Below are 130,373 nucleotides of genomic sequence, written 5' to 3'. Positions count from 1 at the left end.
GGTTTCCCACCCTGCACCCCGCAGTACTGGCCCGCAGGGCACGAGGCTTCAACGCACTGGACCTTGCTTCCCCGCGCGGGACACCTGCACTTGGAGGAGCAGGTGTTGTCCGTCCAGAACTCAGAGCCCACGGGGTAGTGCTGCCCGTTGTGCCAGCATCCGCACTGCTGGCTGGGCACACATCGGTCGTGGTAGAGCAGGTACCCGCTGTCACACACACAGCCCTCCACGCACGGCAGGCTGCAGTTGTAGGGTGCAGTCGGATCAACACAGGTGGCAGGGCAGGCAGCAGCACAGGGCTCATAGTGACTGTTGGCCGGACAGGCTAATGCTATTTAATAAAAGATAAAGGTCTATATTATTTTTTTAACTACTGGGGTTTTTTAACATTATATTGAGATTGCTTTTGAAAATTTTGGGAACATCTTGGAATTAGAGGCAGTTTGATACATGCCTTTGTTGTGTTGTCACACTTTAATTTCTTTTGAGATTTGGGCTTTTGAGAGTTTCACTCATAGAGAGCAGTTCCTAGGACACCTCTTATTCCCAGAGAAAGACAATTATTTGAATTCTTACATTGCAGTGAGGATGCCAATGTCATGTTAGCTGTATGTCCTAGACATGGGCTATATTTACATTATAGTCCTGATATTTAATTCTAATCACATCTTTGCTTCTTAATTCATATTTTTCAGATCCACCAAGGACTTTAATGTTTGTTAAATAATGAGGATGTATAAGTGCTCTATTCTATTTTTAGATTCTATTATATACATCATGTATACCTAACCAAGGTAATTAGGCGTTTTAAAGACAGTCATATTCTGTTAAGAAGATATGAGAACTGAAGTTTCCTGAGCAATACTTTTTCCAGCTTTGAGATATTCAGGTCCATTACATTAAATAGGCACAAGGCAGGGAGGAGAGGTCCTGCAAGCTCCTTCAGCAGAAAGAACAATTGCAGGTACAGCTCACTCCACTTAGAAACCACGTAACCTACGTGAGAAAAAGCCTCAGTAACATCCTCAGCCAAGAAAATGCTCCAGATAGATACTGAAGCCCAGTGTGCAACAAAAGTCAGAATGAAAATAGGCTTCAGTCATTCCAGTGTTTTCAGACACTCTCTTTAGTCTCTCCATCTCCTTCAGCACAGAAGGCACATGGGTCACTGAATCACTATTCCCTGTTCTTTTTATTGCTTCTGGGGGGAGCAGATCTGTTCAGGACTTTCAGACAGTATTTGAATCTTGTTCTAATAATAACATGGGTAGGCTTTTTCTATAATATATCTGTGAATGCTTGAGGCTGAAATGTTCTTTATTTACTCTTTATCAATACTCACAGAAGAAAGGTTATTATTCCCATTTACTCCCTAGAATAGACATCTGTCTATTACTTCAGTACTTGACACCTTTCATTTTGTGCCTCTGTGTGTTTCTGTCCCTTCTCCTCCCCGTCCTCACTACCTTTTCCCCCTTCAGTAGTGTGGTTACAATCTCCATCGCACAGACTTCCTACTTCAGTCCTGGCCTTTAGTTCTGGGTCTCCTATCAGTGTTGCCTCCTTTCCCATATGAAATCACGGATGACTATACCCATACAGCACACTCTCATACTTTCCTCCACATTCATAAGGATGACACTCCCTACTCTCTCATACGTATGGGATTCTGTGCCATTGATAGTGTTTCCAATAATCTCCTCCCTTTATTCAAGATCTCCTGCTCACCTTATCAGATGTATTCCTCCTTCATATTGCTCTATTTGAAGAGAGGCATTTGAAGGAAAATCTTCTGATTTTAAAATGGACTAGACAGTATTTTTTTCTTTCATTCAAAGCAGCTTAACTATTTTCTCTAGAATCTTACCAAAGGAGTCAAACTGAGGACTACATATAACCCTGAAATCTTTAGCTTGATCAGTCAAGATTCTCCATGTTACATGAATTCAGAACGGTGTATTGCCATGCTCTGTCTTCAGCAAGCCCTCATAATACCCTCCTGACAAGTGGTAATTTCCAGTAATCTTTGATACATACGGCAGAAGGTTGCATTCCTCCATGGTGCCAGCTGGACTCCTGCAGCTTGGCACACGTCTGCATAAGCCTGTAGGTTTTCACAGAGGGCTACATTGTTCAAATGAAGTTCACAGAGATCATACTGACAGCCTTCAAAATAACTTTGTGGATTGACTACTGTATGGCAGTTCTGGAATGGACCATCTGGATCTGTGATTAGACCACAGTATTTATTGCTTTGGATCATATGTTTTTCATCAGCAGTGCAATTTGGAGTATGGCCATCATCTGGTGAACATCTAATGTGGAAAAAAGAAGAAAAAAAGTGGAAAAATTAGGGGATGAACTTTGGATTCACCAGCACCAAAGGTGTTTTCCAAATCACATCTAACAAAACTACAGGTTCTGTTCCCAGACTAAGCATAACATATTTTAAATCCCTACGTTTCAAATCCTTGGAGTAGAAAATCAGATTTAAATATGATCTCAACCTAGTAATACTTGAGAGACCTGGAAATAACCCATTTTTCGCTTTTTGGTAAGTCAGGCTGTCTACATGGAAAGGGAAACTAAGGAAAAACATTCAAAATTAAACCACTATTATTATTGAATAACATATTATGAAATTATAAATAAAGCGTAAAGTATCTCAGAAATGTTGAAACAATGTTGAAATGTACATTGAAATGTTTCAAAGAAAATTAGCCAGGTCATTAGTAAAACCCATGCTTGACAATTTTCATCTGAGAGCTGAAATTAAAATAAAAGCTCTTGGTGAAGAGTATATGTGTGTTCAAGATACAGATTTAGCATCTAACTGAATGGAGAGGGAGGAACATCCTGTGATTCAGGATGCAGACATGATACTCATGAATAGCCCCAAAGATGCTTCCTAGGAAGGCTAAATAAGTTAAGGAACTTTAATAATCTCTCCCTATATTTTTTTTCTCTTCAGACAAACAGAACTGAAAAAAACAGGATGAAATCCAGCTGCCTAGACACATCAGTCCAGTGCTGAGATGCCTGAGGGTCTCCAGGAAACCTGGTTGAAAGCTGAAGACTTAGGAAAGACTTATTTGTTCTGGCTGATCTTATCTCTTGATGACATAATCCACAGAACTTAAAATAGCACAGAGCCCTGTCAGTGAAGTCATTCCCTCTGGTGAGTACTGCAGTAGAGACTTAGGTTTGTCCATTTATACCCATTGCCATTACCATTTGCTTCTTAATTATGTGAAGAGTGGAAGAAATACTTTTGACATTAGAAAGCTGTGCAAACCAAGTGATACCAAGGCACACCTAGTGATACCAAGGCATGTCATAAAAAATCTCATTAAAAACATTTTCTGAGCTGCTACTCAGGAGGTCATCAAGAGAACAATTATCCAGTCTGCAAGGTACATTGAAAAATTGTTCAAAATTAGTCATAAAATTGCATAAAAATTAGTCATAAATTACATAAAAACATTACCATAACTAGCATCCTGAAACTTGTTGGTGGCAAATCTAGGTCTTTTAGCTGGGCAGCAAAGGGAAAGCCTTCCTGGCTGACGAAATAGCCCCTTCTTTTATCTGTTGCAACCCACAGGTGGATTCAGCTGTGCATGGCATTTCAGGCTCTATCACCATTCTCCCTGTCTGACCTGTATTCGTACTTGACATATTCTCTCTTTGTGTTTGCTCACACAGCACTTCACTAAGGGAGGAAAGAAGCTCCCATAGCCTTTCTCTCCTATCAGCATGGCAAAGCAAATGAAAAAGGGAGTGTCTCTCTTATATGAGAGTATTGTTTGCTTGCAGTTGTGTGCTTGGGTTGCATCAGAGTCTCTAGAGACACATTCAAGAACGCTTATTTTTTTTCTGATTTAAGTGGCTGCTGCTCCTGAAAGCCCCAATGTGTAAGTAACGCTAAAACTCAAGCCCAGAGGTCCCTCCAGGGTTATGTGACTTGAAGGTATGGAAGCTATGGGTGCAGTGCCCAGCACCTGGCAGGATCCACCTCCAAAAAACAGGGACAAAGCCCTTCCTCATGGCAAGACCACAAGGATGTTACTGGCTGTCTGAGCCCAGCAAAAGCCTGAGCTTTTCCTGGTGAATCATTATGGTGTGAGGGAACAAAAACCAAACAAATAAACCACCACAGCTAGACTCTCTTTGGGCACAAAGAATATGTGGAGTAAAATTTGAGGTGGGAAGAAGGAAGGGATCATTACCCTGTACTCGGTACTAGTGAGGTCACACCTTGATTCCTGTGTTTAGTTTTAGGCCACTCACTATCAAAGAGACATTAAGGTACTGCAGCATGTCCAGAGAAGAGCAGCAGAGCTGATGAAGGGTCTGGAACACAAGTCTTGTGAGGAGCAGCTGAGGGAACTGAGGTTGTTAGGCCTGGGGAGAAGAAACCTCAGGGGATGCCTTCTCTCTCTCTCTGTAGCTACCTAAAAGGAGGTTGAAGTGGGATGAGGGACAGTCTCTTCCTCTGGGTCACAGGTGATGGGGTAAGAGAAAATGGCCTCAAGATGCACTAGGGAAGATTTAGATAAGATTTTAAGAAGAATTTCTTCACTCAGTGGGTTGTTAAGCATTGGAACAAGCTGCACAGGGGAGTAGTGGAGTCACCACCCCTGGAGGTATATTTAGAAGATGTCTAGGGGCACTTGGGAACATGGTTTGGTGGTGGACACAGAAGTGCTGGGTTAGCAGTTGGACTCAAGGATCTTAGAGGTCTTCTCCAGCCTAAAAAATTCTAGGTTTCTTAGAATTTTTCCCTTTTTAAGCACAGTTAAATTTTCTGTGAAACTTTACCGGGATGAATAAAGTACATTAACAAGTATATTTTATCCCATGTGCCTGACATTTTTGACCCCCATACAACCGTTGATTAAAACACGAGTCATTGCATAACCAATAGCTAAGACCCACCTTGAGTCATTGTAAACCTGCCAACTGTTGCCAAGGCTGGCTGAGTCTTCTTCCATCTCTCCATCTGGGTTAAGGAAGTCATCTGCTTTACGCCCATTGTAATTTCCACATATTCCACAGACTTTAGACATATAGGTACTGGGAAGAGTGATTTCTGCTCTGTGATTTCCATCAAACTTAATATGCAGCCCAAAGTCAGTAGTAACCACAACATACTGCCCACTGAAGGAAATACTGACACCGGGCACCAAGGTTAGAGGGATCACCTGGCTGACTCCATCAACCTGCAGGCACAGAGAAGGACAAGTATTATAAATACTTGAAAAGAAGTACTTTTAATGGTGACCCTCTTAGATCCCTGTATCCCCACAGTGAACCATAAGAACTGTGGTATTTTTCAATAAATGTTGTATATGGCCACGTAATCGAGGGCCTTTGAAATTTAAAATGCCAGACAATAGAAAGTAAATTTCCAAGTAAAGTTGTCAATTTATTTAAAATTTACTAAAATTAGTATCTACTCATTTGTTCTTATTAGAAATGTAGGAAAGTTTGGTTTGCTTAGAAACATATATGTAATAAAAACAGTAAATACAGAGGAAAGGTACAACAGGGAGGTTGTAGGACAAATGTGGATATGTGAGTTTTCTGTGTTTCTGAGATCAGATGGGAAAGGTTTGGGTGTACATTCAAATCTTTATCTGCTGTCACTTAAATTGCTGTACTGGTTTCTTTTAAGAAGGGTGGTAATGAAGTAACCTGTTCATTTGTTGGGGGTTTGACTCAAACATTTCTGCTGTCTTGGGCCTTAAAGGAAAGGATCCGTAAAGAAGGTTTGAAATACAATAGCTGGCCAAGTGACACAGGGGGTGTAAAGAGTCATCAGATTGTCATTCTGGGACTCTCATCTGGCCATGCTTTATGGCAAATGTTAAGCATTAAGTGAAGTTAGCAATGAAGTGGAATAACTAGGAATTAGGGATGAACATGCAGCTTTACAGGCTACCACACAGGACTGAGAAATAACTACCAGCACAAACTCAGGTAATGCAGGGCCTTTTATTCTCTGTTACACACCAAGCTTGAGCATGGGGAACAGGTTCAAAAGGTAGGCTAGGACACTAACCACACCTGGAGTGTCAGCTCTAACCCCACCTTTTAACAACACAGCACAAAATATTAGCCTGTGCTTTAAGTTCTGAAATTCCAGTGTTTACAGACTCCACATTACTCCTGCTCCTAAATATCTGACTACATTCTAAATATTACTGTATGGATGCTGGAAATTTGTAGTCATTGTATAACAATTTCTTTGTTCATGCTATGAGATACTAGTGATAGACAGTGGGCTCCAACTTTACCTTAACAGCTCTGTTTTTACCCAGATTGATCCTGTAGTCGTAGACATCGACATCCACATATCGGACGTAGGACACACGGGTGTTGCTCCCCCTGTGCTCATTGGCTGCTTCCACGTTGAAGTAGGGCAGGGAGCTGTTGCTCTCACACAGTTTGGAGAGGGTGTAGGTGCAGGTGCCCATGAAGTCGTGGCGCTGCTTGTCAAATGTGTTATAGTGAGGATCTCCATGTATGCTGCAAATTGCTTCTGGAGACAGGAAAAAGCAAGACGTTCTCATTAACACATGGATACATCCAGAAAGCCCACCGCATTGTGAGGTGGGAAAACACAATCATCCTCATTGTATAGATTACATCTGGAAGAACTGAAACAGAAAAGACAGATTTGTAAGGCATAAGGCAATGTCAAAGAGAGATACCCATAGAAATTAACTGAAGCAAAGTGGTGATAGTAAAAAATGCATGTGTCCTTCTACAAACCATTGACTAGCATATGAGTTTAGCTAAAATTACCTGTCACTGGTGGTGGTGTAGGCACTGTTGATGTAGGTGTTGGCGGTACAGGTGTCGGGTCAGCTTCTGTTAGTGAAAAAGATAAGGCAATACAATGAGGGTGAACACTACTTACACGCTAAAGTACGTTAGTTTTCACTTACTCTTCCCCAGTATAAAGTTAAAAGTTTTTCAGTGAAGTAACAGAACTGCCTATTTTTAAAATTGGGGATATGTGTGGTTTTTAAGCACTTAGGAAAGCTCATCTGTTTGTTAGCTTGATCAGCGACTGAGCTCGGGCAACCTCTCTGGAGCTGGAAGTGTATTTACAGTCTGGTACGTGACTCCCTCTGGTGTATGCTAAGACACATGAAGGTCCTGTTGTCAGCAAGTGTTGGCAGGTCTGATAGTGAGAGAACAGAGAAGCTCTTATCTCTTGAAGTTATGTTTGTGCACCATCCGGTGGCTGAATCATGTGCTAATACACCTGGAAAAATGAACAGCCGACTCTTCCTCAAACAAAAGAAGGTCCCAAATCTTTTTCATGGAATTTTAAATAAATCACATATTCTCAGGGTATGGACCTGAATAGAAATCTTTATCCTGAGTAGTGTAAATTTGAAACATCTTATGTCGTTAAATGAGTAGTATTTCACAGAGAACAAGGCCCATTAAGACCTAATGACACTTTCTGTAAGTTTTTCAGCAAATTTCTTGTTCAGTTCACATTTTATAAATATTTCGTGCTTGTCAGTAAAAATGGATCCCAGTCACTCGCAGCTTGTGCCAGTCTTGGCTGATTTGTACAGGGTCAGAGATTAGGCTGATTCATAATCAAATCTGGTGGTGCAACTTGGTGTTACTGTTACCTTTTTGTGACATTTTTACTCACTGTTACCTTTTTGTGACATTTGGCTTTACTGTGTATTTGATGAGCTTATACGAACTGATATTTATGTAAAATGCTTACTAGTGTATTTAATATGGAATCCAAATTCAGTGTGCATATCCTTCTCTGGGTTTAGAGATGCACTTCAGACTTACACGTGAAGTAAAGTTTGCTGGACCTGGTGAAAAAGGTCACATGTGCAGAGAAGGGGGGATAGCTTATTTTGGACATTTGAGGTCATGAGGAAAGAATTAGGCAGAAACTAAAGCAAAACACATAACACTCAAATGAAGTGAGCTGTAAAGTTTTTGCCATTTCTCTTTCGTGGTTCAAGGTTCTGAGGACTTGCTGTATTGTATACAGAATAGAGTAATGGTCAACAGCTGAAACAGAGATTAAGAAGCAGGAGACACTCAGGTACAAACACAGACTTACCACAGGATCCATCCCTCACTCTTATGTTGTCCAGTGCTGTATCCCCGTACTCTGTCAGTCCTCGGACAGCCTCAAAAATTACCTAGGCAGGACACAGAGTGATCACTGTATCAAAGCTGCTTAGGCAAATGCAAGACCATTTCTCTTAGCATTTTTTTCAAAATAAACTCTCTGGTTTATTGCTAAAGGCATTAAGTCAGCTTAACAATTGTTATAACAATTTTTCTAACTTCCCTCGGAAACCTAAACTATATATTCTGTAATAAGGTAAGGACTGTAAGAAACATTGTCCTCTATTTTGCTGACTTATAAATGATTTATGAGAATTAGTTGTCCGAATTCTACAGAGGAGTCCAATATAGGCAGCATCCCAAAGTTCAAACCTTCAAACTCATAGCTGACAAACTTGCGTTTAATTAAGACATCTACAGTCCTTGATTTCATGATAAAATTAATGAGGAAAGGAAGGACAAAAGAGAAAACTAAACTAAATTTTATCCCCTAACTAATAGCACTATTAAAACTAGGAGGTTATTTCTTTCTTCTCTTACTTCATTAACAAAAATCATGAGGTCATTATGTTTACAAAATCTTGGTTATATTTTTAGCTTATGTGCACAGTATTTTGCAACCTGCAAATGGAAAACAAATACTGACACTGTACAAAGATACTAATTCTGAAAATAAATTACCTTTATCTTTCTCTGTGTTGGGAAAGTGTGAGTGATGGCACCATATTTCCACAAAGAACTCTGGTTTCCCCTCCGATACCATACCACAGACTCCCGTGTGCCATCTTGGATAAGCACTCTAAGCTCATTCATCTCCTCTGATCCAAACATATAGTACCAGAAGTCTATGCATATTTTTTCAGAAACGACAGTCTCTGGGCTTTCCAGTCTGTTAGTGTCGAATGGGATCAGATTACTTGCTTCTTGGTAGATGAAATAACCTTCTGCAGAGTGAAAAAAAAAAATAAAATACAGTTGAATCTTCCTAATTTGTTAGATGTTGTCTAAAACTGAAGTACTACCCAACTCTGGAAGAAATCAAGGGCATCATTACCAGTGCAAAGAAGCAAAGTGGAGCGTGTTTGGACTTCACATTGCAATGGTCAACCTCACATACTTATCCAAAGTAGAATGTGAATCTGAGAGCAAAGCAAATATAGTTCATCTCATGTGAACACTTATTTTGGGATCACAATCAAAGATGTAGGACTCTTTTGAGAGACAGCATCTCCAGACACAGTGCCACACTGATCCATGTTCAGTTAGTACATTCCTCAAAGGAAAATAATGCAATCTGCTATACACCTTCTCATGTGGGATGACTTTTTTTTCCCTAAATATTGTGGTCTCAAAATGAGTAAATTCCTGGCACATGGAAAATTTCCAAACTGTCAGTATGGTTATGTCTCAAAATTTAAGAAATAGAAAGCAATGCTTATATTTTATTCAAAATATTTATATTTGACATTATGAAAAGGAAGGATTTTTTTTTTTTTTTAAATTCAGAAACTCACAGTGTTTCTTTTAGGATTTGTATTGCTTTAGTCTGATTGGTTCAATATGAGATTGGACTTTACTAGGCCTGAAGTATTTTGCTTCACATAGACTAAGATCAAAGTTACATTTCCCCAGTGCAGCTGGTGTCAAGTCTTTCCCATATGACTACGGAAAGGAATCAAAAATAAATGAATGACTATTTCTATATGGTAAAGTGTGGGTCCAGACATAGCGTCCAACATTCAGTCATATATTAAAATTGGTAAGAAAACCTCAGTACTCTTTAAAGTGATATGGTCTGTGCCAATTAAAAAAGGAAAACATTATTATTTGTGTTAATCCAAATTAAAAATATTCAATTTCATCTTCCAACAGGAAATTTTAATTGTTATTATCAAATACTAAAAATGCAGAAAATTATTTAGCAAAAATCCCAACTAATACCATTCTAATCCGCTTACTGACTCTGACAGTAGCTGACCTTTCAGTGTTGGGATAATTATAAGAGGCAGGATGACTGTAGACTGATCCCCATAAATGGATATTCTAGGGCAAGGATAGCAGTTCAAACACATAGAGATGTAGCCATGGAGCATTTATTTGATAATATGACCACGTTAGACTCCAGTTTTAAAACCATCTGGAACTGAGGACAGACTTTTTAAATACAGTCTTTAATTTCAAACTTGATTTTGTAATGCTTTTCTAGTGTGGACTTTAACTAGGGCCAGTACAGTGATCATTACATTTGTTGCCATTAACTAATATCAGTGCAATTTGACCACAGATCCTGTCTTGAAAAATGGTCTGTCGCATGGCAATACATTCTCTGTGAGGTCTTAAGCATGATATAATTATCTTCCTTCTACTTCCATGTACTGATAAAGATATCCAATCTATGATGGGCAACCCATTTTAATTTACTCCTAACTGATATGGTGAAAAGTCATAAACAGATGTCAACATGAAACAAAACCAACACATTTCAAAGAGCTTTACGAATCATTAATCTCTTCCAAAGAAACCACAAAGGTAAATCAAGCTGTCTCCAAAAAGGAAAAACAATGCCACAACCGAGCACTTACTTCCATCAGGATAGTCTCCATCAGGACCTGTTCCATCAGTCGGAGTGTCATGCTTTGTCCGTATCCACACCCCCTCGTTGATATTGCAGGGCTGGGTCCAGTCACAAAATGGTCTTGAGTTATCGTTGAAATCACATCTGGTGAGGTAAGCTGAAATACAACACATTAAAGTGAGTATGAGGAGCTGTATGTTAAAAATTGGATGTTAACAGTACTAATGACATGCAGTTACCTGTTTCAGGATCCCATGTTCTCAAGCCACCAGTTGGCCTTTGCTTGATCCTGTCAAGAAAAGCAGCAGAGTAAAGCCCTTGTGGAATTAGTGACTCAAAAACTGTTTAAGAAAGCATGTTGGGATCTCAACTTATGCCTTTGGGTATTTCACTGAATAACTGAATAGACCCTGAGTTTCATCCATGTCTGACTTTGTCTTCCCATGTGGAACTTACTCCTTCCTGACAAAGCTCTGAGAGTGAGTCAAAGGTAGGATATTTTGCTTCATCTATTGTGGAAGGATGCTCTTCTCTGTATCCCACTGAACTGAAATGATAGGAGTTCTCCTAGGTACAGAGAGCTATGGAAGGGATGGATAGATATAGCACAGCTCAGACGATACCAGCATAACAACAAAGATTTTCTATTAACTCGTGCATGTCATTATTATCCCCACTGTTTCAAAGCAAACTGTGTAAAAGCCAGTAAGATAGTGTACTGTGTAACTGTTATTTGCTGGAAGGCTATATATTTCCTTTAACTGCTGCAAAGGAAGGCTATATATTTCCTTTAACTGCTGCAAATCTCCTATGACACAAAATTTTTAATTCATTCAGCTTTTCTGATTTACCCTGCAAATGCTGGGGAAAAAAAAAAAAAAAAAAAAAAGCCCTTGCATGCTACAAAGTCCTGCAGAGATAAGCTGACACAAGACCAAAATTCCACCACATATCACAGTATAAATGGTTCTGCTCTTGGGATGTTTTGCATAGGGAAGGGATTTGCATGACATGACTGTAAGGCTACAACAGTAGTTCTTGCCATTGTGGACTGTTGTCCACAATTTCAGGAGGCAGGTTTGAGTTTCAAATTCTGTAATGCCCTCTCCTTAATTATTCTTACTGTACTTGACGCAGTCTAGAGAATCTGACCTTAAGTGAATGCATCGCAATGAATGTCCACACTGTTCAAAACCCAAGCAATGACATTCAGAAAACTAGGGACATTAGGAGCAAATATCACAATGAATTCATTATGAAATGATGCAAGGAAATGCAGCAAGCAACTGTGAAACAGACCGAGCTAAAGATAAGGAGGAAAAAGAATATGTAAAGACAGAAAAAATAAGAAAGTTTTCTTCATTGTTCTTCTTGGATTTCTTCTTCCATGAGAAAGGGAAAGCTGAGGGAAGTTACCACTTGGTCTCTATTCACTGTTATCTTTAAACTGTTATACATTACTCAAGTCCTAAGCCACAGATTGCTATCGGTATGTTAGAGACAAAAGAGTTTTATAGCTACTGTGGTTATTTTGTCCAGATCTCTCTTCTTCAGATGTGCCATCAGAAATCCACTTTACAGGTTTCTCTCTCAGGCAAGCAGCAGTGTAGAATTAGGCAACCACAAAATTCAATTATTTCTTTTTAAAAATGACATGGTTCAATTGTACAACATTCCATATTTTTTAAAGTGAAGAAAGGTTCCACATTTTAAAAGTGAAGAAAGGATGTTTATCATTAACAGCTAAGCTTCCTGAATTAAGCTATATTCATATTCATATTCATTGCTGGGCTACTTACCCTGTGGTACTCAGCACTGAAATATAGAGTAAAATTAGAGTGTATTGTAAGTGCCAGAGGGTCCCCATACTAGAAGAGAGAGTTAAGTCTTCGGTGTGGTATAGTTTGCATAGTAATCCACCAGCTGTACTCAGCAGGGAGAAAATGAGGATAACCTATGGTGAAACCGGTAAATATATTGACAAGAGGGTGGAGGCGATTATAAAAATCTTTCCAACCTGTATCATGTTCCCTATGTTATCTATCTTGAGAAAACACCTATGAACTGAACACTCATATTCTGTGTTACTTGTTTTGTCACTCTTGGTTGTTTGCTGGAGAAACTGATGTGATTTTGGCAATTTTTGTTGCTGCTGTTGTATATTAAAGAAACCTGCAGTTTTAAAGGGATTTTTTCCTGACACAGATAGCAAGACAAATTATTTCATCTTAAAACTCCTGCCCAGCTTCCACTACCAGTATAAGTGAGAATTCTCATTTTGACTGAATTTTCTCCCTTTCTGAAGCTAACATTAAGCAGAGCAGATAACAAGACTTCAGTTTACTCACAACAGCTAAGTTTTCATGGGCACAATTCATGAACTTGCTGAAATATTACTGGTACCACATTGTCCCTGCTAAAAAATAAAGGATCATTTTCTGGGCTTCCATGAAATCTCTGTTGGTTGCTGACAGCCCAGGAGAAGCAGCTGGATCATCCCCACTGCCACTTGGACTTTTACTGCTCTGTTTTTTTTCAGCATTCTTTGCACTGGGGTCTGCTCAAAGGCAGACAAGTTCCTACTTCACTTGGATTTCATGACTGATGGGAATCAAAAGAGTATCAGAAAGTGTACAGCTTTTTCTTGCACTGTCTGGGAACCCCAGCCCATGCAGACCATGTCTTTTTTAATTTTTTGCCTTTTTTTCTTTTTTTTTTTCTTTTTTCCCCCCTTTTTCCCCTTTTTCCTATTATTTTCTTTTTTCTTTTTTTTTTTTTTTTTTTTTTTTTTTTTTTTTTTTTTTTTTTTTTTTTTTTTTTTTTTTTTTTTTTTTTTTTTTTTTTTTTTTTTTTTTTTTTTTTTTTTTTTTTTTTTTTTTTTTTTTTTTTTTTTTTTTTTTTTTTTTTTTTTTTTTTTTTAAATTATATTCTGATGATAATGATCATTAAGCCTTCACAAATTAAGGCTGGAATTTCTTCAGTTCTTCAATTCCCTTTTACTCTGTTCATTAACAAGTAACTAAGGAGGGTATGTACAGAAACAAGAGAAATAGGGACAGATCAATGGAGGCTAAGAAGAAACACAAAAATACTTCAAGTTAGATGTTAACTGATGTACTGACAATGCACCTGGGGCTGCATTCTGCCACAAGCTCATGATTTACACAAGCCTTTGCAAAGCAAGACGGTAGATGCTCACTTGAGTAGCAATAATCCCTCTCCAATGAAAATCCTTTCCTAGAAGGTATGTGCACTTTTGCCAGCCAGTAAACTGGGAAGAGGATTTCTGTGATTTTAAGACAAAGTATTAATTCCCTGCAAGAACCATTGACCACACTTTTCCAGTTCAGTTGAGGAGAGCTTAGTGTGAGGAGGAGAACACAAGTGACCATCAGGTACAAGTTTCATTGACACACTGTGTTTTCATCAGGGCTGCTGAGGTGAAGGTCAGCAAGTGTTAATCTGGGCAAGAGCTGTCTGTAGCACTGTAATGGAGAGTAAGGAACCCTCCCTGTATGCACACGCTTTCCTTCTGCAGACTAGGGATATTTCATTAATCTGGTGCTACACTGTATCATTCTGACAAAATTATGTAAGTCCATCTTGAAAAGAAAGAAGCCCTCTGTTAAATCCATCCATCCATCCATCCATCCATCCATCCATCCATCCATCCATCCATCCATCCATTTACCTGCTGCACTGTCTTTGACCCCTCCTCACCCACAGCAAATGTGAGGCCCTGCAGCACTACAAACTGTGGTGTTTGGAACTTTTGTGGTGTGGAATTTTTCCGTGACTTTGTCATTCCTGTTTAATGCTGTCTCAGGCACTCTGTGAAAAGTGAACTGGAGTGCTCTTTAAGGCTTTTCAGGGAGGGGCAAATATTAATAACCTCTTTTCCATATAGGAAGAATGACAAGGAAATGACTTGCCATTTGATTCCAGTGGGATGTGACAGTATCCCCCATTCCTGACAGTCAAACCAATCACCTCACAGGCCTACTATTTCTCTTCTCCACCTGTATCCTCTGTATCTCTGAAAGGCACCCTCACATTTTTTTAAAAATACTAAGTTGGATTGCACAGCAACCTGAGAAAGGAAAGGAACACCAGTTCTTAATTTCTAATACAATGGAGTTAAAATTCTTTCTGACAAAGGGCATTTGCAGGCAATCTTACAAACAATTGTTTTACTTCTGCCTTAAATCAAGGATGTAAGTGATGCACTGGTAGCAAATCCCTGTGACTCGGTTCCTAGTGCTCTGTACTGCTGTGTTTCTTTCTGACACCAGGTTCTCCCCATCTGCAGTCAGCATTAGAAACCTCACCTGCTGCCTGTTAACAAGGCACACTTGGGCTGCTAACTGCCTTTAGGTGATACAAACAGATTTCCCACATAAAATCTGCAGAAGATACCAATAGTAGGGCTTGTCAGTGATTAGTGTGACATGAAACAGCCTCAGAAGGACAGATAATTCTGCATATAACTTTATTTCTGCCAGTTGGTCAGAAAAGGGCTCTTAAAGAGACTCTCTTAATTTTTACAGGATGAAGTTGTTTCCCAGGGGACAGAATCAGGCTGATATCCAAGGAAAGGAACAGCACAATAAAGACATTTCTTGTAGTAAGAAAAAAAAATGTCCCAAGAAAGAGAACTCAAACAAGTAAACTCAGAAGTTCACCCATTCTGAGTGCTGTCTCGTGCAACTTCCTGCACAGTTACGTGTAATTGTTGTCAAGTACCTAAATCTGGTTACTCCATTTTCTTGAATGCAAGTGTTCTCTGATGAATAGCAGTTGCAATTCACTAATTGCTAATGCTCAGCCTATGGTGTTGTAATCAGTCAAAAGCTAGGAAGCTTGAAAAGCTTAAAGGATGGGGAAAATTACATAAAACCTCTTTCTCCTAAGACTTCAAGAGACTGCTACACTGCTACCTAGCACAAAGTGGAGAGCTTGCTGACTGATATGAAATGCTGATGTCTTACTGGGATGCACTTGCAGTACATGTATATTCCAGGGCCTACTCTTTCTGAGGCTATATGTAGAAGAAATTTTGAATGAATTAACTAAATGGCTGTTCTTAAATGGCAGAATTCTGTGCAGATTCTCTTAATTTAGAATACATTAGGTTCTGTAAATTTGCACATAAAACCTAAACATCTTTATCTGATTTTCATACAGTATGACTGTATCTCATTGGGGTGTTGCACAGATTTAATGGCAATGGTTTTTTGCATCCATTTCAGTTGATTAGTGTGAGCAAAAGGATCTCTCTATTGTTTCTATTCAGGCAATAGTTTCTTCCTCTATCCTGACAAATGACTGAGTCAGTTTTTGCAACATGTCATACCTCTGTCACTCTGGAACTCCCAACGACCTCTGGCTCCACTCTGCCTTTATTGATGTTGTGGGTGAGAAGGCACTGACAGATCTGCCATTTCTTCAAAAATCTCTCTATGCTGGACTCCTGTTGGAGCTCCACTCCAGTCACTGCTCTGATAAACATTCACCAAGGAGCTATGAAACAAACAATCAGCACCCATAAATCTATAAAAAGATAAATTTGTATTACACAGAAGTGTAACTAATCCCACTTTTTCTCTGTTGAGTAAGATGCTTTGATAGGCTGATAGGACTCAAAATATGTCTGTCATAAATGGATGTTTCTCTGATGACTAAAGTCTTTGTGTTCTGTTGAGCACAGGCTGAGGCTGTTATTTTTTAACTGATGGCTCTCCAAATTGAAGTTTCAAGTTGAAATTCAAACTCTCTCCTTCCTGGTCTGAAAGCTGTAATAATTTTGAAAACTAAATGTAGCATTCTTATTAGAATATAGGTGCCAGATAAAAAAATTCATTCTCTTTCTTATGTTTTTAACAATGCAGAGCTAATAGAAATAAAAATATAGCAGCTTTTCTATCATTATTTTCAGTTGTCAGTTGCCTATGGACAAAATTCCTGAGGGCAAATAGTACTCTTATACTGTGATCTAAAAGAAATGCATTTTCATGGTAATGTTCGTGAGTTTATTTGTTGCTTCCAAATGTGTACAATAGGGATAATGTATGATTAAATTTGCAACTGTTAAGGCCTTTTTTTATCTTTGAGTTGAAATACATATCAATGTATTTTATTTCTAGCATACCAAGATAAAGACCAAAACATTTATCCCAACTAATGCAATAAAGAGGTTTTGCTGATATTCCAGTGGATATTTGAATAAAAAAACACTCTCATAAGTAAAACTACTTTCTTCTCCATTTTGGGGTGCTGCATCTATAATCATGAGATTTGTAAATCAGTTCATAAATGCCCAGAAATTTTCCAAGTCTGTCTATTATAAAAAAAGAGATATAAAAGATGATTTTGAATATGTATTTTAGGAGCAGATCTCTGGAAGGAAGAAACATGATATTCATCTCTCTAAATGTCTATTTTATGAAGGGTTGTTTCTTTTTTGATTTGATGATAATCTAAGCAACTGTTTCTGGCTCATCAGAGTTCAGTAATTTCGTATCTGCACTTTGATATATTTTACATTTATTATTGAATCTCCAATACACAGCAAACCTACGATGTACAGAGACCATTCCTAACAGTAATTTTTTTCAGAGGGCAGAGTGTGGCTTTTTATTTCTCCCAACGGGTTTGTAAAACCAAGCTACCTACAGAGATAAAGGTCTGATTCTACTATTGCCCTGTTTCAGTTTCAATATTCTACTGTCAAAGCTGGTGGTGCTGGTCTTACTTCATTCTAGCCTAAAAAAATCAGACTCCTGGCTCATTCTCTAAATATAGCTTATATTACAGCAGCAGCTGTATCTAAAATTAGCAATCTTAGGCTTGGTTTAATGAATGCTGAAGTTTGTTTGAATTTTCAGCTCATCACTGCATACTCCTTTGGTGCTGATAAAGCCTGTCTCTCCTGTCCTCAGCACTCTGACATTAGCAAGCCTTTCATTTACTTGAACCAGGTTTTTAAACAGCTGTCTATGCCTGGTTGACTTTTTTTCTACAAATCCCAAATGAATTCATGCAGTTCTTTGCCCTCCAACCCAATTCCTCATGAACTGAGTAATCCTGCAAGCCTCTTAACTCTTCCTGGTCATTTCAGAAAGGGTGATTTCTCCCATCAATTACTACCTGGATAAATCTGCTTCCTCTCAAGGTATGGGTCCTAAGATATGGTCACTACTTACAGAGCTCTCTGAATATTAAATGGCTTCTGCAATTAAGCTATTATTCCTCTTTACTACAGTTGCTTCACAAAAAATCCTAGTGCAATTTCATATTCATGTTAATATAGAGAGATGTATGATTATAAATTACTTAAAAATTAAGAAACTTGTCAAATCCATTCATATAACCTTTTCTGATCTAAATCCTACACCTCCTATGACTGCTGGAGCTATGCACTGCTCTGCATTACCTAGATCACAGGTACCTCCCTGCCTGCTCTACAGAAAAAAAACACTGAGAGGTGACTGAATTGAACTAAGAGAAGTGTCAGTCTGGCAGCTCCTGCTGATTTTACAATCAGAGAGAGAGAGGAAACTTAACCTATTGCTCAGTCTGCCCCCTGATCACAAGCCAAACCCACTCCAAACCCTAGTAAAGTATGAAGATTGTGAAATGCCTTGCTATTTGCACTTTGTTCTACAAGTTCTACATCTGAAAGAAATGAAACTGGAGATCGCTTGTCTCATTCATGGGTTCAGAGTAGAGGGATCAGAATTCTCCTGTTTGCTTTGGAGTGAATTGTATTTACACAAGAGTACTTGAGCTATGCAGGAAAAGAAGGCTTATGTCTCTTGAGGTACTCAGGGTTCCCTATCAGCAAAGCATTTACTTCTCTAGATGACAGCTGGGTGTGTTTGTATATTTACATATACATAAAAATTTATGTGATTAAAGTTTAGGAAATGAAGCTGACCATAAGGGATTATTCTTTTTCTTTAAGTAAATGACTGTGATTTCCATTTCCAGAAATCAAAGACAGTTGGATAGCATTTTCTAACATATTGAGTCCACTCAATGTGGGACATTCTAGAAAATGTAACTATATTTTGATCAAGCTAAAATGTTTCAGTTTGGGTTCTGCTGGTCAAAATTCAAACTTTACAAATTTCCTCTAAACTTCTCTGTTTGCCACTGAATCTTAAAATTGAAGTCAAATGCATATAGGTAAAAGATGAAGAATATCAGCTACCATTATGCTGCAAAGTGAAATGCTGACTATCAAACAGAACACCTGCATATAAATTGCTTTTAAGATCTAAATTAAGAAACTATCTTTTAACCTTTAAATATTATCTGTTGAGAAAGGGTGCCCACAGCAGTGAAAACCAATGCAAGAGAAAAGCCACTGGATATGTTATTTTAGCATGGTAGAGGAGGGTGGCAATGTAGCTTCTTGCTGTTGAAAGAAAGAGACTGGGTAGAGGGCATGACCTGGGAAATGAACGCCAAGCTAGGAAGCAAATAGTTCTTCGAAACAAGGATGCCAAAGCCATTGCAGTCAAGTAAGTGATTTACTAGACACCCAGTTCTTTCAGTGTTATACTGGTAAGAGCAAGGAGATAAGTAGCTATCAACATGATTCAGAAAGATAAAATATATTGTCATTATACCAAAATCAAATATGACCTGAGAAAGCTTCTACAGAAATAAGCAAACTTCACATACTTAAGAATACAGAGTTGGAAAAATCTCTCACTAGACACCTGCAGTGATGCTTCACTGAAAAAGATATCTGCCACATACAACCTTCCTTCTTTCCTCTTTTCTTGTGCATAAGGAAATTGAACAATATTATTATAGTTTGCAAAGCAGATCAATAATATCAGAATATTTTACCCTTATTTCAAGATAGTATGCCCATGCATCTAAATATATGAGTAAAACTGTGGTAATGTTTTGACTCATCTGGAATTGTATCGGCCATCATTCCCCAGTTGGACAGGTCCATGGCAGTGCATACAAATTGCAGAATCATTAGAGGAGGGAAACCCTGGAAGTTACCTGATTCACACCCTGCTAAAAATCCAAGTAGCTTCAAAATTACATTAAGTTGGTCTGGGCCTTGTCCAATCAAGATGGAAATGCCATGACCTGGGTGGGTCTCTCACTGATTCCTCTATTTGACCACCTGCATTATGAAGGCTCTTAAATATAATAAGTAATATACACCCCTCATGAAATGAGCTTCTCTTCACACCTGCATTTAAGAATGCATTCAAAAGTGCCTATAAATGTGCTCTAGTCAGGAATAACACAATACAGAACAGACAGACCTTTCTCTGATAACCAAACCAGATAAGAGAGAACATGAGATTTACCTGGCTAGTACTTAGTGAACCTGTGCCATGGGAAGTACTTAAAACTGTACATTTTAATATTCATGTTGTGCTTCAGAAGTAATCTTGTGAAGGCTTAATAATCACAAAGCAAACATCTCTGCTTTTTCTTCACTGCCCTAAGCTCTGAGCCTTCAGCTCACCGTCAGGTTATTTTTTTTTTTTTTTTAATTTTTTTTATTTAAAGCATAACACCATCTGAGTCAAAAATATTCACTTCACTCCACAAGTTACATTTTATGGAATCAGCTTCTTACAACTAGCAGAAAAATAGAGAAATATCCAGTAAAGCTCAGAAATGGGAGCAGAGGTAATTCTCTTCTCACTGTCAATGTTGTAAGTACAGGGCTTCCAAAAAAGGCAAACCCATAAATCTTCCCTGTAGTTTTGATTAAGCCTTTTAGAGAAGGAGTGTGTGACACCCCCAAGTCCCAGCAAGTTCCCTTTATTCCAGGCCTTCTACAGAAGTATAGCAGAGGATAATCCATTAGAAAATCTTTATTAAAAAAAAATCCCACTTAAAGAAAGTATACTAATCAGTTAAAATTTTATTATGGAAAATAGCTTTCATTTTATCCCACCATTCTTCTATTGCTTAATGTTAACATGTAAATCCAGAAGAGGAATAAAACCAAAAACATAATACGATAATATACTTAGAAAAATCTTTTAAGCAACCATGAGCTAAAAAACATTGCTCTGGGCTCTCTTGGCATGCTGACATTCAGAAACAGGTCACCAAACCACTGTGCTCAAGGGACCTGGTGCAATAAATTACTGTAGTTGGATTCACTCAGTGAAACCACATGGGTTTGCTCCTTATTTCTGATTATTTTTTTCCCCAGGCTTAGGTTTTAGAGCTACTGGTTTGTTCCAGTTTTTCAGGGTGGAAGAGCATGACATGATAGGACTTGCCAGGGGTCACAGAGTGAAAAGGAAGCCCAGCCTCTCCTTTATTAGCTATCTATTCTTCAGGGTGAATTCTTGTACCTTGGTCTCCCACATCCCGTGTGAGTCAGCCTGGCTTTCTGGTCTGGGGATATTTAATTTTTCACAGAAAATGAGCAAGTCCAAAGAAGAAAAATATGAGTGAAATTACTTGGTTAGCTCAGGGATTAGGGCATTCACATGATTCGTAAAACATCCAAGCTCCATCAAAGTGAAACAGCGGCAGAGTGATAGAGACTATGATGGACACATGAGCAGATCAGCATTGCTTAAGGCATGAGGGGGGCCAAATTACATTGTGCCAGCCATCCAGGAAAATAAAAACCATACACTGGAAAGTGCAGTGAAAGGTGAGGCTTCACCCCATAAGGCAAGTGGTTGAGGCACTGATGAGCTTCCCTGGCTTTGGTAAGTACCAATGAACACTGGGTGAGAGGATGGCCCATCACTCGTAGGTGACACCACTGAAGTGGCCGGGACAGCTGGCCTTGCTTGGGACATTCCCTCTGCCTGCCAGTGGCCTGGTGGTAACAGCACTAGGGAGTTAATTTTGGTATTTAAAGCCTGAATTAAAAAGCAGCCCAGCCTAGGGTCGCTGTTTGGGCTTGCTGCAGCCTGGCTCTGCCCATCTGTGGGCCCTGCAGGCTGGGTCCTGGCAGATCCAAGAGCCCAACCATCCCAGGCCGCCTCTGAGCCTGGCTCCCCTCCATGAGGATGGCTGATGTCTCAGCCCAGGGGTCAGGAACTGCCTGGGCTGGTCAGAGCTGGCACATAAGGGCCTGTGCTTCAGCTGGCTGGGGGGCTGGTGATGTAGTTCCCCCACCAGGGAAGAGGAAGAGGCTGGTACATGGATGGAAACCATGGTGTGCAGGACCCCAGTGTCTCACACCATGTGTCCTCACAGGAGGAGATTCTCCAGTTTGAGATGGTTTTACCTATTATACAGTTCCCTACAGGACTTACACAATCGGGGCATCCTGCAGTAATGCCATAGCGATTTTTTGTTCATGCCAGAGTCACTCTTTAATTTGTTTTCTGATGTCTGGTCTAATTTTGATATATGTGAGTTTCAGATCTTGAGCAAGCTGATGGCTTGCTTACTTCTTCCTTGAGTCCAAACTTCGTTTTCACAATACCTGGTGTTTAAAAGAGTGAGCTCTGATGTGCACTGTGGCAGCACAACCCAGCACATAATTAGCTGGAGTCCAAGATCTGTTCCTGTATGCGCATCTGTGAAATTACCCCTTCATTGCAAGCCACCACACCTTGATATCTGCACAAAGTTGTCAGCTGCTTTGATATCTGCAGACAAAGTGAGTTAAACAAGAAATGAATGGTTTCAGTTATCCCTCTAGATTTTAATGTTGGCATTATGTTTGCCAGACCTGACATGCTTGGGTAGTTTTCAAAGGTTAAGTCAAATATCCAGCTATCATGGCCTCTGCCTTTTGATTAATTTCCTGAGACTGAATAAGAGCAGATTCAATCACTCAGAACAGTTCAATAAGAGATTTAAGAACATCTTCTGGCAGGCCTGTGTTTTGCACTATTGATCTCAGTAAGTCTAGCCAAGGCTTCAAGTACTTTTGAGCTTTCTTGGACAGTTTGCAGACTCCAGACCTGGAGTTCTGTGAAACTGAGGCTGAACCTCCTCAATGTTTGGCAGATAATTTTGTTTCTGCACTTTAGGTGCAGTCCTCTCTTCCTCCAAGTTTTAGGGCTGGATTTCACAAATAATTCTCTCTTCAATTGACTGAAGCAAAATTCATGGAGTCTGGTATCAAAAATGTGGACAGTAACAGAAGAAAGATAGTAATTTCTTTAGTCTACTTTTTTGATGCTATTCCTGCTAATTTTTGTCACCTCTGCTATCTCCAGAGACCACCAGAAACTGAGGAAGCTGCATAAAATGAAGCATGGATTAGAGTATGGGAAGGGGGCAGTTAGGGACAGTCTGCAGTAATGACTGGATATTCCCAGCACTGCAGATGGTGACTGTGGTCAAACTGTGCTATGGTCCTTTAATTAAAGACTTGCTGATCCCTTAGGCTGTAGATATGTCTAAGGATGTCTCCAAAGAGATGCCCTGCTTCTGTAGGTCTGACAAGATTTCTGTGCATGGTCATTCACATGCTGTGAATACCTGACTAAACATCGTGAGTAAAAATATTTTTACATGGTCTCTACCCAGAAGCCAGGAGAGTTTGAAATAAATGCATTCCTCCAGCAAAGCCACAACCTATGCACTGTACAAAATATTTTTGTGAGAATGTTTTAATTCTTGAGGAGTTCCTTTTCCACGTCAATTGTTTGCTAAGCCCCAGCTGGTAACTATAAAGAAGGGATTATCTCAGTCTGGGTGTGTAGCTTAGGCTCAGTTCTTAGATGTATGATGTTAAATATTCTGACCAGTGATGTGGAAGAATCCATAAAATCATGACTGATGGGGTGTGCAGGTGAGACAAATTAATGGATTTATTGGATAAGGAAACCTATAGAATGGTGGTACAGAGATCTGTAGTGCCTGTAATATACATGCATGTTCACTTAAGGGAAATACACAGTTGTCCATCTGTTACCAAAGTACAGGCTATACTTACAGAAAGATGACAGGGCAAAGGAACTGGGTGTTCACAGTGTAAAATCAGCATAATTCAATGTCATAAATAGAAGGGCAGGTCTGATTTGGAGAGGGGAATGCCAAGTCAGCTATGGGAGATATAATCTACAGAACATTTTTGTTCATTTGGAACATATTATTTTAGTCTGGAGTTAAAGGTTCAAAGAAACCTGATGGAAATATTGAAATTACTTGGAAGAGAACAGGTGGAAAAAGTCTAGACTACTGAAAAAACATTTTATTGTTGGATAAATAATTAGGAAAAATATACTTAAATGGCATAATGCCTACAGAGAATGCCTACAGAAACCACACTGAAGGAAGCAGAAAATGTAATTTTAAATTCTGTCATTATGAATTTACTTAGTCCTAGATTCTATACATTATATAAAGATGTGAGGTTTTTTGGTTCGTTTTTGATTCACAATTTTTTTTAAGCAGTGTTTTTCATGTGGTGGAATAATTTTCTTGTGTGCCATGATTTCCTATCTTGTAAAAACATGCTAAAATGGGAAGTATTTCCTCAGCTTTGTAATGATACCTTAAAGTTATCAGTAACATGGGACTCATTAGCTCTGCTGCCTCACGGCATTACCAGCGGCTTTTGTTAGCTCCTCACAATTCAGCTGTTTCAGTGCTTGAGGATGATCTGTTTGCTCTGCCACTGCTTTTAATGCTGCTTTTTAGGAGCAGAGCAGAGCACAGCACTTTCTGTATGCCTGAGCCGTCCAGCTGTTCCTGTCACTCTGACCAGGCTGCTCTTTCCTGTCACCTTACCAGTTCTGGACTCCCCTCCCAGATGCTCCTATCCCCACATGCATCTTTCTAGCTCGTCCCCCAGGAAGTGTCTGCCTCACCTGGCTCTGTCTTTCCAGTTTCTCTACAGTAGTATTTCCAGCTCCTGCTGCTTGCAATTTGGTTTCTTTTCTTACTGCCACACTGGTCTCTGTTCCAATATACCTTTCACATGGTTCTATGTCCAGATCTGAAGTGGATGCTGGCACTCTCCTACGTGTCTGTTTCCAATGGTATTGAGGCAGCAGCTTGACGGTGAAGAGGAAGTAGGATGCCAGATCTGGGCCCTATTAATTTGCTTTTTTAATCCTTAGCAACACTTTGGTGCTGGCTGAGCCTTTGCTCACACACAGTTGGTCTGGAGCTTGCTCCACACAGCCAGAGCAGGAAACTTACAGGAATCTGTCTGGACTGTATTCTGTGAAGTTGAACAGACTTGATGTCAAAAGGCACAGTTTTGTTAAATGCACTTCTCCCCAGGCAAATTATAAGCCACTTTTTTTTGAAGTAAGACAGTGTATGAGCCTCTAATGAGGAAAAGGCCACTAGAATTTTAAAATACAAACCAGAGAATTTTTGTCTCATTTTGAGGGAGTCTTAAATGACTGGTGTTCTGCTTGGGGCACACTAGAAAAAACAAACCTGAGGCTGATAATACTTTAGAAAATGTTTTACCAAACTCTTCAGTTTGGCTATATCATTAGCAACTGAAGGCAGCAGCAGAGTTCTACTTTTAATTGCTCAAATTCTCAAATGGAGATGTTTGTTCTGACTGCCTCCATTTTAAGACGTTCAACTGCTAAACTCCTAATGGAATCTGAAAAACAAGCTTCTTCAGGGCATTTTTAAGCTAGGCAGGAGAAGTGAAGCATCTTGAAGACCCAGTACTTAAAAGTGGAACACTCTCAGTTTCTACCAGCTATCTGTTGGCCTTTTAGGCAGACTTTGACTAGGAAATACAAAAGGGTACCTTTTATATGTTTGTCCAAACATGAAAATATTTTAACTCCTTTCAGCTATCTAACATAATCCCTGGTACTTTGAAGGCACTGGAAGATCTGAACTATTGAAACAGAAGTCTCAACTATGTAAGCTGTACATCTTGTCATTTCTTAAATGACTCCTATGGGCCAGAGGAACTTCCACTATGGGATGAATCAGTGGTAACTGAAAATCTCTGCCTTGCACTGCCTTGTGTAGACGTGTCCTGAGTCATGTTCTTTAATTGCCTTAAACTGTAGCTGTAGAAAGTACAAAGATGAAAGGAATCATCCAACTGGTGCACTTTGACATTGCATGATTGAGAGCATAGCGTAAATGAAAGCTTAGGAGTTGTCTGGTTCTCAGGTTAATGGTGCAGAGTAGGGGCTGAACAGAGGGCCTGGTCATCCCAGTTTGAAAATGATGGATGGTGCAGCTTAGCTTAAATATTTTTCAACATTTCCAGGTGTGCCAAGGTAGAGTCCTTAGCATAGGAGCATCTCAAATCATGAGCCCTAGTAAAAACTAGTCTCAATATAGAAGAGACATACTCTGAGGTATATATGGAAGAAAGATGGTAGAAAAAAGATTCTTTAGAATATAAAAGAGATCTATAAAAGACCATTTAGGAAATTTTCTCTAATTTCTGAAAAGATTTTAAACTTTGAGGAAAATCAACTTTTTCTTCTGGGATGTTTCATCATCTCTCTATATCAGGATTCTTTGAGTGACTTATGTGGTGAGGAATGACGCTGAACACTGAAATCTTTTTGTCTGATCTTATTGCAATGATTGCTATTGCCCATCTACTGCCAACAGCAAACTTGGATCTTCCTCTGACTAGAACAAGGTGATGGTGAAATGCGGGCAACTAAGCATTGCCCTCTGTCAGCTCTTCAGCTGTGAAATCCATGCCGCTTTACTGGAGGCCAACTTGAAAGTTTCTCTTCAGTTAGACATTGGGCAGAAGACCCATGGTTAAATGCTGGTTCTTACAGCCTGTTTGCAGAGTGGTGGGTATATGTTCTAGTGTGCATCCAGATGTTGACTTGGCCACAGTAACTCTGATGCAAAAAAATGGAAGGAAACTGGGTGTTGGAGAGTCAGAGTGGCTCTGTAATCACCAGTCTAGTCTGGAAACAGTCTAGCTATATTCACAGGGCACAGATACGGTAAATTTATTCACTCTGAAAAAGGGGAGGTTTAGGGGTGATCTAATTGTGCCTTTCCAGTACCTAAAAGGAATCTACAAAAAAGATGGAGGGAGACTCTTTACAAGAGCATGAAGTGACAGGACAAGGGGGAATGGATTCAAACTGAGAGAGAGTAGGTTTAGATTAGGCATTAGGAAGACAGACATTCCTGAGTGTGGTGAGGCACCGGCACACAGCTTTCCCAGAGAAGCTGTACAGTGTTCAAGGCCAGGTTGGATGAAGCTCTGAGCATCAGGTCTAGTGAAAGGTGTCCCTGTCCATGGCAGGGGGCTGTGATTAGAGGATCTTTAAGGCCCCTTTCAACCCAGGCCATTCTACGATTCTATGAAAATGGGATGAGAGGTGTGCTAACTCAAGGTGGTGTCGTAGGGTACTACCCTTGCCTGTCTAAATGGTGATTTTTAGTAATACGGAGTGTTATCAGCTGGTTCAGAGCCCTGAGCAGCAGTTTGGAGACCTTCCATAGTCTGCTTATAGCATAGAGACAAAAATTATTTCTTTCTATCATCTTCATCTGTTAGGACTCAAGGTTTTCAGGCACTGCCCATCTATCAATGCGCTTTTGTACTACACCTTTTCTGACGTGAAGTCTGCTCTTGGCAGGGACACACAGTCTCTGGGTGGCAATAAAACCTTGTCTAATTATCGTAATTTTCCTGTACCGTGTCATGACTCAATAAAATGCATCAGTTTCTATTCTGCTAGCAGATTACTTACTGACTTCAATCTAAGAAATCATTAGGTCCAGACCCATTCTAACTTACTCAGCACCTCTCCATCAATGTGTCATCATAGCAGAGATCAAGCACAATGCCTCCACTAGACCTGCCTACTGGGGAAACGAAAGAATTTTACTGCCAGCTCTGCCTTTGACCATCAAATCCTCCCTCAATTGAACGAGACTGTCTAGACTGACAGGACAATGAACATGAATTATATTTTGGGTGAGGTATCTGTCTGTGGCTGGGATAAAGCACAGGTCATTGGGTCAAAAAGCTTATTTTTGCAGCCAAATAAATGTTAATATTTAAATTGGGTTTATCCTGTTTCATGAGCATGGAAATGTTCTACCCACAAGATGACTCAATACATTTTCACTGTCTATCAAGAAAGGATGCCAACAGGGAAGGAGGAGATGACAAAACTCATTGCCTAAAGATGAGGAAGGTATTCAGTGATTGCAGCTGACAGTGTTGCCAGCTTCTACAAATTCCTTTCTGCCCTGGAGCTGACCCAAACCAGAGGGCAGGATGGTACAGCAGAAAGAGCAGTTCTTTCCTAAAGGAAGCGATGCCAGATGAGGCAAGAAGGAACTGGTTACTACTGTGGGGCAGAGAGCTGCAGCTCTGTTACGGGTGTGTTTCCACTCCGACAGCAGCACGTGTGGTGGGGCAGCTCTTGGCCACCTGTCTCCCTGCTGTGAGGATTCCTCAGAGATTTCCTGTGTGGCAACTTCTGAGAGAATTCTGCTATCTATTCAGAAACTAAAAACTTCGCCATATGGCTGGTATGAAATAAATCAAGGCACATATCGATGTTATTTCTGTTCTCTGATGCTCACTACCCTACAGCACTTTTGTTTTTCCTTTGTCCACAATGTTGTGCAAAGATCTAAAAGCCTTACATCTTTGGGCTTTGTTAAGTTGGTCTCTTTTCAGATGGACTGGACAGAAGATGCATGTTAAACAAATCAGAAGGAATGTCTGAGTGCACCCAACTGAAACAGATTTGCTTTCCAAGTATAAAAGAGATTTTTTATCACTCCTGGCACATACATTTCCAAAGTGTTATGCTGCAGAAACTCTTATTCTAAGGCTTCTTTGTAGCAGTAGTTGAAGGATTAAGAGATCTTTGTTAGAATATATTTTTCTCTAAAAGAAAATTGTAATCATAAGAAAGTGCTGGCTGTATAAGCCTTTGGCAGAAGAGGATGCATTTGTGTAGTCAGGAAATCTTCTCCCTTTTGGGTCCCTAGTGGGGCATGTCATCTCTCTCAAATAACCTGTATTCTACAGCATTCCAATCAATGACTACTATGTAATAATGAGATAGCATTACATAGACACCACTATGTAAACATGGCATATGATCCTCCCAGCTTCAGCTGAGCCTGCTGATGTTGCAGTGCAGACGTATGATAGTGGACAGCTTCCCTCTCTATCACTGTGGAGGATAAAAGGCCAGTGGGATTCATTCACTCACAGCAGAGAAATGGAGATGCACTGAACCAGCAACCTCCTCTGCATCAATAGAGAGAAACAGTCTCATAGTAAGAGAAGAAGAGAGTAAGATGAAGTCTCCTAGTAACAATGACGTGAAAGGGACTAATGACTACAGCTCACTTCTGACTGGGCTCTGGTCTCCTCATATCCTGGACTGGCCCAACAGGAATCTCTCTTGAAAATGCTGATGAAAGGATGGAAAAAGAAAGGAGTCCAAACTGTTGCCAGTCTGTAGCAGGCCAGCACATTTTCCAACAGCTCAGACCTCTAGGAGTGCTCAGAGACCTTTTTGTGGGAGACCATTCACCAGACAGATTGCCCACAGGCTGCTCAGCAAGGGTGTGGGTCTCAGTCTCTGGAGATATTAAAAAACTGGACACAGCCCTATGCAGTATGTTCCAGGTGATCTTACTTGAGCAGGGAGGTTGAGCCAGATGACCTCCAGTGGTCCCTTCCAACCTCAACCATTCTGTGATTCTAATTCTGTGGTAGATGTATTCATTATTTCCATTCACCTCAGGCTGCAACAAAACACATTTGTTATCCTGTAAAACCTGTTGCCATTTCTCTTTCTGATTGTAATTTTAGACAAATAGAAAAAATCTTTCCATTGGAGCTCATTTAGACAAGGTTATTTAATGTTCTCGTACACACATCTTTTGCCTCCACTATCTACGATTTTAAATTAAGAAGCACTGAAGTCTTTCCCCCAGGACTTTCAGGAGCAATCAAATCATGACTCCTGCTCAGCTGCACCAGGAGGTGACAGTGTATAATCCTTGCTTACTGGGCTGGGACTGGCAACAAGTGGGGCTGTGGGGTTGCCATGAGAAATAGCCAGCCCTGGAGTTCATAAGGCCACTCCTACAGCATCAACAATGAACCCATGAACAACCTTTTATTATATGAATTTCCAAGCTTTACAAGCTCATAAATCACAATGGCATTTAACAAGGAGATAACACTATTACCAAGCTACTCTACACCTTCACCTTTGCACCTGCAATACCAGAGAGTGGCATTTCTACCAGCTACAAAGTCAGTCTATTCAGCCACAGCTAAATTCAATTTTAAATAATAAAAAAAAAAATGAAAATGCTCAAAAATTTAAGGACCTTTTGTTAGAGCAAAACAGATCTCAGCTCAGCCCAGTGAACAAAAGACATTTTGCTTGCTTTTTCTAAGTCACAGGCTCCAAGATACAGCTTTCAGTACACTGCTGCAGGATGCACACTGACTACTCTGATGCACTTATGAGAAACAAACAGAGCGCAAAAAAATCTGAATGCAAGGCAGACATAGCAAAGATTAAATGGTATCTCGGTCCAGACTTGCTGTTCATTCAAGATAAAGTATTTGTAGAATGTTAAGAATGCAGAAGTAGGTTTTGGACACCCACTGCTACAATTCTGGACGTTTAGCTTCAGTTTCCCAAATCTTGTTATTTCTCAGCAATAGAAAAAGAAACACAGGTGGAGAGGGAGCCCCAGAGTGACCAAACCCAGTCCCTGCAATCACAGCAACTAAGCAACCATTGAGATACCAGTGTCTGAGACCACCTCTGGTAGGAAACAAGGAAAGGAATCACTTTTTCCTCAAATAGGAACCTCATTCAACCAAGTCTGTTGCCTCTGACTTGGGCACGACTTGGACTGTTAAGAGAATTCCATGATACTTTGTTGTTAATTTTTGCCATTAGTACTAACTGGGAAAGGGGAGGGAGAAATAACTGGGGAGGCCTTTTTCCTTGGCAGGGGGAAGGTAAAACTTCCCACAAATATCTCTAGTGTGTGGAAATGTTTATCTGCTGGTGAAAAATATTCTTTTTTTTTTTTTCCATCAAAATCCACAAGCGAAGTCCATCATTTAGTACTTCGGCAATGACCAGATTCCCTTTCTTAAGGGTAAGGAGAGAATTGGTCACAGTTTGTTAGAGAAAAGGAAGAACCTTATTCATCAGAAATTGTGAAGAGAATTTCTGTGTGAAAGTGAAGTGGTCTTATTTCTCACCTCTTAGAAATCACAGTGAGATTATTTTTTCCAGTATTTTAAAAGAAATAGGGAAATTCATACCAGCCCTACAGTAGACTTGTGGCTGTCTGTTCCCAACAATTTCTACATAGAATGTCCTGTCACAAGGCATAATATCATGCAGTATACATTTATTTCTTTCCAACAAGATCCTACAGGAATTTGAGGTGCAAATGGCTAATGATTCTAGTCATTCTAGCATTCTAGTCCCATGCCCTGAGAAATAAGCATGCTCATCCCAAAACGGCTTAGCTTTATTTTTCTTCCTCATGCTACTATTTTCTGAAGAAGTAATTGGCTTTGCACCTCTTAGTTTCTGCTTGGCAACCTTGAACAGACTCTGCTTGTCCTCCTGTTACTAAGGCAGGAATTGCCAGACTCAGCAATAGGAATCTATTCTGCCTATGCAGAGGGGAGAAATAGTGCCTCCCAAAGCCACAGGAGCAAATGGCACCTGGAGAGGAGCCAGCACAAACTTCTCCACAGCAGTCCTGGTGTCGGTTGGGACCACAGCAAACACTGCAGGAGACTGCTGAGCTTTGTGGATGATGGTCTGACTGTTTATTCAGAAGCCATCCTGAGCTTTGAACACGGGTGAGGTATCTCCAAACAGTAGAAAACATAGGACTGGAGCACCTCTCCTATGGAAACAGGCTAAGAGAACTGGGCTTGTTAAGCTTGGAGAAGAAAAGACTCTGGGGAGACCTTATTGAAGCATTTCAGTACTGAAAGAGGACTTATAAGAAAGAGGAAGAGCAATTTTTTATATGGGCAGATAATGATGGGACAAGGATGGATGGTTTTGAACTGAAAGAGTACAGATTAGATTAGATTTTAGGAAGAAGTTCTTTACTTAGATGTTGGTGAGACAGTGGCACAGGTGGTCCAGGGAAGTTGTGAGTGCCCCATCTCTGACAGTGTTCAAGGCCAGATTTGATGGGGCCCTAACCAACCAGCCCATGACGCAGGGGTTGGAATGGTGATCTTTAAGGTCCTTCCAACCGAAGTCTTTTTATTATTCTATGAAAATACATTTGTCAGCATCAGTATAACTAAATAATAGGGAAGAATGCAGTTCTGTAGGAGATGGCTTTGGCACACTGCCTCTCTCCTTGCTCCAAACCCCTGGCAGGAGGCTGACTGGATTACTTGAAGTGGAATTTGATTATGGCCTGCCAGCCAGAGCCTCTGCTGCTTTGCTTGACTGCACAATGTGAGTGTGTCAGGACAAGTTCACTGCAAGGGAAAATCCACTGAAGTCAAGAGAGTTGTACAGAGAACAAATCCAGCCCATCACTAGGCTTTTTGGCAGTGTGAATTCAGTGCTGATGCAAGCAGGCGCAGGTCCCACTGCTGTTGGCAACAGTCTTCTGAGAAACTCAGGCCTGCCTATTCTGTGCTGCCCCTCTCTAGGACCAGCCAAATCTTTCAGTGTTTCTTGCCACATGACATTCCTCTGCAGGGGGAGATATTGGTAAGGCCAAATATCACAAGTGCTTATAGATGTATGGAAAACCTCAGAAATTTAGGAGAAATATGCCACTGATAAAATAATATTTTCCTGATATGGCAAACAGTGTGGGAAGCCAGTTTTGAGTCATCCCCATGCAGATATTACAACAAAACTACTACTGTTGCTATCATAACAGTGCATTTATCAGTTCCATTTTGCCACTGATCATATTACAGAACCATCCAGCTAATTTGCTTATCATCCCAAATTGCCTTCTGTTGCAGCCTGGCTAGCACTCCTTGCCTTATCTTCCCACTGTTCCCACTGTCTCCAACTGGAACAGATTCTGCAGTCCCATGCTGAGCTACCAGCATGGAAATCAGAACACATGCAGCTGAATGTGTGGAGTAGAATGCAGTGAAATGTGACTTTAAATAAATAAATAAATAAATTTAGCACAGATACTTAGAATAATAGAATCATTAAGGTTGGAAAATACCTCCAAGATCATCTAGTCCAATCTTTATCCAAACACCGCTATGTCAACTAAACCAGAGCACTAAGTGCCACATCCAGTCATTTCTTAGTTCCAGGGATGGACACTCCACCACCTCCCTGAGAAGCCCGTTCCAATGCCTGACCATCCTTTCAGTAAAGAAATTCTTCCAAATATCCAAGTTGAACCTCTCCTAGTGCTACTTGAAGAAATTTCCTCTTGTCCTGTCAAAGGACTTTTCCAAACACTATATTCTTCGTGGTGATCATTTATAGAGGAGAACCCTCCAGTTTTCTGCTACTAAGTTTTCAGGATGATACCTTGATAAGATGTAGAAATCAGAGGACCTGGATGCAAAACAAAGTCTTAAAGTGCTCTATGAGGTCCTCAGTAGTATTCCAGGTTTTTGGAAATTGTCTTCAAGTATTATTTTCTAAGATTCCCCTATAATTTTCCTCTCTTTTGTAAAACACTTGCTGAGGTCAAACGTTCTGCAGAACCCTCAGTGCAGGATCTCTGTCATCTAACATACACCAGCACAATGGCACTGCCTCTCCTCAGGGAGCAGAAACCAACTCCAGGCAAATGCCTGGACAGGCATGGTAAAGGGGGTAAATACCCTGGAATGGTATTTTTCCATACTCCAGCAATAAATTTGATATTAATATTTTCAGTGGTGACAGTCATGACATTTTGCTGGAGATTGTGGCAGGATAGTCCATCCTGAACAGGCCTAAAATCCAATAATGCATGCTATGCAGGCCATCATGCAAGCTATCATGCAAGTTATAATGCAAATTCAGCTGCTGGGGCCAGGGTGCTGTCTTGATGTTAAATTATGCTAAGGCTATCCTGGTTCACCAGACTTCAAATATACATCCTTTTTTTTTGGAAACAAGGTGTGACAGATAAGCTAGTCTGAGAGCCTGTAGATCTGTGACTACCTATCCACCACTTCATAACTATAAAAGCCCAGTCCAGCTCCCGCACGGCAGATTCTTCTGCATACTTCCTTGAAGTGTGGAGCTTCTCCCATGAAGCAGGGATGTCTCTTCATGGTTACTCCCCAGGGGTTAAGAGAAAGAGGGAGATCTGGCTGTCATCTCATATGGTGAGTTACATCAATCTCTAGTTAATAATTATTTCTTTTGCTAGCTTCGATACAACTGCATTAATATAATTGCTTTGTTACAGTGTACTATATTACTTTGTTATATAATACTCTACTAGTAGATTTTTTAGCTTTTACATTGTGTAGTAAATAATTCTGATTAGGATCTTTTGTCTGTTCAGCGTTTGTTAATTTATCATAATAAATAATTCATTTATATAAATATATCTGTTTTGCCATCATTAAAACCTGCAGAACAAAGTGGTTTAATCATACCTCTATAATTTCTTTAAATTTAAATGGTTAACCCAGTCTGAGGCTAAGATAGGATTCAACCTCACCTAAATGCTTCCCTGAGAAGGAGTTTAGAAAGCAAAGGAGTCCTTTCTGCACCTCAAGACTCACCAGCAAGGCTTTGCTTTTTAAAACTTTGTCTAAGCCTCCCACTCTCCTGTGGCAAAGATTAGTAATGCAAGGGGGGTTTTCTGTCCTTTGGTAATAATAATGCTGAAATATGGTGCACAAAACAGAAAAAAAAAGGTCCTTCCATTACCTGCTTTACAAAACCTAAGGGACTTCTTATGCAGCTACTAGCTAGAAACCATGTCCATGGTTTGCATGAGCCTCTTGTTTACAGGCAAGCTTACTCCTTAGCAGTGGTATCTCTAGAACAAAACCTCTGCAGTCATGTGCAACTGTCACTGCAGTCACACCCTGCTACATTTTTTTTTAAGGGCAGAAATATATATGTAAATATTACTTTGTGAACAGCATTAACATACAAGAGATGGGAAAAATCTCGCATGCTGAGATTTTACAGGCTGATGTGCAGTCTGTGGCATTTGGGATTTCTGAAAGAATGTTGTTAAAAGGGATCTTATAATTCAAACTAACTGTTCCTTCACAGAACAGGACAGGAGGGGATGGGAGTGTTCTCTGAATGCAGGGAAATTCAGATGGTAAGTAACGTGTGATGGAGAGACTGCAAGGGGAACCCAGCCAGGTTTTGATTGTTCCAGTTCAGATCAGCACAAAAGAATCAGTGACCTGCTGGATTTAAATGGTCGGCTTTAGTGGCCTGATTCTAGCTTTTATGTTAAACCCCATCAATGCTTCTTTTACGTCACTTTACAAGCCCTTTGCCTGATTGAGACCATAGAGATTGAGCCAAGCACGCACTGTGGTTCAGGAGACAGAACACTGATGATGTCAGGGAAACCCTGTCCACTCCCCTTCAGTACAAGTTTTGGCTCTGATCTGTAGGACAGTCCTGGAAGGTGGCATCTTGCTTTCAAATATGTACTGATTCATGTGTAAGGATCTCTTACCCATCTGCTGTCCTGGTCAGCTGCTATGCTTAAGAGACGTGTGGAGGTGGGCAGCAGAGTAAATAACCAACAGAAATACATTTACTTATACATCTGCACATAGACTACCCAGCATAGGAGAAGTCTATGCAGCTTTAGCTGCAAGAACTGATAGGACAGATCCCGAAACCTGACCTGCATTGTCACAGACATGTTGTATGGCCACAGACAGATTCCTTCATTTTGCTTTTTCATATTTTTGCCCACCTGCAAAACAGGATGTCTGTGACCCAGTTGCTGCATGGATAGGGGATTGGAGTTTGCATTATACCCTGGTTTCTCTTTTATTTTATCAACTTACATGAAACTATATTCCATGTTTGTACTTGTGCTGATGTAAGTGAAGAACAGGAAGTCTAGTAGCGTAAAATAGTAATTTCAAAGAAGTGTGCATTTAAATAAAGACAAGGCAGCTGGTCTCAGAGAAACAAGACTGAGACTCAAGAGGCTTAGGCCTAGTTGGTTCCTAATTCTACTGAGCTCTATACAGAGATTGTGTTTTTAACAATTTTTCTCTTACTGTCTAGCCTTGAACAAGAAAGTCTTTCCAAGGCTGCTTCTGTAAAATTTATTAAAAAATGTATTAATTCACCTACTTTACTAAGTCCAGGATGATTGATTTCCAGTGAGGCAGAGGAAACAACTTAGGTGTAAGTTATTTCGCTGTTAAGAAAGGTGGTATGAATTTACATGTAGATTTCCACACGTGCATAAATACACACACATACAACTTCTGCTCACTATGCAGAACAGAGAAGTGTGGTGTATGTGTATTTCCACAAATAAAGATGAAGAAATTTTTTTAAGCTTTCCCTAAATAAACTACAACTAGGAGCAAAAAAACCCCAACAAACAGAATGTCATTAAAAAGAGGATTCATTTTCTAAATCTCTGAGGAGAAAAAAAAAAATGAGTTGTTTTAGACATGGAAATGATTTTTTTTGCTGTTATGCTTACTATATTAAGTGTAGTTGGATTGATGTGATAGGCTGGCTTGTAAATACATGCAGTTCTTGACTGTGCTTTTCTAGATTTAGTTTTCTTGTACTATGTGGTGTTTTGAATACAAATACATGGCCAGATATGTAGGTAATGGTCTTAATTTGTTGCTCTTTAAAGCAACAGAAACTGTCTCCCCTGTATATGAGTTATGGCTGAGTAGGTTAGAAGGATTCCCAGCTTATGAACGCCCCCTAAGTCCAGCAGATTTCCCAGCAGCCTTTCTGTTCATGAAATCCATCTTTGTCACAAATAGCAAATCTTGGGCTATGGAATATCACAATCTCATTATGGGATGTCATCCCACAGCACAAATACATTATTCTCGGTGGATTTACAAACAGCGTAGCCAACATTGCCACCTGGATGTGACAGATGTACTGGGTATATATTTATACCAAAACATGATTTATACTTTTCAGGACAGTGGCAAGAACAGGCTGCAGAGAAGACTAGAAATACTGTCTAGAGAGATTCTCCTTCATGGTTCCTTGGACATCATAATCTCTGTCCTGAAACATGAGGAGGGGGAGGGAGCAGCTCTCCCTTGCTCTTTAAATTATATAACTGGATGTAGAGGATGATATTCAGCTCACTGTATCTGCAGGGCTCGAGCTGTGCCTTCCACCTGTGGGAGCAAAGCGTGTTATTCCCCACTGTTAAAAAAGCTCAGCCCAGTCCATGGATCCTAGAGATCTTAGAGGATGACAGATAATGTCCATGTCTGTCCAAATTGCATTGACTTCAGTCTAAATGGAGTAAGGATCAAAGATGTACCCTCTGTAGCAGCCCTAGAACCACATTTGTGTCTCCTATTTAATCTACCATTCTCTGCACTTACTTGCAGTGAACTTCTGTCCAAAGTGCTCAGGCCATGTTCTGAGAGCTGGGAGAGAAGGTTGTGCTTGTCTATGCTGATTGCCCAGCCATGGGTAGTTCCACCCTCACAAGTACGTGCCCTTTTCCCAGACTTTGTATGCAGCTCCTCATCCAACTGCTACCAGCAGCCAAGCACTTCCAGTGCCATGTAGGAAGTATGGGCAAAAGGCCAGCAGCTGAGCTCTCCAAAGGAGAAACCCTACAGGTGGGAGAGAGAGAGCTGGTTTCCACCCAAGAGATCTCAAACTGCACTATGTGGAGTGTATCTCGGTACCACCGTGTACTCCCAGGAGAACTACCCTCAGTGGCTCTCCAGGCACTCCTTCTGTGCCAGAGCAAACATCCCTTGCTCACACTGTCTGCTCTCTGCTTGAAGGCAGAGCTGTTGGCTTTGCTGCTACTTGAAATCCATCCTTCATCTTAAGCATAGGAGCCTTCAATCCAGACCTGAGTGGCACAGGGAGCTGCCCTCACAGTACATGTGTCTGCACAGTTAGAGTGCCCTTTCAGCTAGTAGTAGTTTACTGGTGGAGACAGGGTGTCCAGCATCCCAGTGAATAAGGAGAAAAATGCTGATTAGAAAAGTAATACCAGTAAGAACAGATTGGTTTTATTTAATCCAAGAACTGGTCTCTCTAAGAAGAGGAAATATATCTGTGAATGAAGATAAATCAAACTGAAACAGGGAAATCAGCTACACCAGAGCCAAAAATAAATGTGAGCAAACCTCCGTGGTTCTATGAGATGAGACAAACGAGAGAGGAAATGATCCGCTTAGAGCTAAAAGAGTCCAGATAACATATTCGCATAGAGGGGACAGCAGGAAAGGCCTTAGGGTCTGCAGAGCTCTGTCACCCACAGAACCAGCGGGACTGATGGCCCTCAGTATCATGCTAGCCTGTAAGACCAACAGGGACTCACTGTTTCTAGGGATCAGGGAGGAGACTTTCTCTCTTTCCTAATGAAGGAGGCAATGAGAACATCCCTGCAGTTGCATATGGGGCAGGAGTGTGGAGTGCTGCTGGGAAGAGGACAGGCTCTGGTCTCTGGAAACAGGAGAAGCAGTGATGCCCTAAGGGAGAAGGGAACAAAAGCAGCTTGGCTGGGATGTAAGCAGAATCTGGAGAGAGGAGTGTGAGTTGTGGAGCTCATGCTGCCATCTCAAACGGGACCTGTCCCTTAAAAGTGGGTGCTCTTCAACCTTAGCCTAAGCTTTGGACTATTACACATCCCTAAAACAGTGTCCTTTCGCATGAACAGCAATCCACAGTGAAGTGCTGAAGAGAGCTCTCGATCTAAATTCAAGGCCACCCTGGGTCAACGATCCTCTAGCCCAGCAAAAGGGAAGGAAAGCAGAATAGAGCTGGCATATCTCCAACCAGCAACTTACAACCTAATTTCCATTTCTCAGCCATGGGCATTTTAAGCCCAAAGCCTTTCTGAGTAAAGTGTCTGTAAAAATCAGGGCCTTTAAAGTCCAGAGGGTTTGTTTATGGCTCAGGTCTGCACGAGTCTAATGCTTTAATATCTGATGTGTGAAATTTTAATGGGGGAGCTATATAAAAAAGAGAGTTCTGCATGGGTTTTAAGTGAAATCATAGATTTATGTTTTAAATATAAGATATACTCTGTGCAAAATCACAGTCAAGTACAAAGTGACTAAATTAAAAAGAGAAAAGAAAATTAGAATTAAATGAAAAAATATCTGCATGAAAGTAAAAATCTGTTGACAGATTATGTTCCTATGGTCATCAGTGCTACTAGTCTGACTCCTTAAACAGAAGTCAGGAAGCTAGATAGTCAATTATCTATTCATTTATACTGGGGATGCCTTTTTTTTTTTTTTCCCCAAAGTTCATATTAACACTGATTCATTCTGGACTTTAAGTATGAATGAAAGTAACTCTTGAAATGTTGAAAAAAATCATATAGAAGACAAACTGATATTGTTGCCTACACAGTGACAATGTGACATCTATTTAAAACTTATACATATCAGACACTGCCTTTCCCTAAAACATACAGGGTTTGAATTCAAAGTATGGTTGGACTGTTTTCCTAACCCAGAGAAATGGGAAGTCACATACCTGCCTGTGAAATGAGAACATCTAATGACGAGGCAGCTGCAGAGGTAGTATGCAGACATTGCTATATCTCATTAGGTCAGACTTGTGGGGGAAATTCTCCAAATTAAATTTCTACAACCAGTGTTGCAGCATGATTGACATAGATCTTGGTGCAGGAAATAAAGTCGTGCTCCTGTCCAGCCAGTCCCCAGTATGCTGCTCCCTCTTTGTCATCTTCTCAGGCCAGCACAAAGTGCTTGTGCTGGGGTCTTGTTGCCATGAGCTTCATGGCTGCATCCTCCCACACAGCTTTGAAACTTTTCTTGACCTGTTTCTCTGGACAGATGAATAAAATTGCTTCTGAATGCAAAGATACACAAGATATAGCTGTGAATAACAGCTAACCTTGAGCCCAGTACTTCATCTCATTGCCTAATCACTTGGAAAGAGAAGCAGGAGCCTTCTTGAAGGTTGAGGGATTGAGGTATTGACTCAGTGCTGAATTCACACTTCACAAAAGCCTGTCTCTGAGTCTAGGCATTTCTGCTCACCCAAAATGTAATGACATTTACCTTCCTAAATCCATTAATCTTTAGCTACCCATGGGATCAGCACCTCTTGAAACTCAGGTGATTTTAGCAGATATCCAAGTACTAACTTCCTTTGATTTGGTTTCAGAGAAAGGTTCAGAGTCGCTCTGAGAGAAACACTCTGCTTTTGAGTTACTAGCACTTCCCCCCTGGGGTGAATCAAGAATGGCTTTTCCATTTTCACTCTGCAACTTACTGTCTTGCAGATTACCTTTCAAAATTCCCCTGACTAGCAGTCCCTGAGGTTATACACTACATCAGTACCAGAATAAGGGCAAAGATCCAGAGCAGGGAAAGAGTCCTGTGAAATTGCTTGGCCACAAGGCTGTCGGAAATGGCTGTTACATTGCTCAAGGCTATCCTGCCTTGATGTCCAGAATTTCCAGTGATTTCCAGAAGCCCAGTGTATCCCCACCTGTTATGCTTTCTCAATAATAATAGTCTGTTACTTCATTGTGGGCTCTGTCTCATAAGAAGCCATCCATGACAAAGTGTGGTCAATAAATGGATTTACTTGGAGCTCTTCAGTGGGTGTCATATCAGCTCAAAAATGTACTGGTGGCTCTTCCTAAATTGCATGTGTTTTAACTTTGCCAGGCAATTTTCCAAGTGTTTGTGCTTGGAGTTAGTCTTCTAAACCTTTTTTTGGCATCTAGCTGAAGTGCCAAAGCCTTATGAGAGCTTTAGCTGACTGACATTAGTGACACTGCAGCCATGCTTCCAAGATGTCAAAATACACATTTTGTTTGGAGAAGGAAACTGTTGGTCTGAATTTGTTTTGCAGCAGGAAAAAAAGTTTTGATATGAAGTTTGCTGTCTGAAGTATAAGAAAAGTTGTATTTTATTCATGGGTGATAGACCTGTGAATAACTGCATAATCAGTGTCCGTAATCTCCACACTTACTTCTGCTCCACAATATAAGTGAAGCATTTCATGACAGAAGTACAACAAGGCAAAGATCGGCCTTTTGCAACTCTGGAAGACTTCCTTCACTCAGTGTGTATGTGTGTGTTTTCACCATCTGTGAACAAAGCCTGGCTCTGTTTCTGTAGTTTTCAGTATTTGTCTTCAAGAAGAGATGAAAAAATATCTGAAAAGTTATCCAGCTTTGTCAAGGGCAATCAGACTCAAATATGGTGAGGCAGCAGGACAATTCCTATCATGTCCCCGATGCCTTGAGTCTCACAAGAAGTTCAGATATGTTGAAGGCCACTGAAACCATGTCAATCAGCCTGGACAGGTGATACAAACACGAGATTTCTACAGGACTTCCATGTGAGGGAAGAAAAATAAAATAAACTTGTGATTTTCACTTTTTTTTTAAAGTCTCCTTTTCTGCAACACCACGAGGAATATGATGCTGGGTGAATATGGGTGCAGGACTCTCCATCTGTCATGCTGGCCAATATTGCCTTACTTCTGTGTTTCTTCACAGACTCATGCTTGTGTGAGAGCTCTCTGAAGCACAGATCCTATTTTTTTTTCTTTTTTTTTTTTGGCACAGCATCTGACACAGTAAGGTTTGAATTCATAACCAGCTCTTGTGAGCCAGTGCAAAACATTTCTGACATGAGCAATATTTAAGAGCAAATCAGACTTTTAAAACTGTGTTTTAAAACTTGCTCTTGTGCTAGGCTTCTCTGTACAGGTGAATTCCACCCTTTGAGATCTCATTACGGGGCAGGGTTTTATGTTCTGAAGACATGGCAGTCAGTGACCTAGGAGATATTCATGGCCTTCATCTCACCCCACCTACCCACCAAGTTGTATCAGTGTAACTCTTTCTGAGGCTCATGGTGACAGCCAGAATAGAGAACTGATATGAGTTTTTGAAGAAAAAAATGGCTAAATAATGAAACTGTATACTTACTACTGGCCCATTAAGCAAAGTCTCAGACCCTTGTACAACCAAGATAGTTCATTGCAGCAAGTGAATGGGAATGAGCAGTACTACTGGCCTGAGTGTGGGAACCAATATGACCGTTAAACACTTGATACGATGAAACACAGTTTAGAAGTGATGCTCTGAAGTCTTGTCTTCCTTCCAATTTTCCTTTCACTCTACTAAAGTAATAAAACCTCCCGCCTGCTTATTAAGAGCCAGCTGTCTCTACTCTTAGGGAATATATTGGTTAGGAGACAGTAGGAGCACTGAACTGATCCTTGTTATCTGAATTGTCACAGGTGTAAATCTGGGTCAAGAGGGACTGGTCAAGCCAGGCCAGGCCAGGGGTGCTGCAAGACTGTTTCAGCGCTACACTTGGCTGCTCTGCTTCACAAACACTGATCTACTTCCTTTTTCTTTCATCTCATTCAGAGCACAGAGTGCAAGGGGGCAGGTGCTCTGATGCCTGTGATGAGCTGAAGTTGAGCTGGTTTACTCATCTGTTCAACAAAGAAATCAGTCAGTCGAGGTAACATACTGACATGCATTTTGTCCCAAAGCCTCTCCAGCTAGAGCCATGAGAATGGCTTTTGTTCTGCCACAATGGAGAGGAGAATTCTCAAGTATATTTTAAACAGCATGCTGAAAGCAAGGACTGATCTTCCTTGCTAAAACCAATGGAATTCTATTGAACTCAGTAAAAACTGCATCTGAAATCCTTCAGAGTGATAACAGTATCAGGTCTTGCAAGCTCTCTGTTATGCTCATAGAGTTAATTTCCATTATCAAACTAATTTTCATTTGCTTCTGTCTAAATGAGCCATAAGAATCCAGCCATCATTACAAATAAGCATGCCAACACCGCTAGCATTGTCCTTTCCTGTCTACTGCTTCTCTCCTGTCCTGAGTTGATTTGGACACAAGCAACATCAGTCACATCCACAGCGATTCCAGCCAGGGGAAGTGGATGTAGCAGAGAAAGGAAATTGCAGGAGGACCTGATCCAGCACAGAAGCAGGGAGGCACTGCTGTGAATTAGTCCAGGAGAGAACTGTGTCCATCTGCAAATCTAACGGAAGAAGCAATGTGATTTTATGGTGTCCCGTGTAATGTAATGCAAGGGACTGTAGCTTCTCTTACAGCTTTCCTGATGGAAATTGAGTAAATATACTTAAAAGAAAGCCAACTAAAAAGTCACAGTTCATTTATGATAACTGAAAAGAAGTGAGAAAGGAAAAACAGGATAGTGAGAGGAGTCAGGAGCTAAATTACCTGAGGAAAGCATGGGTAGGTAGAAAGACAGATCAGAGAGCATAATAGTCACAAGCCACTGCGTATTGTAGCCAAAATATTGGTCAGCCAGCCATCTATCCAGCTCCATAAACCTCTGCATTATGGATCTGCCCACGTTTGCTTGCCTCTTACACACAATGCAATAGGCCGGCCTGGCTTAAGGGACAATGTGTTGTAGTTTATCCCTAATATTTTGCAAACTGTTTTTGTGTCTCTATCTTACTCTTGCACCAGCAGCTGTTAGAGTCTTTCTTCTTCATACGTTAAGTATTTGTTTTCTTCTCCTCTAGCAGCCTTTTTTTTTTTTTTCCATGCCCTGATGGGAACAATCAGAGGACTTGCCTGGTTCATTCTTTCTGCATAAAGGTTCATTCTTTCTGCATAAAGGTAGGCTTTTTCTTTAAACCTTGGAGTAATTCACGGGCTTCCTCAAATCTCCCTTTTTCCCTAAAATGAAGAAGTTAGTTTTGCCCAGCTCAAAATGCTGTTTGCAGCTGTCTCTACACCAGTGGAAAACACAAACATCTGCACTGAATTGCTATCATACTGGGCTCAAGCCCAGTGCCTAGTGTCATCCACGTGCTTCATCTACTTCAGTGCAGAGCTCTGTGGATGAAAAATAAGTCTTTAGAAATACTCCAAACTACACCATATGACTTGAGCTGTCACTGAAGGACAGACATGGGCCAATCCACTGCAGACCCACACGGGGTTTGGGCCAGACAGTAGAAGGCTTTTCCATGCTAATAATCCATGTCTTCAGCTCAGGACTTAATCTAACAAGGAATTCTTTAGGTTCTAGTGCCAGGAAATAGTGTGTAAAAACACAATTAAAATTAATACTTCTCTGAGATACGTTGTGCAAGCCAGCCTGGAGAGGACAACACTGAAATCTTTTTGGTCTTATTGTAACCTATTACCCATAAGGAATAGCAAATATCAACTTCAAATTAACTGTGATACACATACTGAAAGCTAAGTGGAGTGAATGAGAAGAGACCAGAGATAAAACAGGCTACTCTCCAGATACTATTCTGAAAATTAAAGTGAGTGGATGGAAGATATACATCACAAAAATATTCTATTATGCTCAGTGTACTAGAGCAGAAGTTTCACCCTTTTAAACTCTCATTAAAATGCAGCCATTTTTGTTTCAAAGGATTAACTTGTTGGCTTTAAAGAGAGAAGAAAAATGTGATTCATGGTGTGCTTGGAATTAGATATTGTTAATTGAAAACAACCCTAGGCACTTACACAGTGCTTTTCAGCTCAAAATCTTGAAACTGTTTTATGTTTGTGTGTATGAAATTCATTCATGTAAAGGGGCTGCTGAAAGACTTGTGTGCAGCAAAAATGTCACCAAAAAGCACTGTGGGAGCTTTTGCATGTTTACAGTGTGGTTTTATATGTTTGCACTAAGACAAACATCACCTTTGGGTAGAAGGCTTTTGAAAATATGGGGACTCAGTGTCACGTAGGAACAAAATAGCCGTCTGTAAAAATAGCAGGAAATGATTTATGATGTTTTGGCTACAGCTGAATGGTTATTTATACATAGATAAAATAAGCCCCCTGGAAACTCTGCAAAAGAGAACTAGTGCAGTCTGACTTCTGTCACTCTGAACACAAAAAAATATTCACGTGAAACAGAGACTTTGTAGCCTTGTGCAAACTCCTAACCAAAATTAATTAGAGAAGGAATTACTAGTTGTGGGTTTTGGCCACAGTGAATTTTCTGATGGACTGAGTCCTCCAGTTTAGCAGGAAGAGTCAAAGCATCATAAAGTCCACTGTGGTCACCAGCCACTGCAGGATTCCCCCACGGACTTCCACACAAACTCAAAAGGTAGGCAGACTGTTAAGACACTTGATGAATGAAAGTCAGTGATACTCAACTCACCTGCATCACAAATGTTCCCGCTGGGCAAGTGGGAAACAGGCACACACAGTGGAGGGGCTTGCCTAAGGTTACAGAACTACTTACTCTAGAGCAAAATAAAAACCCCTTGAGTCGTGCTCTCTCCCCCCACTCTTACAGTGTCAATTGAAGAAGGAGCGCCACTCATGAGTTACAGTAATCTTTTATAGCATCAAGCAAAAGCCATTAAAATTAACAAAAGCAGAAACAGAGAGTGGTCTCTTTCCTTTGGTCTCTGGGGTAGTACAATAACATTCTGTAGTGGTGCTGTGAGGACTTCTGGTTTACTAACTTGTACAGTACTGGGACTGATGTTTTGGAGTGAAGATTTATCTGTGTAAATCATTTGTTTCTGAACTCATTGTGACCTGCTTTAAGTTTGCTACTAAGTGGCTGGGATTTAGAGTGGTTGGGACAGTGTCACACTTTGGTACATGGAGCCAAAATAAGTCATTGGTATCAAAGCTGGGCCAGGAAATTTTGCAATGTGCCACCATATGAAAAAATTACTCTGAAATAAAGATGAAGGACACACCAGGTACTGAGAGGAAGGATCTGTTTAAAGAGGAGAGAGCACAGTTTTCATGTGGCTAATTGATGCAGCAATTCCAGCAGGAAGTCTTGTAACTAACGAGTGTATTCAACACCTCCAAAACACCCCTGAGAAGCAGAGGTGATAAACATCTTTGATAAGCCATTTTCTGCAGGCTTTCATTCTTTGTTAAGGTAAGGGGTGGTTTCTCACAGCCCTGCTAGCCCCTATGACCTTCTTGCATTATCAGCTGGGGTCTGCCATCTACAGCTCCCGGAAATAGGAATAGTTTCCTTTCACACTATGTCTGGGAGGCAGGTAATGAAAAAGGGCAAGATCCAGGGACAAGAATTAGTGAAGACAACTAAATCCAAAGTGCTTGTATTCTGTATATCCAGCTTTGTCTCTGGTTTCTCCAAGGAAGAACCAGCTATAAGCTGCAAGTAAAGGGCCAGTAGTATTAAAGCACTTGGCTCTGAAGAGATCTGGGAATGAGAAATGTCACACAGTAGAAGCTATTACTGTTGTTGTTTTACTGTGGACAGTTCATTGTCAGCCTCAAAGCATGGTGGAGGAGAAGGGTGGAGTGGAGGAGGCTGGAGGAAAAGCCATTAGAATGGGCAAAGAGGGCACTACCTGGAGCAGACTTATGATAGGGCTATGGACAAATCTTGCACACCAGAAACCCAGAAAAGCAGATGAAAAAGCTCTCATTGCTGTCAGCAAGGTCAAGATTTCACAGAGGCCTGACTTCAGCTTTATGCAGTCCGAAGTACAGGTCGCAGCCTCACAAAGGGAGCTCCAACAAAGCATAGCACAGGAGTGATTCTTGCCTTTAAGCATTTCAATATGTCGCCGTGGCTTTTATGACCCACTCTTCCCTCATATTGTGACCTCTTCCTAAGGTTCTGCAGAGTTCCCTGCAGAGGTCATTAGTGCCTCTGACGAGGCAGCAAATGTGGAGACAAGGGGAAAAGAAGTACATGGAGTTCACAGGACACCAGCCCAACATTCTAGAAACATTGTGTCTGTCCTCAGATGGCTTTCCAAGCACATGGTGGGAAAACACTAGCGGTGTTTCAATTAGCACTCTGCAGCTCTCCAGACAGGCCACGGTTCTCAGAGCTCCAAGTTCACCGGTACTGTGTTAATGGAATGGCACCTGCTGCTGTGTGCAATGCCTCCACAAAGGACACATTCCCTGCCAGTCCAGAGAGAAGACGTGGTAAAATCACTGAAACAGTTTGGCTCTAGCAGAAGGTGGAGTTTGATGTCCTCTTACAAAAATCACCAACAAGGAGCCAAATCCTTGCCCTCACTGTTTCCCAAGCAAATTTCTCACAGAAATGAAAGGAAATTTTATCTTAATAAACCTTCAGCATTTACTTTGCTTAAGTAACCAAGGAGAATTTAAACTGATCATTTATTTTCCTGTGGAAAAATCCCATGCACTGTAATAGAGGAGACCCTGAAAGGCTTTTATCTTAATTACTGCAGAAAATTACAGAGAATTAGATCCTTTCTAATGGTTTTCTGAATCATCCTTTGGGATTTGATAGCAGGAATCTAATTCGCTATTGAATTGTATAGACTAGTGGAAAAACAATACCTATAGAAAAGTGTTCACTATCTATTAATGTCTATAGGGCTTCCCTACAAAAGGTTTCTAAAAGCCTTTTATTTACGACTACTTCCAGAGGGTTCTATTATGCCATACACCTCTGTTTATAACACACACTCATTAGAGTCAGAAAAGCAGCAGAGACCAGTGATCTGTTTTCTGGGAAAAAGGACAGCATGAAATCACAGGATACCATCTTCCTAATCCCATGAGAATGCATCACATGGTCAAGAAATACAGAAAAAAAGCTAAAGTTTTGATTCTGTGTGGAGTGAGTGCTGGCAGATTCTTGTTCCCACCTTAACTCTGCAGCTCTAGGGAGGTGCAAAGAGCTTTACTTTGGATTACAGCTTCACAGATACTGTAAATTGATTATGGAGTTTGATCATACCCTGGAAGCTTGCCTGAAAGAAACCATGATTGCATATGTAATGTAGCAATAACTGATAGATCCCTTCCTTTAGCAGTTTACTTCCTTTAGCTGAGCAGCCTGGTCTTTCAACTGCAATCATGGATCCCTCCTGAGCAGACTGTGCTGGACACAGCCTGTTTCTTACTCCCCTAGCACTTGTTGCACTGACAGAAAACGACTCCCCCAAACCCTTTCTTTGCTGTCACTTCCAACTCACAGACATCAATATTGACACGTAACTCTAGGGAAATCTGGGTCATAGTTGTGCAGTCATTTCCTACACAGATCCAGCCTCATGGCCAACATGTTTAAGACTCAGAGGAATGCTTGCAATTCGAGTGTGCAGAGCACTATCACATGCTTTGTGTATTTAGGGGCAATGCTAAGCTCCACTTCCAAACCCCCTGGTCGACAGGCTTGCTTTGAGTAATGGCTTCACAACGTCTGCTTTGGTACTTTTCCATTTCCAATGGGCGTTCCTGTTCCTTTTTTTGTTTATGCTAACTGCTTTTGCTCTATTGTTACTGAACCTTGAAGGAAAAAACCTTGCTGAGTGTAGTTGTAGGTTTTTCAACATATTTGTTATTTCACCACCTGATGGGGAACATGCTGAATGGTGCCTGACACTAGCACATGCTGCCAGAGTTGTCCTGGGTTTAAGCTGTAAGGCCGCCAGATGCAAGTGTTTGCAGAGCTGAGAACCAGAGTAGTCATACCAAATGTCTAGGCATCTATTCTCATTCACCTCTTGCAAGTTCATAACAGGGGAAAAAGGAAGAAAGATGACAGCAGTGACTTCAGGATTTGCCTGTTTCTGCAAAAGAGCTGAGGAGGGAAGAGGAAACACAGTGACTTTATGTGACTTTCTTTCCAGGTGACAACATGTCAAGCTTTCACAACAGGAATCACAGAGGGATTCTAGCATCAAAGGATATTGTGGGTTTTTTTGAGAAAAATTAAATTATGAATATGTTACAAAGGTCATTCTATGACAGATATCCCAACACTGCATAGCCATGCATTGAAAGTCCACATGACAAAAGGTGTTTGTAATCTCAGACTAAAGGATGTTTTCATTTCCCAGGGATCTATTTATTTTGCAGGTATTTGTATTGCAGCTGCTAGCACAAAACATTAACAGTAAATACAGACCATTCCAGAAAGCAGAAAACAGCATGCTCAGTATTGGAAGTAGAAAACAAATTTAGTTATTAGATTTATAAGCTGAACTAATGCTTGAAAAACCATTCATGTATGTTGCAGTTCTGACCAAGTCCTTGCTCAGTAATATCTTTCTTTTGTGAAAAACAGAACTCTCTGGATTTTCCATCATTTTCCTTTCTCTCCCCACCTCCCCTCCCCATTTTTCTAATTATTTTTCATTAGCAACTGTCTGTCTTGGCAGATAGACAAGTTCTGTGTTCAGGACACAAACTCCTACTCCTTATTATCACAAAAACGTTTTATCTGACACATTTTCAGGCTGTCACAAGCATTACAGGAGATTTTTTTTATTATCATAGATTGTTGCTTCCTTTTGTTTATCTGTCTCAGGTTTTCACTTCCTCAGATATGAACCTGTCTACCAGCCAGAGCTGTGCTGAATGCCGCTTCTCAGCAATACAGAACATGAACTCTTAAAAATCCATTAGCAGTAGGCAGATGCAGAAAGGTTTTTAGTGAAGCAGGGCAGTTAAATCTAGTGCAGAGCTCAGGCCTCCTGAATTTCATTTTATGTTAATGTATTTTTACAGAAAGGCACTCAGAAAGTCTTAGATCTTCATGCTAATGAAAACGAAATTGATATAGAAGTCAGTGGTTTGATAATCAAATACAGGTTGGGGGATTCTAATAGGAAGCGGAATGCAAGGAAAGGCAAAGGAAAGGGATTATTGGCTTTCAACATGTGACAAAGGGACTGTGTTTTTTCTTTATGTGGATACTGCCACAGGGAATTGTAGCAATTCCTGCAAACCTCCATTGTCCCACACCTTTATGACAATAAGTAAAAAGCTTTCCATAGGAAAGAGTCTGGGTGCTGGAGTATTTCTTGTTTTCAAACTTGGAAAAATATCCCTCTTTTACAGCTACAGCCCTTTTACAGCTACAGCCACTACACAATGGTCTGGAGAACTGAGCCACCTGTGAACTCAAGGTAGGATTTTAAATAAGAAATTATGCTGAGACTGAAAAATTATGAGGCTCCAAAGTAGGAGGTATGTCTAAATGACAAGGGCAGTTGCTATTTTACTGAGTTTGCATGTAAAGTACTTGTTGAAATCTGCTCAAGAGCTGCAGAATATGATGTAATGGTTAAACTGCTGCTGGTAGTCATCTTGTGAGCAGAGGGTTGGCTCAAGAGAAATTGGTTCTTCTCATCCTAGATCTGTACACCACTGCAGGCACAGACCCACCGGTAGTGTTTCTAAACTTCCAGATAGGAAGAGAGTTGCTGAATGAGGTCTCTGAGCTTACAGTGAAATGAAACAAAGTGCTAATGACACTTCTTCATTATGTTTATATCTGGCTTCCAGTACAATAGGACCCTGATTCTCATTTGTGGTTTTTGATATTATGGTAATACAAGCAATTAGTTACAAATGACCAACAGCAATGAGTGTCAAGCTATACGTAATGTATGTAGATGTGCGAAGGAGCATGTCTAGCTGTTTGCATTCTCCAATCTGCCCCACCAGAATTTATTTATTATACATGAAACAAAACACAAACACAAGCCTATATTGTCTCCATAGACGGGGAATGTGCACATAGATCTGGGATTTAATGTTCTGGACACATCCCTGCACCAGAGCATTAGCTCTGGTGCAGCCCTGCAACACTCAACACGGCTCAGATCTGAATCCTAATTTTACTGCTTGAGATAATCCCCATTTAAAAATAAAACTAATGACAGAAAATTAACATAAACCCAGGAAATGAGCAGCAGAAATATATCCAAACATTTCTTACAGAGGCTCTGAGACAACCCACTTAGAGACTATGAAGTTTATCAGATCGACTTCAAAGGTGTCGGGTACAATCTAATGACACTTTGAGGCTAGCTGCAACATGCAATGGTATTGTTTCAAAATATTTTAATGAGCACAACTCTACTGCCATGTGGATGCAGAGCTGTGTTCTACTGACAGGATGTAGGAGATCACAGCTCTTCACAGGGGAAGGCATTTTTTTAATCCGGAGGAAAATTTTAAGTCTGTCAAGGGAGCAACATACCCCTTTTTAAATGTCTCAAGACTGTGGTGTGTGCTGGATACCATCAGTTTATCGTAATCCTTTGCATACTGAAATTGTGCCTGTAATTCACCCAAATCTTTATTTACAGACATTACCTTAGACAAAGTGATGACTGGAGGGGGAATAAGGGTGGGGGGTGGGACGGTAAGAGCTACTCATGGTCTCTGGGAAACATCTGGGGGACAGTAGGTGTTTGGAGAGGGACACTGTGCAGTATAATCCATGCTGCTTTGGCTGGTAAATTCCTCAGTTTGGACCACACATGTGCCATGTGGAGACAGCTCCAGATGGTGAAATGATGGGGTCCCTGGGTCAGAATGGCACTGACTTTTCCCAAGAAATGAGGAATGTGAAGAGGCAGCCCTGAATACAGAGCAGGAGGGTGATTCCTTGTCACTTCCAGATTTCCAGAGTTTGGGAGTGCTCTGGTGGGGCTGTGTGACTTTATGTCCATTGGCGTTCCTTCAAGTCTTGCCCCTTTGAAGCATGCAACTTGACTAGCAGAACCAAGGAGAGACCATGAGTCCAGACTTCTTCTGAAAGGCTCTGTTTGCCCTGAGTCTGCACTAAACTCAGCCTTTGTAAATCCCAGCCTCCTGGAACCTGAAGGTTGCTACCTGTAAGTGCTGTTTTGAAGATATTTTTCATTTATGTAAAATAGAGGCAAAGTTTCTGGCATTAGAAAGAGGGGAAGACCTGATCCAAAGAAGCACAAGAAGCGCTTTGGTGACATCATGGCATGCTCTGACATTCCAGCCCTGCCCAGGAGTCCCAAAATGCAGCACTCCAGAACCAGATCAGGGACTGCTAGTGGAAGAGCACTAAATCAGCTGAAGGACACAAGCATGGATATCACCAGGGCAGGCAAATGAAAGTGAGGTCTTGATGAATGTGAAACTAGGTCTGGTGCTTCCCTGGGCTCCTTCCTACTGGGACTGGTGCAGATCTGGGAACTGAGGCCACACAGAGAAAATGTGCAGGGAGTAGTAAAGGGAGAAATCTTGGCCAGGATTCCGCTGTTAGTGGGAAGAGCAGAGTTGCGTGCAGATCCAGTGAAGGAGAAGGAGGATGATGGCACAGCAGGATCCTTGGTCTGCCACTGAGTGACTCCCTTTGGTCATACCTCACTTCCCTGCTCTGTTGCTCTTCTTACCAGCACAGACAGCCTGTTCTATAGGCCAGGACCAGGTTTCTACAACACAACACAAAAAGGACCCTTAAACAGCTTAGAAGGTACCACAACAATATGAAGCAGAAATTGCAGCCATCTGGTTGGAAAAACAGAGCATTTCCAGTCAGCAATTTTGTTCCTGGTGAAGCCCCATGCCACAAGAAGCTTTGAACTTCAGTGTCAAGTACAGAAAAGGAAGATGTTTCTGGAGTCTGCTTTTAACCTAAAAAAAAATAGGTACAATTTCCATGAAATGAAGAATTAATTTAGCTCATTTTGCATCATGCTCTAATTATCAGCTGCAGTGAAATATTCCAAGATGATGTATCTCAGGCTCCATATTATTTCTGTATCTTGTTCCAGTTAATTCTCCCTATCAGCTTAGAGCATCTGAATGAAATACACTGAACATCAGGCCATGGTTTGCCTGGTCTTTCTCCCTTGGTATCCTGGGCCAATTGCTCTTCATAGCTACTGCAGAATCATTTTGCCACTCTTAGGATGGTGGTATTAATATTCACTTGTTATCCAGCAGTTTTTTGAGAAAGCCTATGAGACAGCCAAATGTGAAAAGCATTTTGAGGTCTCAGGTCATGCGACAGAAGTGAGAACAGTTATTTCTTCTCTCTCATTTCATTTCACTATGACCTGTTCTATTTCTAAATGCTGGACGTCGCACTGAGCAGAAAAGAAGATAACTGTTCTGCAGGAGAAAAAGAAGAGGAAGTCTATTTTGCAGGAGAAAAAGAGGAATACTGTTTGAAGGAAAGAGATAACACATGGGAGAAAGGAAGAGTGCATGTGAGAGGGAGGGCACAAAATCAAGTGACGGAGAGAATCATTTTAGTAGTATGGGTGTTCAATCCCTGTCCCAAATAAGGTGAACGTAAGTTACTCATTGGTAAGTCTTGGGGCCAGTATGAAAGAGGCCATGGATTCCTCCAAGGTCCCAAATAATGCTCACAAGAGGAGCTTTGATGCTGCAATTTTTCCACAAAGAGTTCCGCTTCAGAAAGAATAAAGATTTAGTAGAAAACTCCTGGCCAACCATACTTGCAATCTCATTCTCATTTATTTGCACAAGTAATCCCCAGTGCTTGATTTACGTAAGACTTGAATTAACTGTGTATTTATTCAGAGATCTTAAATTACACTGATGTGATGAGGTAAAATTGCAAGCTGATGCAGTTTCAAGGGTATTAACAAGCACATGACAGCGTGGCAGATCCCACTTGCCAGTGAGGAACCCAAGCCCATTCAAAGATCTTCAGAGAAGGTGGTAAAAAGGCTCTTTCTTTTACAAGTGCTTTTCATGAAGGATAATTTGCCCTAGAACTGAGATGAGGCAGAGAGGTGTGATACCTGTCAGAGACTCTTGAAGAAAATTAAAACTGCTTGATTGATGCTGCTCTTGTTGAACAGTCTTGGTTTGAGCTCAGACACTAAATGAAGCACACTTTTGGTTTTGAGCAATTTCTGAATAATGACTAGTAGCAGGAATGAAAAAAACTCAGATGAGCAAAAGAATGGAGCAGTTAACATGTTGATTCAACGGAAACTTTCTCTAAATATGAAGGTGACTATAACTTCAAGCAGATGTACCATTAAAAAGACTGAAAACCCAACTGAAATTGGTATTGCTTCTGGCTTTAGCTGTTGCTGAAGTTTCATGTTTTGCAATAGGTGTTTAGAGACTTCAGGCAATGAAAGCTAGCTATGAAGTTATCACTGAATGGGATTTAAACCTGTTAAATGAAGAGGGAAGAAAATGATTATCATGTAAGTCTGTGGTTGAGAATGGGTGGACAGTTGGTGTGATCATTTGGAAGTCCACTGAAAGACAGAATCTGAGAAAAATGCTCATGAAGAGAATACTGGAAGTTCCAGTATTGAAATATGATGCAGCACAGAAGATATGGTTAGGAAAGAAAGCTACACAGTCCATGAAGCCTGTGGAGAATATCAGCCTGAAAAACATGAGGCAAGAGGCTTGGGGAAGAAAGGTGTAACTGGTATAAAAAGATCCATCTGCTTTACCAAGTGGCCAGTGATGCACACAGCATAACTGCCAGCGGTTCATATTCCGTGACGTGGAAACAAGGATACCCACACAGCTGAAAATGGTTATGCCAAGTACACAGGGGACTTACAGGTGTTCAGAGATGAATAGGGAAAAACAGAAGATCTTGAAGTTGGTTGGGGTTCAGGAGCTACTGTGACTTCTGTGGGAGCGGCATTATCACAAGAGGGAGCTGTCCGCCTGTATGAGATTGTCACCCCAGCCAAAAACACACTGCGGGGAAGCAGAACCGGGGCTCTCAAACTCTGAGAGGGGCAGGAGGCGAGAGGTCCTGAGTGCTCATATAGGCAGTGATCAGAGCATGGGAGGGCATGGGCTGAGTCAGGTTAGCAGAACTTATCACACAGGGCAAGCCACCAACACTGTACAAGTCTAATTGCTCTTCTGCAAGATCCTGCCTTATGTTAATGCTATCTGTTAATTGTTTTTATTTGTAGGTTTTGCTGGGGAAGGAGGAAAAGGAAAGGTGCTTGGCCAAAGTCAGACTGAGCTTGTGAGAGATTCATGTGACAATGCAGCTGATCACCAAAGCTCCAATAGTTAATGAAGTCGATGTGTGTCAGTCAGCTGTGAGCAGTGGCTGAACACAACAGGGCCTGTGTACCCAGCAGAGGGCATGTGCGCACACACAAACACACACACACACTTTCCTACTTTTACCTCTGGGTCATAATTTCTTAGATAATGAGCATATCAGAGCCCTCAAAAGCTGTGTAAGTGGTTACAGGACAAAGCCGGAGGCATCAGCCATTCTGCTTTGAGCAGTCAGTGTTTCTGTTACAGGATCCAAACCTACCCTTGATTTTCATTCTTGTTTCAGATAAGGTCTCAGTGCAGGAGGTGTTGAACTCCCATTTCTGACCAAGATCAGTAGTTCAGAGGATCTAAGTCACACCCCTAAGATCAGGTCTCAACACTATCATTTGTGTTTACTATGTATCAGGGAAACTAGCCTGTAACCTCTTCACGCTGAGCTTAGTTTCATCTTCCAATTATTTCTCTGAATTTCTCATGCCTGATTTTGGAAGACTCAATTTACCATAATCTGAGACTGACATGCCAGCTTTGTTTCCTGACAAGAATCCTGAGAGGATAATGCATATCCAAACAGTTTGCATCAGTGCCACAGCATCTGAAATGCCCTACAGAAGGCAAACGTGTTATATTTGTATGCTCTCAGGGAAGGCAGACAGACAGTTCTTCCATGATGCACTAAGGTACATAATGGACTGTGCTACATATGTTCAATGATGGGACAAGGCCATCTTCTCCAATGATGGGAGAAGACCAGGCTAAAGGAAGAAAACCACTCCAGGTTGAAGGCATTAAAAATACATATAGAAGAAAAGAATGCAGTCTTCTCGATGGGGGAAATGGACGGAGATCAGAAGTCTGGGCACCTTGCCACAGGCTGCTTGACCTCAGGCAAGTCTTCTGAGATCCGATTTCCCCTCCTACCCTTTGTCTATGCAGCTCCCAGGAGCTTCGAGGGAGGGTTGGCCTCAAGCACAGCAGTAAGGATACTTTACTTGGTCATTGCTCCTAAGCCATAGGGTAAAATTACTTCATATATATATATATAAGTGTGTATATACAAAGCAATTTTCCGGATACATTAAGAATCAAAAAAGAAAATAAACATAGAATGCCTTGGGAACATGTGGGAGGAGCAGAGTTCCCAGCCGGTTATTAATCCATTTCCACGAAAAAGCTTTAGCTGAAGCTTAAAATAAAAAAAGAAAAAGAAAAGAATTTTATCCCGAGCCATCAGTCTGTCTCCAGCCTCAGCACCCGCCCGCCGTGACGCCGGCAGCGGAGCAACCCCCCCCGCGGCCGCGGCGGCAGCAGCAGCAGAGCAGCCCCCGCTCCGCTGCCCCCCCAGGCTGCTCGGCAGTGCCGCGGGCGGGGGCTCAGCCAGCGCTGCCGCTTGTTGATATCGCGGCGGCGGCGCCGCTCCGGGCCCCGCTCCGCCCGCGGCCACCCCGCGCCGGGGCTCGCCGCTGCGCCGCCGCTCGCGTCCTTCCATTGCAACATTGCAAACCCCTCCTTTTTTTTTTTTTTTTTTTTTTTTTTTTTCCCTCCTCTCCCTTTCTTTCCTTTTTTTTTTTTTTTTTTTTTTTTTTTTTCGCATGAAGATGGCGGCGCCTCTCGCCAGCAAGGCAGGGTCCGCCGGCACCACCAGCAAGCCTCCTTTCCCGGAGCTGGATTTCCGATCGGGAGCCAGGGTGGAGGAATTGAATAAACTCATCCAGGAATTCACCAAGCACGATCAGAGGGAGTACGACGACCAGCGAGCCCTGGAGATTCACACGGCGAAGGACTTCATTTTCTCCATGCTGGGTAGGGCAGGGACCGAGCGGGGCGGGGATGGAGCGATGCCGGCCGGGAACCCCCGGACAGGGCTCCCGGCGGTGCGGCGTCGGCGGACCCTTTCCCCGCTGTGGGCGCGCCGGGCTGGGGGGCTCCCCGGTCACAGGGCGGGTCTTATCCCCAGGAAACTATTTTTTCCTGTTCTATCCAACTACCCTTTAGCAGCGGTGTATTTGTAAGCACAGAGGAAAGACTGGGTTGCAGAGCTAACCGGTGCCCAAGGAACACGCCGAAACACTAAGGCTGGAGGCGAGGCGAGCCGGACTCATTATTGTTTTCCCCCTGCCAACTATCAAGGCTGTAGTAAACCCGATTATTTTTTCTGAACCGCTTACTTTGATTATTAGACCGACTGATGCTTGAACGGGAGCATCCTCTGAACCGCCTTTCCTGCTTAGGTTGCAAAACTCCCTGCGAGTAGAATAAGTCAGATTGTGGCGGGGGAGTCCTCATCTGCGTGAAACTTTGAATTGCGGGCAGGGATCCTTACACCAGGGTGAAACATGTGTTGATCCTTGCAGAAATCACCTGGGCTCTGGCATGACTAAGGCTTCTTGAGAGTAACAGTGGAATGACTAACAGCTCTGATTCTCTAGGTAGTCAGTTTCTGATAAATATTTACCTTGAACTGACTAAGAAATCACTCACACGAGAGCCTTCAATATACAAAAGGATGCTCTGTAACATGCAGATTAGACCTTGAAATCAGTCATCCAAGTTTGAATCATTATCATAAACATTATCTCAAATATTTTTGCATGTAAGAAAACCCCATGTCTAAACAGCTGCTGTGGCCAGTGAATGGTTCTTTGAAGCCCCAAGGTGCACATACACCCTTAAAGCTTATTTGACACAAACCAAGTGTATGGTCTATATGTCCACTGTGAATAACCTATATCACTTTTCTCATCCAGAAACACAGAGAACTCTCCTATTGCAATAATTATTATTTTCTGTATAAAAGGATAGTCGCTATAATAGACCACTTCCTCTATAGCCATGAACATACCTACACTCAGTAATGAGAATCTACGTGTCCAGCTGGCTGTCTTGTAAGGTACCCAGATAAGTATAATTGCCTGCTCTATGGGATCTGCACAATTTTATGTGTATACTGCTTTTTCACTGAGAGCTGGACAGGATATAGCAGACTAAATTTAGCTTGAGAACAAGGACAACAAGTTGAAAAGTCAGTAGCATGTATATTTATAGTTGCTGTTATAAATATTTTCCCCTTCCCAGTTAAAAAAAAATAAATGATGTGGTACAGCCGTGATTGCATCAAAGCCTGTAGGATTTTTGTTATTGAAAACCTGATCCAATGGAAGTCATCCGCTATTATCTGATACATTTTTCAGTCAGGGCTTTAAATAATTGGCTGAGGAAGGATGGCTGGATGGGATGAAGCAGTGTGGAGAGAAAACAGCCGTAGCAACAGTTCAGGGTGTGTGGCTAGCAAGTAGAGAAAGCTTTGTATGATCCTGTTTAAGCATTAGTAGTCTTTGCAGGTTACAGGGACCACAACATTTCTTTCTGCCTCATGTCAGAGAAGGCAATAGAAGACAGAAGAATGAACTGGAGCATGCCTCGTGTTTCTGCAAATGTACCTAATGTCTTGGTGTTCATGAAACAGGGAGCCTTAGGCTGTTTAGAAATAACATAAATTAACGTGGTTGTCTTTGTTAATATAATGATTGGGAGATGAACCTTCTTCAATTTTAAATGCATAGGGTAAAACTGTGGTTTAAACAAAAGCTATATTTCTGTCTAAGTTATGCATGGTAATTTTTAGTAAGTCTTGTTTTTGAATAAAAGAAGAGACTTAATGACCAAGCCTGGGACAGAAATGGAGATGGAATGTCTGATTTGTCTGCATTAGACCCAGAAGTTGTGTTTGTGAATCAGATTCTTCTTAGCCAGAGAGGTTCTTAAATCTAAAAGGATTTAACTTACCAATAAATAGCTTTTTCTGCTGTGTCTGATCCCTCCCATATGTATTGCTCTTATCTTATCGGGTGATAATAGGAAAATTAAATGTAGCTTTCCTGATTTAATTACATTGGTGTGTTATTGGTGGATGAATGGTAGGTGAGGAGACCTTGTGCAGATTCTCAGATGTTTGTACTCTGCATGACTTACCCTCTAGGTCAGATCTTTGCTTTCTATTTGTATTAACTCTTTTTAATCTGTGTTGTCTTATCCTGGCTGTTAGCAGCTGAATTTAGGAAGATCTAAAGAGCTAGGTTAGGAGAAAATTAGGGAGAGGTACTACTTGTTGTGCCTTTGTCCAAAATCTTATGCCCCAAGCATTAGAACAGGACTGCAAATGAGCTACTTCTCTGGAGGGGGAAGTGAGTATTTTCTGAATGTGGGCAGTTCCTGGGCATTCACAGTCCCATTTACTGTCACGAAGACCATATGGTCTTACCAACACCCTACACTGAAACAACAGGTGTTTTTTGTTGCCTTTCCTGGGTAACTTCCTGTACTCACACTGAGCTGTGCCTGATAAATACTTGTCTCTTTGACTCAGGTATAACTGAGCTTCAAAGGAAGGGAATTAATCGAGAAAAAGAGTGGACAAAAGACAGTCTTCTTTTCTGGGCAGAGGGCTGGCTGAGAGACCAAGTATCTACCTGCCGGTCATGAAAGGAGCTGATCACTTATTGCCCCCAGGACTCAGTTTTGGTTTGTTTGGTGTGCCTAAAGAGTGATAAAGGAGTATTTCTGTCAAGTGAAGGTATTACAGTCAATGACATTTTAATTTTTAAAGCACATTAGGATGAGAGGTGCATAGCAGTCATATTAAAAACCTTTTAGGAGTACCTAACCTAGAGAGTGTTGTTCCTGCAATAAAAGTACTTTCAGAAAACTTCTCTAATAAACACTACCTGTCTCTTTCTGTTCAGCATCTGAGTAAAAAGTGCTTTAATGCACAGATGTGCTATGCTTAAAAAAGTAATCTATAATGCTATTGGGAACTAGAACATGGCATATTAAAAAACTCCTTAAAATTTCTAGTGCTATTGCTGCCTCAAACCAGCTCTGTTATTAGGGATACTGGCCCTAGCATTTTGCTTATTAACAAGAGAAAACAACAAGGAGATATGAATAACTACAGACTATATAGAGCTATTTCCTCCACTTCAGGTACACATCAGTATTCAGTCATCTAGAACAGTTCTCAAACTCTGCAGGTTGGTATTTTGTTTCCTTTTCCTATCATGAGAGTTCTCTTTAGAGTTAGAAGAGGGATGCTTAGGACATTTCATGTAGTTCTCCTTCCTCTCATTGCCCCTTCTCCCCCAGGTCAGGGAAAGGACTGGTTTAAACCAGTGCTAAAGTGGCCTTTTCTTTTTTTAAGGCCTCTAGAGCATCTTTTTGACACTTGCCTGGTTACTTCTCATTTCGGTGGTAACCACCCACCAGGGCAGGACACACTTTGAGAATCTGCAGCCAGCTACAACGTAGAGCTGTTGACAAGACCCCTAGAGAGCTTGTCTCAGCACCTGATACAGGAGAGGTGGTGAGCCTATTCTGAGAGCATTTCCTATTTCTCCGGTGTCAGCCTGGTGTTGGGTGTGCTAGCAAGTGTTTGTGATAGAGGCAAGTTTCAGAGTGGAGGCAGAGCTGGCATCAGCAAAAGATTTCTGCTGCCAGTACCAGTTTCCAAATGGCGTGAGTTACCCTGCTGAGCCCCTGCATCTGTAGCAAGGCTTCCAGCTGTTTCTTGGACTGATGGACCCCTAAAATATGTGCACTTGAGGTGCAGATTGCTGTGCTGAGAACACAGGTGTCCTGATAATAGCTTGCTTTTATTAGCGCCTTCTACAAGAGAAGAATTTTACAGTCCTCCCCTGTGCCCGAGGTCTGTGTAGCAGAACAACGTTGACAGTGTAACTGTTGTGTAAGTTTGTGCAGCATTTTTTCTCCCTTTCCCTACCTGTCATAACTTGCTGATGAAACCTATTGTAGATTAGATTTCAGGCATTGTTGGAAGTGTTATCTGTTTGTCTATGATACATCACAGGAATTCTCTGGTTTCTGTTGTATTGTCGAGCTGATGAAATAGCAACAGGGTTGGAGTGATCTCTCTAGGGTTAAGTCTTTTATGTGTGTTCGCCTTCTCTCAAGAGAGGCCAATCATGATAGGAGCACACTGTACTCTGAGGCCTATGTTAATAAAGGCTCCCTGCTGGCATTCCTTGTGCTGCTGAATGCATAATGCACAGCTGTTAAAAACAACCTTACTGTATTGCAGATTTCATTTCTGGCTTCTCTCCTGTCTCCCCTCCCTGCAGACCGCATGTTTCCGTATTTGCATTTGAGGCTGTGGGTCTTTCTTGGTGTTTTGTTTTGTTGTTGTTTTTCTTATGGGACAGTGTACTAGAGTGGTAAAGTAACCCTAGCAAGGCATTGGTAGCCAGAAGTCAACCAATTTCATCTCAGTGGGAATTCTGTCTGTGCAACTAGTTAAAAAGGTTCAGTACCCTCCTCTATCTCTTTGTTCAAAGGGATTGCTGTTCATGTATGGATCAGTGAAAATCCCTTGAAAATCTTTGTCTCCATTTGTTTTGAGATGCTGGTATTTCACTTGCTCAACTACTGTTTTGAAACATTAGTCTGTGATGCAAAGTATTTAGTGTAATAGCTAGGAACATGTCCTAAGGGCACAAATTCTCATGGCAGGCTTGTCAGGCTGCCCACCGCCTGTTCCTTCAGTCTGTGGAAATATTTGTAAAAGATTTGGGTGAATACTTGCCAAGCCTAATTATGCAATTATGTTTTAAGGACAATTTTATAATTATAATGGAGGATGGTAACCAGGATACAAGAGTTTTTGGGGGTTTGACTTTTCCTCTGTGTTTTTTTTTTTTTTTCCCACGTGACTTTGAATGAATGCTAAAATACTCAAAGCAATTCCAGTCAGAAAACCAGTTGTTCAACTTTCTTCTAGGCAGCTGGCTTCTTTTATAGATGAAGCTAAATTAAAGACAACTCCAACATTGCTCAGGAAGGCTGGAGGACATTTTTTATTATAGCTTTGCAAATCTGCAGGACAAATGTGTACTCAGAGACCCAGAGTAGCCCACAGTCAGTGTCCAGTGTAGAGGAGACTCAGATGTAAAAGTCCTGCTTGGACTTCTCAAAGGGAATCTCCAAGCTGTACAAGTTTTTTGGGCCGTGGGGATTGTTCGTTGTAATTTTTATTTGATAAGTGCTAGGTTCCTGCTTTGTCTGCTATACAGCTGTGATGGTTTGGACTTGGCTCCCTGCCAAATGCCCAACCCCCCAGTAGCAGCCCCTCTCTTCCCCCCTTTCTACTTCCCCCTGGGCAAAGGAAAAAAAACTATGCAAATTGAAGAACCCGAAAACCAAGCTAGTTATTTAAAAAATATATTTTATGTTAAGATGCTTTGTACACAGCAAACGGGAATCCAAACACCCCCCGAAGGGATAAAGAAAGGGGAAAAAGGGACAAAAGGAAACAAAAAGGGACACCGAATAGATATGCGCAATCAAACCCGAGAACTAGTAAAATAACTAGTAAAACAAATCTCACCACGTCCCTTAGAAAGCAGGATTGGCAGACACTGCCAGCACTCTCCAAGCTTCCACGTGGCAGGTCAGTGGATGCTGCTGCAGGCCTCAGCCTTAGATAAGCGAGACGAACGCAGGGACCCACTGTTCCCGAACTTCGGCAGAAGAGAAGAAGAGCGAAGGCTTCTCCTCCCTTCTTATTTATACCACGATTTATGTAAAAGTCGTATGGAATACTGGGAACACTGCCCCTTCCTTGGTTGCAAACTGGAAACCAGGGAAGGCCTAGATTAAAACTACAACAGCTGACACTGTTGTAGCTTTTCTTAGGCCTTGACATGCACGCTTTTGCATCTAGGTGCACCTTTAAGTGCATGTCCCAGTCCTTTTGCTGCAAAGATAGTTTTCCCAGGCACACCTCTGAAATTCTTTTTCTGCCCAGGTCAGACCCTGTTTGCAAGATCGGTTAGGTGAGAAGGTGCCAGGAAGAAATGTGGTTAAGGCCAGGAGATTAGCTGTCACCTCCAGTCAAGGGGCTTTCAGTTGCAAGGGCTGCTTCAGCATGACACTGTGAACAGTGATTGAGGTGACAAATTGCACCTCCAAGCATGTCTGTGTGAGGCCTTGTGGTGCAGCTGCAGGTAGAGGCTCTGCCATAGACTTCTCAACGCTCTCTGAGTTTAAGAAAAATGAACCACCATGGAGTCCATTACCTTTTTCTGCGTGTATGAAACTCACTTGAGAAGCAAGAGCTGTAGCTCATTTCCTATGAAAAGATAGGCTTAAGAGTTGAATGCTTTATGAAGGATGACATACCTTCGGAGCCAGGTTTCTCCTTAGCAACAGCAGGGATGGGTTAAGTTCCATGCCCTGAAAGAAAGCCATTAATTCTGCCCATTGGTAGCTTGACCTACTAGCCTCTGAACAAGGAGGAAATTCCTTGAGAATGACAGTCCGTTCATGTGTACAACATGCTGTATTATCTTTAGTCTGTCTTTAATTTTCCTATCTTTTATGTATGAAGAAAGCAGTAGAGTAAGTGGGGTTCTGGGGAAGCAAAGAAGGGTATCTGCCCTGGTTTTTTTCCCTTGGGAAAGCAGAGGACCTATTACGAGAACTGAAGCAGAAGGGAGCTTTGGACTTTGTATTCACAGAACATCTTTATTGAGAAAAGAGCAGTGTGCCTGTGTGGGAGCAAGGGTGAGAGAGCTGAAAAATTACCTTTAGATGGATGTCTCAAGTTATTTGCCCAAGTCTTGTCCTGATCACTCATAGTGTGATGTGAGTTCAGGAGCTGAACTGTAGCTTTATTGGAACTTATGGCCATACCTGAAAGGCTTCCAGTCTTAACTATGGATTTTATATCCAGTGAGAGTTTATGACTTCTGTTAGCACAAACCTCTCTTGCTGTCTGACTAACGAAAATATGGGGGTTGGCTTCCCACCCCCCCCCCTTAATGCAGCCCAAAGGCAGCTTATGAGACATTCAAAATAAATCTTTCAGCAGCAGCTGATGTTGCAATTGACAGATGCCGCTGTGGATTTTGCTCTGTTTCATTAAGAGAATTCCACTGTTTGCTTTCATTTCTATTGTTGTGTTGCATTCCCTTTTACTGTAAATAGCAATTGTCCTGGACTGAGTGGATTAATCTGTGCCTTAGTACTTCTGCCAACTTGACAGGTCCCTGAATCACGTACTTCTGAATTAGATAAACTTTCTGCAGCTATTTCAAAGCATTGTTTCAGTGACTCTCTGGTTTTAAAGGAATCAATGTGTGCTGTAGAATTCAGTTTGAAGAAGACAGATTCCCTGCTCCCCAACATATTGACTTTTGAGCTTTTAATAAACACTTGATGCTAAGTTACAACAATCCTGTTAATGCATTGTATTTCAGCTGTCAGACCATATGACTTTAACATAAAGTATTTAATTAGAAGATTGTTAATGCATTTTGTTACAAGCATGCTGGTGTCAAAAGTCCAATTTGCATACTGTTGAGTGGGGTGATTAGTTACTCTAAGGCTCATAATATCCATGTCTTTGAAACAGCAGTGGTAGCTACTGCCACCCACTCATGTTTAGGACTGTGGGTAGACATTTGCACAGCACTAGATGGCTCCAGCTTGTAGGAGAGGAGGTGGGTGGCAACCTAAGAAAATTATAGGTGAAACACTGAGTCAGGACACCTTAGACCACTGTTCTGTTTTGAACTGCCCCCAAATTTACATAGACTTGTGCAAGTTTCTGAATATAATTCTATGTAGTAGGGGCTTGATACTACCAGAAGCCTTCCTCAACTCCTGTGTTTCAGCAATCTGTGAAAGATGGAATGGTACTGGAATAGTGGAACATTGTGGTGCTGAGGTTTTTCATGATAGGATGGTTTAATCATGCAACCCTCTGAGACTGAAGATGGAAAGGGAAGTCTGGTCTTGAGAGTCTTGCTACAAATGGCGTTTAAATAGTGAAGGCAAGTAGTTGCTCTGTCATTTGGTGTTGATCTAGTGGCTTTGAGATCAAGTACAATTCAGCCTCTGTGAGAGAGATTACAACCTGACCCAGTTCTAGCAAGTAATCTTATTTTATACTGAAAGGGTCCCAAAGAAAAATGGGGGCAAATTAGTTTAAGAATGCATCCTGTCCATAGTGTTCATACTGATGTAATTTGTCAGAGTCAGGCCATGCCAATGAGGAGAAGGGAGCAGTTTGGGACAAAAAGGAAGGGTAAAATACAAGCCAGCCAAAGCTAGAAATCCTGTCAGTATAGCCATAAGGAATTGGCAGAGAATTTTTTTTTTTTTTTTTTTGATCCAATGACATTTCTAAAGTAATGGTTTAGAGGAAAAGTAGAAGTTTATGTGTGGGATGTCATTGGTCTGCCTAGATCTTCTCTACTGTGGCTTGCAGTCAGACCATGCAGAATTTCTTCCACTCACTGATGGAGTGAAAATTCGTAAATGATTTGGTCCAGAACTGCTGAGCAGCTAAAAAACACTTGTTGTTGCATCTGGAAATAACAAAATCAGTTCTTGCTTTACTGCATAGTGTATTAGGCCAAATGCTTATTTTGTTCTAAAATATCTTAACTCTCCTGTGCCTGTTGTAGGATCTTTTGACACTGCTCCACAACTCTCTCAAGGAAGGATGCTTTTATTCAGTGGTGCATATTTGACCTGATTTAGAAAATCAGGTGCTGAAGTTGTGAGGAAGGAGTTGTATTAAAGAGCTATCAAAAATGCTAAGACAAACATTGCAATTAGTTTCAGCACTTTTCCCTTCAGCACTTCTTTGCTTTGCATTTTAATAAATCTCTTGAAAAGCTAGAGATGCTTTGGGTGACTCCTCTTGGAAATGAATCCTGTGCTAATAGCTCTGGCTTTGTCTGACCCACAGGCACATGCTTGGAGATACTTCATGTTTGTTTTGTACCTCACTAATTAATGTATAACTTATTGGTAGAACAGCAGGAAAGCTGCATTTGCTGACGCTTCATGATATAATGATTTAATCCTTTGTGACACATTCCTGCTGAGTGTCAAAGCTGATAACTCTAATCTCTGTCCCTAGCTCAGTGTGACAGGAACCTGTTCTAGAGGGCATGTTGCAGGATCTTGCAAGCTCTTGTAGGTACTTAGTGACCAATTCTTGTAAACTTTTTTTGTACATGGTTACTCTTGAATGTGATTACAGGATTGCCTGGTGCACTGAGGAATCTGGGGTTGAGTGCAAACAAAGAGCTGACTGACTGCATCCAAATGAAATACAGCTTGTCCCATGAGGAGGGGGGAAATACCCTTGTCTCCTAAATACACATCCTGCTTTGCCAGCATTCGGAGTGGTGTGGTTATAGCAATTCAGAGGTGCCTAAACCCACTGCTCTTTGTTCTATGTGATTCTGAAGCCTGGGTGTGGATGCAGATCTGTACTCAGGGATAGCTGTGCAACTACTCTGCAGTAGTTAGTTCCTGTGATTCAACCAGCAGAGCTTGCTTCTCATCCAACATGGACTGTGAATTTTTTTTTTATTTTTAAAAAGTGCAGTTCTGCAAACAGAGAAGGGAATGTCACTGTAACAACACTTCAGGGGCTCAGTTGCCTTCTGTCTCTGAAATTTGCTTGTTGAAAGTTGCATACAGTGTGCTGAATGGCAGATCAGGTATTGATATTGGCCCCTTGATATAAGGCCCTTAAAGCTTGAGATGCTGAAATGTCTGTATTTCTTAGACAGTAGGACAACCATGTGCTAAGAAATCAGCAACTTGAGCAAAATAAGGGGAATGCAAGTCTCTCTGCCAGAGCAGCATGTCTCTGACAAGCTGAATTAAATGCCTGTGGTTTTTTTCCAATGTGCAAGCTGTAATGCACATCTAAGTGCATTATGGAGAAAAAGAAGCTATTAGAATTTGATTTAGTATCTATCAGAGACTTGGTTTTATCTACTAAATTGTCTGTAAAAGCTTGACCCTGAACCCCATTTTTCCCAGTATCCTGTGGTTTTTCTGAATGTGTAAAGTATGCACTTGAAGCAGCAATGTTACAGTGAAAATAACTCCTTTGACAAAGGCTTGAAAGATCAAAGAATGGCTGTGTCTGTACAGCTATTTTAATTGTCTTGAGGAGGGGTTCATAAGCACTATAGTAAAACTATACAAGCTATATAAGCACTTAGTAAAACTATTTGCACATTATCAAAGCTGCAGAGTTAAGGTAGCCTGGAAAATGGAAGTTAAAAAAAGTTATTTTGATCTTCTTAAGCCTGAATTCTGATTCTGAACCTGTTCCTGAGTTCCTTCAAAAACTAGACAATCCCTCTCACTCCTTCACCCAAGCCACATACAAGAGATTTAGAATCACCTTTTTATCTAGGCTGCTTCTTAACAGTGCAGCTAAAGAAATCAGTGTCTAAAAATCTGCTCTTATGCTGAGACCAGTCTTGTAAGACATTGCTTGTGTATATGAATCACTCTACTGTGTTGTGTACGTCATTGTATTCTCTACTTTTTTAACTAAACCTTTCTTTACCCTAAAACATGTATCTGCCTTTATTTTATTTTATTTTCTGTCTTACTTTTCCCCACACAGTTAATTTATGTGGGAAATATCTGCTTTTCAAGGGTGGTGTTGACAGTGCTTTGGAGTGGAGAGAGTGCTGTTGAGAAGTGCTATAACCTGGGTGTGGAGGTGAAGGTCTCATCCCCTCCCAGCAGAGCTGTTCCAGTGTGACAGTCTTCACTGGGCCAAAGCCAGCCAGCACTGTTCAGGAAGGACTGTAGAAGTTCTATGGAAGAGATTTCTATTTGAGGAAGACAGGAGTGAGGGAGATAAATGATCAAAATCTTCAGACCCACAGCATGCTGATAGACCTCCTGTTGTTCCTCATTCGTGTCTGTAAATGGCACTGGCTTCCGCTGTTGTGCACCAAGACAATAATAAATAACAATGCTTAGCATTTATATACCACTTCACAGTTTTCAGAGTGTTCAGCACACATTAACTAATTCAGCTGAGAGGCACATATTCTGTGAGCAAAGCTACTCTTCTTGCTGCCCAGGGGAACCTTTCATCTCAGCTGGGACAAGGCTTTCCTTTTTCCCCATAACTGGAGCTCTTGGCAGGAACGTTCTTTCCTGAAGGTTTCAAACCTTTGCATGTACCCCTGTTTTCACAGGAATTGGACTACTCCCAAGTCATATCTGGTACTATTAACAAAATTATGCAGAAGACTTGCCTGTATGTTCTGTGCTGCAAATATGCAGACCCACAGTTAATAGATTTGTGGTTTCAGAAGCCATTGAGTTAGCAAAGATGTAGCTGCATTAAGTGCATCTTTCTGTGCTTGCATAAGGCCTTCAGGGAACACCATCTCAGTGAACCTCAAGGCTCAGGAGGGGAATAAGCATCTGTCAGGTTTGACCATGTTAGATCATCACACCATGTGCTTAAGAGAACTGAGGATGTTTAGTGTCTTTGGTCCACTAGATCCAGCACCTGCTAGGCCACCAAATGTTATTTGGGGCAGGACAAAGCTCAACAGAGGCGTATTGCCAGGTAAGAGGTGTTTTGAGGGCAATTAAAGACATTATGCCTGTCATTCGTAATCCTGAACTCTGGACATGTTGTTTGGGATTCCAAACATGCACTGGCATGAATCTAATCTGTCTGGCATTTGATTCACTTTCTACTTTGGCATTTTGTGTATGTGTATAGAGCTGGTGAGAGGGAGTTTGAGGCATTCCTGCCTATATCTTTAATCTGCATAGGGCTGTTTCCACATTTTGTTTGGAAGAATAACACCTTTTTAGCATTCCATTAGAGTGACCAGAAGTTAAGCATCTTATTTAATCAGGTCATATAACATGTAAATACTGGTTTACCTTAGAAATAACTATTTTGTAGTCTTTGTAAACTGATGCCTGGTACTTCAGAATGGGGTTGCAGTTATAACCCTTTTTCTAATCTGTGACGTTTAGTTATAACTAAGTGGTCACACTTCTGGATTGCCTCTTAGTCTAACCCTTTGGTAACTTTCTGGTTTAGAAGTGGTGCCTGCAGGTCTGACCTGAAACTGATTCTGCAAGAACAGCGTAGATTATAATTTTCCTATAAATGATTGTATGAACAGGAACACCATTAGCCTCTTAGTGACCTAATTATGCAGGGAGGTAGCAGAACATTTTGAGATCAAAACTCTCATCTGGCTACAGCTCTCCCTTCAGCTAACAGTGCATAGGAGAAAAACAGCATGTTTCTTGCAGGTGATGATTTCTCTTTCAGTGGCTTTGATATCCTCATTCTGTGTTTGAAGGTAATGTGCAGATTGCTGGATGGCGTCGCTCAAAGTGACTGACTGAGCTGCTGTAGTATGTGAAGATGTCTCCAAGACAACTAATTTCCTGGTCAAACAGCACATTGGCTTCTGCCACAAGACATTTTAAGGGAGCTGGTGAGCTGAAGGAGCAAGACATTTTAACAGTTTATTATTAGCACTGTAGCTGGCAAATGCAGCTCAGTCTAAGGCTGAGAATATTCCTATTAAACACTGCAAATGAATAACTTAAAAAAAAAAAAGTTGTGTTATTTAACTAGCAAAGTGATTCATCAGAGAGCTTCTACAAAATAATAGGAAATAAATCCCTACCTTCAGGTTTTTTTTCTCCAGGTTTTATATGTGGAATTTAGGGACATGCTTTCCGTCTCATATTTTGTTGTTCAATGTCCAGACTTCCCTGCTATCTTTCAACTCTGTTTTTTTAGTGTTAGTGGGCCATATTTTTTCTAAAATATACCCATAAATCGAATGTTTGTTTCCATTTCTCTTCTAGTCTAAAACTCAGAAAGTTTTAGTGACTCTGCTCTGTTCTAAAGTTAGGATAATAAAAGCTTGAAGCATTGGATTTTTTCTCCCTCTTTTATCCCCTCCTTCCAGTCCCCTTTTTCTCTAGAGGAGCAGTGTTACTGGACAGGCATAGAGCACTTAGAAATATTTTTGTTCTGCATTTCAAATTTTTAACTTTTCTTCATAAAATACTCCTATGCCCACCCTGTTTCAACGTACTCAGTCCAAACCAAAATCAAATCTGCCCACAATTTTTTCTGCCTTCCTTGCAAGGAATAGCTGTTCTCCCTAGCTGAACAAACCCCACCTTTGTCTTCACTTTGGAATTAGAAACAAGCAGGCTTGCTGATTCCTGCTGCATTAACACTCTCCTCCAGCCTCACGCTGATGTAGTGGTTATCAGGGGGGTAGGGTGGAAGCTGATTGCTGCTGTTCTTATGAGACCTCCCAGGAGGCTGCTGCAGTGTGGATCTCCAGCCCCAGAGACTTACAGCATGTACTCAGGCTGTAAGGAGTGGAGGAACACAGGCAAAAACTGTTTTGTGCAATAGTGGGTAGCAAGAGGACACTGAGAGTGCTACACTGAGAACGCTTGAAGATCTTCAAACGGATGTCCAGGAGGGACAAGGGGCTGTATCAATGCCCTGAGCTCTGTCTCTTGGCACAAACTGAACCTGAACTCTGAGCTAATAACCCCTAAGCTGCCTTCTCTGAGCACCCCTGCATGCGCTGGGGAATTTTAGGAATGTGGACTTCAGCACAGTGTTGCTGCTACTCACCCTCTGTTCAGCTAAGAGCCTTAGAAGCTGACATGGGGTTGGTACTGCCACGATAAAGCCCCATTGTAGTTGTTTGCAGCATTCTTTAACTAAAGATTTATTTTCCTGGGTAAGATTCCGTTTAGAACAGCAGGAGTTAACATCAAAGAACTGGAGAGAGGCCTCTTCCCTTTCTCTGACACAGCACTGGGTCACACACCCTTCTCCCTTTACCATCTCCTCTACCAATCCCTTTGTTTTTAATGCATTACAACTTTAGTGACCGAAATAGTGAAGAGACTGTAGTTAGTGTTGTATTGCTCCAAATTACAGGGGCAATTGATCTGAGGAGGTAAGAAGAGAAAGCCTGTGGGCAGATGCAGCTGGCATCACTGATGCAAACTTCTCTCTTTTGATGTTCCCTGCATGCTGAATCAACCCCATCTTTAGTTTCCAACAACTTAAATTGTTCCTGTTGGAGGATGTGGGAGGTCTGCTTTTGCCCCATATGGGAGGAAGATAGGAAGCTGGTCATACAGGCCCCAGCACCTGCTTGGCTTTATCCACAGCTCTGTAAACTGTGTGTCTTTGCTGTGTGTGTCTCACACAACAAGGCAGCTTGAGTCTGGGTTTGTCTTTTAGCAGATACAGTAACTGGGGTAAAGGAATACACTCCTTTGTTAATCCCTGGCTCTGATTCTGGTGTATAGTTGAAAGTCCTCCTATTTGCTTTGAAAAGCAACAAGGGAGACAAAGGAAGGCAAAGCAATTTGTGTCGTCAGCATGGCAGAACAACCACGTGACAAGCGTCTCTGAAAGATCCCAACAGTGCATCTTGGAGTCTCATCCATACTCAGCACAGAGTTCCTACACATGCAGGGATTCAGTGCCACACTTGATAACTAGGCAGCGATTTAAGTTATTTGAGATGCTAAGTGCAAGAAACAACCTGGACCCAAATGAGAACCCAGTGTGATTCTGGAGGAAAATATAAGGTTATTTTTTGGGATTGTTGTTATTCTATTGTGCTCTAAGGAAGACAATGCTCCAATTTTGCACTATGGTTCAGTGTTGTTCTACTTCATTCCTCATTTCTTGGTCCCACCTCTTTTAACAGGCAAATATTGGTTGCTTGAGCACCTCCTTTCCTGACCCTGTGTCTTCTCATCTAGGTGTTGGACAAAGCTGTGGTTTGAGGCAGTTCAGGGCTTCTGTTCTCTATAAAACAGTTCCTGGTCATCTCTCAACAAATCTATTTCTTCCCTGCTTACGACCTGGCTTGCTGCAAATGTCTGGATAGGATTTATTATGCTCTGACCATAAAATTTTAAACTGCTTTTAATGGTAGATGTTAAATCACTGCTGCCCCAATTCCAAGCTCTGTGCCGAATTTCAGAATTCCTAGGAAGGCACTTTGCCAGCAACCTTTGGTTTCTGAGAAGGACAACAGCAAGTTCATAGGACAATGAAGAACTAGTTTTGTGAGGGACCTGTCTGGTGGCCAACATCCAGGCATCTGTCTGTCTGCAGAGAGCAGAGCCAGACAGACCTGGTACAGTGGGATGTGACCAGGAGATGTTTGTATTGGTGTCTGGGTGCAGACTCTCAGCTGGGACACAGTGGTTGAGTGTCTCTGCCCTTGCCTTTATTCCTCTTTGATTGAAGTATCTTTGACACAGCAAGAAAACTGAAATTCAGTGTTTCAGCATGGAGCTGCTTACAATAAGCTATTTTATTTTTGTACATGTCTAATAAATACTGAACTGTTCAGTGTTGTTACTCAATGTGGCTTTGTCCCTTGCTGCTGGGAGCCTCTGTGTAGATTTCTCTTGAGGCTGGCAAAATGTAGCCATGAAGTCTTGTGACTTTGTACAATGCTGGCTGCTTCCTCCAGTATGGCATGAGATGCACATTGTTCTAGCTGAGACTTGTTGTTTGTCACCTTTGCCTAGAGAGTAGTAGAAGCACTAAAACAGAATTTAATGTTTCTCAAATCAATTATTAGTCTTAAAGCCCTTTTCATCAACATGCAAAGACACACAAAGCTGTGGCAGGTGGGCAGGAGATAACTTTCTTGCCAAGGAGGGGGAGATGCCGCCTTCTGTGCTGCATATGTTTGCAGGGGAGGCAGAGAACCACCCAGGGCTTCCCACTCTCAGGCCTATGCATTTTACACAGCTCCATCTTCCTCACACTAACCCAGCATGGGTTTCCATTTCATCAACTGAGTACTATTTAGTGTGTTTTGCTGTAACCTAAGGCTGGACATCATAGAAAATAGTAATCCAAAACTAGGCTAGTGGGAATTGTTTAACATCAGCATACGAAAGACTGTGAAAAAATTCAGTATGCTGTGGCAGAGTTTTCCAGAGCTTGTTCTTTACCAAAACAGGGTAAGTCCAGTTCTTATGGTGTTTAAAACCACTGTTCATAGCAGTGCTTGCAATTATGGCAACTAGAAGCGATCTTCTCAACCAGAGTAGCCAGAAACTTAAAACTGTCTTGTATTTGATAATTTTCATCTTCTGGGAGATCTGTGCTCTCTAACTCTGTTAGTTATTTCACTTCTCTTGTGGTGGGAGAGGCAGACTATCATCAGTAGGGACTGGTGATCCTGGACCAGGGGTTTAAGCAAAACCACTTCCAGCAAGAATGCTTTCCACAAGTGGTTCTGCCTCTCTCAAGTTAAAACAAGACTGACTTTTTCTCTGCTTATTCTCATACCTGTAAAGGTTGAGCAGACCATTTTAACAGCGCTACCGTATGGCCTCTTCCCATATTAGAAAGGAAGGTGCTGAATATGGACATCCCAGTGTGCATGCGTCTGTCTGCCTGGACCTGTCCCATCAATTAAACAGGAGCTGACGTCATATTTGAAGGTCAGCTGTTTTATAACCTAATATTACCATTTTTTTTTTTTTCCTCTGGGTTTATTATCTCTCTCCAACCTGCAGCTTGGCACCATCTGGTGCAGGCACACAAGGGAGAAAGATTAGAGAAAGTAAAGCAGCTTTGTTCGCTTCCCCCATTGCTTCCGATGTACAGAGGAGTCGGCAGTCTCTTGCAATATTGAATTTTAAGTGGTGGGAAGGGCTGGATCCTGTTAGCTGTCTAAGAGAGGGAGAAATAATCTATGCTTAACAATGATCTGTCAGGAAGTGTCTCAGGATTCCTAAGGGACTTATTGTGGCCACCAAGTGCACTTTGCTGCATTTCATTTTATAGTTAAATAGTCTTGGGTTTTTTATGACCTGTTTTTCCCAGCACCCCTATTTTCCTTACCTATAAATTGCCAGAAGCACTCCTAAATAAGGTACACGTACAGTACCAACCCAGACTACAGTCGGCTTTGGAGGTGAAATTCTGTGAACATTTGGAAGTGTATTTACAGCTGACAGAGCCACCAGGCTGTCACTCCACAAGCATGTTCTGCCACACAGAGATAGCTTCCTCTTCCCTGGTGGCATCTGTTTGCACAGACCAAGGAGATACATATTTACTTGCCCAGCCACCGTGAAAATGCGCCAGTTGTTTCTGTTTCGTAGGCAGGGTTGGGTTTGCCCTCAAGCTTCATCCTTTCTCAGATCCTCCTTCCTTTTTCTCCATCCTTCTGGAGGTGCGATCACTTTCTGTCCAAACTACATAATGATTGTTTTCTGTAAAAGCAATGCTCTTTTCTTTCTAATAATATAATGATAATAATTCAGGAATGCTAATCTCCCCCGCCAGCAGGATTACTTGCAAACTAGTATCTTGTTCTTTGCTTCAATGTTGTAAATTTTGCATTCGGCTATTTTGAAACAAAATATCTTTATCCATAAACAACTATTGTATTTGGCTATTGGGAAGGGATGGCTAATTAATGGACAGTAGTTGGACACGAATATACAAGTTTAGTTATGAAAACATTTGACTGACTGATTCATGGTATGTACATGGCACTTTGTCATAAGGCAGACAACATGTATAGAGACTTATTTGTCCCCTTTGCTGCTGTGTAGCCTTCTTCTAAACTGTACTTTTTGTCAGGTCAAGGACACTTTGTCCAAATGCCTAATTTTGGAGAGATGGTAAACTTAGGGCTTTTGGGAATGTTTACTTTTAGTTTTACTCTTTTAAGAAAAAAATATTTTCTAGCCTCTACCATTATATACAGAATCTTGAACTAACAACAGTAGAAGAGAAGATTTATTTAGAAATAAGGAGGGAGCACTGGGGTTTCCAGTGCTTTAGGTTTATCTCCAATTTGTAATAGAAAGATGTTTGTCTCCTTTTACATGTTCTGATGCAGTTTTTTCCACTGTAGTCTTTGAGGTTGGAATTGGACTTTTTCCCCTCCTAAATCATTGTAATATATGATGTCTCCTCAACATTTGATTCATCTTTTCGTGTCCCCAGCATCTTGATTTATACGTGGTTCTCCCTGGGGAAGATTCATAGTAAATGGAGCAATGGTTCTTGCATTTCTTGACAGGTTTTAGGTTTGTGAAGTGTACTTTTCCAAGTACTGAGACAAACTTAAGTCTCAGCACAAAAAAGTAAAGAGTTAAGAAGACAGGTGCACACAACAGAGGGCCTGACCAAGTCACCACAGTATTCTTAATGTGGATCTTTGTCTCTTCGAACTCATTTGCAGATTAACTCTGAAACTAGTTATGTCCTGTTAATTGCCTAGAAAGGTGTTTATTCCTCCCCCCCCCCCCTTTTATTTTTAAGACCAATCTTGAAGTAATTTTAATCACTCACAGCAGTTTACAGCACATTTTGTTTCCATTCCAGACTGGCTCAGTTTTTTTCTATACTTAAGCAGTACCTAAATGAAAAAAAAACCCAAAACCAAACCTTCTTTGTGGTAATTTGCCATGAGGGAAGACTAGATCTATGATATAATGAAATGGCATTTGAGGAGAGAGAAGGAAAACACATAGAAGGTTTCACTCATTTTTTTTTTGCAAATTTGCTTAGTTGATTGTAGTGCCCAAGAGAAAAAGAAGGATGATTTTTTTTGTTATTGTTCAGATCATAATGTGCCTTTACAACCTAAAATGCTCCTACACATATCATTTTTTGTGCTTCTAATGCTTTCTCCAAAAAGACCTGTCCCTTCCCTTTTCAAGGACAGTATAAGACAGCAGTGCTTGGCTTGGATCATTGTGAAATCCTCTTATCTGCCTGTTCTCACTTTATTTTTCTTCCAACTCTTGTCTTTGTTGGCACTGAGAATATGAAGCAAAGGTTGACGAGGGCAAAACTTAAGTTTTGGTCACTCTCTACCTTAATTCTTTGCAGCTTTTCTTCAAGGAGGACTGTGAGAGAGCAAAGCTATTAAATCCTTCTCTTTAATTTGTTTTTTCTCTCTGTCCCAATGCAGCAAGGAGTTTTAATCTGCCTCTTGAAGAGCTCAGTCACTGATCTGAAATGCTATGCTGTGCCTGGTGGTGCTGAGTACTCTGCAAGGAGCTCAGATTCCTCCATCCCTTAGTCTTTTCTTCTGGATTCCAGAAGATGCATACATGTTATGATTACAATAGGCGAGGTTGTACATGCCACATTGCCACATGTCAGGCTTCAGAAAAGAGGCAACATGATAGCTGAGTTTGCTACCCAAGATTTCTGTCGTGGAAGAATGTCCTGTGATGGACATCTTCATGTATCTCCTGGTGCTGTGGCCAGAGAGGCACCCACACTGTCTTGGTGATGTCTTGGTAGGAAATGAACCAGCAGTACATCTCCTATGCATCCAGCAAAGCCATCCCACAAGGGTCAGGTTAATGGTGGCAACAATACTCTAAACCACCTTTTCATGTTGAAACAGAGGCTTTTTGGTTTCTATTGCTAGTACCTCTAGGAGTTCTCAGTTAAGAACAGAGCCCTGTAGTACTCAAGTCTGTGAAAAGATTAATGGAAAACTGCAATCTTACTTTGAAGATGTTTTCAAGATATAAGTAACAGCAGCATTTTAAGTAGTCCTGTGCCTTCTGCTACTTTGTTAACTTTCACTTTCACTGGATTGTATTAACCATTGAATGGACTTCTTGCTGTTGCTTGGATTTTTGTTTCTCTTTGCATCTCAGCAAAAATCCCTGCTGATCATCCCTGAGGGTTTGTCTTATTTGTTTCTGGAAGTTCCCCTGTTGAGGAGTTTGGCAGGGATTTGCTCACTGTCTCTAGTAATAAACATGATTTAGTGAGTTATGGAGAATAAACTGGATTGATTTCCCTTTTGGAGTCTGGACTAGAAAAGCTGGTTTGCTTGGTCTGCTGTATGCTCAAGGCCACAACCCAAGCTGCTATCAATTTTACCTTCTCCTCCTGTGAGGAGCTAAAGAAAAGATGCTTTCCAGATCATGTGTGTGAGACAGATGTGTCTTATATTACTAGATGATTCAGCTAAGACTGCTGCCAAAACATTTTCCAGAACTCTCAGCGGGCAATCAGGTTGAGAAATAACTTGATAGAAATGCTGGGCTGGCTCTGCCATCCGTGTCTGTAACTGCACCCATGTCAGGTACAGTTCCCTTTGCTGTAGCAAAGGTCCAGCAGAGTGATGGGATGAGGAGTGCACACAGAGGTCTTGTTCCATGAGAGCAGGGAAACATGGGAGATGTGTGTCCAGAATCGGGTGCTGCCAGCCTGGGAGCCTGAAAGGAATACAGAAATACCTTTGCAATAGGCTTAGTTAATGTGTGGAGGTGCTTACTAATAGCCTGTGGCCAAATTACACAGTGCTTCTCCCACTCCAAATGTTCCTTTACAGTCAAATACCATCAGCATACAGATCATTGGGGCCTTCTTGGCCAAATGTATTTTCTTCCCCCTTCTGCTGAGATGGAGAAAATTCTGTTCTGATAAATAATAATGTGATTAGCTCATGTATTTTTGCCATTGTAGTCACACTTGGCAGACTCTCAGAAAGCCACTGAAATGAGCTTTTCTGAGGCTATATGTATACATAGACTCATGCCAGAGATGGGACTGGGCAGTTGCCTGAAAGTCTGACACTCTTAAAGCCCACTTGTTTGTTTAAAACTTATATGTATTTAGATTGAGATGAATGAGCTGAAGTGCTTGATCAAATTCAGTCAGTATGTCTTAACAGCACAGCTCTTTGGACCTTACTGCTGATACAAATTGGAGAACTTTAACCCTAAATCAGGTTAAATGCTTATACATGGGTGAAGTCCAGGGGAAGTGTGCTGATGGTGGGGCCTGGGGAATACAGCCCAAAGCGCAGAAACTGGCTCTTTTATAACCCATAATAGGGAAGTCTTAATCTCGACTGCTGAACCAGGCATGGTTTTACTGCACAGAGGGCATTCATGGTGAATACCAAGTAGCAAGTCTTCACACTGGAGAGTGTGGATTCTATAGTGTTGTGTCTATGACAACCAGAAAATACATTTATGCGGAATGATTGCAGGGTACCAGCAGCCAGAACACGGGGTACTAGTCGCCTTACTCATGGGTGCATCAAAGGAAAGGAATGTCTACAAGTGGTGGCAGGGATTGTCTCCTCTCCATGTTCCCAGAAAACCTTCAGCTCCATTAGTCTTCTGCTGAAATATGTATGACATTCTACCTTAATAAAGAGAACTAACTATAGGAACTGAGGATTTTTTTCTGAGACTGCTGAGTCAGGAGGGGGCGGAGATGAGAAACTCGAGATTGTCATTCTGTTCCCATGGGAAAGCAGTTCACAGCTTGGCACAATAGTTACTCTCAGTATCTGTCCTCTGGGAGCTCACTCTATGGTTTAGCAACCTTACCTGCCTTCCCTTAGAAATCAGGATGCCTCCATATTGCTGCAGGGGTCTGGGCCGTGGTCTATAAACAGATCTCCCGTGCCAGTGAGTAGAGCAACCAGTCTCTGCACAATGCCACTGGTACAGCTCCTGGTAATTTGAAAGAGGTCAAGTGTGGTGTGCTTAGGCTACTGCACACTGTTTTATGTAATCTTGGTATTCCGTGGGAGATGGTGATCCTTTAAACGGTGGTACTCCCCACACTTTGTGCCTCTGGAGTCCAGCTGCCTGGAGAGGGACCAGTGTTTGCACACCCTGGCTTGTCTCTTTCTATGTAATTATTAAATAAGGTAGCTGGGGCCCCAGCTGTGCTTCTCTGGTTTCTTTTGTGTTTAAGGTTGTCTGTTCTCTCTCCAGCCACTGGAGATTTCTTGCAGCTCAAAGTGCAGGGGCTGGTGCTTTCAAAGCAGGAGGCTCAATGTCCTTTCCGGTTAGTAAGGGCAGGCTCTGTCAGCAAATCTTTCCAAGATACTTGTACTTTTTTTCCAGGAAGACTCTTTCCTACCTTTGCCTGTGTCTGAGCAAAAGGCGTCACCAAGTGGCAAGCAGACTGGGCTCATACTGCAGGGTTTCAGTGGCAACACTCAGCTAATCATGAATAGCATCTCTGGCACTTTTTGGCAATGCTGACAGAAGAGCTTGCAGTAGAGTCTGGGTTAATAGCACTTGTGTGTTGCTACCAAGTTCTTTTTAATGATAGTGTACTTTGTGACCCCCGGAATTTCACTCAGAACTGCATGCATGCTTTAGTGCTAAGCACTAAAATGCTGCAAATTGCAGACTGAGATGTGCCTTGGTAGATGAAAAACCACCCAGTAACCAAAAAGCCAAGCCCAAGTGGATGCAAAGATGAAACAAAATGCATTTACCAAGTTTTTATTTACTTTTACCACAAGGGTTTTGAATGGGAGTGTGGGTGCTCTTCGGATAAAGAGGCTGTTTTGTGTATTCAAAGTGTAAAAGTTTTTACTCACACTCTGATTAAGTTGCTGAAATATCAGAAGTTTTCAGTTCCTCCCCTAGCTCTGTGACCATTGAATAGTGGGGAGGATAGAGTAGGCAAAAAGTATTATTTGAAGGAAATTAATTTCTCTCTGCTCCTCCTCTTCCTGTGAGCAAAAGAAGGGAAAAGGCACAATAAAGACATCTGTTCCTTTGAACCCACTCACAGGCTTGCTTAGTAATAAAACTAGGGGAGAGGAGGAGAAGCTATTGGTGCTGTTCTAGTGGTTGCTAATCACTTTGAGGGGGTGAGCTTTTATCATGTTGACCTTCTTAGGGGATATTGAAAAGAAGCTGGCACTGACCTCTGCCAGGATTTAAATCCAGAAGATTCAGAATCCCTTTGTGCCCCTTTCAAAGAGGAGGCAAATCTCTGTGGTAGCCACGCTCTCTCTCCCCTCTGCCTCAGGGTATGTGCCTCAGCTATACTGACCCAGATGCTGCACTCTCCTCTCTTGGATGAGCCCTTCACTGCCAGTGTACCACCATGATCAGGGCTGCAGCAAAGTAAGCAGAAGCCCTGCAGGAAAACCCCACAATTATCCTGTCACCTGTCTCCCATCCACACTTTGCTCCTATTATGTGTAGTGCTTAAAATCTTGTGGCTGTAAGCACAGGGCTGCGGGGCCCTCCCCATTCCCCGCTCCTCCTGCCTAATCTCATTGTGCTGCTTAGTCACAGCCAAGACCCTTCTAATGGGTTTATGTGGCCCTGCTCCTGGCTGGGGGTGTTGTGCTTTATGTCCATCCTGGAAACGTTGGTGTAAATAAGAGGTCAGATTGCACACATCTACTGCCTTGGAGTCCTCCTGGTGTGTCAGCAGGTGCCTGCATGAGTATTAGGTTTCCCTCTAAGGATGATATCTGGAAACAAAAGCAGTGCAGTAACCAGTATGTTAAAAAATGCCAAGGGGGTGATACATCAATCTCACACTAATAAAATGTGGCCAACAACCCTTCTATGAGCTCAGTCACAGAAGGCAGGAGCAGATGGTCTCTTAAGAGCTTTCCCAGGCCCTTAGAAGTGTCTTAAGTCATAAACCAATGGTTGTGGTACACACTGGCACCAGTAAGGTTGATGGAGGGCATTTTTCACTTGTGGACTTAGAGTTTCCTGTGCATTATTTTACATTCTCCCTTAGCTAGTGAGTAGCTGTCACAGAAATGGCTGTCTAGGAGCTGATATACGTCTATAAAGCTGGAATTTTTCTTCAGAGTGGGAATGGCTCTGCCTTAACCAAAGGTAAAAAGAAGGCAGCTGCTAGGGAGAGGGTGGAGATGGCTTTGTGCTGTGACGCAAGGTGCAAGTTTGCCAAACCCACACAGTGGAGGAGAAATAGGGACTTTGTTACCGTGGGTTGCACTGAAGCACGATGATGTGATTTAAAGTTACGGAGTTCTCTAGTTTGTGGATATAAACCAAAGGAACATATGTAATGGGGTGAGAAAGGGTTAAAGGAGCTACCGAAATACCTTCCCTAACTGTAGTGGGTGACATAACATGAAGGCAAGAGACAGCACCGCAATGTAACAATGTGGTCTGTGAAGTTGAACAAGGTATCAGGGCAAGGCTGCTCCAGGGGCCTGGAAAAACAATTAGCCAAAAAGGGACAGAAGAAAGGCAAGTGAGGCTGGTAAAGCACTAGGCAATAGCAGAGGTTGGTACTGAATTAATCTTGTGAGCTAAATAGGAGTTTGTTCCAAAATTAATCACTTGAAATATTAAGTAATAGAGACTGGTAAGGTGTTAAACACAGTGTCCCTAATAGGCACAATTGTCCTCCACCCCAGGGACCCTATGACTGCAGGACTGAAAAAAAAAAAATCATCAGAAAGAACCCTGTGTTTTTCCACTCAGTATTTTGATCCCCTTTCTCTCACTTACAGCATGGAGCATCTTGAGGTGATGCAAAGAGCCTTTGGAGACAAATTCACCCTTAGCAACAGGAATAGGTGGGAAAACCCAGCACTCCTACATCACTAAGCTCCAGAAAAGGCAACAAGTGCCTCTAAACAGCAGAAGATTATCTGATGGCAGCACAAAAGCGTGTAGTACATGCAAGAGCTTACCAAGGGTGAGGAATACAAAGACAAGGATGTAACTGATGGGAGACAGCCCGCAAAAATGTCACACATGTGCTAGTCTGTGGGTGAAGTAAGCAGCTGAGTGGGAGAGTGTTACTTTGAGAAAACCTCCTGAAGTTGGGGATGGAGATGCTCTGTCATTAAATACCTGACAGTACCACAAGCTGATCTGATTATGCAGATGGCTACTCTAGCAATATGTTTGCTTAGTTTCAAAAGCAAAGCTATAAGCAGGGACAAGGAGGAAGGAAGGAAGGAAATAAGGTAAAAGCAAGTTCCTTTATAATAAATGCATTAAGGTGGTTAAAGGGTGGTAGATCTCTCAGTAATAAGTGGTAATGTGTTTCTTAGGCTGGGTTAGTTTTAGTTTTAACAAATAGAAAACAGAGCAGAGCGAAGGACAGGTTAGATAAAAAGCAATACTCTGTCTACCCAACGAGCAGGAATTCAGGCTGTTAGACTCTACAGGAGTGTTTGAGAAAGATTGGATGATAGATGCTAATTTCAGGCACTCTCCTTATCCTTGGAACACATCTGGAGTAAGTGTGAACACAAAAATGCAAAACTTAGCCAATTTTTCTCATCTGTCAACACTAGATGGGATCAGACTTTACAATGGTATTTAGAGGATGTTATAACACTGCCTAACAGGGATTACTGCCCAGTCATCTTTATGGAGGTTTTTACACTGCAAGATAGCTTGAATAAATTATTTGATTTTTCTTCACTAAAGCAGTGATTTGATTTTCTCTACTAAAGGAGGTCTTTTCTCACAGGTAACAAGTGATAGCCCAAGAGGAAATGGCCTTAGGTTGCATGAGGGGAGATATGGATGGGATATGGGGAAAATTTCTTTGCAGAAGGGTTTGTCAAGTGTTGGAATAGATTGGTCAGGGGACTGGTTGAGTCACAATCTCTGGAGGTAATTAAAAGATGTGCACATGTGGTATTCAGAGACATGAGTTAGCGATGGACTTGGCAGTGACAGGTTAATCATTGTACTTGATAATCTTCAAGGTATTTTTCAACCCTAATTATTCAGTAATTCTATGAACACCAGGAATGTAACCCATACTGAGAGTTTGTTTCCAAACAGGCCAGGCTTGTTCTTTCTTTTCTCTATCAGTCTCTAGACAGTACTGAATTGATAGTTAAGATTTGTATGCAGCGCTAGTAAGTATGGACTCTACTGTGTACTGGGAATTAGGGGACACTTGAAAGAAAAGACTGGAAAGCAGAACTTGTGAAGTATTATTCTCCTTTGTCCTTTTGGAGAGTGCTAGCCATTGGCCTGAAATGTACTGGATGGAAAAATTGCTTCCAATAACCCATGATGCTATTGGCTTCATGGAAATAAAATCTCTGTGCAGTACTGCTCTCTCTTCATCCTGCCTTTCAAGACAGGATCTTGGTGCAGATCCATGTGGTGCTGCTGGGAAGTGCAAACAAAGGGTTGCAGTCGTGCCCTGGAAGTCACTGCTTGGCCCACAGATTTCCCTCTAGTTAGGAGTAGAATCTACCCTTAGGAACCTGCACACAGATTCCCAGCCAGACCCATGTCAGATGGCTCCTCAGGAATATGAGTAGCTGCTGTCCTCCACAAAGCATAGAGTCCCAGCCACTGTGGAGGGAATTACAAAGCTGTCAGGCCCCACTTTGGAGAATATTGATACTCAGTGCTGCCATCAGGCTGCCTGGAATCCAGGATGGAAGCAGTCTCTGGGGAGTGTCAGCCCACAGGTTGCAAGGATTAATCATTTTCTGGTGTCTTGGGATAGTACAGTTAGAAGTAACCTCGAGGTCTTTCCTCCTCTCCTGAAAGAATCAGACAGCTGGCTTTGCAGGCAGGAATGGACTCAGTAGGCTTCTTCTCTGAGGTGGTTGTAGCTCTAGTCTGACTGATACATGTCATCAGGGTGATCTGGACAGAAAAAGAGGTTTTTGCTAGCAAAACTCCATATCTTCCCTTTCATTCTGACAGCAGTCTTCTATCACAGCTCTTCTTACTAATCTCTCATATATCAGCTTTAATTTAGTAATGCACAAGGCTGACAAAGTTTGTCAGTTCTTTCCCCTGGAGTGAAGTTTGTTAGCCAGCAGTGCCAGGAGGGATGTGTGCCCTGGTACCCTTTCTCTTTGCCCCAGTCTCTGTTATGCGGTGATCTGTCTGGACTGATAATACTCATACCACTTACAGAATCAATCTGCCCAGACCTGTCATTGCCTGGTAGAGAAGGTTTTTTTCTGATTATCAGGCCTGGGCTGGAATATAATCTTTCTCTTCATTGTAAAGCAGCCACAGAGCAGCCCAAACTGTTAAGATACTTCTTTAGGGTGGAAACAGCTTAAAATAGTGAACTGACCCATGGCATTTGCTACTGCAATCTAGAAGTCTCCTCTATGGGTTAAACTCCTTTTTCCCCCAGTGGGAATGATAGTGGAGTGAAAGGGGTGATATGGTATGAATTTTTGGTGTCTTCCATGCTGCAGAATAATTACAGACACCAATAAACTTAGCAGGTGGCCACTAAAAAGCATTTCCCATGACCCGTAGTTGCAGCACAGAGCTTGTTGCCCCATGACACATGAAGGCTAAAATACAAATGGGTTTAAAAGTTGTGCAAATTCATATAGAATTTGTCTGCCAGTGACTGACATTACAAATCTGCATGCAGAAACCTCTAAGCTGTGCACTAGGGAAGCTTGTGCCAGAGGAGGCATTGCTCTAGGCTACTTTGCCTTTTCACACATTCCCCTGAAGTTTCTGCTCCCGGTCACTGTCAGACAGTCCATGGTTGAGGAACTGACCTAGGATTGTTTTTCTGGTGTTGTTGAACACTAATTGTTGCTTTGCCACAATCTCTCTCCCAACCACTTGTCACACAGGCATCCCAGTCAGAGCCTGCTTGTGTGAGGTGCCGCCCTAATGAGCTCTGGAGCTCACAAGTTCCCTCTTCACACAAGTAGGGCAGCTGCTCCAGTGTGGGTGAGAGGAGAAGTAGACACGAGTGTCATGAGCAATAAAGGTGTTTAAAAATAAATGGCACAGCAGTTCAGTTGTGCAGATAGATCAACTGTTTGGCTCTTTTCACCTGTTTGAGCTTCTTTGATACGCCCGCCATCGTATTTGGCAGCTTGATATCTTCTCCTTCCTTCTTCATTTGTTGAGCCCTTGTCTCTGACACTTTGACTACAAGGATCTCCAAGTATGTTAAAGAGATAAATGTTGAAGAGATAAATGCATGTTTTCTGGCATCTTAACTATCTTCACTCATAGCAGTGGAATTTAAAGTATATTATCCAACCCCCTTTTCAGACCCTCTGTTTCAAGGGGTTTGGATATGAAACTCAAGAGTTCTGCTACTAGGAAGGTGATGTTGTTTTGTGTTTGACTAGTGTCTTGATGGATGATTTGTACACCACAGATACTTCTCTCTGGGACCAGCCAGGAACGTGTTCTGTAGCAGACTGCGGGTCACAGGCTTTCTTAAGGATTTTAATCCAAAACATGTAATTCACAAAGCTTGTTTTGCTGGAACAAACATTATGACCAAATGTAAACATTTGTTGTCCTGGTTGATTGTGTGTTTCTCTGCCTTCCTCTCTTCTACCAGCTATCCCCTCTGCTAATTGCTTTTCATCAAATTTATCTGATATTTCGTATTAGACAGGAATATCACCAGCCTTTCATTAGATCTCTGTTGAGATGGCTTTTTCATAGGTGGGGATTCAGGCTCTGGTGTCCTTTTGGCAAAACTTTAGGGTGGAAAGAAACTTCCCATGTTGGAAATGCTGGGCTGTTGACCTATATCTGCTGCAATTGGATACCTTTTGGTCAGGATTGTTAGGAAGAGGCATCCTGACAATGTCCAGTGTTGGCTTTTTACCTTATACCAAACTCTTCACACACACATACACACACACACATAACACACTTATGTTGCTGGGTTTCTATTCCAGTTTTATTTCTGATGCATGCACCTCTTTCCCCTAGCTCTCGCTCTGCCTGTCACCTTAGCACCCAGCATGGGACTTCGAGTGAGACTTTCAAACCCACACTGGGTCAGCTTCTTCACCTCCAGCAGCAGGTGAGACAGATGGCTGGGTTGATTCTTAAGGCCATACATATGTGTTAGGTTGCCTTACTGTGTTTCTTCTGTGACTTTAGAAGCCTGTGTGTGCTCAGAGGTCATACCACATTAGTTTATATGGTACAAAAATTTGTGACTTAAAGCTCTTTAAGAAGAACTGTTGTATTTCTTTAGGACTACTGGCATATTTCATCTAAACCCTCTTCTCAGAACATCACATTAAAATGTGACTGTTCTCAAAAGCTGCATGCATAGCCTTTCTGGCACATGCAAAAGAGATGCTGTTGGTTTTACCTTAGCTTTATTCCTTAACTGGTCATGAGTTCATTTATTTAATCCTGTTTATTTTATAATTTGCAATGCCCAGCTATGTAACCTCATTTCTTACCTTATTCTGTAATCAGTTCTTCACATCTGCTAGGAAAGAAAATAAGCCCATGCAGTATGCATTACAAATCACTGCATGTCTATCTCAACATTGACAGTGTAGCTGTTCTGCACTTCAGTGTCTTGTGAAAGCTCAGTGAGTAAATGTTTTATAGGATCCAACCCAGTTCCTGCTTCATGGAGAAAAATCTTATTGGTTTCAGTGGTATATGGATCAGTCTTCTAATCCTATGAAGGAATGTTAGCTATATTCTTTTGTGGATTTTAGCATGACTGTGTGCTGAATGCCGTAATGACTGCTGCAATACTAGCCTGCATAGTTTCCATTGGGGTGTGAAATCATCTTGATGTTTGGAACTGCTCAGATATTTTTCTAAACCATTGCTTATCTCTGCATGGGAGCAGCATGCTGTAATAGCCTTAGGACCGACTGAATATTGCATGCTACTGGACTGTGAGTTCTCCCTTAATCCAGGGGATTCCTACAGCCTTTGTGAAAACAAGGGTAGGGAAAGGGGAGGAGGATGTGAGAAAGATTTTAAAAGGAATTTGTAATGAACCTTTGCAGACTAGCTATTAGGTATTACAGATCTGTTACTATGGTTTTCTTTATAAACTGACTGATGTCTTACTTTGAAGCCATGCTGTAGATTTCCATCATGTTTTTAATCTTTGTAGCATTATTGAAGCATATATAAATGCTACCATGAAATTTCACCAATTTATAATCTGTGCAGTCTCTGACAATGTTTCAATATAATAGCAAAATATTTCTGGCAGGTATGCTGCATATACACAGCAATTTAGAAAAGCGTTTAAAAATAATTTTTATATGTTACTTACACTTCCTTTATCAAGACTCAAAGTAGAATTCTGTCTGATTGGTTTTCTTTCTTTATGCTGTCAGGTTTAACTTGCTGCACTGGATTCATTGGGAAGAATTCATCAGAAACAGGCTACTTTCTCTGTTTCGCCACTGAGCTTGTTGCTATCATGCAGTGCCAAAATAGTGATTCCAGATACTAATGCCACATCTTCTACAAAGAAAAATTCTTATAAAACCAAGACCATGCAACTTCCCCTTCCCTTTCCTCTGGATATAGCTTTGCTTTTTCTGTCTGGTTAATCTTTAACCCTATTTAGTTTTCCTTAGAACTGACAGGTCTTGCTACTGATATGCCATTTCTGTGAAACAACTTTTCAAATAATTTTCTTTACATGGCAAAGTGGATGTGTGTCCCTTCAGGGTGGTGAAAGGTACAAGGTGCAGTATGTTAGCTGCCTTGGTTTGGTTCTTGTTTCAGAGAGGTTTTTTGTTGTAGTGTTGCATTTCTGCAGACCATTTGTCAATCTTCTGGTATCCTTTTGCACGGCAGTGGGAGAGCTGAATGACACTGGTTTAAACAGATTGTGGGAATCAGCTGCAATGGCTGAATGGGGCAGCTGAAGCCCTTGGCTTAAAATTTGGTACCCCTAAGTCTTAGTGACCTTGTGCAGCACCACAATTGCTTTTCAGAGGGGGACATCCTTTGACTTTTTCCTGTGGTGACAGAGAGCTCCTTTCAAGGGCTCATCCCCAAACACTGATGGCATCAGGACAAGATGTATCAATAGTGTCTTCTGAGGCCTGACTGGCAGGTGAGAGCAGACCTTCCTTAAGCAATTCCTGCTTTTTCTGTCTTTTATTGCTCTGAGTGACCTATCTATGCAGCAATGGCAATGAGCTATAGAGCCCTGCCATCCGTCCTCTGTGTGGACATGGAAACAGCAGCTTCCAGGCCACCGATGGTGACAGCCTGGGGAGAATTGTCTTGGCACAAGGAGAGCAGAAGTGCTTCACTCGCTTTTGGTGCCAGATGTCTGCTTATTTCTGGCTACTGGAGTAATGCCAGCTCTGGGGTGGGTGTGGAAAAAGGGATTTGGGCAGTTAAATGCGGGAAGGGGAAGAGAGGTCAGGCCTGACTGCTCCTCGGTGCCTTACGGGATCTTCTTACAGCAGAAGCCTTAGAGGGGCTGAGTGTCTTGCTGCAACACCCATGGGCAGCCCTATGATCTATCCCCAGACTCACTCCTAACTACTCTTATTTTTTAACATCCACGTGAAATATGTGGGGTCTGGCCTCGTGCTTTGCACGAACAGAGCCAGAAACATGCCATGGGAATCACGCTCATCCTGAGAAGTCTAGCCGGGAGCACAATTGAATCAAGTCAGATATGGATCACAGAGTCAGGATAATGATTAGTCCTACCCTTCCCCTAGTTGTAATTAGCTGTGGTGATGTCACCCTCTGTTCTGACTTCTCACTGGCATTAATTACAGAGCTGCAAATTTCCTGCCTTTCCCTTTTAATCGCTCTCTGGAAAACTCAGTTTACACTCCCTGTTTAATGTCTGCCGGCAAACTTCCTTATGACATGCTACAGGGCCTAACTTTTGGCTTATGGCATTGTCTGGAAATGGGCTTGACTGGGGTGCTAGCTCAGATGCCTTTCGGAATGTGAACACTTCTGATTAGGAATGATCCCTCTGCTTCTCTTGAGATTGCATCCTTTCATCCCATTTCATTTCAGATTCAATCCTGAAGAGCAAGAAGTGTTTAAAACCTGCAGTGAAGTTAATCCTCCCTTTAAGAGAATACTGTCCCCCACTAGATGAGCCTGTTTCTGTTGGAGATGTCATCTCTGCTGGTGAGACAGGGTTCTGGAAGTCTGAACTGGTGCAGTTCTGTATGGCTTGAGTGGTCTGGGATCTGTCCCAGTCCTGTGAGGACCCTACAGGCCTTGTCTTAAACTCCACCTGCTTCAGGGACTGTGACTTGAACCCAGCCAGTAGTGGCTTGTAGTCTGTCACCTATGGACCCTCTATGCAGCCTCTAATCACTAGAGTCAAATGGAAAGGGTAAGAGAGTACTGCTACAGGAATACAGGAAGGAAATAACAGTGATTGTATTGAGAGTTATCAGAGAGAAGGAGGAGCTGTTGAGGGCAAGTGAGATCCTGGGGGCCAGGAATGTGTCAGCAAGAACTGGCTGGATCCTCACCAGTTAAGTTTCCTGGTTAAGTGCTGAAGTTCCAGATCTGGTCTGTGAACCCCTGAGCCAGGCTGGTGCTGAGGGAAGGAAGTGAGCCTGTCTCCTCTGTCGGGGTGCTCCTCTTAGCATGTGGGTATGCAAGGCTGCCTGTACCCCAAGCAGGCTCCCCAGGCAGCTTCTGTGCTGTACGTAGAAGCTGGTGTGCAATGTGAGGAACCAAGGTTATGCACTAATACTCATCCATTTAGAGAAAATTGTAAAAATACTGTCCAGATCCTGTTCTGAGGAAGCTAAATCCAGAGCATCCATATCCCTGATCTTCATACTTGTTTTGCAGCCATTTATTTTTCCGGATGACTTCTCAGCCTTCTGCATTTTGCTCTATAAAGATCTCAGCAAGGTGGCCTTGTGACTTCTTCAGTCAAGCATCTCCCAGTCAATCCTCCTTTTATTTTGGGTGCCTCTCTCCTTTCAAGTGGGGTGCATCTATGACAATGGATCCATCATTAACATGAGGGGTAACATATCCCATAATCAGGAACCTTCTGTTCTAAAGAGAAGCGTTTATTATACACAACTTGTTAGGGAGTGTCAATCAGATAGGCTCCCTTTGTTACTCCATAATGCATCATTAATGATGGCTGCTGCTGTGCATTTAATTTCATTGCACACAGGGGCCTTGTCTCTGTCTCCTCACCCCTTTCCCCCTCTTTATAATCAGGAGCACAGAAGAAATTAATAAATCGATCCAGGGAAGGAAAGTTACAGATTTGCTATGGGCTATCTTTGCTGTCCTTTCTCTCACTATGTTGTACCTTACTCTTGAAGAAATCTTTTGGATGTCAGTAGGACTATTTTGGGATTACTACTTGCTCTGCATCTTGAGAAGAGGGATTGGTGCCTGCCCACACAAATACGTGAGCATGGACAACTGGCCATATAAAGAAAGGCCACTGGGATCTCACCGAAGGGATCTGTCGAGTCCTGGGGGTGCATCCGTCACATCCTTTTCAGCTCTTCATTTCTGCCCAACCCCTCTGGATCTCTGAGCCCTAAGAACATGCTGATGCTTTGCTGATTTACATCTTGCTCATTCAGATCAATTCAAGTAACTTTAAAGAAAAAGAATGTTCAGCTGCTCCAGGGCTTGTAAGAGGTGGATGGGAGAAACAAGCTTACTGGAGGCCATAAATTCACAAGAAAGTCAGTGCCTCCCCTGGAATAGTTAAAGAAAAACAACCTGGAAAATCCCCAGTTTAGAGTGATAAGAGAAAATGCTAGTTATAGTATATTTGTTTGTTAAATAAACCTAACTGTGTAGTTTGGGACCAGCTTGTTGGAAGCCCTGTAGCTGATTTTCTCCTACTGTCAAAGTTTGCAGCCTTCATCTGCAGCTGAAATTCAGCATGCCAGTGATGGCTAGGATAATTCTGCCTTCTGGCTGGAGTCTGCTAATTGGTTTTGGTTGATCTCCCTGTCTCATTTCTTTCTGAGTATCTCTAGGGCTTTTTTTTTGAGCAGAGGGGGCCAAGTCCTGATGTGAACTGTGGATACTAAACTCTCTGGTTTTGTTGCACTTTCCAGTTTAGAAATTACTTGGATTGTCTGGTCCTTTACTGCTCTGTTGAAAATGCAGTCCTGTTTTGTGGTTCTGAACCAGCTGCCAGGTGTCTATCTTGGCACCCAGTCTTACCAAAGTCTTTATGTCGTGCTGCCTGCTCATTTTCGTCACCTTTCGTCACAAGACACTGACGTTTGTTCATGTGGAGGCAGTGGTTTGTGTGGTCATTCTGGCATGAAAGCAAGGAATGGATTGCACTGAGGGTAGGGCACTCTCATAAATATTTCTGCCCCATTCTCCTGTGTTTTCCCAAAGCAGGTCCACTCCTTGTCCTGATACCTGTTCCTCAGAAAGGCCTGTAGCTACTTCCCATTAGTCCTGAGGACACTGCATAGCAATTGGAGGAGGGGGAAATTCAGATGGACTTCTTTAATTCTCTCTCCCCACATCCTTGGCTCCAGGCCCTAGTCTTTTGGGATTTCCCTTTGGCAAACAGCTTTGGCAGAGTGCTCCGGGCTGGGTTCCAGCTTGTTCGCCTTTGTCCTGTGCGTGTTGGGGCAGCCAAGCCTGGCTGTGGGTTTCCGGTATTGTCAGATGGGATCCCACTCCTGTCCATCTGCATGGGCATGACCTCTCCCCTGGGTAAAAGCAAGGGACAAGGAAGCTACACGTGTATCCTCTGCTGCTTACCAAGAGAGAAAAGCTTGCCTCTGCTGCCCTTGGCCAACAGTCTGGCCTTTAAGTCAAGAGCATCCCCCTATGGAAGGCAAAAGGTCATAAGTGGAGCTGTTTTAAACACCTGATTAGCAGAGCTGTTGCAAAAACCTTTGATCATTTTTCATCTGAAGGTAATAACTCACAAAACTGCATTGCCTCAGTTTTCCGTTGTAAAGGGAAAATAACAAGATTTGATGTTTCTTTTCTGGAACAGAGCACTTGAAGTTTGTGAAATGTTTTGCACATTTTCTATTTGTTGTTCCTGTACCCTTATGTCTGAAATATTTTTAGATTCTTCCTCTTGTGAATAATTTCAGAGGTTTTATGTCCTTTGTTTCAACTCCAAAGGAAGTAAAATTTTAGAATGTTTAAATTTTGGTCATGATGGGTTTCTGTCTTCTGTACTACTCTGTAGATTTCAGTACAGAGGAGAATAAATTTTAACTTTTGTTTCGAAATTTTTTCTAAGACCTGCTGTTTCACTGGAGTTACAGTTCTGGAGTTGCTGTTTCCACTCCCAGGTTACTTTCTCCCTCCACTCAGCACTAATTCCAGGGGCCTCCAGTGGCCTGCCAGTGGACCACATGCTCTCTGGTGCTGGGCTGTGAACCTCTTTTCCCAGGATAAGAACATAGCACTTTGGTTAAGGGAGTCACCATGCATTCAACATGGTGCTGAGGCATAAAGTGCCTCTCAGTGTGATAACTGGTAGAATTTATACAAATTGAGAGAGATCCTAAATGCACATTACTGTGAGGAAAGTGTGAAGATGTAGTGCCCAGTCTTTCCTGAAAAAATAAAAAAAAAAAAAAATAAAAAATTGGGGACTTAAAATTTTACTGTACTCTTTAGTAGTTTGACCCTGTTGGTTGAATTCAGATTTCAATAAATGTGTCTAGTAAAAAGGATATATCAATTAACCTGCTAAGACTTTCTGCTCTTTTAGTGGAAGGTTCTTCAGAAAAGACCTTGCCATGTAATAAACTGGTGCTGAATTTTATCTCTAGATAAACCATATAAGAAGCTTAACTGTCTAGGTCTTTGTGATGGTAGGAGACTGAGCAAAAACTTGGTATGAGAATAAAACACTCTCGACTTCACATTCTGAGTCCTTTACTGAATTTTATTCTTTCACCTCTAGTGCACTTTCAGGCTCATTTTATCTTGAGGATGGAACTATAAACCTTGGTACTTCCCTCCTCATTCATGGCCAGTGTAGAGCAAATAATTAATTATGGAGTCTTAAATCACTGCTTGAAGCCGTAACAGCAGATCATCATTCCCTTTAAATGTCTCTGGCACAAGCTCACTATCTCTGATTTTCATGTCTCACCGGTTGCTATTTTTACATGTTTTGTATGGAAGAGCCTGCACCAAATAAAGCTCTGTGTTGTAGTAAGTGCTTGAAGACCTTAAAATGGCTCCCACTCTGTTGTGTACCTTATATCCTGAATCCCAGCTCAGCTTTTTCCCCATGCCAGGAAATGTCTCCCACCTTTGAAACTCCTCTTGAGAGATGAAAGATCAGCTTTATACTGTCGTGAGCTGTCACTTCAGGCAATTACAAATAGAGCAGCTGACACCCGGTAGTTTTGCAAATACCTCACTTTCCTGCAACTGCTTCATTTGTGGCTGGTTTTGAAGATTACATGCAGGGTGACCCTTCTTTATTACCCACATGCACTCTTCATTCCTGGTTGCTATTCTCTGCCTGCTTTTTCACTGTTGGTGAAGTTATTGGTAGCTAGTAAGGCTGCTGTGAGATAGCTTTATTTGTAGTAGAAGAGGGGTGGAAGTGGCAGATTTCTCTCTCTTAGTTAACCCAGCCTCTGAAGAAGGAAACAGAGAAGATAGAAATTGTTATTGCTGAAGGCAGAGGCAAACAGAAAAGGAGCTTTTATTGCTCTAGAGATCTGTCCTCTGCTAGGACTGGGAGGAAACATGCAGCAGGAGCTAGAGAACTGCATCCATAGAATGAAACTCTCCACATGCCCTTCGGCTACATCTTTCATTAAGAAGCGCCTGCCAGGCCTCTGCTGAGCACGGATCTCGACCCACCTGTCTGGTCTTGTGCTCTCTCTGCATAGAGGCTTCTGCTTTCATCTGTTTCTAGGTTAAATATTGCCACCTGAAATATGCAGGTCCCAGAGGAGACTCAGTCAATGTTAGTGAAAGGCTAGGATCTGTTTCTTTGCATTTTGTGTTGAATATAGAATCAGCGTAGGGGAGTGTGGGGGAGGCCGAGCAATGGCACCAGGAGGAGCACAGCACTCTTTGGTGACCTCTGCATTGCCTCCAGAGCATCCTTTATGTGTGTAAAATTATGAACTCTGGGACTTGGTTATGCTGCCAACTTCATTTTGGTTTCCTCCTCTGCCTCTGGGGCTGTATTTTAGCTGAAGCAGAGGTAGCAGGCAGTTAACCTGAGAGCTCTACCTTGGAGATGTGCTACCCTAGATAATAACATAGTTTTTACCAAACTGTTGTTTGGAAAAAGTCTCCTTGACAACTAAGTTTCTTGGCAGGGATCTATTATCTCTGGATGGAAGCTAAACAGAGCCTGGAAGGTAGCCAAATGCCAGGAGCTGGCCTGGCTGCTGTGTCAGACATCTTCAATGGCAGAGGCAGAGGGGGGTCTGGCCACATCCAGAAATAGTGAGGGAGTGAGGCTCTTGGCTCCCTGTGTGCATGTAGATGGGGCAGGGGAAGGAAAAACGAATGGTCTTAAGGAGCACTGCATTCAAAACTTTGTCTTTTCACAGGCTGTGAGACCCTCAGGAACCCTTTGTGAGGGGTCTGAAGGGTGGAAGGTTCTGGGCTCTGGTGCGGAGATGCTGTGGCCCTGATGCATCAGATGAGTGCTGAAAAAGGCCAAGACTTGGACAGATGGAGTAAGGGAGATTGCAGGCGGGGGAGCCTGGCCTTGTGCCAGCCTGTGGAATGGGGTGGGCAGATCACAGAGAGGAGCTGAGGGAGGGGTCACAGGAGAATAATCCTCAAGCAGCATGAAGGCTGCAGCTGTTGGTGTTGGAGCATGGCATTGCAGAGGTTTGCTGCTGCTATGCTGTGGGTATCAGCAGAAGTCTGCCAGCCCTTAGAGCTGGGTGAAGTGGGGTGCTGACAGGCTTGTGCCTTTCCTTTGGTCAGTGTCCCAGGGCGTGTTCTGGGTCATTCAGCTGAAGGTAGAGGAGCCTGGAGGTGTGCAAACTCCTGGACAGAGCCTCCTCTCCTGGCATCCTATGGGGCTGTGAAAGCTATGGCAGTAGCTAGAAGGGAAGGCAGGAGCTGGCATTTGGATATGCTGGTGTGTGTTGTGTTAGAATAACTGCTGAATTCAACTTGAATTTCTGTCCCTCTTGGCTCCAAGTCACAGTACTCTGCCCTGTCAGAATGCTTCTTCCAGGCACCTCAGTGCGGCAGGTGGGGCACTCTGGTGGGAACGATTAACTCAGGCTGAGCAGGGAAGCAAGCGAGGAGCCCAGCAGTAAAGCTGGTGAGCAAGTGAGGGCTCTTTAGGCTCCTGGAAGCCACTTGCTACTGTCCCTGGCAGAGACCTGAATTGTGCTGCACTGCAGGACCTGGCAGGAAGGCTGTGGATGGAGCCTTTCTTCCCTGCTCACTGTGGCATTTCTAACTTCTCCAGTACAAGTGTAAATTGCTGCTGTTTTGCTTTGAGTCTGAAGAGAGTTTGGCTGGATGGAAGAACTGTGAATGGGATAATAGAAAATCCATCAGAGTTTCTGGTGTGAAAGTGGGCACTTAGAATATCACAGCAAGGCAAGGACCGTTAGGTCCTTGAGAAAAGATCCACTGCATTCCTGCACTCCAGAGAAGGAAGGTCTCTGTCTTGGAAAGAATATAGCCTATCCTCGCCATCTCTAAGGCTACAGGCAGATCCCTTTTTGGAGTGTTTTTCCTGGGACATCACTGTCCCAGGGAATAATACATGTGATCCTTCTCTCTCTTGCATAGTAATGCCATCTCTCCACATCCCAATATGAGACCCAGTGTATTTTACGTTGCTGTTCTTTTACTCAATAAATTTATAGAGAAAGCTGATGCCAGACATCCAAAGGGAACCTCAGAGGGAAGAGCAGTGAGCTTGTTTGCTAAACTTGAGGCACTCAGAGGCTGAGTTGGACTCTAAAATTAAAAGCTCTTGGTGTATTTTTATTTCTGTTCTATTTTCTTCAGCTTTTTAAATGAGCCTCATCTCCTGCATGGTATTTTTGGTTATTTGCAGCTATGATGGGTAGGAATTGCTCATTTCTTTCCATGAATTTAAGCTGAGACTTTTGTCCTATCTTAAGACTCTAGAAACCGGGATCTTCAGAAGAGGACAGAAGACAGGTAAGAAAGAACTGGCTATATGGCAAAATGCCGAATACTGAACACTCATCAGGCACCTCCAGCACATCTTTGCTGAAGGCCTGGACCTTAATGAAATGCAAACACTTGTCTGTGGCTCAGGATTTGGAGGCTTTGAGAAGAACAGCTCTCTAGGTGTCAGGTTGGTACATGGAGGTGATGGATGAGAATGGATCTTGTGTGTCATAGCCAAAATTGGTTTGTAACAGAACATAAATTATTTCTATTCAGCTGGCAGGGACTGTTGAGACCTACTGTCTCAAAAGTGTAGACAGGTCTCCATTTTCCTCTCTCTGTTCACTGGGAAGTTTGAGATCTGGCTCTGGCAGCAATTTAGTGTGAAAGCTGTCTAAACCCAGCCCCAGCCCTGCTTGTTCCCATTCTGCAACTTAGGATGCGCTGGAGCAGGCCCATCAAATAGTTACAAAGGGTGTGAATAAGCCCTGGGAAAGAGCAAGCAGGCAGCTTGGTTTATATTTCCTTCCCTGTGTTTGTGTGAGTCACAGAGCTGGCGGCAGTCCTGCTTTCACCTCGCAGAGAGCAGAAATAAGTGCATAAGAGCCCCACACTAATTTGCTGAAAATAGCCAAAAGCCAGGCTCTTAAGATACTCAAAAGAGATTGCAACTCCTCAGTTTATTGATTCTTTTTCTCCCTGCTTCAAGTTAACAGCTTTTAAAAGACAGTAAAATGGGAAGAGCATGCATGCTGCCAGCAGTGTGTGGCTGTCTGTTCCAACCCTTGCCAGGTTGGTGCGTGTGTGTGACCTTGCAGGGTGGACCACAGGGCAGTCAGTGGAGTGCTGTGTGGAGACACATTTGAAGTAACAAAGAGGTAAAAAATGTCTTCCCCTGTTACTGTGTAAGCTGCTGGCATGCCATGCCACTGCCATGGCAGCAGAGAGGCTGGCTCTCCACCATCACACACCAGCTCTGCCCTGAGCAGTCAGGGGCCAAGGGGGTTTACACAAAAGCTGGTGCAAGCCTCTAGCAGTTGGGCCATGCCCCTGCCATTCTCCAGTGCAGGGGCCAAAATACCAGCTGAGTGCCTTGCAATGGTGCCAAAAAAGAGTGACTTTAAATTTTATGCTGTTGTTAAAACTCCAGCTTCTGAGCCAGTAGATGATGCTGTGAGAATCCTAGCTTTGTTTCTGAGCAGGGGAAGGAAGTCAAGAAGGAAATCTGGCAGCTTGTAGCTTGGGAGCAAGTAACGGACCCCATGTTCCTTCTGTGTTTCCATGGGCCAAGTCCGTGTTTCAGGTTTTGAACACAAGGGTTGGCAGAGAAGCCTCTGATTGAGCTGACGTGTTGGGAAAAGCCGGAAAGGTGCTTCAACTTGCAAGGGACACAAGGCTTGCGTGATGGTCATGTGTTCAGGCTGCTCTCACTTCAGCCACTGGTGTGGGGAGTGCAACTGTGGTTTGGGCCTCGCAGAACCAGGGCTGTTTGTGTGCTGAGCATCTCAAGCAGGCAAGAAAACCATCCATCTCCCAACATTCATCCTTCATGCAATCAAGCAATTGCTCTTTAGCAACCCAGGCTCCCCTGAAGCCCAATGCCTGTATTTCCTCTCTCCCTTAAGTGGCCTTTGCTTTACTTGTTTCCACATTTGTTTCTTCTGTTACACAAAGTCTGGTTTCAGGCCTCTGAGCTGAAGTACTCTGGGCTTTCAAAACCCTGACTCTGAATTGCAGTGTCTCTACCTCCTCTCTGCTGCATGCCCAGCTCATCTTATTCTTGGCAGAGTGAGCAACAAAATCAAGGAGCTCTAGTGAGTGTTGCTGTTCAGGGCTTAAAATCCGGATGTGTCTGCCACAATTTTGCTTTAAACACAGACCACATTCCATTGGATTCAATGGAATTCACATTCTTCATGGAATCTGCAAGCTTTGTGACCATGTGAGGGCTCTGTTTGCTACTTCATTCACTTTTCCTGCTTTCTCTGCTATTTTCTGGATGTGCTCCAGGTCCCCAGGACCTTTGTCATTCCTGCTACCTTGAACTCCCCAAAGGAGAGAATTTCCTCCCATGGTCTTTAAACGAGCCCTCCACCCAGCCCCCTTGCAACAAGTGATCTGCCCCTCACACTGTTTGACTGCTGGGGCTGAGCAGACATGCCCTACACACCATCCCTTTCCGTTTACCTGGAGTGGAATAGGAGAATGGATATGAAGATTTAGAATTATCCATCCACCTCCCTGTTATCCAGACTTCTGACTGAAGATGGGTTATGGGCGGAACAAGAACATGACAGGACACTCTGCATCTTGCCCTGGAGCGTCAGTGTGCTGCCCAGGGATTATGTTTCAATACTTGGAAATCAATTCTGGAGCTTGAAATGGGCTTGCTGGTGGGTTGTATTCCAGCAGTGTCTCCTATGACAGTGTCTGAGTAGTGCTTGCAGGGTGGGCAGTGTTCTGGAGTAGAGAAATATGTGTTTGTGTCATCCATTAAGGTTTGTGCTGGCTCATAGTTACTGTATGGGTGTGACAACAGCTATTTAAATGCAGCTTCAGAGGTGTCTGTAGGAGATAGCCCTCTGGGAGCTGATGCTGTTGCTGGGCACGGTGCAGTGGCAGCATTACTAACACAGTGCTTGTGGTAGTTAGTTTGCTATTTCTGTAAACTCAAAGGATGCTTGGTTTTGTTCCTTTGATGCTCCCTCATCCCAGATGTGTTATGCATTGCCAGATGTTCATAACTGTCTGTTAGAGCACACACATCTGAGGCTGCATTAAATGCACCCACTTCCCACTCTTTGTTCCTTTGCTGGTCCCTAACTCGGCTGACACATGGGAAGTTTGATGTATCTTGGTACTACAGGTGGAGTCATGCTGTAACCTTCTACCTCTTCTGCAGCTCACAGCACGTCTACGTTATTCACAGAAGAGGGTCTGTGTCTTGAATCTCTGAGGAGTCACACTGACAAAAGAGGAATAAAATTTCCTTGAGTAAGACACTTGTTTTGGTTTCTTTTCTCTCTACTATTTAGATGCATTTTAAATTTATTTAGTTCACAAATTTTATACACACAAACATGACCTTACAAGAACACTGGTTTTAGTGTTTCTTTCTTAATAGTTTCTCCTCCTCCCCCATCTCTGAGTACACTCTCAATTTATTACCTTGAAACGGTTCCAAAACCCAAGTTCTACTCTTCAAATACACATGGGTGTATGTGCATTCCGAGATGATCTCCTTTGCATTTAATTTGAATTCTTCTAGATTACTTTTGTTGTATTCACCCTGTTCTGAGGATGAAAATAAAAAAGAGAAACTGATTAGTTAGATACGGATTTCACCTTTAGTCTGACTCTGGAGGGCTCTGTCCTTAAAGAGAAGTACCTGCTTCCATTGAACACAGGAACAGCTCCTGTGCAGGTGTGTGCTTGCTGTGAGTTTCCTTTCTTCTCAATGAAGAAATAGGATATCTAAATTTTGAACTAAATTTACCTGCAATGACTCATCCAGAGCACTGCTATTTTCATAACTTAGCAAAATACGTTAGCAATAAATTCTTGACACTGCTTCTATAAGCAGCAATTGTTCTGCTTTGAAGCTGTGATGCTCAATGCCTGCTGAGTTGTGCTGCAGTGTAAAGTGGCATAAATACTCCCAGAGAAACAACACAAAAGGGCCTGTACAGATGGCTTGGACAAAATGCTGGCCTTTCCCTTCAGTCATCACAAGCTGGAAATCTGGCATTAAATAGGATTTGTAGACAGGTTTGGTGTCTATATTCTGGCTTATCCCCTCTTAAAGATGTGTCTCCTTCCCACTCTGTATGTTGTTTGCTACCAGAGAGTTTCTGGCATACATCAGATGCAGCAAATGTGGGTTGGTAGTTGGTAGCCTGGCACTGGAGGTCTCTTTCCCCTCTTATCAGTAATTGTGTCAGAGCTGGCTTCCTCTTCACTGTAAACCCTAGCAGGTGGCAGGGAAAGATGTTTGTGTGCCTGCGTGAGGCCCTTTCCCTTTCCCCACCGGAGTGGGAAAGCATTCCTTTTATGTCCTGCCGGGATCCGAGTCTCCCTGTGCTCCCTGATCCCGGTGCACTCCTGCCATCTGCTGGCTGAACAGAGCACTGCACGCAGCAGTTTTCCTGGCGTTTTCACGACTCTCAGATCTCCTACACGGACGGACAATGACCATGCCCTTAGCAAGGTGGAATGTTTCCTCTCTTCATGTTAAGGTGACTGAGTAACCGAAAGTAGAGTTTGATGTAAGATTTGAAGCTCAGTATTATAATCTAAAGGACCAGCAGCAAAGCAGAATGTGGGAAAGCACAGAGATGTTTTAGCAGCATAGTGATTTCATAAGACATCTTTCAGGGAAGGGGTAAAATGCTGCTTCTTCCTCAACCACAAAGTTCTGCGGACTATTTCTTCCTTAATTGCTGAGTTTTCACAGTATAATTTGGGGAAGGGAGCTGTGGCTTAGCAACCGATTTTAATTTACAGGGTCTTCCTAGTGGTGCCCCTGTCTATAGGCAGAGGGTGGCAGTGACACGGCTGAGCACAAGCAAATGTTGCCTTTTTGGAATCGATATGCTTTTGCCCCCCTCTGGGCTATGCCTGTAGATAAGCCTGGTTCATGTCTGAGCTTGGCTAGGAAGTACCCCAAATCCCATTCAGTATGACACCTTCCATCCCTGGTGGGGACAGAAATCTGAAAGGTCTTTTTGCACTCCTCCCAGGGGTTGTTTGTGAACCGGGAAGAGCAGAGGAATGTGTATTTGGGCAGAAGACTCTTGGCCCAGCTATCATGCAAGGCAGATCTACACGAGCACAAGTAGAACGATCCCAGCCAGCCCCTTCCTCAAGTGCAGCCAGGAACAAACAAGTAGGACCATGCTCAAATATCTTCTGGGTATGAGCTGTACATCATCTTTGTCTGACTTCAGGGAAAACACCCTTGTTACAGGACCAGCTCACACCCTCAGATTTCCACTTCTACCTCATGCAATTAATTCTGCAGACTGTGTTAGCAAATTTAGGAGGTCTGTAATCTTCTTTCTTTGTCTGTTAATCACAGGGTGGGGACCATGTGTCAGTGAGAAACTAGCAAGGATTGTGTTAGTCGTTGCTTTCTGTGTAGCAGGGCTGTATTCAAACAATATCCATCCCCATTTTGCTGGGAAGTGTTTTCATGCAAGGCGTAGCAAGCCTTGCAGGAGCTGAGCATCCATGGCAAAATTTTAAAAGGTATTTTCACAGCAACATCTATAAAATACAGGTGATATTTCTAATTACTGAATTCATTTGAAGGATCTGTGTTCTCCTTGTGCCTGACTCTTCTAAGCATAATTTCTGTATCAGCATTTGTGAAGAAAGCTTTTTAGCATATGTCATTATTGCTACAGATATATTAGGGAATTTGTAGGATTAAAATTCAGGATTATGCACTATGTAAGACAATAAAGAAGGTAGTTTAATTTTTGAAAGAAACTTCAAATACAACAGACCTGCTATGAAAATTCTACCTGTACACTGTGGTTTCCCTTAAGGCTTGTTACTGGAGTGATGTGAGGTTCCCTGTTAAATGAAGCAGAGAGTAAACAGAGCTTTTCTAGTTCTCATATTCTTAGGGGAATGCTAAGTGAACTAACTGAATTTACTGTATTGTTGAGCTTGAATTTTGAGCAATAGCTGCCTTTTCTTTGTCCTCCTTGCAAAAATGCCTGGAAAAAAAATGAAACTGGGAAGGCACTGCTGTGATTTCATGGCCTGTCTCTTCATGTATGTTTGGGCTGGGGACACTGCTTCCTAAAACTTGGGAGGATTGGTGAACAGCATTCTGTTCACCTGAGCTTTCAGAGTCAGCAAGGTGAAGCAGCCCTGATAAGAGATGAGAACTGAAGAATGAGCTTTGATTGTCATCAGCTTTCCATTACAAGACACTTGGAGATCCTACTTCACAGGGTCTTTTGTATAAGTCTCTGACAGTTCTCTGGACCTAAATTTTGCTTATGTCCATATTCCACTAGATTTTTAGATGAGGCATTACTTTGGGATAGGCTATTGGAGGGGGTGGCTTCCTGGAACATTCTTTGTGAATTTTCTGTTTGATCAGCAACAATTTTGCTTTCTCTTCTCTCTTTCACCTCACGATGTAGCTATCATCCTGATGAGCTGAGAGATCACCAGGGCTGCTTTAAATAAATATGTGTGAGGCTTTATTTCATTCCAGGTAAGAACAAAAAGGCTTTGCAATAAAAGTGGCTTGTCCCCTGGAATTTGTCCCGAGTGAGGAGAGCAGGCAAAATGGAAGAACTGTGCAAAGGGCATTTCAAGTCCTGTTTCTGGTAACAAAGAAGTGCTGCCTGTGCTGCAGGGAGGAGAGATCCTTGACAGCTGCTGGAGCCATGGGCTTGATGCTCAGTGAAGATCAAATCCACACAGTGCTTCCTGTTACGCTCTTTAACAGATCACGGTGCTCAGCTGCACATAAATGACTATAAAATCTGAAAATTTGGGATTGAAGTCACCATTAGAAACTTCTGTTGGCTTTTGTGTGCTGTCAAATATGACCTCTACAAGGTGAAGCTGGAGCAGGACAGTAGGAGCAGTGGGATATGGACAGGCAAGTTTGGAGGGCTTAGGTTTTCCTTTGCCTGTTTCCCAGTCAAGTGGGAAGGATTGCCTTTGAAATTTCTGCCACCTGTTTCCATTCATTTCAGAAGAGCTGCTCTTTTCTGCTAACAGCAAATTTGGCCTGTAAGAACTTCTCCTGGTGATGTGGATGAAGAAGAATTCTGCATGAATGTCAAAGCCAGCCAGCACTTTTCGTATAACTGATGCTGCACGTGAGGCCTTTACAGAAGTATTTCATATAGGTGACTTGATCCAGTCACGTGGCTTTGGCAATGTTCTTGGTGGGTGGGAAATTGGTTAGTACTGCAGAAAAACTTGCTCTTCATGATGTCAGAAACAGCTATATTGTTTAAGACTTTTTCGTTTCAGCACTCTCTGTCAAGGATCTGCATCCCCTGCCTCATCTTGCTAGTCTAATCCATGCTCATGTGAAAGGACAGTGAAAAATGACATTGTGGTTCTGGCATTGACTGTCTCAGGTGTATTTGGCCTATCTGTCTTGGCTTTCCCAGTGTTTGGAAACAGGATTTGTCAAAGGGGCTGGGTTAGGTCTGTGTGAATGGAGTCCAGTGAATTTTGGGGGCTAGAGAGAGGATTCACTTCATGTTGTCTTCTCCATCAAATACCTCAGAAAAGCTTCTGAAGGCACCTGTTTTCCTTCTGTACTCAGAGAACAGATTTCCCCTGTGTCCAGCACTCTCATGGAGCTTGGCTGGTTTCCTGGAATCATCCTTCATTCCCTCTTTTTCTGACCTGTCCCGTGGTATAAACCTAAACAGATTTAGTCACTGGTAGAGGAAGAGAATGAAAGCGATTGAAGGGATGCCATTCCAATCATGTCATTGACCCCAGGAGCCAGGTTTGATTGATTTTAAGGGAAAATCAAGAATATTAAATGAATTACAGCTGTGGTTATTCATCAGCCTTTTGATAGCTGTTAATTGCCATGTATACTCCACATGAAAGTTTAGCTTTGCTAGATGATTTAGTGTAGAAATGTTGAGTCAAGGACAAATTTCCTGCTGCTCTGCAGTGAGGTAGAGCTGTTATTACAGAATTGGCAGGTACTGAGGATGGGCAATGTTAGTTCAGGCCCAGTTCATAAGGAATAGTGCCGTGACTTGCTCTGGCTGTGACTTATCTTTGTAGAAAACAACTGCTAAAGACATAAAGCAATCTGGTAATTTAGCAGCTGGGGAGAGAATTTCTAAGATGTTGGATAACTGCAAGCAGAAGGCTTGGCTGAACAGCTCGAAGTGCATTTATAGTGGAGGCTCTTGTATTATTTAGAGGATGTGAGGGTGTGGTGGCATTCCTCTGGACACTGTTCTCTGCCTGGCACCAGAACATAAAGTGGTGTAGCAACTTAGCCCTTTCAGGGTGGGCAAAGAGATACCAGACAGTGACTGAGAACAGAAAACCATCCCAGAGAAGCCCAAAGTGCTTTTGCAACCTTGGAGTCAAGTTCTGCCCGATGGGTACTCATGTCCCTCTGGCTGACTGGAGCGAGAGGAGAATGTGTTCCCAGGTCTGGAAGGGAATGGCTTTGCTCATCACTGGAGAGCTGCCACGTGTTTTCTGTGAGAGGCACCTGGCGCTGACTAGTCAGATTGGGATGAGAGCTTGAGGGAGGGTGGGAACTTTGTTCTCCTAAGCAGCTTCCAAAACCTTCCTCTGTCCTACTTCCACTGTTCTTTTCCAGTGTCAGCAACATCCTCTGTAAAGTAATGGGATTGGTGTTGGCTTTTTTGAGGGAAGTATCCTGAGGGTGAAATTAAATTCTGGAGAGGAAGACTCCATTACATTGAGCAAACCTGGAGGGGGGCTAATTTAGCAAGCAAGGCTGCTGAAGTATTTCCCAGAGGACTGGGAAGACATCCACCCAGAAGTCACCTTCTTATGTGCCATGCAGTTGACCACCTTGTTTTACATGGCATGTAGTAATACAGGAGCCCATGCAAATGCAGAGGACAGTAAACTATACAAAATTTAAATAAGTTGTCCTTTTCAACATAGAAGAAGGATGGCTGATGGAGTCATGTAAAATCTTCACTGACCTGTGGAAGGTTTCATGGTTAGGTAAGTTTCTTCATTTCCTAGCAAGCCAGCAAAAGGAAGTCCTTTTGACGCAACATGTGCTTTGTGAAAGAGAGTGCTGCAAGGAACTGACTATAACAAAAATATAGCCGATTTAGAAAGCAGTGAGAGACATTCCCAGAAGATAAGTCTGTCAGTGCTGTTAAAACTGCAAATACTGCGTCTGGTTTGGGAAACTGCAAAGCCAAAGACTGCTTGAAGGTTGCAGAGGGAAAACTATTATGCTGTATTTTCCTCACTCTTATGTTCTTCCCCTGAAAGCACTTAGCAGCAGTTGTCTGAGACAGGATTCTAGGGTAGATAAACATGTTATGTATCTCACTGAGGTTGTTGTGCTCCTGTAAAGATCTCAGTAACAATGAAGGGACTAGGAAAACAAGGGCAGAACAGCCTCTCCTGCAAGGAGCTGCACATTTGCACTCAAGATGCTCAACCTGGTTTGTGCCCACTGCTGTTACCTTTTAAGCAGATCCAAGACAGGAATCCTGGCAAGTCTCCCTCAATATAACATCGTGCTGAATACTTGGTAGTGCTCTGTGAGGGTGTGAGCAGAAATGGCCCATCTAGACCCTGTGTAGTCCTTGCCTCCCAGAGGGTGGAACTGTTAAAGCAATCTGTCCCCTGGCATATTTTGTCTCTGGGATTGCAGTTCCAGGAAAGATGGCATCTTGTGCCATTTCCAAAGGGAATTTTATGTCTTATGCACCCTTGAAAATATGGACACCCTATGGACACACTGTACAGTGTTAAGCAGAGTGTAGCAGCAAGCTGTTCTTATAAGTATCCTTTCTGTCCCCTCTTCCTTCTGTTCTGCTTGTCAGCTGCTCTCAGACCTCATCACCGATATTCTTCAGACTCTAGAGCACCTCTTTGACTTATACATCATATTCTGTGTCGGCTTTCAGCTTTCATCACTCTCACCTTAGTTTGGTTAATATGACTCTGGAGTAAGACCACTGGATAAGCAGACTGACAGGCTGGAAACCCAGCATCATTTTGGAACATGGCTCTCAAGCTCTTCCCTGCCCAAAGCAGAGGTACATAGGAGTGAAGGGGGGACTCCCTCTGAAAATGCTGTTTCCAGCTCTGGAAGCAATCTAGTCCGGCTTTTGTGGTCTCTGAGACCTAACTGGTTTAGCCAAGCAGGTCACTACAGTACCACTGCTGCTGGTTTTGTTGCCACGGTGGGTTTATGTGTTTGTGACAGCACCACTCTTTGCTGTACAGGCTCACCCTTTCAATCTGGACTCCTTCTTTCTTTCTCTCTCTTCCCCCCCCCCCCAGCTTTTTTCTGCTTGCACCATGAAACACCCCTCTCCTGCTGGCAAACAGGATTTCTGCTAGGTGGATGGCTTACACCAGGACACATGAAAATGGAAAAAAAAACACGGGACACTACTTTTACGATTGTTTTTAAAGAAGATTTTTGAGAAGGAAGCCGATTTCTTTTACGAGGGGATGCTGTCTCCCTGCAGTGTGTTCTGTCACCCTGTCACAAGATTTCTAAAAAGAGCAGAATCAGTAGGACACTGGTGTATCTGCAAGGAGCAGCTTCTTTCACTTACCTCCCATATTTGACTAAACTGATATCACACGATTCAGTCTCCCCACTCTTCTCCCGCCCCCTGCCTGCTTCCGCCAACAGTCCTCTCCAAATGTGCTTTGTAACTAAAGACTCCCCTCCCTAAAAAGCTGACTCTTTCAGTTCTTCTGCATAACGAAAACTTGTGCTGCTCATAAATAGTTTTGCAACTACCGAAGGAAACAGAAGAATCTGTGCAGTCCAGATGTATCAGAGTGGCCTCCATCCTGTCTTAAAGAAGCCTCGGAAATTCAACACGCGTTGCTTGGGCAGAGCTGGGAGACCTCTGCAGAGATCTTCCCTTTGAACAGCATTCCTGTTCCGCAGGATCTGCTGTTTGCAGCAGAATTGTCAAGGAACTGCAGAGTGCCTGTCTAGTGTCTTCACAGAAAATGACAAAAGCTTTTTGGTTTTTGAGTAGCCTGGGGTTTCCTGTATTTCTTATAGCAGTCAAGAGTAAGAATTGCCTGGCCAGCATGGAAGATCCTAAGTTTAGAAATTGGTTCTCTGTTAAGAGCATCTAGTGTGTGATTAGTGCTGTCTGAGCAATTCCAAGCACTTTCTGATCATCCAGGAGGTCAGACTTCCTCAGCCTTTGGGGCTTACAAGATGGTAATGATTTCAGGTAGAAGAAAAAATGGCATGCCCAAGGATATGCATCAAACTGGGTAGACCTGTGAGGAAAAATCAAGAGCCCTGACTATGCTAGGTCCTCTGGAAGGATTAAGCAGAAGAAAAGAGAGAGGCAATGGTATATGTGGATAATCCCTAGCTTTCCCTAGAAAAGAGATCACATATATAAGGGAGATCCCTTCTATATGTCTTCTCTTTCCTTTCTCCTTTCTGTCAGGGAGCGCAAGGGGGGCACACACCCAGCACAGTGTTTTTTGTCCACCCTAGTGAAATGAATAGGCACTACCCCTGCCTTTGACAGCAGGTATGTCAACTCCTTACAAACCTGGGTGGACTCAGCTTCCTGAGCTTGGGCTCTACATCTCCACAAAGTGTGGTTAGTTTCACAGTGACACATTTCTGCATGTCCCAGAAAACATGCCTGGAGCTGGGGCATGAGTTATCACAGGGCAAGCTTCCCTACAAGGGCTTTGGGCTGCTTCTTGCTGGAAGTGCTGAACCAGCGAGAGCAAATGAGATCTGTCAAATCAAAAGCAATTTCTAACACTGTCTTCTCAGAAATGTTTCCTTCCTGGAACCCTTCTGTGTGGGAGTTCACTTGTCTAGAGCCTTGGCTGGGTCTATGGAGGACTTTAAACATACAGCCCTATAAATGTCAGTGGAGACTTCCTGATTGCTTTTATCAGGGATGTGCAGCCATGTTTCTTCGTCCTTGCTGGGGCTGCAATAGCGGTAGCATTATACTCACTTTATTTCAGTATGATTACTAAAAAATGTTGGTTAAGACAATAGTCAGGTCTGTGCAAGACTAGCTGCAAGTGACAGAAGACTCCTGATAGAGCACAAGCTAATGGTTTGAAGAGGGCACACTTGAAATGCAAGGTCGGCCAATAATCAGTGCCAGAACACCACATCATGGCTATTGATTGAGGAGATCATCCAAACCTCTTGTTTTGCGGAGATCAAGTTAGCTGCAAAGAAAGAAAAGGGGGTAGAAGATAGCAGTTAGAATGCCAGTATTGGGTTTCTCTAGAGAAAATCTCAGTTTTAATTCTGTAGGCTTTCTCCTGGTGTGTGAGGGAGAGAGAGAAGCTGGGAGAAGGATATTTGTAATTTTTTCCAGTTCTCCTTTCCCTCCCTTCTGTCCAGGTAAATGTGTTGAAGTGTGTAAAGCGTCTGAGTGTCCCAGTTCTTGTGATCCCTCACAGACGGCACTTTGCCTAGTTTGAATTCACAGTGCTTTGGGTCTTTGAGCAGGGTACTCTTTGAGAAGGTACTCTGGCACTTCTGAACTCCAGTGTGGGGCTGAAGGGCAGGTGCCAGGCATGTTTATTTTGTGCTGCAGCTGTTTTTAACAGTTGATGTCACACAGACTTGTACTTCTTCTCAGCCTAGAGAGCAAAGTCAAGAGGTGAGCAGAGCAGCAGCAAACATCACCTTTGTTTGCTGAATTGCATAGCACAGCTGCCTATGGGCTGCAGCCAGCCCCTTACCATTAACGTGCAGTCTTTTCCTCCTGGAGGGAAGGGGCAAGCTCCTGGCTTATCCACAGATAAGCTTGTGCATATTGTTTACATGTGTCTAGGGATCATTGTGCCCCTAAAGGTCTTCAGCAGCTTGTCCACAGTATTTTTATGGTTCATTTGCCTCCTGTGCAGATAACAAATAGAATACATTTGTGATCTTAAGAAGTGGAAGATGATCTCTGAGGGACCAAGACACCTTTCTGGGCCAGGCTGCAAACCCTTCCTGGCACAGAAAGTCTGCAAGGACAGGGATGTTACCATAACTCACGGTCCCAGTAGCTTACAGGAAGCCCTGCAGGCTGTGCAGAAGGAGTGGGTGATGCAGGGGTCAAGGAAGAAAACTGAGGCTGTGCTCCTCGCCAGCAGGGTGATGTGGAACACAATCAAGGCTACTGCAGATGCTGAGGTCTAAATTGGAGAACAGGAGCAGTGCAGAGCTAGCACCTGAGTCTGGCTTGGCTCCGAGAAGAACTCCCATGATAGGCTGTGTGTTAAGTTCTGCAGATTCTCCTTTGTGGAGCCTCTCTGAGCATCCCACTGCTCTTTTGACCTCTCTCTTGTTCTTGTACAGCGGAAGTCTCCCTGAATTCAGTGACTGCCCTAAATATTACCTCATTCAGTTTGATGAGACCAAGTTAGACTAACAGAACAGCATCTTTTTTTGCTTATGTTTCCTTTTGGTGGCAATGGTTGCATATCTAAAGCATCAGGAAGGAAGTCTTCAAGAAGGAACCTAAAGTTAGGAAATGCATATGTTAAAAATAAGTTTTTATGTAATTTTTTTTATTGTGGTCAATTTCTTTAAAGACAAATATGTGTGTTCCTCCTTATCTACACAAAGCTGATCATGAAATAGTAGCAGATCCCAGCACACACTGCAATGGTCCTGAAGTTGGTTCATCTGAGATTCTGTAATTTCCGAAGATAGAGAGCATCTTTTCATTGCTTTTTTGCCTTTCCTTTCTTTGTTGTTGTTTGTTTGTTTTTAATGTCTATGTCATCTGCACCAGAGCTTCAGTTCATTCAAGGAGGTGTCCCAAATGTAGGTATTATATAAAAGTAAAATTTCTTTTCTCTGTCATTATTCTCATTGTGTCACAGTGCTTGGAGTAGAAATAAATCATTTTTTCCTGACATTGAAGAAGCAACAATGGAATGAAATTCTGTCGAAAGAACTCAATTGCTCACCTATGTTACTCTGAATTGATGTTTAGTAAACCAATCAGCAAGCTTGGCCTGTAGGTCCTGCTCCTGCTTCTCACATTCCCTACCTTTCTCATGCTTGTAAGTATACTTAGCTGTTAGGATGCCAAATTTAATAGCTTGGGAAGGTCCTAGACTAAGTTACATGTCTAGGAAAACAGAACTCCTTTAAGGTGCTTTAGATGAAAGTGGTAACTGAACACCAGTCTCTTACTTAGCAAAATACCAGCTTTGCCAAACAACCTTTTCAAAAAAACGTGTTACACATGGTACAACTGCAAATTATGTGTTTTGCCTGGTAGCAGCAGCAGGCTTCTTAAGTATCATTGAACCTACTTCGATGCCGTAAGAGCTGGTCCTTCAGCTAAAATAATTTTTTTTGTGTTTGAACTGACAAATTCTGGGTGTGGTTATTACAGACAACTTCACAGCTCAGACTACTATAAATTTCATAAGGTTATCTGTAACCTCTGTTCCCTCCTTCTCCCAGGTGATCCTGGTGCTGAGATGGAGAGAACTCAAATGGCCCATTGGTGCTATTATCTTAAGCACTTGGGTCAAGTACCAATCTTGGTATTTTTCCTTTTTTGTGTTTGCACTTATGTGCTTGCTGAACTGGAGTGCCTACTTCTGTTGTACCTTCATATGATTCTTTCATGCTGGCATTTGGGCTCTAGAAACTTGTGATGAAAGCTTGTGCCAGGGTAGTGTATATCATGGAGTGCTGGCTAATGGGATTCCTTGAAATCCTTTCACATTTCAAATAAGTTTTTCAGTAAGGGGGGGCAGTCTGAAGACATTGCAAACCCCTAAAGCCTTAGTGAATCCTGAATTTGTCCATCTCAACTATTTATAGAATGCTCTATGCCTATTCTAAATATATTTTCCTCAAGGGGATCTCATCTCAACTCCCTGGTCCACCTCTTCTGTTGGATCAGCAATGCTGTTGTGATCTGCTAGCAAAAATTCCTTCTCTAGTTCTGTGGCAGAGCTGCAGATGTTTTTGGTTCAGGACTTGAAGGGGAAATTATGTGGCAGGCAGAGCTCAAGGATTAGATTTAAACTGCAGCCACCTAGGTAGAGAGATATTGATGATATACTGGATCATTTCCTGTACTATTTTTTCATATTCCTCTTCTGCTGGTAGTTCTAGAGTTCTGGAGACGAAAAAGCAAGAGAATTATTGCCAGTGTCCAACACCTTTCCCTGTCAGGAGTCTTCAGCCTTGCAAACTAGGCTTAATGATTAGCACTGAAAACATTTTCTTTCTAGAGGAAGTGTAAAGAGTGATCTGGGGGCAGAAAGCCTTTTTTATTGCAAGGATGCTGGAAATGGGTCTTCTCTTTTTCTTTCTTTGCTGTGGGTAAAAGTATCTCTTCGATGGGAGTACCCACATGACAGTGCTTGGAGAGCTATGCCTCTGACTTTATGGGATGCTTCTTTCTGAAGGGTTTGCTACTCACCAGGAGCAGAAGTCTCTCTTTGCTAGATGGTATTTTTGACCCCTCTGGCAGTACAGCACGCTGTGCAGGTTTTGTCCAGTGCAAGCTTTTCTTTGTGTTAGTGGAGGCAGGAGTGCTATAAGATGGTTTAGAACTGGCATTCCAGGAGTGGCTCCTGCTCTCAGTTGGCTTTTGAGGTGGGTCATGTGTGTTCATTGTTATTTTCCAGGCAGATAAGCACAGGCTGTTTACAAAGCAGGACTTGAGCCCATCTTGCTATTGGTTGAATGGGATCAGACTCATTTTGGTCCCACATAAGGACAAAGGATCTCTTCAGGCCGAGGAGAGCAACTCATCCCACGGTAGATTCCATAGTGGAGAATTTACCTTTTAGAAAAATCATATGATTTTCTTTTTCAGTCAAAGGCTCTGGCTGTACCAGAGGATAGAAATTTTGGTGCAAAGGGCAAACTGCAGAACTTCACAGAACATTTTTCATCCTTCAAGTTTAAAAATATTTGGAAAAGTGCATTTTGAGTCCTATAGGACTGAACAGTTTCTTCTGTAGTATAGTTACATTATGTATGCCTATGTCAGGAACAGTCCTGAGTGGAAAATTGTGGGCTCAGTGTAGAGGCAGGATGGACCATCAGTACCCTACATATCCTGCGCTGCTCCATAGTCAGGGCCAGTAGTGACTTAGGAAATAAAACCAGTTGCTCTCTGTCTATGATGTGATTGACTCAGATTCTACTTCATGGGTCCTGAACTCAACTTACAGGTGGGCTGTAAAGCACTAAGGCTGCTTGCACTGTTTCAAGGACAGGATTCAGAAGCAGCATGTCACTAGTGGCTGCAGAGGTCATGTCAATTTAGGTACCAGTTAGAAAACCCCTTTTGGGTACAACGAAGGAGTGACTGCTACTTATTTCACCTCTGGGATAGAGAAGCCTGTGCAAGGCTTTGCCACTCCATAGATCAGGGTAACGTGGCTCACCGTGTATCTAAGCCTCAGAGAATGTTTTTGTGGTTGACAGAAGCTTTTCCTGGTTATTACCCTTTGAGGATGAACAGGGCAGCATGTGGCAAGATTGCAGAATGGGATTAGCTCAGGATTTAACAGGAAGAGTTTCTTAGCACTCCTTCAGAGCTATTTCCTTCTCTTGCAGCCCCTGCAGCTGCATGAAATGGAAAGGGTTATGTCCTTGCCTGCCTGGCAGGAAAATCATCCCAGCTCAATGGACTGGGTCCAGTGCTCTTGGAAGGAATGAAACAGGTAAAATGTATTTAACCAGGAATTTCACATGGGGGATTGTATAGTTACACTGAATATTGCCCCAAGATACATTCTGCTTCATACATAGGCCTCTTCCTATAGTCTCCCCAGCTTTTCCAAGGAATCAGTGTCTGCATAGCTTTAGATTTTGCTCTGGTCATGGCTTACCTCTGTGTATGCAGATAGTGTTTCGTATTTCCTGTCCTATCACGCAGGAAAGACCAAGTGAGTCTCTCCCAAAGTACTGCAATGCCACTTAGCCTAGTGCAGCCCTCGGTGCCTTGCAGTGCTGCTGCTGCTACACCCTGCTAGGGAGACCCTAGTCCAGGCAGTATCTGTGATCCCATGGGGATGCATTACCTCAGGAAAGGCTCTGCAGTCCCTGAGGCTGTGCCAGGATGGGTGCTTAAACTGTAGCTCTGATCATTTGTGTTTCAGTAAAAAACATTCCTAATGTGTCTGTGGTTCCTCGGCTGATGGTGTGATTGGCAGCTTTCTGGCTCACTCCATTATTCCTCTGGCTAGTTATTGTCACTGATGTATCTCTAAGACTGGCTTCCTTGTAGTGGAAGCTCTCCATTTGACCACCCTTGATAAAAACAAGTTATATTGCCTTTCAAAAAACTCGAGTCAGTAATGTGTGCCAACAGAAACTAGTATGTTTATGCTTGTAAGGAATAATGGTCTATCCCTTTTGCAGTGCCTATAACAGCTCCAGCATCTCCATTCAGAGTTGCTGGCCTTTGTTCCCTCGTGGCCTGGGCGTGCTGGCTGAACTGAGGCTGGGAAGGAACCAAGAGCATTTAACCACAAGACGAACACCAGGGTTGAAACAGCCCAGATAGCAGGAGTAGACTACAGAGCATATGAAGTGCAGAGCACAATTTTAGGCCTAATTTGAACACTGAATAAGGTGCTCATATCTCAGCTACTGTGTGGAATCTCTTCTCAGTCTGCTGTTCACGTTCTAACACAGTATAGTGGTATATATAGAATACCCAGTGAAAAGTCAGCTCTGTGCAACTGATGAGGGCAGTGCAGGGTGAAGGGAAGTGTCTGCTTTTGGTGATGAAAATAGAAATCTGTCTTCATGTCTGTTTTGGGGAGCTGATCAGATATTTCATGGCATGATACCGTCATTGCAGCTTGAAGAACCAGTCTCAAAACTGGCTTCTCTAACTGCCTGGTCGCTTCACCTCTCTCCATTTGCCCATAAGAGGAGGATGCATTGCCTTTGTTCATACTTCCTTGTTAATCAGTAAATGTAAAGCAGATTGTAAAATTAGACCTGCTTGAACTAACACTTGTAGCTATTCATTTGGTGGTCCAGCTCTTTTCTTATGCCAGAGAAAAAATAAGAACAACCTGCCAATTCTTTTTGAACTGTTGGTGAAACATTCTGATGCCATGGAAATGAGTGTCAATATGGTGCAAAACTGGTTTAGAAGGTGTTTAAGAAGTTAAATTTAGTCCCCAAAGTAGCTTTGCTGTATTTTACCAGAGACTTCTGCTTTTTTCCGTTGCTCTCAGTATGATGTTTAGGGTGGACTTCACTCATTCCCAGGAATGCAGGGAAGGCCCTGCCATGAGTCAGGTGGGACTAAAAGTCTGAGTGCTGGGCCTTATGTATGATTCTGTCACACAAACAGTGATGGATACCTCTGGTTGCTTTTCTTTCCTTCTGGGTATGGAATGGTTTTTAATCCTGGTTGAATCCTGTATCCCAGATCTCTTTGCTTTTTTCTGAAAGGACTTCTCTTTCTGTCTTTTTTGCAGGCATGGTTCAGAAACTTGACCAGAAGCTGCCTGTAGCCAACGAGTATCTGCTGCTTTCAGGCGGTGTGCGGGAAGGTGTGGTGGACATCGACCTTGATGAGCTGAATGTGTATGCACGAGGCACAGACTATGACATGGACTTCACCCTGCTTGTGCCTGCGCTGAAGCTGCATGACCGCAACCAACCAGTCACGCTGGACATGCGCCACTCGGCTTTGTGCCACTCTTGGCTGAGCCTGCGTCTGTTTGATGAAGGAACTATCAGCAAATGGAAGGACTGCTGCACGATCGTGGACCATATCAATGGAGCTACTAATTATTTCTTCTCTCCAACAAAAGTTGCAGACTGGTTCTATGACTCCATTAGCATTGTCCTCTCCGAGATCCAGAAAAAGCCCCAACGAGGGATGCCAAAGGTGGAGAAGGTAGAAAAGAATGGGACTATCATATCCATCATTTTGGGAGTGGGCAGCAGCCGCATGCTGTATGACATTGTCCCTGTGGTGTCCTTCAAAGGCTGGCCAGCTGTGGCACAGAGCTGGCTGATGGAGAACCACTTCTGGGATGGGAAGATCACAGAGGAGGAAGTAATAAGTGGGTTTTACTTAGTGCCTGCATGTTCGTACAAGGGGAAGAAGGACAATGAATGGAGGTTGTCATTTGCCAGGAGTGAAGTGCAGCTGAAAAAGTGCATCTCTAGCAGCCTCATGCAAGCCTATCAGGCCTGCAAAGCTATCATCATCAAACTGCTGTCCCGCCCCAAAGCCATTAGTCCATATCACTTGCGGAGCATGATGCTATGGGCTTGTGACAGGCTGCCAGCCAGCTACTTGGCCCAGGAGGATTACGCAGCCCATTTCCTCCTGGGTCTCATTGATGATCTCCAGCACTGCTTGGTCAACAAGATGTGCCCTAACTATTTCATCCCCCAGTGCAATATGCTGGAGCACCTCTCTGAGGAGACCGTCATGCTGCATGCACGAAAGTTGTCCTCGGTCCGCTCAGACCCTGCTGAGCATCTTCGAACTGCCATAGAACATGTCAAAGCAGCCAACCGACTGACACTTGAGCTCCAGCGGCGGGGCAGCACCACTAGCATCCCCTCCCCACAGTCAGATGGAGGGGACACCAACCAGCCTGATGACCGATTAGCCAAAAAGTTGCAACAGCTAGTGACTGAGAACCCCGGAAAATCCATCTCTGTCTTTATTAATCCAGATGATGTCACAAGGCCCCACTTCAGAATTGATGATAAATTTTTCTGAGCTTTTGTCAATGTTTCGTGGGATTTTTTTATTTTGTTTCTTTTTAAAAACTCTTGCAGTGTGCAGGTTTTTTTGTTTGGTTTTCCTTGATGACTTAGTCTCTCGGTTTTTACATATCCAGCATAGATTGGATCTGTTGAGAACAATCTGAATAAATTATAAATCCTGGTTCTGCAGGACGGTGCAGATTTTGAAACAGTATATTACTATTTCATATGCTGCTTTGATTTTTTTCACCCATCCTGCCCCACTATCTGTGAGTAGTTTCTAAAGGAGAACATGCATCGTAAACACATGCCACAGTGTAATGTAGGGGTTTTTTTCAAGCTTCCGTAATTTATGCACATTGTTGATCCTGGAGAAAGGACAACTCATCTTCCCTTGCTTTGGAAATCCACTTCTTTTTCCATGAGCTTCCATCACCCTAAAGAAATGAGGAGAGACTGGGTTGGAAAGCACTACTGGTAATTTGATGAGGCCAAATCTACTGGGCTGAAGCCCAGGTCATCTGCTCTTCACACTTCTCACACTAGGAGAGAAAGTTGACTTTAAAGATGATACAGCATTTGGGGAAAAGAGTTGTTTCTGTTTTGATCTGCTTTTTGAATGTAATTGTTCATTAATTGGACCTTATACAGTCCAGAGGGTTGTTTCTGCTGCTTTTCCATGCGGAATAAGATTATGGAATGTTAGTTTTAGTGTGTGTAATTATTCAAAGCCTTATTTAAATTCTATTAAAGAACATACCATTTTAAATGTAATTGCACTAATGAAATCTCTGCCATTACCTCAGTCCCACTGTTTGTGTTTCTTTCATGAGTAGACATCTGTTATTAGGTCTCAGTATTGCTGATTGCTTGGGGCCTCTCAGGTCTCATGGTTTCAGGTGATTTCTTGATTGTCTTTTGCAAAAGACTCTTTCTTGTTAGCCTGGGTATGTGTGAGCAGTCAGAGTTTTGCATTGGCATATTTCTTTGGATGCATATTGTGTGTTGCAGTGCATATTGCATTAATATGTATTGCATGTTGTTGAAACAGGTTTACCATTAGATAAGGATGTAATACTAAAGCAGTGGTATGTGCAAAGTGAATCAGCCAGACCTCAAGCAAAGGAGCTACCTTGCTTCTGTAATGCATGTATTAGGCCTGATCCTTTATGGCAGTTACCATTCCCTGGACTCCTGAGGACTTTCCGACTTACCCTGGGACATGTGAGATCTTACTCTGGTCTCATGTTTGCAAAAGTTGTGTTTGTATGTAAACTTGTGGTGCAACAGTAGCCTTGAAAAACACATATGCTTTTCTTCTGTGTATAGGATAAGATGTATGGTAACAAGGGTTAGTCTGAGCCAAAAATAATTCCAAGAGTTCAAGGATAGAGTGACTTATTGTGGCTGGCTGGCCAGTGACTGATATTTAGGCCTTAAATCATCAATTTGGGCTTACAGATTATCCCAGAGATGCTGTTCTGATCCAAACTTGATGCATGTGTTAAAATGTGATTATTAGAGCAGGTTGAAGTATTTTTTAAATATTTGACAGACAAATGAGGTGCATATCTAGTAAATTCTAACTGATAAAAATTGTGTATGAAAAATGTGTCACTTTTTTAGCCCAGCCCTTCTAGTAAAGAAACGAGGCTGGTGGAGCAACACACCAACAGCTTTTGAAACTGTTTTATTAGATGGCAGGGAGGTTTCAATACCTGATCTAGTGCCCAAGTCATGTCTTAAAACAAAACTTTGGCTCCTTCATCTCTTGAGCGTATTTGCAAACTTCACCCTATTGCTGTAGCCAAAATGTTCACATTTACCTGAATTTGGTGGTACACGCTCACAAGAAACTCTCAGAAGTTGCTGGCTAGATGGATTGGATGAGGATTTAACTTTAAAGCAGAATTGGCTAGTGATCATAAGCCCCAGTGCAGCTGCACTTATGGTCCTGGGAAGGATATGGATTGACTTCAGCAGAATCAGAACCAGGTCTTAACTTTGTGGCTATTGCCAAAGATGAGTCTCCATGTAAACCTGTGTAACCTGCCAGGGAAGGCAGGAGAAACAACTGGGAATCCTCTCCAGAAGTGCTTGAATCATGCAGATTTGTTGAAACAGTTTTTTCTCCAGTCTCTGGGACTTCTGTTTATTGAAAGAAGAGTCTGGGCTTCAGGATGAAGTTTCCCATCACCACCTGAGAAATCTGCTCAGCACAAAGCAACAGTATCCTGGCAGGCATAGTACTTTCCTGGGAGTCCCTGCTCCTGAGATATGCAGAAACACAGGCTTCCTCAAGCCAGTTCAACGTCCCAGTGACCAGCAGTTTGACTAGCCCATGCCAAGCTCTGGTGTGTGCTCCTTTTTTTGGTTTTAATTAAAAAACATTTTGAAAAGTATCCATCTTGTTCTTCCTGCATTGTATGTGTTGGGGTTATTTTTGTGGGGGAGATGGGACTTGGCTTTTTACTGGACTGAAAAGTGATTTTCCAGGTAGGTCTGCGAGAATGTTATATCCTCTACCTGGACCATCTGTCTCCCAGGGAGGCAGATCCTAATCTCTGGTAGGTTTATGTCCATCTAGTATTTGTTCCTCTCCACATACTATAGTTCAACTTAATGAATCAGGCTGCTAGCCCAGAGAAGTGATGTGTGCTTTGTATTTCAGAAAAACACTGAAGATTCTATTTTCTTCCTCTCCTATAGTCCCTTCTTGCCTTTGAGTATATGCTGGAACAGACTTGCAAAGGTCTGTATGTGGGATTTCAAAGTAGTCAGTGGGTTTAGATATAAATTATGTGTTATTCTTCACTCCTTCTTGAAAGTTTCAAGGGGATCATGTCATTCACACAAGCATTTTAAAGCACTCAGCCTCGTGGTCGGAGACTTGGCCAATCTGACAAGAACTGTAATAAGTGGGGACTTGCTTTAAACTAGCAATGTAGATATGTTCCCTACTGATGTCAAGAGGAGACAATCAGTCTCCATGTGGGTCTCAGTTCTGCATCCAGCGCTATGGATATTATTTTTTTTTCTTTGCTTTTGCCCATTAGCTACCTAATGGCTTCCTGCTGGCTTCTCCCTGTGGTGAGTGATATTGCAAAAGGACTGAGACAGTTAGTGAGGGGCTGGCTGCACGTGTAAGAATGTAGGAGGTTTCATTTGTGAGTCTGCATATTACTGACTCCCACACTGTTAAAAGGGAAAGAATCCCAACCAAGAGGGTCTGGCCTTCAGGCATCAGAAAGGTGCGAGGAAGAAAAAGTGCCCTTCCGAGGCTCCACTTCCACTTGTCGGTGTGAACCTTCTTGGACATCCTGGCTCTGGTCCTATTCTTGGAGCAAGCTTTTGCTTGCTCCTTTTGCTTCTGGCCAATAGCACAATATGAGGAGCAGCTAATTTGACTTGTTCCAGTTGTTGTAATTTCTGGGAGACCCTGCAAAACCTGTCACTTCTTCATGGGGACACCTGACCTTCTGCAGACGTGACAAAAGCACCAGCCAGTGGTGGGTTTGCTTTCTGTGCTGCATTGGGAGAACTCAGAGCAGAAGGGAACAACAGGCCAAGAGCTTTGTGAAAAGCTGCAGTCTCTGCTCCTTCAAGCATGTTATGTGAAGCCTCAGTCACTTTTGTTTGGCTGTGATAAATAATTTTCTCCGCATTTTCCAATACTTTAGCCTGGAGAACTCTTGGTGCTCTAACCAGAAATCTACAACTGAGCATCAGAGTCCCTCTTTGCAGCAAAATACCAGCAGGATTTTATCCATTAGAGTGTGCAAAATAGAAGACTTCAAAAGCCTCTGAAAGAGCTGGTTTTTAGTGTTCTGTCTTTTCTGTTGTCCTTCTGTCACCCTTAGAAATAGTGCTAATTTTGATCTAAATGTTTAGACTTTCCCTAATTGCCGTGTTGCAGTGGAGAGCAACATTCTTTTGGCAGCTGTGGTGGTTCTGGGCTTGGCAGGGACACCTGGCAGTGGCCTTCCACTGCTTGGTCTCCTCATGGTACACTGTGGACAAGTCAGTGACTGAAACAAGCACTGAAAGATGGCAGTCACTCTTGACATGAGATGGCCAGCATTGTGGGACATATGAAATGATCTCCAAACTCCCTGTAGACACTATGTTTGAAAACAAGTACAAAGTGGCTGGCTTTGAGCAAGATGCTGTCCCAATGCCAAGAATCCTTCCAGAGCTAGTGGTCTCCAATCAATTGTTTACATTTTCTGGTAAATCTGGGGATACAGGAAAAAATGACTACATAAAAGCCATAGAAACCTAGAGATTCCTAAAAGCTGCATCACTCTGCTCTACAAAGTCTTTTACTGTTGCCTTTACCCAACTCCACACAGCTGCAGCCTCTGAAAACTCGCCTGTAACAAAGGTTTGTTTAGGTGTCTCACCACTTTGCTTTCTATATAGTGATGAATGCACATGGCAGCTGGGTAATCAGATCAATAGTCTCCAGGAGGGGGTGGCTGGGGCTGGAAGGTCACAGGACAGGACCCAAATCCCATTAGACTCCAGTGGGAGACTTGAAAATATGCTTAACATGAAGCATGTGCACTTTCCTGGACCAAGGTGATTGCAATTTTGCTAATGAATATTAAAAAAAAATATTTAAAGGTGTGCATAGTTGATGCCTAGAATTGCTTAAAAACATCTGTCACTTTTTGCAGGTTACATTTTTGTCACTTTGGTTTGTATTAAAGTGAGCATGTTCGAAAGGTCACTGGACAGCTGAGTGTAATGATGTTCACGTTCTGTTGGCATCACTCAGTGATTAGAAGTATTCAGCACGCAAATAGCTTGTTCAACTTCAGCAAGTGCATCATCTCCCTCCTGCCAGCCTTGCTTGGGGTGAGCTAATGGACTTTTAACATTATACAGCTTGGAGAGCGACTGTCTCTAATAGCTCCTGATTAAGCTCTCCAGAAAAGCAAATAACCATCATGGGGCAAAGGCTGAACAAGGGGAGGGATGCAAAAGAGCACAGAGATTAAAAAGTTACTGGTCAAGGGACTCTTGCTGACACGTTTTTTATTTAGGGAATTCAGCATTACATTTAGCACATTTTGGCTGTCCGTCAAGTGAATCCCAATTTATTTCCTCTGGATGCTTTTAGAATAGTGATACAATAGCCCTCACTCCCTTTTCCTCCCCCTTTGCCATTTTTAATCTATTATTTTGGGGCTGCTCTGAGGAACTATTGTGTTTTCCTATTATCGTTGTCCCTGGCTCAGCAATGTGCTTCCAAGCTGCATGTAGGCTTTTGGGGGTTATTTTTATCTTACTGGCCTTCTGTGGTAGAGAAACACGCTCTCATTCAGTCTCCAGACAGCCTGATTTGCCGAGCAGAGATGTGGGTACATATCAGGGGCATCACGCTCTCTTTAAACTGACTCAGCCCTGTCTTTTCCTCTCAGATTTTGTGTGGTAGGAATATCAATATGGAAGACACGACTGAGGTCTTGTTAGGCACAGAGAAGACATGATACGTGATTCTGAAGTCAAGCAATCTCCACTGCAAACTGAGCCCAAACAGCCACTTATCTCCCTGATCTCAGCATCCTCTTTCTTTTAGCTTTCTTTTGCAGAGATTGAGAGGAGAGAGATGAGCTGCTTTTGACCACTTCAGTGGCTACAAATCATAGCTTTGGCCTAGGATGTTAAGCACTTCATTCATTAATGGCTATCTTAGGACTAACCTGGCAAAAATGGCAGAGCTGGAGTGGTTGGTTAGAACACACTCTCTGCTTGAACTGACCCCAATCCCTGCCACATCGCCATAGCTGAAGCAACCAGTTGCATCTTCTATGACAACAAACCAGTTGTGGAACTATCAGGAAGTGAGGCTGGATCTTACCTGGTAAAGATGGCCCTTAGGGAAAGCCTGCAGTGAGTCCAGTGATTCGTATGACTCCATAATTGCTTAGGGAAACACTCAGTGCCTGCAAGGCCCTTTACCGTATCTTACACCTTCTTTGCAGCCATATTAAGTTACACAAGAGTTGGGAGAATGAGGAACAAGGACCAGCAACAGTGTCTCTGCAAAGGATGTTTCCTCTCTACCTCCCGTTGTTTTCAGTACATGCGCATTCAGCTGTGATGGTCCTATGAGGATCCTCTACTATTAATTATTGATACAGGACTTTGATGACCCATTTCAGTTGTGCAGTTCAGCCGCTACTACAGTCAAAATCACTGACACTGGTGCTTTTGATGTTTAAGCTCCAGAGCATGCCTGACCTTCCCCTAGACCCCCACTTTCTAACACCCTGTAACAGCCAAATGGGCTGTTACAAGGAAAAAAACTCAAAGCTGCAACTTTCATTTAGCTATTTGCTAATGGTTCTGGCTGCTCTTGTTTGATGTACACAGTGCTGTATTTATTACATAATGTTGTTAATCACTGGTGGCAAAACTGGGATTGACAAGAGTTGTCTTTAACCACCGAACTGCTATGGGCACATATTCGTGTTATCTTGTGGAATACTTCCACTCTTTTGCACTAATATCATCTCTGCTACTAGTTAAAATGGAGGGAACAATGGTGGAAAGTCGTTACAAAAAGTTTCTAGAAAAAACCACCAGCCCATCAGTTAAAGGAGACTCTAGAAATGAAGCCCAACTGTCCTGAATCCCACCAGCCCATTGTGACTCAGAACTGGTAACTTCACCAAGGCATACGTTACCGGGTCAGTAGTAGACAACTACTTCCTCACTTGTTCTTTCCCCAAGGCATGGCTCTTTTCAGCATCAAAACTCACTGAAGGCAGAATGTGAAACAGCGCAACAGGAGATGAGGAAAGAAGTGTGGCTCAAATGGTTCCTCGGGTCTGTTTCACCACTGCACCCCGCCTGCCCCATTCCCCTCTCTAAAGCATCTTTAAAAAAAAATCTCCAGAGGTGTTCTGCCACACAGTAATGAACTCAAATTAAATTAAATTAAATGCTGCTGAATGGAGGTGCATAAATGCCTTGTCATATTTTGTTATAATCACCTAGAACAACCTTATCATCTGTGTCACCTGCCTCTCCAGCTTACTTGTGGAGCAGCCAGCACCATGGTGACTGGGCAAAAAAGGAAGAGAAATGCGAGTTCATGTGAGTTGGAGTAAATAATTCAAAGGCACTGGCTGTTGTTCTGATACACAGTGCTACCCAGGCTGCCAGGGCACACTGGTCCAGCACGCACGGAAATCACGCTCTCCCAAGTAAAAGCAAGATATGGAGGAAACTGAACAAACCTTCCAGATTGTTAACTTTCCAGCTCAGTGAGCAGGTGGAAACTCAGTAGTATAGCTGTGTGGAGAGCTGGAGTGATGCTGCAGGATGTGGGAGCAGTATAAGTGTGAGCAGGCTGGTGGGCTCTTCAGCTGGTGCTGTTGTACCTGCACACTGGCACCTGCAGTTGCTCTGCTACGCACTGTTGTGAAAATGATTGAAGACAGTCAGTACCTGAGTTTGAAAGCCATTTCTGAATAATAGATCAAGAGAAAAAGGATGGGAAAAAAACCCCAACAAAACCCACCTAAAAAGCAGTACATCATGCACAGCCCTTCCACAGAGCAGAGCTGAAAGGGAAAAGAAGCTTCACATGATCAGTTTTAATGTTGTGGTAGACTTCAATTTCCTGCCCAGCTGCCTACTCATAAGAAATCTTACTTTGTGCTCTGTTTGGAAGGGGTTTTATTCTGACTATACAGATGTGATAAGTTTGGAAAGATGCAGTCTTGGACGCAAATGCAAACTCATGTCATACTGCTCCACTGAGCACCAGGCACAGCAACGGTTTGTATGTGGGTGCATAGGTAAAATCCTTGAACTTTTAGTCTTCCAGTTTCTTGCTATATTCGTGTCTTTAAAATTCTTGTGAACAGTGAACTCTGTGAAGTGTTTCTCACCTTCATACTTTTTTCTCAAATTAAAAGAAGTCAGTACAGCAACAATGCAAGGCTAAGACATCTGCCCGGGTAGGTGTGGTCTGAATGTGCTGGAGACAGACATAGCTGCCCCTCCCTGGCTGAGGGACTCTGGGTTCAGCCCAGCAGAGCAGTTGTTAGGTCAGCGTGATTATCTCTTTGGAGTCTAGCTGTCTGACTGACCAAATCAATGACTGCTCACTTTTCATTTCAAGCATGAATGTGCAGCTGTACAGCTTCACAGGCCTTGAAGAATGAAATGTATCTTTGCACAAAGCTGAGTGGTTATGAATTGCTGAAGTTTATGACTGGGAATGGGATTTATTTATCACAAAGAACTGAGTTAATATGACTATTTGTGCAACCAGATCTGATGTCTAAGGGACCAGCAAGGTATTTAGACATCTGAGTCATGCCCATCCAGCATTGCCGGTGCTTGCTGGCATAGACCTGGTTCCTCAAATACTTGTTTAATGTCATTGTCATATAATAACTCACCCCACCAGCTTCCTGGGCCCAGTCAGTCTCTGAACTGACTGCAAGAAGGTTTCTAGGATCTACATGCCATTTCTCCTTCAATAGTTAGCACTGTCTCACTGAGCACTTCCTCAACAAGGCACCCTGTGAGCCTGAAGAACTCTGGCCAGGAGCCAGCCAGAAAGAGATGGGGTGTATCTGTCTCCCTCTCCCAGTGCTCTGTGCTTGGCTTGGAAATAAGACCTGGGTCTTTTCCAGGGGATATTCAGTACCTGAACAGCACAGTCCCACAAAAGACCAGCCCAGCACTCCCAGGTAAGGCAGCCCTGTACACAAGCTGATCTGCTCTTTTCTTCCATGGCACTAATGAGATCACATGCAACTCCTATTTCTGTGAAGAGCTCTCTTAAAGCCAGGTCAGGTATCCCTCAGCTGCATGGCATTTGCCAGATGGGAAACATCCACTCTGCTTACAAAGCTACTAAAGTCTCACAGCCTCCCAGTTCTTATTAGAAATAGCCTTGTGGTCTCGTTTGCCCATGACCTTGTCCCTTCACATGTATGGCAAGAACAAACACTATTTTGAGGTCAGGGTGATGATGGGGAGGATATCTGCTCTTGTCAATTTTACACCCAGTACTTCAGCTAATGCCTGTGTTTGCCAACCTGAATTCAAAAGATGAAGAGAGGGGCACGAGGGCAGAATAGCAGTACAAATTAATGAATGTGTTTGCAAAATAATCTCTTGTATGCAGAACTCACTTTCAGTACGTGATTTTCAATCTAGTCACAGAGATATCATGTTGGTTTGCACATCTGCAACCACTGAAATTCCTTTGCAGTGAGTTAGAGACAGGAGTTTCTGTTAAATATATATAGTATTTCTCCAGGTTCATTTGAAGAGAGTAATAATATATCATTGCTCCCAGTGGGGACATAGCTGCCTCGTAGCTTATGTCTGCTGTCAGGCATTAAAGCTGGGCTTGAATGGTGGCAATCGATAGTGGGAAATGCAGTGGCTGAAATGGCTAAGTGCAGCTCTAATGTTCCTCATGCAAACCTTCATGCACACCAGAGAGCACACCTGCTCAAACAGCAAAGAAACAGGATTGACTCCTCTATTTGCTAAATTATTCCCAATATTTCCTGCATTTTATTGTGGTTTGCGTATCTTATAAAAAAAAAAAAAAGTTGCTGAAACTGCAGAGGGTAGTAGCAGACAAAATCAAGAAAAGAGCACCTCTCATTTTGGGATAAATGTGTGTTGCCCACGTACTCAAGAACAGGTGGGCTATCCTGGGCTATCTACAAGCCCAGTTCACTGGGTTCTGTGCCCCTCATCTGCCTAGTGCCTGCCAATTCCTGACTTGATTCAGACCAGAGCAGGTACACCTGATTCTTACATCCTACTGTGTAGCTCCTGAGTACCCCCATGCTCCATCCAACATTGTCAGCCACTAACCAGCTGCTCAGCCTGAAGCTAGACCTGACTGCCCTCGTAGCTAAGAACCTGCTGCTCACACCAGATTAACAGGAGCTGCAGGTCCTCAGGACCTCCAGTGATCAGACCTGAAATGCTCTCATTGTAAAAGCCAATTCATTTGCTCTGAACACACAGCTGACACACAAAGGGAGACCACTGTTATGACAGGCAGGCCCTGAGGGTCTGGGATCACCTTATTCCATCTGTAAGCCAGAGCAGTTGCAGTGATGACTGAACTTCATCACAGTACTGACCTCCTTCCCCCCTGTCATACACAGGAAAGAGAAACAGCAGAAAAAAAAACCTCCTTAGTTTTCTTATTTTGTTATCCAGGGCAGCCCTGACCTTCGTGGCACACCTGGCCATCATTGTGCCTGGGAAGGTTTACCCTTCCCAGCTGGTCCCAGCACAACAAACTGACTGGTCAGCAAGGCTGGGCACAGCAGCAGCCCAGGTGAGGGGGATTTGTGTTAGCAGCAAGTTTATAAAGAAGGAAAAGGAGCATTAGGAAAATCATGCTGGTGTGTCTCTGTGCCCCAAGGGCTGACTGCATGGGGGCTGCAGTCAGAGGAAGGTCAGTGGTGGACTGAGAAGTAGGTGAACCTTTACGTGGTACTAGTCTGAATCTGTGCATGGTGAAAAAGCAGCTCTGTATCCCGGGTCTAGCCTCTGGGGAGCTTTGGGCAGACCCTGTGGTCAGGAGGGGGATAGATCTTGAGCTGTGAAATGGTGAAAAAGGCAAACCCTCCTTCTGATGGATGTCTGTGCTCACACTTCTCACTTTACTATTTCTTCTTATCATCTAGAGATAACAGCAGAGCTGCAAGCAGCCTTGTGATCTAAGATGAAAGGGCAGGGTTTGCTTATGTATGACAGGAGCTGGGGTGCCTAGAAAGCCTGAGACAATGTTCTGGGAATTTGAAGCAGTAACTATCCTGCTGCCTGCTCTTTCCCTAGGAAGGGGCCAAGGAAGCAAAACAAAGAGAAGTTAGTGTGAATGCCTTGCAGAAGTGCTGTCTGGAGGAATCTGGTTTGTGAACCTGAGCAGGAGAAATCTGCTTGACCTTGAAGCCAAAGTACCTTGGAAATGCTGCTGGGCTTAAGTTGTCTGAAGCTGTTGGTTCTGTGTGTGGTAACACTGCACAGCTGTCACTGCCTGCACACATCCTTCTGTGGGGAACTGTGTGGTCAGACTACAAAGAAAGGGCATATCCTGGCACACAGTCAGCTGAATAGTACCACTAGTAAGCTGGACACTAGCAGGTGGTTGTAAACCCTTGTGAGACGTCATGAAAGGAAGGCAAAGTGTTCCCTTGGCTCACTTTTCAAATTGCTAGGAAAAGTATGTTCTTTTATGCTGCAAGCTGAGGGAGCATAAACCTGCGAAGTCTTGTGGTCCATGTGCTTTGTGTTTGTCCCTGTTTTTCTTGGCTGGCTGCTTTGGGGTTGGCTTGTAGGGGTGCCTACTGTGATGCCAGGAGGTTGCCCCATCTGGGAACACAAACCAGTTCTGCAGTTAGATCCTTACTTGAGGAGCACGTAGTCTGTGGGTTGACTTTGGATTATCCCTGCCTGAAATGCTTGCAGTAATGACTTCACTGACCCAAGCAATGTGAGAGTCATCAGCAGAGAACAGGTGTACTTTTTAATGCTAAATGCACAAATGTCCCAGGCTGTGTTCTCAAAGTCTTTAAGGTCTCCACAAAGTCTCCATCTTTTTAAAAGACAAAACTGTGCAACAATATGCTTTCCAGTGTATCACTACCAGTGAGTCCTCACCCAGTGTAGCCTGATTTGGGCTTGTGGTATTTTAAAGACTAATTCCTCACCATGCTACACTGCCTCATTTCTTTAACTTTCTTAAACAAAGAAGTATGGCCTGGAAAAGCAAAGTCCTGTTCTGGAGAAGGATTATTGCTGAGACCACAATTTCTATCCTGTCATTACATTTCTCTTCACCTGTGAGCATCGCTAAGGAGTGGGGTTATAATGTCCATCTCAGCTGACTCTAGACATGGAGATGAGAGTATGAGAGCAATTGCTGTCTGATTTCTTAGTGAAGTCCTTATGTGAGCTGTTTTGAGGATGTGGAACCAGGGAGAGTTTCCCTATGGGTGACTTGTTAAAAATGCAAATGAAGCTCCAAAGAAGTAAAACCACTGAGTTCTGGAGAGGCTTATTCTGTTGGTCCTAAAATAAGAATTTTTAGGCAGGTATCTCAGCCAGGTGGTGGGTACACTGTCTTTGCTTTCTGCATTGCCTGAGTAGCATATCAGTTCTCATTTCAGTGTTTTGATGATAGAGCATGAAAAGCAAAGCATCCCCTTCTTTCTCCTGTGCTCTCCCTTCTATGAGGCTCTAGCAGCAGCCTTTAGACTTTTTTTTTTTTTTTAGTTAATTTTTAATCTTTCTTCTAGGTATTTCTCCAACCTACCAGTTTCCGTTACAGATGGTAGAATGGGAATTTTTCCTTTCTGAATTTCCACTTCTGGCTGAATCTGAAAATCTAACAGGAAGGGTATTTCCTTTATCTGCTCTTGTTTTACCTGAGGTGTATAAAATGCATGATGAACATTGTCATTATAAATGTGCTCACTTCTTGGTGTTTGACTCCAGCCAGCTGCTGTTCCTGTTTCCCATCACTGACACTTAGTGAATAAGGGTTGTTGATTTCTGTATGGAGATGAGCTAAATCAGCAGTGATGCTCCAGATCTTGTGGATTTTCATAATTGGTGGATGATGTGGCTATCCTGAGTAACAAGTCATCATCTCTGGTGGGAGCTAAGATTGTTTCATGCAACCATTTTTATTCTTGAAATGATAGTGCCCTTTTACCTTTGAGATTTTTAACAATGCAGTAAGATAGTAGTGTATGACCTTGCTTTTGGCAGTGAGTATGAACTGAAGGCAGCCAGCTATGTTTTTGTTTTTTCTCAGCTCAACTTCTTCCTTGCCAGTCCTCTTTTTCCTGTTTGCCCTTGTAATTGGAGATAAGATGGACCCACACAGTTATGAAGCATCAGAAATGTAATCTAGACATCTATTTCGTGAGTCACGTTTCTAATGTGCCCTTCAAAGAGACGTCATATGCCTACAGTCTATTTTCTATGAGCTGCTCAGAAAAAATCTGAGCTGCAACTATTGAGAGATACGTGTTTGAGGGACACCTGGAGGTGTCTGTTCTCACAAAAACAGCACAATACTTCACTGAAAAGCAGCTTTGCTCAAGGACAGCTTTATCTTCTTCCTAAAACGAAATCAAACTCTTCATGGGAGGGCAGATAGGGGCCACTAGGGACTTTGATAAAGTGATGAAAGCCTCCAAGTGATTCATTTTTTGAGAAGGAGTTCAGACTGTGCAACTCTACAGAAAAGATTTTAAAATACCCTCTCATGCTGTCTGGGAACAATGGAGGACTTGGTGAAAGATCAGGTTCATTTTCTGTCTTTGTGCCCTATCCAGGCCATTTTTGTCACTGAACAAAAGCCCTGCTTGCTGTGTGATGAGACCTAGCCAAGTTCAGATTCCCAAAGCTGTATCTTCTTTTCAGAGCATCACTAAGCTCCTACCTTCTATTCCAAAATGAGAAACTTGTAGAAATAAGGGGAGGAAAGTCTTGTCTGAGGGGAAGCTAAACTGGGGGTGAGCAATTACATGCAGGCGATAGGCAAGAAATTTTGACAATTGAGATACTGAAGTCCCCCAACTGTAAGATATTTCTCACCTCCAGATCTTGTCCCTAACCTCAGGTTCTCCCTCTTGGAAGTTTCATGGCTACCTACAAGAGCATGTGTTATTTGGTAAGGCTAAGGCCAACAAAAGAAGGAGGGTCAAGGGAGGTATCCAGACAAAAAAAAAAGCTATTTGGACAGTGCCATTGCTTTGAGTCAGATGAAGCTGCATGTAGCTGCTCCTGACAGATGGGTCGGGATCTTGAGGCTTTATTAAAAAAACCAAAGGTGTAGGTTCTGGAGCCTGTGTATATGCAACGAGATACTCAGATAAGTGATTGCTCCGGAGTCTTGGTTGTGCTGAGTCTGGGCGCTCTTGGAACCCCAGCAGTTATGCAAATTCTATTGCATTTGACTGAAATTGTGAATATGTTCCTTAGCCTTCCCCTCTGCACAAGTCTCTAGGGTGTTTGAATCCCTTAAGTGGTAGAAATGAGATGTAATGCTCTGGAATGCCCTGGCTGAGTGGTCAGTGAAATCCTGTGTTGTGAGGCCCAGTAATGCGGGGTTATCCAGATTAGACACTGCATCTGATTATCCTGCTGATAATCCTACCCTCAGTAATTTAATCAGAATAGGGATTTCGAGGCCAGGATCAGGCAGAAATAATGGGCGCTTGCCCCCTTGCACATATGTAACACTTGGAACTGCTTGTTGTGGCAATATCTGTAGTGCATTTAAATAAATATACATGTGTGGTAGTGCCGTGTTGCCACTGGCACGGCACAAGGAGTCTCCTGGTGTTTTTCACTGTTTGTAAGTGAGAAGTTGGTTATTAAATGGTTTGGGGTGACCCAGATTCCTGCATTTGCTTTCTTTGAATTTTCACAAACTACATGCAAGGAAACTGTTATGTGATGTCAATTTAAGCAAATTAGGGTGGTAAAGAGAATGATCCAGTCCCATAAGAGAAATAGATGGTGTCAACTGAGGCAGGACGCCTTGCCTGCTGCTATGTGAGAGCTGAGTGAAGCGATCCATGTCCTGGAAATTCAGCACTTGGGGGAGTGGGTTTGCTCAGTTGGTTAGAGCATGGTGCTAATAATGCCAAAGTTGTGAGTTCAATCCCCATATGGGCTTAAGATCCTGTTGATCTTTGTGGGTGCCTTCCAACTCAAAATATTCTGTGAATATCCTATCTCTGGCAAAAGCTCCCCCAGTGTGGGATGGGAATGAAGCTGCCTGTGCATGTGTTTGCAGTAGTGCCTAAAGGGGAGCTATGTGTTGTTGCCTAATTTGCTGCAAAAGGCAGGGATTTAGGCTGCCTGACACCTGGAGCACCGAGTCCTAAAGAAAAACTGGTACCTAGTTTATCTAACTTCCCCAAACCTGAGATGAACTAAGACCTTACTGTGTGACCCACCTAAATGTGCACACGAGAATAAGAACTGCTAAAGGGAAAATAGAGGCAACATTCTCCAGGTACTGCACAGACCTAGCTCCAGTAGCTAAGGAGAGACTTATTTAAGGATAATTGTATCTTAGGATTTGGGATGCAGGCTGGAGGATAATGGGTGTGCTTGGAGCAGCTCCTTGCATAGCTGTCTGTCTCAGTTTAAATTGGGCTTTTATCACTGTGCCTATACGTGATCTATTGGAAAGGCATTTGCGAAATGCTAATATGCATTTACAATATACATTTTACATACTCAAAAAGGTATAAAACCTGTATCCTGTGCAGACCTGCAGCTTCACAAGAACTGTTAAAATAAGGATAACATGAACTGTTGTGAAGCGCTCCTCCTGGGCACAGCGCAGAGGGTGGGCAAAGCCGAGCTCGGGAATTCCTGTTCCAGCCAGGAGAGGGCGGAGGCTCACGCACAGCCTGGGGAGGCTGCCCGTTCCTGCCAGGGGGCTGTGCGCTCCCAGCTGGGCTCCCTCCTGGACCAGGATACTGCAGAGCCGTGGGGCAGCCGTGAGACAACGATGCTCTACTATGTCTGGGGAAGGAAGCTCGTTCTGGCGCAGGGGAAGGAGGAGTGAAAAATAACAAGGAGAGAATGGGTGCTGCAGGAAGGGGAAGAATAGCAGGTGGCAACGGGCAGGGAGATGAGCTTTCCTTCATGTGGCAAATGCAGCTCGTGTCTTTGTGCAGATGCCAGAATTGCAGAGCTTCGTGCACGTAGGAGTGCTGCAGCCAGGGAACGGGGGAGATGGCTTAGCTGGAGCTCACAGTCTGAGTTCTGCCTGGGGAAGGAGTCTGCACGCAGTGGCCCAGGGTGTTTCAGTTCAACATGACTCCTACCCCATGCTATCGCCTTAGAGGTGGTACTCTGGGTACTGCACTGAGGACGTTATTTTGTTGCTTAGATATTTGTGACACGGGAAAT

At 42.5% G+C, this 130,373-nt stretch overlaps 1 protein-coding gene across 1 annotated transcript; it reads left to right on the top strand.

Moving 5' to 3' along the window:
- Nucleotides 1-56,111: 56,111 nt before the first annotated feature.
- On the top strand, nt 56,112-116,827 carry MB21D2 (Mab-21 domain containing 2). The gene is made up of 2 exons (XM_027884091.1): nt 56,112-56,338; nt 113,174-116,827. The coding sequence occupies exons 1-2, from the start codon at nt 56,128-56,130 to the stop codon at nt 114,436-114,438; spliced, it is 1,476 nt and encodes a 491-aa protein (XP_027739892.1). The 5' UTR covers nt 56,112-56,127; the 3' UTR covers nt 114,439-116,827.
- The last annotated feature ends 13,546 nt before the right edge of the window (nt 116,828-130,373 follow it).

Source organism: Empidonax traillii, unplaced genomic scaffold, assembly GCF_003031625.1.
Source record: "Empidonax traillii isolate 1590-97213 ecotype Southwest subspecies unplaced genomic scaffold, ASM303162v1 scaffold138:size3245559, whole genome shotgun sequence".
Classification (NCBI taxonomy): domain Eukaryota; kingdom Metazoa; phylum Chordata; class Aves; order Passeriformes; family Tyrannidae; genus Empidonax; species Empidonax traillii.
The sequence above is the reverse complement of the archived record's forward strand: the minus strand, read 5'-3'. Positions and strand labels throughout refer to the sequence as shown.

Excerpts from the sequence above, each read along its gene's own strand:
- MB21D2 (XM_027884091.1), top strand. The coding sequence starts at position 56,128 with ATGAAGATGGCGGCGCCTCTCGCCAGCAAGGCAGGGTCCGCCGGCACC. Across the intron at positions 56,339-113,173 it reads CTTCATTTTCTCCATGCTGG|GCATGGTTCAGAAACTTGAC; the intron begins GTAGGGCAGGGA and ends TCTTTTTTGCAG.